At 40.5% G+C, this 107,693-nt stretch overlaps 7 protein-coding genes across 15 annotated transcripts; 3 read left to right on the forward strand and 4 right to left on the reverse strand.

The window, feature by feature from the left end:
- Window positions 1-4,178: 4,178 nt before the first annotated feature.
- hmox2a (heme oxygenase 2a) lies at window positions 4,179-6,211 on the forward strand. Of its 3 annotated transcripts, none has more exons than XM_057326145.1 (6): window positions 4,179-4,264; window positions 4,485-4,585; window positions 4,798-4,915; window positions 5,018-5,509; window positions 5,602-5,725; window positions 5,818-6,211. In XM_057326145.1, exons 2-6 carry the CDS (start codon window positions 4,518-4,520, stop codon window positions 5,943-5,945), a joined length of 930 nt encoding a protein of 309 aa, XP_057182128.1. In that variant the 5' UTR covers window positions 4,179-4,264; window positions 4,485-4,517; the 3' UTR covers window positions 5,946-6,211. The 3 variants fall into 3 exon arrangements, with proteins under 3 accessions (XP_057182128.1, XP_057182126.1, XP_057182125.1); XM_057326143.1 differs by having other exon boundaries at window positions 4,488-4,585; XM_057326142.1 differs by having other exon boundaries at window positions 4,187-4,264; window positions 4,468-4,585.
- A 116-nt stretch (window positions 6,212-6,327) lies between these two features.
- On the reverse strand, window positions 6,328-8,420 carry tmem186 (transmembrane protein 186). Of its 2 annotated transcripts, none has more exons than XM_057326147.1 (2): window positions 8,310-8,420; window positions 6,328-7,560 (listed from the first exon to the last, which is right to left on the reverse strand). In XM_057326147.1, the coding sequence occupies exon 2, from the start codon at window positions 7,558-7,560 to the stop codon at window positions 6,886-6,888; it is 675 nt and encodes a 224-aa protein (XP_057182130.1). In that variant the 5' UTR covers window positions 8,310-8,420; the 3' UTR covers window positions 6,328-6,885. The 2 variants fall into 2 exon arrangements, with proteins under 2 accessions (XP_057182130.1, XP_057182129.1); XM_057326146.1 differs by lacking the exon at window positions 8,310-8,420 and adding an exon at window positions 7,796-7,979.
- gde1 (glycerophosphodiester phosphodiesterase 1) lies at window positions 8,145-13,787 on the forward strand. Its single transcript, XM_057326141.1, has 6 exons — window positions 8,145-8,740; window positions 9,832-10,007; window positions 10,130-10,235; window positions 10,382-10,474; window positions 10,551-10,762; window positions 12,537-13,787. Exons 1-6 carry the CDS (start codon window positions 8,474-8,476, stop codon window positions 12,682-12,684), a joined length of 1,002 nt encoding a protein of 333 aa, XP_057182124.1. The 5' UTR covers window positions 8,145-8,473; the 3' UTR covers window positions 12,685-13,787.
- A 407-nt stretch (window positions 13,788-14,194) lies between these two features.
- Window positions 14,195-18,099, forward strand: mcrip2 (MAPK regulated corepressor interacting protein 2). Its single transcript, XM_057326078.1, has 5 exons — window positions 14,195-14,758; window positions 15,011-15,080; window positions 16,167-16,300; window positions 17,128-17,229; window positions 17,710-18,099. The coding sequence occupies exons 1-5, from the start codon at window positions 14,704-14,706 to the stop codon at window positions 17,769-17,771; spliced, it is 423 nt and encodes a 140-aa protein (XP_057182061.1). The 5' UTR covers window positions 14,195-14,703; the 3' UTR covers window positions 17,772-18,099.
- Window positions 18,100-18,247: 148 nt separating this feature from the next.
- slx4 (SLX4 structure-specific endonuclease subunit homolog (S. cerevisiae)) lies at window positions 18,248-27,774 on the reverse strand. 2 transcript variants are annotated; one of them, XM_057326076.1, is made up of 13 exons: window positions 27,011-27,774; window positions 26,451-26,610; window positions 25,569-25,796; window positions 25,214-25,440; window positions 24,700-24,995; window positions 23,816-24,041; window positions 23,524-23,603; window positions 23,296-23,442; window positions 22,922-23,091; window positions 20,364-22,648; window positions 19,597-19,696; window positions 19,105-19,380; window positions 18,248-18,949 (listed from the first exon to the last, which is right to left on the reverse strand). In XM_057326076.1, exons 1-13 carry the CDS (start codon window positions 27,396-27,398, stop codon window positions 18,562-18,564), a joined length of 4,971 nt encoding a protein of 1,656 aa, XP_057182059.1. In that variant the 5' UTR covers window positions 27,399-27,774; the 3' UTR covers window positions 18,248-18,561. The 2 variants fall into 2 exon arrangements, with proteins under 2 accessions (XP_057182059.1, XP_057182060.1); XM_057326077.1 differs by having other exon boundaries at window positions 18,249-18,949; window positions 25,214-25,428.
- A 571-nt stretch (window positions 27,775-28,345) lies between these two features.
- On the reverse strand, window positions 28,346-73,382 carry crebbpa (CREB binding protein a). 5 transcript variants are annotated; one of them, XM_057325108.1, is made up of 32 exons: window positions 72,897-73,382; window positions 72,586-72,727; window positions 60,427-61,052; window positions 49,197-49,367; window positions 48,843-49,086; window positions 46,454-46,567; window positions 43,301-43,549; window positions 42,977-43,082; window positions 42,750-42,887; window positions 42,526-42,643; window positions 42,181-42,352; window positions 42,019-42,081; window positions 38,350-38,465; window positions 38,078-38,248; window positions 37,722-37,970; window positions 37,184-37,330; window positions 36,904-37,084; window positions 36,689-36,807; window positions 36,322-36,561; window positions 36,133-36,221; window positions 35,338-35,418; window positions 35,094-35,150; window positions 34,307-34,384; window positions 34,143-34,210; window positions 33,913-34,063; window positions 33,501-33,647; window positions 33,295-33,408; window positions 33,031-33,196; window positions 32,759-32,926; window positions 32,431-32,610; window positions 31,862-32,143; window positions 28,346-31,516 (listed from the first exon to the last, which is right to left on the reverse strand). In XM_057325108.1, the coding sequence occupies exons 2-32, from the start codon at window positions 72,662-72,664 to the stop codon at window positions 29,396-29,398; spliced, it is 7,005 nt and encodes a 2,334-aa protein (XP_057181091.1). In that variant the 5' UTR covers window positions 72,665-72,727; window positions 72,897-73,382; the 3' UTR covers window positions 28,346-29,395. The 5 variants fall into 5 exon arrangements, with proteins under 5 accessions (XP_057181091.1, XP_057181094.1, XP_057181092.1 ...); XM_057325111.1 differs by having other exon boundaries at window positions 32,431-32,592; window positions 37,722-37,967; window positions 72,586-73,382; XM_057325109.1 differs by having other exon boundaries at window positions 37,722-37,967; window positions 72,586-73,382.
- Window positions 73,383-75,464: 2,082 nt separating this feature from the next.
- adcy9 (adenylate cyclase 9) lies at window positions 75,465-107,087 on the reverse strand. The gene is made up of 10 exons (XM_057325103.1): window positions 103,631-107,087; window positions 84,307-84,449; window positions 84,007-84,114; window positions 81,096-81,334; window positions 80,771-80,873; window positions 80,190-80,398; window positions 79,931-80,090; window positions 79,533-79,681; window positions 79,084-79,110; window positions 75,465-77,939 (listed from the first exon to the last, which is right to left on the reverse strand). Exons 1-10 carry the CDS (start codon window positions 105,345-105,347, stop codon window positions 76,676-76,678), a joined length of 4,119 nt encoding a protein of 1,372 aa, XP_057181086.1. The 5' UTR covers window positions 105,348-107,087; the 3' UTR covers window positions 75,465-76,675.
- Between the last annotated feature and the right edge of the window lie 606 nt (window positions 107,088-107,693).

Raw genomic sequence — 107,693 nt, forward strand, 5'->3', positions numbered from 1 at the left:
CTACATGCCTGCGTGATGTGAACACTTTCCTTTCTTTGTTACCAAACTGTTTCCTCCGCACAGCGCTAGGCATGTTTCTAATTATAGAGACACAGCGTGATCCTGTCAACATGTGATTCATAGCGCAGGTGACCGAAGACTCTTCTCTTGAACGTCTGGAAATGGATTTATCACCCCTCAGACTCATTCAGATGTTCAGTACTGCACTACTGGATAAATACACAGTATTTAATTGTTTAAATTTAATTTGTAGGTGAATTGTCCCTTTAAGTTAAAGCGGATGGGAAGATTTTGTCCCTTTAAATTAGAGAGGATAGGAAGATTTTTCATTTTGGCAGCAGAGATCATATGACAGACACTTAGCAACTACTCTGAGCAACACCCTAGCAACCACCCAAGCAACCTCATAGTCATTACCTGGCAACCGCCCAAAACACCTTTAATCGATTGATTTAATGATCAATTAAACTCAACTCAAATTAAAGGCCGAGCTATTATCTTGAGATTCAAAACAGTCGTTTTTCATTCAGGTCCTACTTTTTTGACCATTTACTATATAAACACCAGATGTTGCAATATTCCCCAAACTGTTGATTAAACCGAGCCAAAGCCTTGTTTGCAGAAATGTTGATTGGCCACAGACCTGGATCACACCGTGGATTAAACTTCTTAATGAAGACACGGTTACACTTTATTTTACAGTGCCCGTGTTACAGTGTAATTATACATTTAAGTACTGAGTAATAAAAAACAACTACATGTACTTACTATAGGGTTAGGGTTAGGATTAGGGTTTGGGTCAGGGTTAGTTACATGTAATTATGCATAATTTATAGTAAATACTATAGTAAATAAATGTAACATGCGTAACAAGGGCACCGTAAAATAAAGTGTTACCGAAGACACAAATGACCAGGTATATTTATTTGCTCTTGCTAAACTGCATGACCCGCAATTAACAAGAAATGGACGTGAATGTAAGCAATGGCCTACATTAACTTCATAATGCAGTTATACAGTATGTACATGCTCATAATACATCTTTCTCATTCAAATCTGAGAGTAAAAACTGAATAACATGCATATGCATTCAGAACATAAATGCACATATTTAACATGTGCTTGCACACATATGCACATGGACATATCACACACAAATCAACTATTTAGAAGCATAACACGATGGAGGGCCTACAATGAAAATGTTTATGATTTACATGACATATAAAACATACCACGGATCAGCTCACGCCTCACGCACCTTTATAACTTGAGTTAACAGTCTGTTTTTCTGAGAGTGAACACTGATTTGTCACGCCCTTGTTGATTATTTTCGTTAAACTGCGCATTGGAGAAAACAAGGGGAAATCCTAACAGACAGGAAGGTTCCCCTTTTGTAAAATGAGAATTTAAATTGTTGTGCCAAAAATATTCACGTTAACACAATGCGAGGGCGAAATATCAGCATGACAAATTCGAGCCTCTCGAACTCAAGGAACATAGCATAACAATTGATCATGATGATGTCACATCGCTGCTATTATCAACGTACAGTACGTGTTCAGGAATTGAGCCTCTGCTAATGACTCTGGAGTCTTAAAAAATGCTCGTAAACAAAGGAACTATGAAATAGCACAGCGGTGAAGTCAAGGCCAAAGAAATATTGTTGATTTTAGGAAGCTAGTCCCTATTAAACACAGAGGTGGGCGGTCATCACGCGGAGCGCAAAGTAGAAAGTCAAATCGGGAAGGCTCGGAAACATAAAATAACTATGAAAGTGCCAAAGGTCTTTTCAATACTCGGACGTATTGCTGAGGGAAAATGTCTTTGTTCCTTTGTTAAAGGACTGGAGAAGCTTGTCTGGCGGTCCGATCTATGGTGGCTGGTAGGCCTATTGTAACCTCATCTGTGGGTCACACATGCTTCATCAAGCCTATGGCCGACCATATTCTTAAGAGCACATCAATTTTCCTGTAAATAGGGGGAAGTACTTGAGGTTGCTGTTAGCCTTAGGAGAACAAGACTTCCTGGCGTGCAGTATGTGTAGGGATTAATGATGATAAATGTTTCTGACTTGTGCACTTTTTGCATCATATACGTATAGGGCTTTTGTGTCTTTCTTCAGTATAATGCAGATCTTAGCACAGTATAATATTTTCTTTGGGGATTTGTGGTGAAAAGGGGAGTTCCTGTTATATGACAATGGAAATGATCTTTTTTAAACCGGTGCGTGGTGCTTGACAGTGCAAACTCACATTGTGTGTGGCTCTTTTAATGTTATTCCTTGGAAATGTTTAGCTGATTTTAGACTGAAGAGAAATCATGTTCAAATGTAGGCTATTGATTGATTAAATCGCACGTTGATGCGTAATTTATTCATGTTTATTCACTGATTTTATTGGCGATTGTCATTGTCTTGCTTTTACTGCCATCTACTGGTAAAACTGTCTTAGGGTCAATGACAGAACATGCATTTTTTGTGTCCGGTGGCATCATTTCATTATAAAAATCATACATTTATGACATTTGTCACTTATTAACCTATTTAGTTTAAATGCCTTATTTGGATTTTTTTATAATAAATATTCATTTATGTTTTGGTCTCTCGAACTTGAAACATGTATGAAAACATGTTTTTTTCTATATTAAAAGAGATACTATGGCGTTATTCAAAACCTCCCCTATGAACAAATTTCACAAATATTGACTGGACCCAAACTAGACAGTCAGAGACTTGTTCCTTATTCTAAAGAATAAACCCTACTATTTAAATTCACATTTGTTAAATTATTTTCTTAAAATATGCTTATATTACTTCATGAGTAAAATTGGCCTCACAACAGTATTCTGCAAGAGTTAAAACGTGTCCATAGCCAGCATACAGCAGTTAACACTCATCCTTCTTGACAGTAGTCACCTGTTCTTGTTTTTTACAGTCAACCTCTGTCAGGTTTAATGACAGTTTTGTTGAAATGTGTATTGTGGTGCTGTATGTTCTTTTATCCAACGTGTTAAGAAAGGTGACATGAGAACAGTTCAACTTGCAATAACAACACTGGACTGGTGCACCTAAAATAAACATTTAAAACATCTTAATATGTATAATCTATAGATCTCCTGCATCTATACATATACAGTATATGAATTGCTTGAATGTAGTCGCATATGGCCTAGCAGTGTTAACTGTTACGTCCTGTTTTCATTTCTAATGCTGAATGTGCATGAATTACATAGAACTTTTCTTGGCAGTGAATGTGAATTTTGATACCAGGCAAATGAAATCCCCCTGATGTTTGCTGTTCTCGCTGTCAGATGTTATTTGTCTTGTGACATGGGAACTTCAAACCACTGTCAGAACAAGGCACAAGGACTTATAGCAAAGATGCCTACTGACAAAGTTGTATGAAACTATTAACAGAAGTGTGCCAAATGTCTGATTGGTCTAATTAAAGTGGAGGTATGTCATATTTCTCTGTGCTTAGAGGGCAATAAATCAAGATATTTAAGCACCAGGGGCTTTGTGTAAAAAATTGTAAAAGCGGCATTTATGTACACCTTGCCTTTGACCAAGCCAATTTGGTATTGTCAGACAACATCTTTTATTGTTAAACAAATGTTTAACATTATATGTACATTTAATAAATATAAAAATATATTATAAATGCTTTTTTACATACAGTACATGTAAATCATTCTCCCTACTTTTAACAGACAATGACCACAAATAAATAAATATAATAGTAATGTATCAAATTAATATGATTATTATTTATACAACAACAACAACTATTATTATTATTATTCGTTTGTAATCTTAATTATAATTGATTGTTAATAATGAATATTAATATTGTACTTTATTTACTAATAAAATAAACAAGAATGGCATTTTACTGTATGTTTTAAAATGTCATCGATTTCACAAATTTGTAAGGGTGGTTCAGAAACAAATAGTTACAGAGATTTTTCCATATACTAATATTATCAAACGGCAGCCATCTATATTCGACATATATATTTTTACATATCATACATTTTTGCATTTTATATCTAAAAATAACCTAAAATATAATCTTGTATACTATAACCTAAAATGCATATTATTAAAAAATAAAACAGAAAATAAATCTAAAAGTTACTTTTAAATTGCGCGACAGTAACACGTCATTGTACTTCCTGTTGAAAGCGGGTGCAGTTTTGTAAACAAGCACACGTGATGTAAACTGCTGAGTTCACGCTAGTGATCATAAACATCACAGATCAGGTAATATAAATCTTCTTCTACAGCTTTACGTAGTACAAAATAAAAAAGATTAATCTATATTAAATAACGTAAAGAGAAATGCGGGAACATCGCTACAAACTCTGTCAATGTCACTGCAGGTTTATGACATAATTACCAGTATGACACGTAGATTTATCACTATGGAAACAAGACTATATATATTTGGTTGTAACTAGCCACAGATCTGTTTTACATTAAGCAGAGGAGAACCAGACACAAATAACAGAAGTTCATGATGGCTGCTGGTTCAGCTGTGACTTATGGAGGAGATAACAATGAAAATGATGACGATATTTTGAGGTAAGGTATAATATAACATCACTATTAATATTAGAAATATTAATAAGAATAAAGACTGCATATCTATATTTATTCTTTTTTCTAGTCAGGCCTTGCACAATACTGTATGTATACTTTGTTTATTTGAAATGAATAGTGCAAATGTTAAGATCACATGACCTCATATTGGGAGGTAAAACATAAGCAAGAATATTTGCTGCAAATTCTTTCAGCCCTGATGACCTGTCAGAAGTGTTGGCTGCCGGGACAAAAGAGTCCCACGACAGAGCCGAGAACTCACCATTTGTCAAGGACTTCCTGAGGGGTCGAATTAAAAGAGAACTTTTCAAGGTGAATCTGATTTTCTGTTAAAAAAAAGAAAGAAAATAAAATTAGTGTTTTAATAAAAGATCCTATGACTACATCATTATATGTTTGCTATCTAAACCACAGCTTGGCACAGTCGCCCTGTACTATGTATATTCCGCCATTGAGGAAGAGATCGAGAAGAACAAGGACCACCCCATGTTTGCTCCACTGTATTTCCCCTCCGAGCTGCACAGACAAGACGCCTTGGCCATAGATTTGGAGTATCTCTACGGTGAAGACTGGGAGAGCAAGATCTCCTGTTCGGCAGCCTCTCAGCCCTATGTAGATCGCATTCACGAAGTGGGCCGCGAAGACCCTGTTCTACTGGTGGCGCACACCTGGACCCGGTACATGGGTGACCTATCGGGAGGACAGATTTTGAAGAAAGTGGCTCAGCGGGCATTGAAACTGCCCTCAACTGGCGAAGGATCAAAATTTTATCATTTTGAGGGCATCCACAACCCTACAGCCTTCAAAAGACTGTACCGTAGCCGGATGAACGAGTTGGAAGTGGATGCAGAGACCAAACAGAGGCTGTTAGATGAGGCTAACCTGGCGTTTAAATTAAATTTGGACGTAAGATGACTATTTAAATGTATCAAGAATTGATTTGCAGACATTTTTTAGGGTAATACCACAATGCCACTGTTAATGAAAAAACTTTTCAGGTCTTCACAGAGCTCCAGGAGATTGGGAAAGACATTAAAGAGGAGGTGCAGGACGATGGGTTCCCAGCACATGGGCACATGGGAGGAGACATCAGTAAATGTCCCTACTATGCAGCCCAAATGGGTAAGAAAGTTGTCACATGTACTTTGAGTCGTAAATGTAGAATTTAGTGTTGTTTGTTGTTTTTACTTCACTGCTTTTCTCTGTCTGTTCAGCGATGAGCGGAAACACAAACTACGCGTGTCAGTACGCCAAGATGTTGCTTCAACAGTCCACAGTACAGGTGATGCTGGCCACATGGGTCGCTGCTATCGCTGGATTGGTTGCCTGGTACTTCATGTGATCACCTTTACCCGTGCAACCAATCAGAAATGAAGAAACAGCTGGACTTCAAAGTGACCATTCATTCATTCATTTCATTTCAATTGTTGTTTACATCGAGAAAGAGTCAAGGTTCACCTGCTTAAGGGCATGACGAAAAACAGTGCGAGTGAATTAGTTTTAATTTACGAATGTGTATTTTTTTTACCTTGAAATTGCTTTCTGACTAAATTAAACCAGCAAACAAAATGTTAACAAATACATGACACAAACAGAGCAACGAAATAACATATAGGCTACACACAAGTGTGGCGAACGCACCTATGGTTCTATTTCATGCAATATTTAAGGACCCATTAATGTGTAGTGTTGCATCAGGCATGATATGCCTATTTTTAGACATGCTACCATAAAAAACAACCTTATGTGCATTAAATGTGTATAAATAATCATATTCCCCACAACACGTGAATGAGTCATTAATATTAATTAATACAATATTATATATAATATTATTAATAGTTTTCAACTGTGACACTTAAATTGGGATTACCAAAATACTTTTATTTCAAGTGAGCTGTTGGCCGATAACGCATTGCTGTCATGTACCGCCACCTACTGTTTATTGTGGAAATTGCAGGTGCTTTACTCAGTACTTATTTTGTGAGTACACTTCTTTTCTCTGGAAAAATGTGTTTACATACACGTCTGTACCTTTGATCATGTCTGCTTGACAAAACACTTCCCCTTGACAATTTTTTAGAGTGGAACTTTAGAAACTAAAAGAAACTGTCACTGTAACAAAAATGTTTATGCAAACGACACGTTTAATGAGAAATTAATATGGTACATTTAGCATTTATGCTTCTTACAAATTATGTGAAATACACTTTTATTTGTCAACTGGCAAACAATATCCAGTGATGTCTGACATGACAAATTGAACCACAGCAGGTCAAGAATCACTCCATACTCCCAAAAACCTTCTCAAAAGCATCTTTATCCACCACTCGTCCCAGTCTGGTGGAGAAGAACATTGAATCAGAACTGCTGTAGCGCTTAAAGCGAAGAATAGGTTCTCCTTTGGTATCACCAGCATCTCCGAGGGTCATCACATCCGACACGGGCAGGTATATGTCTCTCCTGTGGCCCCAGAAGGTCAGGTGTGACACCTTTAAGGTGGTCTGCGTTGAATCCAAATACATCATGCCGACCACTCTCCTGACATAATGGCTTATGGAATAAAGCATAATGCCAGCAAACACAGCTATGCCTGTGGAGTAAGTCAGTAGGGTTACTGAAGCCTGTCCCTGCAGGTACAGATAATACACAGTGGGCAATAAGATGACAGTAATGCCCGTCTGCATCAGTTTGAGTCTTGACAGGGCCCGCAGACCTTTGATTGCTGGAAACGCATAAATTAGATTGTATTTCTTTGAGGCCAGATCAGAACACAACGAGACAGGTTGGATTTGCCCTGTACGCGTGGAGAGTGACGTCAGCCGGTGCCGGTGCCAAACCGGGCTGCTATTATGCTGCACGTGAGTGTGTGAGTTGATCCGGTTTAGTCTTGCATGATGATATCGACATCCAGTTAAAGGAAACCGAGTAATGCGAAATAAACGTGATGACATCATCTGAAAAGACAGTATCCATGGCAACACACGTTATCAAGTTGTGTAGTATAACTTACTGTGATGTTCACAGCATTTTAACGTACATGCTTGTCAAGGGCAGTCTTTCGATGAAGTGAGAACATTTGCTACTGTATTTTAAATTGTTAATTTCTAAACGCAACAGAAACACACACAAAAATAACGTCCAACGCAACTATTTTACAAATAATAGTTTGTGCTTTGGCATGTACGTTACCTCGTTCCCACAAAATTCAGTTCGTCAGTCCTGTGAAGCTCTGCACACTGCAAAACTATCGTTTCAAAATAAAAGTCACCGGGTCGGCGCATACAGAAAACAGTCCTAAAATGTTTAGTGAATGATGTTAGCGCACTGTAAATCCCTTTGGACAAAATGCACTCACTGTAAATGTATTGTTGTGTAAAAATAGCTGTAGCTATAGCATTTTGATGGAAGTCTTTGGTCATTCAATGTACAAACATAAGTTAAACACTTACATTATATGAATATTATATTAATATTAGCATTAATGTAATGATTCATATACCGGGACTTTTATGTCAAATTTTAACGTTGGCTTTGTTTACTGCTTCTTCCAAGTTCCTTCAGCAAACAGTAGGAATAAATAATCGACAGGCAAAGCTGATGTAGTAAAACATAATTATATCATTAATCAAAGTTAATTGATGAACAGTCATTCATAAATCCTCTTTTACAGCTGTTACAATGAATGACTCGAAACTAAACAAACCTATGACAACAGTCTCCCTGCGTTGAGCAATGCAGATGCCACCCGACCGCAGAGTCTCGTATCGATCGCGTTGCAACGCACAGTTTCTTCATGTTTATTGATCACTGGTCGATTCGTTTGTCGTAAAAGAGACTGGTTTTGTTTTCTCGGCCAGTGTTCTCATCATGCTTCAGATAGGAGATGGACTCATTCTTTTCTCGGTCGTCTTTGTCGTGGTTCTACTGGGAACCAGAAGCGCCGTATGGTCCACGGTGCTCACGACCTCGCTCTACTTCTTCCTGGTAATGTTCCGGTTCCCACAGGTCCCGTCCAGCAGGGCCAGACAAGTGCTGCGGCCCGAGACTAGAGTCACCCCGAGCGGCGTGTCAGCGGTTGCGCACCGCGGCGGTGGACACGACGCCCCCGAGAACACCATAGCTTCTATACGAGCGGTAAGTACACTATTATACTGGTGTCTGTTCTTTGCTAGTAAAGCATTTAAAACGACGTTATTTGGAATAACAGGCATGATGTGTCAATTGATCTGATAGGTATATCAATGAAAAAAAAATATTTGTGACAACAACAATTTAAATGTAAATAAAAAACAGTCAAAATAAACGTGTTGACCAGATATTACTTGTTGAGGAATTCTCTAGTCGCGTGTTTTTTGGTAGATATTTGCCAATTGTCCTGTTTATCGATTTAAAAGTTTTTTCATTTAAAATGAAAGAATTCAAATAAAACAATAAAAAATAATAAAACTGACAAATTAAAAAAAAAAGGTCAATCGTATATTATAAAATAACTTTATCAATTTAAACGTTTTGATAACTAACATACTTTCACAAAAATATTTATCAAATAAAAAACTGTCAAAACCAGCCAGTGGTAGGCTATAATATTTTTTTATTAGTAAAAGCAATTTCCCTTTTTGGTGTAATGCCTGTCCTGTTGTCCTAAAATAAACCAAAAAAAAAAAAAAAAAATTTAAATACATAAAAATGGTCACAGCTGTCAGGCTAATATTTCTATATAACTCTGAGCAGTTTGCCTCTTTGCATAATTTTTTATTTATGCCTTACTTTACAATTTTAAGTTATTTTAAACAAATAAGCAATATAAATAAATAAATAAAAATTACGTAGTTGTCAAAAACCTGCCAATGGTATAATATTATTTTTGCAAGATATTTTTATATGCACATTTATAAGTCGCATCATTTTTATATTATTTTTAAATGGTCCTATTTTATTAATGTTATTAATATCTAACATACATTCTAATGTTTTAAGTTTATAGTTACTTAAAAAATGATTAATATATACACTGAACGTCTGTATTTTCCATTGATATTTCGGTTTGTTGACCATACATAATCACAACCCAATGTTGCTGTCATCATCACTAGTTCATGATTTTCTTTAACCACAAATGCACACACATCCACATTTCCGCTGTTGCATTTGACTCAATGGTGACAGGGTAGCAATTGTTGCATTGTTGTAGTTTTCTATTTTAATATGCCTTATGTTTGTAAAAGGCCAGTGAGAACGGAGCCACAGGTGTGGAGCTGGATCTGGAGTTCACGGCTGATGGTGTTCCTATTCTGATGCATGATGACACGGTGGATCGGACCACAAATGGATCGGGTCCACTCAGCAAAATGCTCTTCTCTGAACTCCGTAAATTAGATGCTGCAGCCAAACACAGATTCAGGTTAGAGAGATAAATCTAAACTTAACTCTGCTTCACATTAAGCAGAATTTTGTTTATTAAGCGGACTGTAAACAAGACCAGTTAAAGACAACAGGTGGTATGTTTTGTTGCTTGCCCAACAGTGACCGTTTCCGGGGTGAGAAGATTCCTAAGCTGCAGGAGGCTATAGAAGAATGCATCAAACACCAGCTGACCATCTACTTTGACGTCAAAGGTCATCCAGATGAGGTACATCCAACTGTTTTTACCGTAAATTCATTGTATCTTCAATACTGTACATGAGGTTTTAATGCCAGCATTCTAATGAAGATAATGACAGCACAATGTGTGTGTCATTATAAGTCAGAATGCTAATGCGTCAATGTTGTCTGCAGGCGGCTGCAGCCCTGAAGGAGCTGTTTCGAAAATATCCAGTGCTCTACAACACAAGTATTGTCTGCTCATTTGAACCAAAAGTCATCTATAGGGTAACATTTATTCAACTGCATCCAACGAGACAAATACTGTTTATGACAGTATTCTGATAAATAAGTATGTGTCTAGATGAGGCAGGCCGATGCTGACGTGGTGACAGCATTAACCCATCGTCCGTGGAGCCTCAGTCGGTTGGGCGACGGGACGCCGCGGTTCTCATCCGTATGGAAACACCACTGGATGCAGGCTCTGGACGTGCTCCTTGACTGGGCCCATCATCATCTGCTGTGGAACTTGTGTGGAGTCTCTGCGTTCCTAGTGCAGAAAAACTTCATCTCCCAGTGAGTATAAAAGACTGGGCATGCTTCATTTGTCATTGAACGCTACAGAACAGATCATAAAATAAATTCTGTGTACTCTCGGCCACAGAAAAGCACAACTTTGTTTTTTGACCGTAAGCAATGTCATTTTAAAATGACATTTGGTTTAATTATAGTTTTTTTTTAGCATTTTGCATTCAACGAATCAATTTGCACAGATGAGAAAAACAATAGATGCATTTAATTATTCTGTGGGTACAAACTTTAAAATTGAGGGCACAGTTTATACATTTGTGGGTATAGATTAGTGGTTTTAAAATGGTTGCTAGGGTGACTTTAAAATAAAACGCTACCACTGTATATAACCACTATACTGTACTGAAATGTATTGACGTGTGTAACCACATCATTTCCAAACAGACTGAATCTCCAATCTTTATGCTTGACCACTCTCTTACAGTGCATTCCAAATGGCATAAATAATGCCCTCAAAGGGTAAGGGCTGAAAACACATCTCTTCCGTCAGCACCTGATCAATCAGTTCTGACTTCCATCTCTTTTCTACTCTTTCTATATATAAAAAAATACTGCGATACATCAATGGCGCCGCCATATTGGTGAGGGCAACAGTGCACTAAAAGCCCACTGAACCCAATGGGAGAGCTGCGCTTTTTTAGCATTAAAAGCACAATCACGTTTACATTTCTTAACATATTTCAATGGTTTACGATATACGTATAGAGTACAAATTTACCATGTCTCTAGTTGCTTCGTGTCTTGATTATAACTACTTTAAAATTAATGGTTGTCATAAGGAAATGTGAAATCCATTATTTGTGCCTGTTATTCGTGAGAATCCACTACATGGCACCATGTTCAGTGAATGTAGTTCATGTTGTAGACAAGACAAGCAACAGAATAAATTACCACGTTTCAGTAGTCGAGAATAAAACAGACATGTAGTTTAGAGATTGTTTCTGAGATTTATTTGAATCATCGAACAAAACACCCAAGGTGATATAGTTTAATTTACGTACGTGTTATATAAAAACGAATGTCTTTCATTGTGGAATTTACTTTTTCTGTAGTAGCTAATTTTAGACGATAAAAAGATAAAAGATGTTCTTTTATTTATCCGGTTAACCCGTTTCAGCAGTAAAACATTACGTATGTGATATAGTAAAACAAATAACACTACCGTGCATTGTAAGTATGAAATAGCAGTATATAGTAAAGACGAATTGTTTTGATTTTTCCCATGATTTTAAAGTGAATGAGCTGTGTTCTGATCATGTGCATTTAATCTATACCTTCAATTATTTCACATTAGCGATGTGTACACAATTATTAAGCCTAAACGATTGCTTGACAAGCCTGAGTTTTAACAGTTCCGTATGACAATAAATACATTTTCAAGTCTAACCATCTTTAACTGGAGCCAAAACGTTTCTGTACTCCATGTAAATAGAAAAGTATTGAAATTAGTTGAGAAATGAAAACGATGTTGTGTTTTTATCCAGATAACTGCAGCTCCACCATTCACTCGTATGTCTTTGTAGTCGGCTTTTGCTCTCACCAATATGGCGGCGGTGTTGACGTACGATCCAGCGGACAATGAGGCGTCTAGTTATATATACCTGTATATACTGTATATGTCTATGGCTGGGACTCTTGTTTCATCTTCGTGCTTCAACAATCCTAGCAGTAGATCAGTGGCGCCATCTGCAGTGTGGGAGTGTGTATGGTTCTGTGTTGTATGTTTCAGTGTTCTTATGTGTTTGTCTGACTTTCTCAGGGACTATGTGAAGTACTGGGCTGACCGAGGGGTAGAGGTTGTGGCCTGGACAGTGAACACGGCGGTGGAGAAACAATATTACCAGCAGCTCCTAAAGATCAACTACATCACTGACAGTCTCGTAGAAGATTGTGAACCTCATTACTGAAACTATGAATGTACTTTTTCAGGTCCTACAATAGTGGTTGTGTTTTAGCCTCTGTCATGAGACACTTAGGCCCGGTTTCACAGACAAGGCTTAGCCTAAAACAGGACTATGCCTTAGTTCATTTAGGCTATTTAAGTCACTTTTATTTAAATGCCGTAGAAAAAAACATTACTGATGTACATCTTGAAACTAAACAATGACACTGACATATTTTAAGATATGTCAGGGCAAGTTATTTTCAGTTAAAACAGCTCAAAATTCATTTTAGTCTGGGATTAGTTTTAAGTCTGGTCTGTGAAACCGGGGCATAGTAAATTTGTAATATTCCAAAATAAGTATTAGTGAGAAACCATTCAGAGAACTATATTGAATGGAATTATGAGAATACTTCCGGAAAATTGTAGTTGTATAATTGTTTAAATATTTTTGCAAAAGCGTGATCTTGATACATAGTCTAGGCATTTCATAACTCCAAATATCATAGAACGGACCTATATTGACATGCATAAATGAAATGAATTTATTAAGGCAGCATGCTGGAAGTTATGATTTATGACAAGTGTCATTTTACAGGGTAACAAAGTGCTTTCTTTATCTGCAATTTACAATAGGGGAGATGTGAATATCAATATATGTACAGTACACACCCACTCAGGGGAACCAATTTATGAATATGTGCTATTGCATCATTAAATTGCAATTCTTTTCAAGCCAAAAGTTAAAAAGGGGACGTTTTGTCAGGCATTTTGGGGGGAAATGAGGGAAGCCCAACAGCATAGAAAAGTGCTGCTGAGCTTCAGATACTGTAAATGTATGGCTTTCGTTGAATTTCATTCATGAGATATCAGTGGTGTGTGCTAATTTCATGCTTAGAAGTCTGTATATTAATAATAAGAGGTTACATCCAAAAGTATGTGCAGAGTTAGATGGTTTAATGATGTGTTTATAGCTAGTTTTAAAGCAATAATACTGTAGGTTCATCCTGACCTGAGGTCAGTTCTCAGGCAGCTACCCGTTAATAATTTTATGTAGGACACATACATTTGTTAAAAAGGCATGTGTTTCTGAAAAAAAGAATAAAAGAAACTAAAATTCATGATGAACGGCCATTTGTCACAGCAGTCGCATTTTAATGTCTGCATTGCCATCATTTGTACGCGCTGTGCAATTGTTTTCTTCCTGTTTTACACTTTTCTTGACCTATTTAATCCAATCGTTTGGCTTCAGTTTAGCGATAAATGTAATATCGGACCACTGTTTACAGATTAGTCAGATTAACACCACCATTTAGCCCGGTCGTGCAAAACCCGTCTGGGTCCCACGTGGTGTGTGAAGCGCCTCGTAGCTGCGCACATGAAGCAGCCCGATCTTAATTTACTCATTTTTATAGTGCATGTCACTCAATTCTGTGCTTGTCTTGGCTTAAACATCAACACGATGTCTAAACTGTCCACACAGTCCGTTTGATACAATCTCGCCCGGTCGTTGGTGTCCACAAGGTGAGTAGGTGAAAGGTGACCCCGGTGCTACGTCGCGGGGGGCGTGCCGTGACGTCACCGTCGAATACGATTGGCGTGCGTGCTGGAGGTCTGCGTTTCACAATACAGACCAGACTAACCAGAGAGCCCTAGAAAGTTTCTCAGCAAAGGGACACCGCACAGAGAAACGACACTGCGCGACTTGAGACTTAACACACCCGAGATTGAATTAGGGTCACCTACGTTGTTAACCTTGAGTGACCTTACGCTTGCTGTAAGTAAACATACGGTGCTTTAACTCAGCCGCATATGCTGAGTGCATATAAACGTCAGATTTGCTCCCGGTGAACGACGCCGAGACATACCGGTTATTTCCACGGTGGCTGCGTCAAAAGAGCTCCACTCTGAAGGGTTTTTGATCGCGTGACGTTTTCTGGCGTGCATATCATCGTGACATTCGCATTGACAGATCCGTAGACCTCGCGTGGACCTACAGACGCATCTACCGTGCCGCAGGGGTTCACCAGAAACCGTCTCTCACATGATGTACACAATAACAAGAGGTCCCAGCAAACTTGTTACACAACGCAGAACAGGTATATTTCGAGAACGCAACCACATGATTTCACACACAGTCCATTTGTGTTACAGACCTCGGTCGCAATTGACCGTCTGATACGTGCAATCTTCGTCAATGGTTTATTGACGTTAATTTAACACTATTTCTGCTGATGTAATATGCATAACGAATGATCCATTTAAAGAATATTTTTCAAGATGCATACTTGGAAAACGCATCTATAATGCTTGTTGTTTGAAAATAAAAATACATTTCAATTATTTTGCAGGCCCCACGCAACAGATTGAAAGTAAAGCGAACGACCTGAAACAGAAGCAAAGCCACTGGTTTGCATCGGAGTGAGTAACAAACTTTAATATGTAACGCAAACTATGCTCGTGCTGACTGATCTCCTCGTGTGTTGTTACGAGGACAAAACTTACCACCATTTCACATTCACAAACGTCTCGCACGTTTCTCGGGCAGCAGAATGATTAAAACCCCATTGATGAACCAGGACGTTGCGTATTTACACCATTGCCAAAGTCGCACATTTCTCTTTCACCGTGTGACCTTGCAAATGTAGCGCGTGCGCGCAATGTCGGCGTGTTTGAAGTGCGCGTGGGAATCTTGTTGTAAAACGCGCACATTCGTATTCATGTTAACATTTCGCAGCTTGTGTGAACCCAAAATTATCGTCACCTCCAGATATATTGCCACAAGGACGTTATAAAGCGCCGCTTTATGAGGTTATAGTCGCGCTATATTTGACGACAGCCGCGTTTGTGTCTGTCTTTGTGCGCTGGTATATTTTCATATCGTTTGATTTTATGCCGCGTGTATGTTCATAAAGTCAGCAACTGGGGTTCACATTCATAACGTGTTTCAGTCACTATAGAAACGACGTTGTGTAAGGAAGTATTCTCTTAAAGGGATAGTTCACCAAAAAAATTAACATTTTGTAATCGCGTACTCTCCCTCGTTCGTGTTGTTTCAGAGTATCTTTCTTCTGTGAAGCACAACACGAAACATATCGTAGAACTGGACACTGTTTTTAAAAGTGAATGGTGCCGTTAAGCTCAGAAATGTACGTCATTTCGTCATTTTTTGTCTTTGCATGCGGTGCGCCAGGTCTTTTCAATGTCCATTTGTCATTGACGTCAGACGTGACGTGATACATAACGGTGCCATTTGGTCGTTTTCTCATAGAAAGCTTCAAAAGACTTGTAATAGTATACTTTTTTTTTCTTATAATGAAGAAAAATGAAAATGTAATGGAAAAAATAAATATGTTTAATGTAGGCTACTATACATGAATATGTAAATGTATCACACAAGTCCCCATTCACTTTTATGTAAAAGAACGCACCTCAATTTTTTTATTTTCTCTTCTAGGTAAAACAGTGTTATTGTGTATGCCATCTGACATCTCTCTCTTTGTGTAGTTCTCCTGCGCCTAAGATTGTATTTCATCGGCTGAACGGAAAGCGCTACCACAGATCAACCTCTCCAAAAGCTGACAGCACGACTGAAGGATTTACCCCGGCACACGAGGAGAACGTTCGATTTGTTTATGAGGGTGAGTTATTTTTCCAGAGCTTATAAAAGCAGCAGGCAGTAGATCCTTGTTGAGAACTTTCTAGATAAATTGACAGTTTAGTCTTCAATCAGTTATTTGAGTGTTTTATTTCGTCTGTGTACCTTGAGCATGAAGACCTTCAGAGGGGTCAGGGTTGGGCCTGAAAGTAGTGCTGTGACCTTGTTGAACTTTGGGAGAGCAGCTGGATTCAAGGCTGTTTATTAACTCTAGATCTTACACACATTCTTGTCTTTTTAAGGCTTCTAGGTCCTGAATGTTTTGTTATGAGTTTGTAAGAAATTAAGTGTTTTTACAAAAATTGACTCAAATTTAGACTGCACTAGAATGTACTTTGGGCCTAGTTAGTTCACCAAAGTTTGTGTAAAGCAGGGCAGTTCTAATCTTTAAAAGGAGGGTGTTTGTCTCCAGGCCTGACTCCACCTCCACATGCTGATGCAACTGCCCCGCAAGGGCAGTTTTCATGTACTTTGGTACAATGACAGGCTATTCAACACACTTAATGCTGCCTAAAGTTGTACTCTACGGTCAACTGAGAAAGGGCTTAATCCTAACACAGTTTTGTTTAATATAAAGGAGGTGATCAAAAATAAAAAGGGCTTTTATTCATTGCTATGCATTGTTATACTTGTACAGTATAGTTTTTCACCAATGAAATTCATGATTTTGTTTCGACCCACTGGAAAAGGATTTCAAATTCAGACCATTTGGCTATTTTTTACATTTTAAGATTCATATAGGATATAGGATTTCAATGCCTATATGACAATAATATCTACTTTATACAGATACATTTTTTTTATTTTTAGCCTGGCAGGAGGTTGAACAGAAGCTTGGAGAGGGATCCCAGCCAGAGACCAGGAAAGGCCCGGTGCAGTATGCAGAGAGAAGCCCCAATCCCAGCATGAAAAGTCAGTCTTTGCCTTTTCTTCTATTTATCGGGCCTTTAAAGGTCCAATGTGTAATTTTTTTGGAGGATCTATCGACAGAAAGAAATGCAATATAATCTACATAACTATGTCTTCAGATGTGTATAGACCTTACATAAAAAAGTTTGTATTACCTTAGAATGAGCTATTTCTATCTACATACACACATGGAATTTCTACAGGAGCCCTAAACGGACAAACTGCTCTACAGAGCGCGTTTCGTAAATATGTTATCTCCTCCAGCAAAGAAGCGAAAACGTGACATCTTAGTTCTGTGTTAGCCACCGTAGTACTTCAAAACTAGATGCCTCTAAAATGTATACACTGGACCTTTAAATGTCTATAATTTGCAGATTTGTGGACACGTGTGCTATATTTTAACCCCCCTTTTTGTCTGTTCCACCTGTACCACTCTTCTGTCCCAGTCCATTCTATCTCAAATAACCTGACTATTTTTTCCAGATTTTGTGCCTATTGATCTTGAGGAGTGGTGGGCGCAGCGTTTCCTCGCCAACCTGTCATGACGGGTGCATGATGAGGCATGAGGAGATGCGTCTGATTGGTCCTCACTGAAGCAGGGTGAGGGAGGCAGATGCAGTCCGACTCTTCATGAGCTGGTGTGTTTGTCAGGAGTTTTAGGGGTCGTACGATGCACTCTTTGAGTTCTGCCGCTCCATTTGAACTCTGTCTGCAAGGCTGGACCTCAACTCGCTCACGTACACAGAAGATGATCAGAGATTTTACTTCTGCTTTTCTGTTTTTGTTAGTATGTGGTGAGGGATGAGATGTCTGTTTTTCTTCACAGGTCTTTGCAAAAAAAGTGATGTTATAAAACCAACAAAAAAAATACAAAATCTTTTTGAAAGTGTTTCTGCTTTTTTTTTCATTTATGACCACATATAAAAATAGTCTGTAATATTTCTTTGAGGCATGTGCTGGTTAGAGAAACTTTACAAATTTGGTGACTTATTAACTATTTAATTTGCAGAGAGTCTAAAAACAATATATAAAATTGTTTTAAAAAGTCTTTTAATTACATTATCTATCTAGACATTAAATTCCAATAAATTATAAGTATTTTTTTCATTTCAAACATCATACAAATCCCACAATCTACAAATAAAACAAAAACATGAACGTTTGAAAAAGTTTTAAGATTCTGAGTTAACTTTGTGTATTTAACAGGGTCTTATAGCACTTTGTTCATTGCAAAATAATCTCAGCAGAATTCATTCAATTGTCATTTTTCCACATTTCCTCAAAGGAACCTGTCAGCTATTTTCTTTTACCTAGTAATACTTTTTCAAGTTTCCCTCAAGCAACACTTACGGCCTTTGCTACTTTTTTCCTTCTCCTCCCGGCTGCATCTCCAGGCCCACTGGTCACAACTTTACGTCTCTGCTTCCTGCGTGAAGAAGTATTTTGACCCTGTTTGGCCGTACTGAAGGTAATACACTGCGAGTCCAAAAAATCCAGCAGTTTGGGAGCACCCAACCTGATTCCCGCTGCTTTCAAGCTGGCCTGCAGCGCCGCCAGTGGAAGAGGCTGGTACTGCAGCACCCGTCCATGCAGTTTTGGATCAGACAAGATAAACCGTCGAACTGCGAGAAGTTTGTCCTTCTCACGCACAACAGCCTGAGATGCGGTGATTCCCTCACTGTCAGAGTCATCGCTTTCAGATACGCACAGCTCCGGATTTGACCTGAAAAGAAAACGGAGTTGATATAAACTTAACAGCATATACATGAAATGTAATAGAATGAATGGATAGACAAATTTTAAAACATTTTCCATGTGCAGAATTGAGCTTTTAATCCTATGGTTTATGTTCAATGTTTAGTCATTGAGGTCCTATACCTGTCTGACTCTGCAGTGGAAGAGGTGGTAGAGTTCTGAGAGGCTGATAAAAGCTCGTCTTCATCACTAGCTTGCTGTTTTGCCGAGGAGACAGCAGGGGGCGCTGTAGGCTGCTTAAAGGAGAGTTGTGCTGACTGGGATTTGGAGGAATGCAGGGGGTGTCGGGTAGGACAGGTTTCCTCTTCAGATTCAGAGCTCTGCAGCTGGTGTGTGTATTGATGGATCTCCTTCAGCTTCAGAACCATATGCTTCTTGGGCAGAGGACGCACACCAAACCTAGAGAAAAATGTTCATGCATGCATGCGTTGCTTTAGTTTAAAACATTTACAAACCAACACGTCTGCATTTCGGCAATGTTCGTTTTTGGGCTGCGTATTACGTTGGTTTGGTTCTGTTTAACTGATCATATTGCACTGAATTTCATTCACAATGACCCAACTGCTCAGAATATTTTTGTAATATAGTAAAGTTGATTTAATTGACACTACTCACCTGTTGAGTCTGTTTTTCAGCTCAGGTGTGTCCATGTCAGAGAAGCCTGGCATTGGAGTGATGGGTATTAAAGGTGCTTTATTTGTATTTCGACAAGCCACTGTGCAAAGAGAATCATATTTTTAAATAAATAATAAACATTAAAAATAATATTAATAATATAAACAACAAATATTATTAACAATATTTCCTTTATAAAAATATAATAGAAAACTCTGATAATAAACAAAACAGTGAGGGTGGGTTGCACAAACAATGACTAGGCTTAAATATAAATTAAGGTTTATTAAATAATTATATTGTATCAAAATGTAACCTTGTTTAAAATAATTTGGGATATATTTACTTCGATTTATGTTTCATTTTACCGTAAGCCTAGATTAACTTTGACCCTGTTGCTCCATTAAACTCAGATGTAAAGCTCAGTTTGTGAATGTATTTATGATTTAAAAGCTCTTTATATTAAAGCGGCCCTAACACACGCGGTTTCTGCCAATCTCATATTAATCTTGAGTACCTATAGAGTAGTATTGCATACTTCGTATCTTAGAAGAGTATTTAGTTTGATCACATTTATCAAAGATCTATGCAGCTGTACGATTATTTCAGAAAGCATACGGATTAAAATTAAGAATGAAAATAAAACGGCTCGACAAAGCTCTGCTTAATTGAATCGTTGTTGGTACAACCCACCCCAAGTACAACAATGACCATATTGACAGAACAAACAGGACCACAAGGAAAACATTTGGCATTCAATCTCGCACCTGGGGTTTTTAGTTCAGCGACTCTCTTTGCAGAAGGTGGCGCTAATCTCTGTGAAAGTGGAAGTAGTTCCTCCTCTTTCTCCTCCCAGTTATCCCACATGTCAGGATCAGGTAAGCTGTGATTAAATGGACCAGGTGATGGCTCTGGGGTTTTCATATGAGCTCCAGCTGCAGGAGACTTGGAGTGTATGCTTGCCTCCTGTCTCCTACTCTCAGTACCCGGTGGACTGACTGTCCCTTCACTGCTGTCCAGTCTTAGACTAAAGCAAGGTTTCTGGTTTCCCACATTTCCATCCAAACCCCACGAGTCATCAAATGCTATAGGAGGCTCATCCATGACACAAAAACTAGCTTGGGGAGATATCTCTGCAATGTTCACTTCTTCAACACTGCGGTTTTGAACCTCATCTCCGACTTCCATTTGTTCTAGCGCATCATCCTGGTTCTCTCTTGACCTTTCAGGATGATGATAGCTTGGAGAGTTTGGTGGGAGATTAAAGGACCCATGCTGAAGATAACTGTTATTTTGCGTCTTCTCTGGAGTTTTACAAGGGGATGGAGAACTTTCAGAATGACGGAGTAGTAGAGACAGCGAGGCTTGTTTCCCCTGACTAACAGACAAGGTTTGCCTTTGTAGGGAAGAGTCTGAATGAAGTGGGGTGCTACTGGAGGGCTGTTGGACACTCTGGGTTGGATGTCCATTAATAAACCCAGCGTGGGATCCATCAGACAGTCGTTTAGATGGGATCTGGGATAGTCTGAGATGGTGAAGTGGTGTCTGGTAACCTGGAGAGTGTTTCGCATTGTTGCTAAAATGTTCTTTAGTTGGACTCTGATCAGAATTGTGAGGACAATTGTTTAGAGGTGTGGATGAGGGTTCAGGATTTTCTCCAGCGTAGCCATTATTTGCGGAGGTTTTTGAGGCATTAAAAACAGTAGAAGAGGAGGATGACGATGAAGAGCAATACTTGGGGAAAAGCTGGGTTCGGCGCATACTGACACAGGTGTGAGCGGAGCTACTATGTGTGACCGGTACCGGAGTGGCCGGAATTAACCAGGAAACTTCGGCAGAGCCATCAAATACACTTTGGTTTGCAGCGCATGGGCTATGATGCTCTGATTGGTCAGATTTTACAAGTTCTGTATCAATGTTTACCTGTTTCCCAGAATGGCTTTGAAATGCAGATACAAAACTGTTCGGTGTATCAAGTTTACTCTCGCAAACATTGCTTCTGGACTTAAAAGCGGGATCTGAGAGCGAACCGGAGGGAGACTGAGGACTCAAACCACCTCCCTCACGTTCCACGTCCATTTGGTCACTGGAATCCGAAAGTACAATAAGCTCAACTTGTTTGCTGTGTGATTCTGAAGGTGAGGGAGGATTTCTGTGACAGCTCTGTTCTAACTGACCCATATCGTTACCTGGACCAGGAGACACACCAGGCACAGGAAAAGATGACTCACCTGACACACTTGAGCTTGGCGGAGGGCTTATAGACAGATCAATGACCTCACTGACAAATGATGGGCGAAATACAGGTGTCTTTCGCTGCAGTGTGTGTGATGACTTGTAATGTTGTTGGCAGGAAGTTGGCATCTGTGATGGATCTGTGTATTCCCCCAGAGATTGAGAGAACAATCGGTCGTAACTCTTGTCTAGACTGACATCTAGGTTGTTGTTTTCAGGTGCATCTGATTCAGAGAGCAAACAAACTTTAGGTTTCCCTGTGTCTGGATTCTGGTTTTGATGAATCTCGGCCGGACTTGTTACCATGGCAGCTTCTGTCCCATCCACGCCTTTGTTACTATGGAAACTGGCGACTGACGTCTTTAAACAGGATTCTGTCTCGTTTTCTGTGATCCCTTCACCCTCCTTTTCTTTTCTGACTGATTTGTTCATATACCCTTCATCTTCCTCGGTCTCTGTCACAGTTTCCAACATAGTCTCCATTTTTTTCTGAGTTGCAGCGAACTCGTAGATCTCATCCAGCTCTTCCTCATCCACCCTGTCTTCTTTAAACTCTACGTCTACTCTTTCTGCCTCTTCTTCCACGCCTCTCTTCTCGCCTGCATTCTCCTTAAATTCATCCTCTCCTTCACTGTCCTCATGCTGCCACATTGACTGGAGGAGCTCCAGGAAGTTGCTCTCTGCCAGGTTCTGGTCTTCTTTCTCACTGAGATGAGGCTTCTGAGCTGAAAACATGCCCTCGGATTCTCCTCTCGGGTCTTCCTCGCTGCTTCCAGAATATTCCTTGCATTGCTGCTGCAGCTCAGCCAAACAAAACCTGACAAACGCACACATTTACTATTTACTTTTTACATGTACAGAGCAGGAAATAAAGGAGCATTTGAATTTACAAAATAAAAGTCCAAAACATTTTTCTTTATTTCTGTTTTTTCTTCTGAAAAATGTTGCACTGGGTACAACACGACCAAAAACACTTATAAGAAAAGTAAACATGGTCAATTCTGATTTTATGTTAATTTTTAAGTAAAAAATATCTAGTTTGAGAAAAGTAAACGCAGTAAAAAAGGGAGAGATCATAGTTATCACTGACCTATCAGCAAGCTGTTGTACATGAGGTAGCAGTGAGCATGTAAGAGGACAGTGAGCAGTGTAAAGGTACTGCAGGAGTGCCAACACTGCCGCCCCAGGTACATCACCCAACAACACCCTTTGAGAAACGGGCATACCCTCCTCTTGAACGCCAAAACCGGAGTCATATACCTACAAACCCATGCACACAACACAACAATATAAATATGTAGTCTTTAAAACTCTGCAAATGATCATAAACCTGTATATATAAAATGTGCTCAACTGTCATGAAAATAATTTCCAGACAAACGTATTTTTGTGGGGTTAAAGTTGACCTGGCAATTACCCCAAGGACTATTCAATGGTTATTTAATAAGGTAGGGAGTCACTAACCATGTTGGCCAGCAGGGGGCATCGGGTGTACAGCATAAACGAGTGAGTGAAGAAGACGTCCCCACTGTCCACCTGTAACTGCACATTGCTCAGCTGAGGGTTGTTCACCATACTGCTCAGATCAGATGTGAGCTTTGAAACAGACACCTGCAAAAATACATCATAACTCTTTAATAATATTTAGTATAAAGCCAGAATGAAGTGTTTAGAGGAGAATTGAAAACTTACCGATGGTGTCTTGATGGTCTTGTTATTTGTCTCTGGAACAAAACCACTTGAAGGAAGTTCATTCACAGCATCATCCTTATCTAAAGAACATGAACCGACATTAAAAAGCGACTGTAGTAGAATTCGGATCTACTTGAGGGCCAAACTGAGTTTTACAGTTAATGGAAATCTAAATTAATATAATAAACCATTTTTGTTTGTTATGAAGCATCTAATGGGCTTCTACTGCGAGACGCGTACATAGTATTGTATGTAATTCCATGACAGGCAAGCAACATCTGACACGTCTCACCTGTAGCTGTGTTTGTGGTGTATCCATACTGGGTGAGTGTCATGCCTTCCTCTGCCAGCTCCATCAGGTCTTGCAGGGCCTGGGTGCCTGAACAGGGCGTGAGAGGAGACGGGGCAGACCAGTGCTGCTCTGGGATCTGATCCGGACACTTTTCTTGTGCAGTTTCTGTGGTCGGTGCTGGAGGTTTCTTTACTGGAGTTACTTCAAGATTCTTGAGCTTTTCCTTCTAGATAAACATAAGATTGAAGACAACATGAATTGCGTTACCTTTGTAACAATGTATATTTAACAATGTATAGTGCAATGTAAATGCAAAGATATGCATTTTGAATGAATGTTTTTATAGGCACAGAAAGTTATTGCACTTGTATTCAAAAGTTATATCGAGAACTTGATGAATCACACATAACGAAACAGAATCTTTTAATAAATGTAAATGTTTGTGCTATTTCTGACTCTCAACAAACACCAATGTGCAGCTACAGTTTTTGGAGAAATTATTAAAGGAACCGTTCACCCAAAAATGAAAATTCTGTCATCATTTATTCACCCTCGGGTTGTTCCAAACCTGTATAAATTTATTTGTTCTGATAAACACAAAGTTAGATATTTGGAAGAATGTCAGTAACCAAACAGATCTCATCGCCCATTTTCTGCCATAGTAGGGAAAATAAATACTATGTAAGTCAATGGGGGGTGAGATCTGTTTGGTTACTGACATTCTTCCAAATATCTTCCTTTGTGTTCAGCAGAACAAAGACATTTTTACAGGTTTGGAACAATCTGAAGGCGAGTAAATGATGACAGAATTTTCATTTTTGGGTGAACTATCCATTTAAGACAAAGAATGTACATACATTTATTTGTGTTAGTCAATGTCTCACCTCAGGTGCGATCATCAATGGCTGTATAAAGTCACTGAGTTCAGATGTGTAGAACTCTAAAACCGAGTCTGGTCCTCCCCCCGGAAGAGCACTTTTGAGCCAGAGGGGAGCTTGAGAACTGGCAGGGAGGGTGGACGGGGACAGGGTGGGTGTTGGAGGAGAGGGAGATCTCGAACGGAGTAGAAGAGAGGAGACGCGCTCCTGTAGACGGTTCAGTGCTGTCTGAGGGTCCTGAATGAGAAGCAGAGGCAGTTGAACAGGAGATGCTCCCTTTCTTCTCTTTCCACGACCCTTACCTGAAAGAAAGCAGGACAGGTGTGCTACTGTGCCTAGACGAGGTGCATCCAACTGTAAATCTAAAGGGATTTTTTTCACTTGTTTCATCTTCTGCCAAGAAAACTCTTTAGTGAAATCACTTAGAAAAGTAATGGTGTAAAACAATGGTGGATAAATGAGTGGATAAATGTGGCACATTTAAAATACTAAGGGTTAACAGAACAGAAGATATGCTTACCTGCAGCAGGTTTCCACTGTAACACAGGAGCTACCGTTGCAGGAGGACTTGAGAGCTGAGCTTGTATCTCTCGCTCCTTTTCCCTCTCTTGCTCAAGTAGAGAGCGAGACAGAGCCAGCGCCACCATGGTGTCCTCATCTAACGGCTGGCCTTTCCTTCTAGATTTCTTTTTTGCAGGCACACCATTCCTTCTCTTTGTGACACCTGTTTGTCGGCTGGCAGAACATCTGCACATGTTAAAGCTTTTGGTGCTAAATAAACATTGTACAAATAAATTGTGTAAATAAAGTCATACTATTCAAATACACTGTGATATATTTAGCGGTGTAGTGAAAAAGCTTTTTGTCTGACTTACGACTGTTCCGTGGTGCCGTCACCCACAGCGTCAGCAGCCTGCCTCCGCAAAGCCTGGAGCAGATCATTGGGCGACACACCCATATCAGACGAGCATCGCTTCAGGTGAATAGACCGAGCTTTTTCTGACTTAAAACTCTTGCCACATATGGGGCATTCTGGGACATGTGGTCTGGGATGAGAATTATGGGATGTGGAGGGAGTGCTGACCTCACCTGCATCCAGACATCTGCACCGGAGGAGAAGAATTTATTTCGATTGGTCAAAATAAAAAGAGAATTTTATTCTGACAGGCTTTCTCTTTACTCTTGAGATGAGGAATGCAGCAACATTTTAAACATTTAGACTTATAGCTATTGCCTGGAGAATTATTTAATATGTAAAAGACTTACAATGAATGATAGTGCCTAGCCATATCTAAAGGCCAGAATATTATAGAGACTTATGCCGTGGTCAGACTAGACTTTGAATCATGCGAAATTTGTTTGGACGGTGCTGCGAAAATGGGTGGGAGCAATTCCCCCATCTTTGACATTTCTGTGCCGAGAGGTCACTCTGTGACTGTCACGATGCTGTGAGAGGTCACAGGCATCCTAACAGTGACGTTTTGATCTTCTATTCATCTCACGCACTCACGCGATGTGAATTCACCAAACTTGAACTTTGCTACACAGCGAAATATCTTCGGACGGGCTTTCGTTTCCGGTCTGACGCATTCACATGCGTATGAATGGAAGTCAATGGAACGAAAAGTCAAGTGTGACCACGGCTTTAGCAACCATTTGACAGTTAATTGAAAAAAACTCAGAACAGTCCTGGTAACCACACTGCATTTTTCCTACAGAAAAAGTGACTTTATTTTGTAGCTATAGGTGTAATGCACCTGTTAATGTGTTGAGTGCGTAGTTGGGAGCTCATGGCTGACAAATCCTTCTGACAGAGCTGACAGAAGAACAAACCTCCATCATCCACAGCAGCCCGAGCCTCACGATCCAACTCTTCCTGAAGATGAAGAGCCAGAGCTTCATCGCTGCTCACATCATCTGCGAGATCAGACACATATAGAGCTTGTTAATCGACGTCACGCCACCTTGAATGTTGCGCCATCTTGGGAGGATCAATGCAGTGTTTTGTTTTTCTTGTTTGATTAGGAAATATAACAATGGTAGGTTGGTCTTGCTGTCTTAAAAACGGCAATATCATTACGCAGAGTCGTTCAGGAAAACCCAATGGTTCTTTCACTTTCGATTTCTCCATAAAACAAACAAAACAAGTAACGGTACATATCAAAACAATAATAGCAGTGGAGTTTTATCCTCCCAAGATGGCGGCGCCACTGCAACATAGGGCGTGACGTCAGCTTCACATTCTCTATACACACTGAATGTGTCATGGGAACACAAATAATGCCTAAATATAAATAACACGTTTTTAATTTCATACCTGTGTGTTGAATCTCGGCATTGTTTCTATCAGATTGTGAAGTTGTGGGCTGCTCAGTGTCTGTATGCAGGAGTCTCTCTGGACTGGCTCTCTTAAATTGTTGCATCCTGCGGATCACTACATCCTTCACCCTCGTTGGTTCTGGTACAGCAGGGTCGGGTTGGGAAACATCTCCAGGCTGAGTCCTGTCATTTGGGTCACTCTTAATTTCAGTCTTTATATCCTTCGTCTTCTTTCTCCTCTTAGGAGGGTTTCTACGAGGGGAGGATTGATCTTCATCACTGGCTGCTGGTTTCTTCTCATCTCCAGATCGTCCAGCTCCTTTTCGTCTAACTCGTTTCAGGAGACGAGAGCAGAGGTCGGTGAAGTCCAGATCTGAGTCGTCCATGATGAATCAAATATACACATGATCGATCACAACTGACGATTTAATCAACAAGGCAAATAAACGTAGTACACAATTCATTAAGGATGAATGATATTTAGACAGAGAAAGATTTGTATGTAACTAAGGACATCTTGTAATCTTTGTTTACGAATTATCATTCGCATTACATAAGAACCATTAGCTTACGTTAGTTATATCGATTAGAATTATATTTACAACGTGACTACAGAACGTCTGCACGGAGAACTTAATTTTATTTCGATCATATAACGTTTTATGTTAATTAAATGCTATTTTGTTATAAAATTCCTGCAGCAACCGCTGAATGTTGTTCAAAATACCGTCCCACAACCGCCGCTGTGTACTTCCGGTGACGTACGACACAACGTAACGTGACGGCGACGTAGATTGCGAAACACAACCGGGTCATGTGACTTTACTTATGAAATGACCAAAATACCAAAACAACATCATCAGTCACACCAGTGGCTGTGTTGAATTTTGCATCAGTTGTCGGTGTGTTTTTTAAATGGGTGAGCAAATGGAGAAAACACGTTAAGTTTAGGTGCGTTTGACTTCATGCTGCACTGCGCAGGCCTATCACCGTATGACATCATAGCACTGCGGGAACAAGTCGCTCTCGCGGTACTTGAATGTAATACGCTGTCCGGACTGCGCAGCGCCGAATCATGTCGTAGGCTTTATCGTGTAACTTGGCAGTATATAAAAATGTATATTATATTTCAAAAAATGTCTTTATGCAATAAATGCAATTAATACCAATCAAACTGCAGTTGGGTTGTTTTGATTTAGTAATAACAAAAAAATACAGCTAATACAATAAAAACATGACAACACAATAAAAAAACATTATTGTTTTTTTACTAAGTTTTTTACTAAGTTTTTCATAAAACGATATATAATTTTATAACGGAATGAAGACACGATTCTGTTGCACACAGTTTATTTTAACAATATGGTATATAAGTAAGAAATACGTTTTTTTCAACCAGTTTATACAGTGATTCCATTCCATTCTCTTCCTTATATTTATAGTATTTTGCTTAATAACTTGCATGATTTACATTAAAGGAAAACTGGAGCCCCTGTTCAAGTTTGTGTGAGAGGAATGAGGGTCAATAGCAAAGCTCATTCTGTATTCCAACTAGTCAACCAGCAATCACCCATTCCATCCCGCTCAGCTTAGGGGCCCCTTTCTTCCTCAATCTCTCTCTCTCTCTTTCTCTAGCTCTCTTTATATTTATATATCTGTATGACAAAATTAGGACAAAAAGCAACGATTTTCTACATCTGCAAGACAGAACCTCTGAATTTGGGCCAATGTGTACATGTCCTCTTGGGGTCGGTATAGTATTGAACGATGCGTGTCTGTGTGTCTGCATACATGCGTATGCACAGTTCCTATCGATACAAAAAAAAACAGATCTCCTCATACAAACTTCACAATGAGGAAAGGAGGGGATGCCTCCGAATGCATGTTTGGAAAAAATGGTACAACACTAGAATACAATCGTCAGGAAGTATGACAGACAGAGCAGAGAATCCCTGATCCAAATTCCCAAATTATTTTACAGTCTTCCAACACAAAAATGTTGTCAAGTTAGATAAGGTATAAAATAAAAGGTATGAATGATATAATGAAGTTTTGTAAAAAACTTGAAACCAGACCCGCTCCCCAAAACAAAGCACAAAAGCAAAACTTTAAAACATTACATCGACCGCATACGGGTCTAAACTGAACAAAAAATATATTCTTTGCGATTTATATTTCTTTTAAACAACATTTTTCAAATCCCTCTTAAAGGAAGAAATATCAGTCTTTTATTTTAGGAAACATCAACATTCCCTATCCTTGTCGAAATTTTTTTCTTCAAACTTTACATGTCAGTACAAAAATCGAGAATATTAAGAGAAAATCCAGAGCCACAAAAAAGAGGAACGGGGAGACTGTGGTGGGTGGAGTCTCCCAGAAAACGCTACAATCGCTCCACAAATTTCTCCAGCGTGTCTCCCGTCGCATCTCCCCCCATACTTAAGTCACTGGGCAGCCCTCCGTGATTGGGCGTATTAAGCTGTGGAAGCATGGCACTCTGCTCGGGTGTACCCAGGTGTCCCTGCTCCAATGAGCCAGGCATGGGGGTCGCCAGGCTCGTGTGGGGTGCTCCTGTGTGAGGTGGTGCGTGCTGTGGTGACGGCTGCGGCTGAACCTGTGGGGAAGGACTGGAATGTGGAGGCGGTTGCTGGGATGGAGGTCTGGGTGACTGTACGGGGGCAGGCGAGCACACCTGACTGCCGAGTGCGTTACCCATTGGCTGGCCCGTAAGTAGGTGAGCTTGTGGGCTCATGGGACTCTGTTGTGCCGGTGAGCTCATGGGAGACTTAAGCACGGCCTGCTGTTGTGGAAGCTGCTGCTGCTGAAGCATGCGTTGATGCAGGAGATTGGGTGTGCTTTCTATACCCAACCCGGCCTGCCCCATCTGGGCCATGGAGGGCAGCTGACCCTGCATGGCCAACTGCTGCTGTTGCTGAATCCGAAGTTGCGAGTAATTGGTTGCAGCTCCTTGTGCCTGCGGGAACTGGCCGTGTGCCTGTTGCATCACTCCCTGCTGCTGTTGTTGTTGCTGCTGCTGTTGCTGTTGCAAAATCTGCCGGCGATACAGCTCCTGTAGTTGCGGGTTGTTAGTGTGTGCAGGGTTCATGAGCTGATTCTGAGTGCCCTGCGGCATGGGCTGCTGCTGTTGTTGCTGAGGGGCCATGCCAGGCCGTGGAACCCCTTGCATGGTTGCCATGCCCTGCATCGCAGGCTGTGCTGCGTGCATGCCTGGTTGCTGCTGCGGCTGATTGGCATATTTTGCTGTCCTTTGTTTGATAAAAGCAGCCATAAGTTGTGGATTGGATTTGAGGATGTTCAGGACCTGCTGTTGCTGCTGGGGTGAGCTCGGTGACTTGAGGGTGCGTAGCAGATCCTGCAAGGCATTGGGGGCGATGGCTCCGGGTCTCTGGGTCGCTCGAGGTTGCTGGCCCTGCGTAGGCACCATCATGCGTTGCTGCGCTGCTTGCTGGGGCATCATGGGTCTCTGCATGGGGATGGTCTGTTGTGGCCCCTGTGCGGCCTGCTGCGGAGCAACCGGCTGCTGAGTCACCTGCATACCTGCCTGAGGGCCTCCGGCCCACTGCCCTTGTAGCATAGGCTGCATGACTTGCTGCCCACGTGGCCCAACAATAGGAGGCTGCATGGGGCCTGGCATGCGTGGCTGTTGATGGTTTATGGGAAGGCCATTCATGCGGTTGTGTTGAGCCTGTGCGACCATTTCTATGTGCTGCGCCATTCTTACCGCAGCTGGGGGCGGAGCCTGCTGTTGTGGATGTTGTTGCAGCGGCTGTTGTTGAGGAGGATGGGGAAGTGGAGACTGCTGCTGGTGAAGCGGGGAAGCTTGTGGGCCGGGTTTGCCCTGCGAGGCTTGTGGTGGCGGCTGCCCGTTGCGGGGCACATTGGGATAGGCAGGGGACATGACGCCCGCATTAGGCGTGGCTGGCTGATTGGATAGCGGCTGTGGGGTTTGGGGGGTGTTGGGTTGCTGATGGGAGGTGGGCGTGCTGTGGGCTGTGGAGGCAGGGGGCGACGGCAGACTCTGAGGCATGGCTCGCCCCTGCATAGTGGCCATGCGTCTTCGCATCATCTGTGCCTGCTGCAGTCTATGCTGCAGCTGCTGCTGACGCAATTTGTGCTTGATGTTGAGGCAGAAGGGCACGGGGCACTTGTTCTCCTGGCAGTGCTTGGCGTGGTAACAGCAGAGGGCGATAAGCTGCTTGCACACTGGACAGCCGCCGTTCGTCTTGCGCTTGCAGCCCTTGGTGTGCTGCACCACTCGTTTCATCTTCTGGCAAGATGGCAGGGAGCAGTTGGCATTGCGGCACTGGCAGGCGTGAACCAGAGACTGGATGCAGCGCTGGATGCTTAGACGCCGACTCTCCTGAGGACTCTTGGAGGCTTCACCGCTTTGGCTGTTGCTGTCGTCGTCCAGACCCAGACCCCACTTAACCATCTGGTGCTCATGACCCTTAGTGTTGTAGCAGCTAATGCACAAGTCAAAGTCCTGAGGAAAAATAAGGACACAACGATTAAGTAATGAATGAGTATTGAGTCAAAATCAGAAAATGTGCAAATTCAATGTGCCTGACGAAGACCTTTTTGGTTGAAACGTAGTGTTCATTTTAATAAATAATTTTGGGAGCTCAAACGAAAGTGTGCCGATTCTTGTTTTTTCATTGAGTAAGTATTGAGTCAACTCATTATAAGAAAACGTGGTTAGCAAACTTCAGCATGTCGTGCAAAGAAACTTAACACTACTAGTAACAACAAGTTTCTGTCCTCTAATGTAAACAAACCCTACAAATCTACAAATAAACAACTGCTACAGTGTGTTACTTTTGTCTCTTACCTCGCAGACAGTGCAGTGCCAGCGTGTTTCAACGTGGTGTTTACATTCGTTGCAGGTGTAGACAAAGCGGTCCTGGCCCTGGTTGTGCAATTCCACCAGCATGCACATGGTGCTCCACTTGCAACGCCGCAGAGAGCTAAACTCCCAGTGTTTGTCTCGTGCTAACGTCAGGAAGGCATCTCGTCCGTCCATTAGGTCACAAGTAAGGAAGGGATCGGAGTCAATGATGGGTGGTAGTGTGTTGACCATGGGCCCAGAGTGGAGATGGATTACAAAAAACACCTGTAAAAAACAAATAGAAGCTGATAAGAGCTTTATTTAAATGCCATTAATTTTATTCCACTTATTCTATCTAGAAATAAGGGGAGTGCTGGAGTTGGGTCTTGGGTCGAAGACAGAAAAACACCCTGGACAGAAAAGTATGCATGTCAAGATTTTCATAGGAAAATCCTACATGCAAGTCTTGTTTAAGTCTTGTTGTTTTTTTTTTTTGCAAAGTAAACAATAAACAGTGCACATGATTGATGCAATGCCTTGTAGAGTGATAGAAAGAAAATGTAGCAGCAGACCTCTTTGTGTTTCTCCATGGCAGCATAAAGTTTCTGAGAAAGGTCATTGGCTACATTCGGCATCCCAGGCTTCTTCTTATTGGCTCGGCTCAGGCTGCTTTTATTTTTATTCGTTTTCTTGTTATTCTTCTTCTTTGCATTCTTACTGTCCCCTGGCGTGCCCTTTTGGAAAGAACGAAACTGTCAAAAGAGTTTTAGGTTGGTAGTTCACAAAACAAAATAAATCAATACTTCAAGCCATAGATTATGAAAGCATCCACAGAAATTTAAAGAACGGGAATCTTATAAAGAGTATCCTAATGTTTAAATGGGTAATGTGGTTTCTCACCTCAGGTGTTTCGCATACTGCTGTGTTCTCCTCTTTCTTTCTCTCCTCTTCCTCCTGTTCCAGCTCCTTGATGCTCTCCTCCAGCACATTGGGCCAAAAGTCCCCCTCGAAATATGGAAGCTCGTTTGCACTCGTCAAACGGTCCTCTGTGGCTTGCTTGAAGATGTCCTATCAAACACAAACACGCATTTATACAACATCTGGAGTCGTAAAAACGTAAAACTGGGAAATGAGAATTTTGAAAAGGCATCTAATCACGGTCTCTGTTATACCTTGTAGTCATGCAGTATCCGCTCAGCATAGGCCTTGTCCAGCATTTTACGGTACCATTCCTGCAGGCGCTTGGGTTTAGGGATCTTCTGATCGGCAGGGTGACAATGGAAGATATAGTCATCACCTTCACTAGGCGGACACGCCCAGATGTGAGCCGTAACGTATCTGGGGTGGAAACATGAAAAGTTAAATACACTGCAAAACATAAGAGAATAAGGCAACTGTCTAGGGAACTTCAAACTAAATTGCATGCTGAAACTTACCCAAGCTTCTTGACGTATTCCAAATAGCCAATGAGGATTTCATGATAGACTGCTGTTCTCAGCAAGCGAGGTCTGAAGAAGTGAATACTATCGAGGTACGATATGTATACCCGTCTATGTAAAGAGACAAAGACTTCAACCCCATTGCATACTGGAAACAACTAGTCTTAGCTTGATCATCTGTTTCTCATTATTTATGTGTTTACCTGGTGTTGGGGAAAGAGCATTCAGATCCGTACTCTTGCACGTGCATGCCGAAGAAACACACGTCCACTCCGTCAATCTCCTCAAATGCAAAAAGTGCTTTGGTTCTGTAGGGGAAGCTCTCAAGCATCTCTCCTGTGTCTACAAACCTGAAATGGGCCACAAGATTAATCCCTGTTTACACCTTTTTAGTGACCAAACATTAGCACAACAACATAAACATCAATAATTTGATTTATGAAACAGTACTGAAATCGATTTGTTGAACAAAGGTTCACATTTCAATATTGGTTTGTCAAATTTCAACAGCGTATTTAGAAAGCAAACACAAATCACATAAGAGTCACACAAAGACTGTGATGCTGTATAGTCAGATTATCTTTTTGGACAGGTAAGGATGATGTTTAGGTTTACCTGGCCTTCATGCCGGGTTTGACCTCCACCGTTTTGTCCGAACTGGCTACTACTCGCACGAACACTTCTCCAGCTTCCAGATGATTCTGCCTTTTCAAGTACTTGTTCACCCGATCCTCTATGTACATGCCCAACCTCGTCGACTGCAACCCTGGAATAAATAGAAGAGAACATTTAGCACAAATTTCAACATGATGTGGATCTGAAGATAATCCCTCATATTGACTTACTTTTCGCTGAAAATTTGTTCTCTTTTCTTGACTTCCCACTCTTTTTTAAACAATTTTCACAGATGAAACTGCAAACGCAATGAGTCATTAGTCCTGATGTCCCGAAATCATATCCACAACAAATGTTAAAGCACCGGTTTGCTTTGAGGTACTGTCAAACTTACCCAGAAGGCCAGATAACTTCATAATGCAGGACACATATCTGATGCATCTTCCGCCCACAATCTTTACATTCAACAAACCTAGGAGGAGAAATTATGAAAGGAGTTTATTCCTCAGGTGTTTCCTGGCAACATCATTATTTTAGCAAGTGTCTGAATGTTCAGGTGCAGGTTCAGGTAGTTTGGATGAAATGCATCGTTCGGTCTCTCTTCCAAGTGCACCTTGGTAGGAGGTGTGGATTTATAGCCATTTCATATTCAATCTGAATTTGCCTGTCTTGTTTATCGGTCTGTCTTGAGTGATCATAAGTGGTTAGAGATCGTAGGTAGACTCTCAAATGCATCTCCTGTGAACACTTGTAATTGGATTTCAAGGGAAGGGTCTCTTGATTTTTACTACATCCTGTGTTACTTTGATTTTCAGAATCAGAATCAGAATCAGAAGAGCTTTATTGCCAAGTGTGCTTGCACACACAAGGAATTTTCTTTGGTGTTGGAAGCTTCTAGTACAGACATTCAACACAATGACAATACAATATAATACGATTTACAGTCTAAAACATTCTAAATTGTGCATATATAATTTTGTTTTGTTATTCATTTCTGTGGTGGTCGTGCCACCAAAAGCAGGGGGCGCTACTGAGCAGAAGCCGTGTGGTGCGTAGAGTTATAAGTGGACAACTGTATGAGGTAACATGGCCCTACTTTAAGAATGTGCTACTTTATAGGGCATCAGCAGTGATAGAATTCTGGGAAATGATGTTCACATCCAGGAAAAAAGTTTACTTACGGCTCAGGATCTAACGTGTCGTTCTTCTTCCTTTCAAACTGGTCTTTAGAAATCATACTGCACGAAATAAAGATTCAATGTCAAAAAGGCATCAATTGTAAGATAATATGACAGAAAAAATGAATCATTCTGAATTTAAACCCAGGCGATCGACAGCCATATATCTTTAAGTGTTAAAGTAAGGCACTATAAAATCTCCGTAACTTGGCTTCGTCTTAAGTGGTAAATGGAAACGATTACTTACGTCTGCGGCTGAGCAGGATCGTCTCCCAGCGTCACGCTATCTCCCTGAATCTCATTGAAGCACTTCTCGCAGAAATGATACCTGTGCAGACACAAACACAAGAGTCATGAATCACTCAAGCTAGACAGATACGCACAGCAGGCACACAAAACAGCTTCAAGGTTCTTCTTACTGACTTGCATCAGGGCTTTAACACAACTCTCACATATGCGTCATGGTTAGAAATACTGCTTTTGAATTCAAAACAGAGTATCTAATGGGAAAGCGTCTCGGTTGGAACAAGGGCAGGATGTTTATAACTCTGAGAATACGGGGAAATGCGGCTAAACGCTAACATGACAAAATCGAGCGAATGCACAGAGCCAACGGTGGATGCGAGTCTATGAGTGAGAGCAGCTGTGTCTGTTTGCCAAGCTTATGTGAACAGACCGCAGTGACGTGTTCTATACTGCAGGGAGCGCAAAGGTTATGAATACGCAGGAACTAAGCAGCAAAAAAAACCTAATAAATGTGCCAGAGCAAATATTACAACTGCCAATGAATTACAACTGGCTAGAAACTTCAAGCGGAATAACCACGAGGAAAAGGCGTTGTTTAGCGTAAATGGATACTTACGTAAGTACACACGACTACATGGAAATGTCTGACCTGTCAGCTACCAAACCACATGACTAAAACCATACTGCATGATTGAGAGTACGTCGTCTTAAACGTTTCCTAAAGCTGTCTACAACATCAATGTGACTATGTGCATTTTTAAGGTGACGTAGGGGAACAGGAAGTGGATCTCCTCACCTGTTCTGATAGCTGTAATAAGTGCCGTCTCGGGGTATTGTACACAGTTGCTTGCCGTAGCAGCACAGCGTCTGAGGAGAAAACTCGTACTGTGGGCAGAAAGGACCAAAGAGTTCAGAAAGATTACATTTGTGTATACTTAGCCAAGAGTTTACTATAGTTTCTTTACGTTTCATTCTAGATCTTTACCTTCCTTCCGCAACAGTAACCGAGGCCCTGCATGACAGGATCTATCTCCTGCTCGAACACCTCAGCCAGTTTGGAGCAGTATTTGTACACACGTGATGTCTTCCTATTGTACAACCAAGCGTTGTTGAACATCAGCCATACGTCCTCCACGTACTGCCAGGGCTCCTGGTACTGACCCGTGTCCAGCTTTCGTTTGATAGTCGACAGGTCTATCGGGTTCTTCACGATATCAAAGTAATCCTGAATGCAGAGACAAAAATAGCAGATGAATCCCACAAGATGGAAGAAATTGACATCGCTTTTACACAATGCGGCCAATTGTGTGGCTTTGATTCATCACGAATGAAGGTCACTGTGATGGACTCACTGGGATGCCAAGAACAAGGGGGTCCACAGGCTGCCGGAATGGCAAAGACTCTGGATCCTGTCTATACAGAGACTCAAGCGTGGGCATCAATGCCTGCCGCAGCTCTTCAGGCTTAAAGACTGGTAAAGACAAGAGCGACAGTGTAAATATAAAAAACTAAACAAGGAACGACTTGTGTAGGACCCAGAAGAGGTATATTAAGATTTGCTTCGTACTTTTCCTCCGCGACTGCGATGGTGAAGAGGACGTTGTTCCGTTTGTCCTGCTTTCATCTTCCTCTTTGGTCTCCGCTTTAATATCAGTCTTCTTATCCTCTGTCTCCATCGGCTCCTGCTTGGCCTCCGACCCCTCTTGCTCCTCTCTCTTGACCAACATGGAGAATGTGTCATCCTCGCTCTACAGGAAGAACAATTGCAATGAGTTTAGTTAAAAACATGTAAACATTCACACCCTGTATAATCGGGTTTTAAAATTGATGATGCAGGTGACGCTCACCTCCATCTTGGGCTCTGTTTTGATGCCCATGTCGTAATCCTGCTCCTCTGTTTTCGTTTCGCTGGGAGGCACGTCAGGCACGGGATGCTGGGAGTGCAGGTCGGTGCTGCCTGCTGATGCTGGGGTGGGTACACGATTATCACCGCTCTAGGAGAAATAATGGTAGGCAATTTTAATACATTTGACAAACACAGATTCAAATGTTTTACCATTTTATTCACCCTCATGTCATTCCAAACCTATATATAAACAGAGGAATGTTGATAATCAAACAACATTGACCCTCATTGTATGGGCACAAAACCACCGAGACATTTCTCAAAATATCTTTTTTTGAGTTCCACAGAAGAAAGAGTCATATACAGGTTTTGAACAGCATGAGGGGGAATAAACAATGACAGAATTTTTATTTTCTGGTCAACTTTACTGGACAAAGCAGCCTATGCAGACAGCAGACAAGCTCTTTTTTTAAGATCCACAGCAACAGTGTTTTAAGAGAAAGATGGAGGAAGACACTGATGAAGTTGCAGGGTCTCACCGGTGTTCCAGGGTGCTGGTGGGCGGATAAAGGCAGCTCCGCCTGGGGCTGCGTGTGAGGCGGGGTGCCCTGAGCAGGGACGGGTGTGGAGGCCCGATTGGGCTGCAGTGCTGCTGGCAAGTTAGTGGTGCTGACGGTGGTGTTGGGGGGTGGTGTGGCGCGGAGTGGAGCCTGAGGGGGCGTGGGGCAGCCTAGCTGGGGGCCCAAGGGGCCAAGTGCATTCAGGGGTAGGTTAGCGTTCTGCTGCTGCTGGGGAAGGAGACCGGACGCACACAAGCAGGGAACAAAACAGGTTTAGAGGGGACGTCGTCATGCCAAGTGAGATCACACTACAGATGATGTGCGCGAGCGCTTACCTGTGAAACAGCCGGCTGCGTGTTGGGCTGGCCAATGTTGACATTCATGGCGTTGGTGGGAAACTGCGTCTGAGCCACAAACTGTGTCTGATTGGTGGGCGCCACCATGTTCCCGGCGTGCGTTCCCAGCATGCCTTGCGTCTGGGGCATTCGTGTGGGTGACATATTCATCTGTGGAGGAGTGAGATATGTATGGTTAGATGTGTCCAACATTTTAAGACAAAAAGGGAAAAGAGTGGAGAAACAAGAAGGTCAGAGAAATCTAGACCAACCGTTGGGACTTGGTTCATGTTAATCTGTTGTGGATGGTTTATTGGAGAAGCAGCACGGGATGCCATGGGAGCCTGAGACATCGGCACACTGGGCATTGTATTGAATGGATTCATCCCTGTAAAAAACACCTCATAAAATTAACAATGCTCACAAAGATACTTAGATTTAGACCAGAAACATCCTTCCGCTGTCGGACGGAAATCTTGCATGTGCATTCATTCTAGGGCTGTGCGATTTGGAGAAAATATCTAATTGCGATTTTTTTGACAGACATTGCGATTGCGATTTGATTTGCAATTTAAATTTTTCTAATTCAAGCTCAATATTGTTGTGTGGCGCACAGGGTATAGTTACCCTGCTGAAAGAAAACAAACAAAAAAAAACATTACAGAAATTCTAATTGTTTCCATTAAAACCATTACAAAATTTATTTTTGTAGTGTGTTTTGGGCATTATTCAAATAGGACTTACTGTTGTTCAATTGGTTCCCAACTTCCAGATTACGTCACACCAATAGAATCCAAATACCAGTGTACACGATTATAGTTTCCATTAAAACAAATACAACTCCCATTGTAACCCTTAAATCCATAACATTTTCTATTGTGTTGGTGAATTATTAAAATAGTTCATAGTTTACATAGGCTGATTTATTCATTTTTAAGTATGTGGGATTTTTTAAAACAAGTAGAAAATGTGCTGAATGTTTAATTTCATCCAAGTGAAATTAGCAAAACAGTTAGATAGAATTTACATTTGTTTGAAACGCGGAGCTAGGCGTGAGTTGACACAGGGTGCGCACGTGCGTCAAGCCTCGTCCATAATGCCAGATGCGCTTGTTGAGACTTGCAGTGTGGAGCCGGACTCAAGTACTATAAACGTCATTACGAAACAGGCTGTGTGTGCACGTCAAGTTTAAACGGCTCGTCCGCGAGACGCGCAAGTATGACGCAGGCTGTGTGTGCGGTCTTCTGAATTGGACGGTTCTTTAGTATTTTTTGCCTAATATGATCGATCTGACTCTGCAGATGCCATAACACACACTGTCTCTCTCCTGCATTCTGTATGTTTGTTTTTTTAATGACGGATGTTTACGCAGTTGGCTAGGGCAGTGCTGATTAGGCATAACGGAAGTGCGCAACGGAGGTGCGCTCACTCAGTTGGTTAGCAAGAATGCCACTCAAAGCGTGCTTGGAACAGACGCGTTTCCTATTTTTCACATCGCTTCCACATCGCAGCCTCTTGCGATTAGCAAATCGCAACGTCTCACATTGTGATTGCGATTCGATTTCGATTAATCGCTCAGCCCTAATTCGTTCTTCTTTCCTTTTTTGGTTTTCTGTGGATATTTTTCTACATATAAATTTACAATTTATAGGTACGTGTTTAAGTGAACCCTGTTGAAAAAACCAGCATATGCTGGTTAGGTAGGTTTTGAAGCTGGTTTGTGCTGATTTAATCTGGTCACGTGCGGTCTTTAGCTGGTCGTGTGCTATTTTAAGATGGTCCTAAACCAGCTCAGGACCATCTTAAACCAACACATGACCAGTTTACATTTATATTTAGTCATTTAGCAGACGCTTTTCTCCAAAGTGACTTACAGAGAGTTCAGGGCCAGCCTAAACCAGCACATGACCAGTTTAAACCAGTTACCATGCTTCAAAACATATGAACCAGCATATGCTGATTTTCTCAATAGGGATCTTTTTGGTTTCATTCTGTGAACTACTGATAACACTCCTCCAAAATTTCAAATAAAAATGATGAAACATGACAAACTGGTCAAAACAACAAAAAAGATGCAATGCTCATGGATTAAAGTGAAAAAAATTCTTCTAACTTATTTTTTTTCAGGCCAAGTCATATTCCTTTAACCAGTAGCGTTTTAAAGGGAGATGTTTTGAACCACTTAACATAGTATTGCCAGTTTGCGTATTTTAAAAGCTATGTTTAATCTATGAAAAAATGATACTTACCTAGACAAATAATTAACCATCTATAACTTTTCAGTGCATTTTTTTATTTATCTTATAAGACCAAACAATGTTTTCTGAAACTCTTAATAATTAACAGAAAAAAGAACAAAATAAAAGAACCACGAAAGACCAAAAATGTTGTTTGTATTTGTCTCCAGAGTGCTTTTCACTTTTTCTGCCTTTTGGCTGTGAAACCATATTCCTGAAGCTTGGATACACCTGACACCCATTTCAGTGTTTGACTAGCTACAGTGACTAGTTTCAGTGTTTGACTAGCTACAGTGACTAGTTTCAGTGTTTGACTAGCTACAGTGACTAGTTTCAGTGTTTGACTAGCTACAGTGACTAGTTTCAGTGTTTGACTAGCTACAGTGACTAGTTTCAGTGTTTGACTAGCTACAGTGACTAGTTTCAGTGTTTGACTAGCTACATGACTAGTTTCAGTGTTTGACTAGCTACAGTGACTAGTTGCAGTGTTTGACTAGCTACATGACTAGTTTCAGTGTTTGACTAGCTTGTCCAAGGCGACCGTTAAGAAGGTAGCCTATCACTTAACATTTCCATAGCGACGTGGCACTGCTTATCATGTGACACACCGCAGAGCCACAGCAGCTGTATGACTGATGCATTGCTTTTACTTAATTTTTCTTTTTTACTCAAAAAAATTCACAAACTGTTAACTATTTCATGAAATATCTGACATTCCGATTGTCAAATATGTGCATGTGAATGTGTTTTGTTGTTTAAACACTTTTATAATGATCGCGTTAGTTGAGCTATGAGCAGGCGCCGCCATGTTTGTTTCTGCCGTGGTCTGAGATCTGTCGGATTTACATCACGTGAATTCATCCACTTCTCTTAAAAACACAAACGTAAGTGCCTGGTGAACTGGTAGAAGAATTGAGTGATCTTAACAATTGCTTACATTGCAGATACTGTGTCTGATCTGAATAAAACACATCCGTCAAATTACATTTGAGGAGATTGTTATTGCCGCTTCCATAGACATCAGTGTGTATTATACAATCTCTAAATGTGTTTTGTGCTTGTAGGCACGTGTATATGTCTGAAGGCGAAAATTAAACATTCTGTGGTTGAAAGCACTGCATAGTTGTGATATGTGACAGGATTGAGTCTGTCTCTGGCTCAGTGCCAAAGCGCGTAATGTTCTAATCACACCGGTGTGATTGTAGGCGTCAAAGGGTTAACAGCATTATGAAAAGTGAATTTAAGACATTAAAGGACAGGCTGGAACCCTGCAATTGACGGAAATCCGTCGTAGACTCGCTGCAATTAATGGAAATCCGTCGTAGCGACGGAGAACTTTAATCAATGAATGCTTTTAGATCTTGAACAAGTTCATATTCATGTTTAAACAACAAAATACTAATGTTTTATGTGTATTTTAGGATCAGTTCAATGAACATGATAGAATAATTCTGATTTTTTTTCACAACTTTCATGCGTCTTTGCATGCTGTCAGTCTTTGCCGACATTGCTGTTGGATGACTTTGTCACTCCTGAGGTTTGCTTCTGTTGAAACTCAACAGAACACAGACACTGGACTGGAATTGCCACAATACTTCTAGAAACACTGATTAAAGACAAAACTAGAGTGATCTCGTAATTTCCACCTGCTGTGTATGATGTATAGCAGAGCGACACAAGCATAATCCTTAGTTGACCATGTACCTTGTGACACCGGCATGCGATTCATGATCTGATTTGGCACATTGGGCATAGGCACAGGTCCATCTGAAGAGAGGAAGAAAAGTAGACAATGGTCAAACGTGTAATATTTTGTGGACCTTATTTATTTGAACTGTGTTTTAAGCATGTTTGTGAGTAACTCACTCTGTGGCCGAGGTCCCATGACATTAGGCTGGTTGAGGGCCTGTGGCTGTTGCCCCGCTGCCGTCATGGGCGTTTGGTTAATAATCTGCCTCTGTAATCGTGACCTTCTCTTCTCCTCCAGCTCTTTCTGGATCTTATAGATCTTCTCAGCCAGGAAGTGATAGTACTCGTCCTATACAACACAAACAAATCGTTAAAATTTGTTTAATCTATGACTCACAAAGCTACCAAACTTCTAGAATCAATTTATCAAACATTAAATGCTCTGATTAGTGTTTTACACAGCAAGTGAAAATATTAATTGCTAAAACGAAGCTTATTTAGCATCAAGCGAGTTTTGCTCACCCTGCTGTTAGCAGACTCGTACATATCCCCTTCCACTTTCCGTGCATACGCTACTAAATTTTCCATTCGGCGGTCCTTTAGAGCAGCGGGGTCCGGCGTAGGGAAGATGGCCTGAACCCTAAACAAACCCGCAGAGAGCAGAAATTGTTCACTAAGTTTCTTTGATTCAGTATAATCGAGACAAACTTAACACCAAAAGAGTTGGTGAGGAGTTTATTACTAACAGTTTGTGTACAAGGTGATTCCGGAGGTCCTGGGTGACGTGCTCGTGCCAGGCCTTCCTCACGCCGGTGGCTGACAGCGGTGCCGCCGTAGGCAGATTACTCATATTGCCCACAGCAGGGATGTCTGACATCAGCTGACTGTGGGACAGGAAACAAACTTGGTCAACAAACAGCAGTACAAAATACATCTCAGGCAATTAAAATCAAGGAGTGCAGGTCTGGCATACGTGTTAGCGTTGAGGGTGGACGACATGGTGCCGTCCGAGAGCAGCTTGGCCTGGTCTGATGTCGGCACGCCAATTGCACTTCCGCTCAGGTTCATTTGACTACCACCTGGACGAAAGACCAAAACTCAAGCTCCGAATAAATGGAAAATAAAACATAAGTTGTATTGCAAGTGCATGAAAACCACTACTGAAGGATTAATAATGCTTTTGCACCGATAAATTATGAAAAAAAATGTAAATATACTTTTAAGATTTCTGAATTTGCATTTAACGTGACAACGTGAACTAAAATATTTCAATAGTCAAACAGCCAGACAGGTTTACCGAGTAGATTGAGTGTTCTCATCTGCTGCTGGGTCTGTGCAGTCGGCTGCCCGGCACCCTGTGTCTGTGCAGGAGACTGGGCTTGCGTGGGGGTTTGGCTGCTGTAAGGGAGGCCGAGGGCGGCGTACGCCCGCTGCATGGAGCTGGGGTCGATGGGTGTGGAGCTGCTTAGAGCAGGCGTCGTCTGCTGGCCCGTGCCGACTGACCCGATGGAGGTCTGCAGACCAGCGTTAGGCGAACTCAGCATAGCTGTAATGCATGAAAGAGATTATTGTTATGAAACGTTATTAACATTCATGTTACAACGGTTACATTCTCTCTGTATCTGTAAAACTTAAAAAATATATATATTTTTTTTCTCTTTTTTACAGATATTGACATTGTAATGTGAACTCTTGGATAATCATGTACAGTAGTAGAAATCTGATATTGTGACAATTCAAGCATTCATCATATGGGCTACTAAACACAGCCATAACAAGGCACCACTGAATTCGATTTTACTGTGTATTGTGTTATAGTGTGTTCAGACCAAACGCGAATGAAGAGCGAGTGATTTACATGTTAAGTCAATGCAAAGACGCGATAGACCTACTTGCGGCACGATTCGCACGAATTGAGCGTTTCGGGCGTTTGACGCGGGATTCGCGCGTGTTGAAAAATCTGAACTTTGGCGAAAATTCACGCCACGTTAACCAATCAGGAGCTTTCTCTAGTAGTGACGTGCAGCGTCTGTGCACGAAGGCAGCCCAGAGAAACAGATAAGCAGCGCAACTTAAGTCTATTTGAATTATAAACAGAGAGCGTCTTTGCAATAACTAATCACATATTTAAAAACTACAATACTAATTTCTCGCTAGAAATGCAATCAGAAGTTGTTGAAAGTGAAAATGAAACTTACATTTATACAAAACTATGCTCCAACGGGCGTTTCGGCCGCCGTTTTATTTTTTCGAGCTTGCGTCTGTTGTGAATTTCACGCGCGAATGAAGCGAGTAAACTCAAAATGTTCAAGCGTCCAGCTACGTTCGAATAGCGCGATTCATTTGCGCAAGTCGCGTTTGGTCTGAACACACTATTATAACCATTCTAAGAACACATCTGCAAACTTCAAACGTATTACATGCATGACACTTCACGTCTGATTCTGCTTAAACAAAGAGAAAACATTTGACACAATCTGTCTATTATAACACAGGAACGCAACTCAAAGGCAGATAAGCCAAACATTTCAAAACCTGTCAAAACAGCCTTCCAAAAGAGAAAAATATATTTATCACAACAACATGGACTTGAAAGAATGAGCTAAGTACAGAGGAGGAGGAGGAGGGGGGTCCCGTGACGCCATTTGCATGGGAAGAAATATAGCTGTGGCGACTCTCCAGCGCAAAAACAAACACTTTAGCTGCCTCGCACTTAGAGTCACGATGAGAGACGCTTGGCAGTGGTAGAGAGAGAGAGAAAGTGAGAGAAATAGGGAGAAATGGAGGCAGTTTGCTGGAGCTATAACAGTGTGAGATTTAAATGAGTCACAGCTCAGCCAGCCAACTGGGCGGCACGGGTCCGATTATCTCCCCCCCCCACTGATGTACAACTCTGCTAGACAAATATACAGAGCGAAATATACAGAGCTGTGAACATTTTAGAACTAATGAACTATGACGTTGCCTTTCCTCACAGACAAGTCCACATTATGCCAACACTTTCCTTATAACTTCACACCCAAATAAAGCGCAATGTACACACTGCAAAAGGATTGGAAATAATACACAAGGACTGGGCGACATACTGAATTTCAGATATTACCAAAACAATTGTGCTGATGATGTGAAATTACAGAATACTGTGAATACTAATTTTTTTTGAAAAGTCAGATCAGGGCCGGGTCTGGGGGGGGGGCACTGCACCCAGATTTTTCTTGGGCCCCTCCAAAAAAATACAGCTAACAATTGAATTAATAAAAAAATAAATGCGTATTATTAAATACTTAATAAATACTTATTCGTATGATCTATTAAAAAATGATCCGTCAATTAAATCACAGAAAAATGTAAAAATTATGCATGCAATGAACCATGATTATATATCTGCCCAAGCAGAATATAAGATTGCCCCCTAGTCGAGCCAGCCTATAGGCCTGATTCAGATTAATGTGTCAAAGCGACACCAAGGGAGGCAATTTCACTATCCCTTTACTTTTCGAGAAGCGCAAGACGTTATCTGAATGGCGTTAGCAAGTGACACAGGTATAGTATCTGTAATACCGGAAACGTTCGGAAAACAAATACTAACCAAACTTTTTTTTTTAATTATCGCAAAAGCAAAAATACTGAGATATATAAAGTATCATCAAAATAAAAAAACAAAAAGATATAACATTTTAGACTGGACATACTTGTTTGTAAAAGGCTTATGATTAAATACCTGAAATTAGATTAGTTAAAGGGGTCATATGGCACGAATACGTGTTTTTCTGTGTCTTTGGTGTGTTATAAGTTGCCCATGCATGTATTAGACACGTAAAATTGCAAAAAGTAAAGTGTCGGAAAAAAATGTGAATTCTATCTAAAAGCGAATGCTCACCCAGACCTGCCTGAAACACGTCGTGTAACCACACCCCCAGAAATCTACATCACTATGATTTGACTAAGAACGTCCAAATGTACACACAAGTAAGGTGGGCGTACCTATCAGAACAATTGCTCAGGAACTTGATGTTCCGAATATGGTAAGAGGCGTCACATTTCCGTCACACGCTTGCAGTATTCGACCAATCACTACGCACTGGTTAACTGGCCAATCATAGCACACCTCGCTTTTCAGAGCGATGAGCTTTGTAAAAAATCTGCGCGTTTCAGAGAGGCGGGGCAAAGAGGAGACACAAACATGCACTTTATGTGGAAAATACAGCGTTTTTGAACCTTAAATCGTGTATACACATTGCATTACATCTAAAACGAACGATAATATTCGTTTTAGCCGTGTCATATGACCCCTTTAAACATTACTTTACGTAACTGCGTTACTCCTAAAACAAGCAACCAACTATATTGTCCTTTTTCAAGCAAACCAACACTCACAATAGTGTTTTGATGCATTAATAGCCCTTATCAGACCAAATGAGTGAGGGTCTAATGGAGGACAAAGACTCACGTTGCTGGTTGCGCTTGTCACTGGCGTTCTTCAGCGGGAGGCAGACGGGACAGTCATGCCTCGTGCAGTTCTTCCAGTGAGAGATGATCTGCCTCGATGAAGCACAGTGAGCCACTGTAGAGAAAAGAAGAAACCCTGTTAATCTACAACTGGTACCAGAACAGAAAAGAAGTGTTAACTTAAGTATAATCAAGGAAAGTACATTTACACAAATGTGCACGTAATCCAACTTCACTTCAACACACTTTCTTTTGGTGCAAGTTTTGAACTTCAAAATGTCATGCACAAAATTTTTTAATCAAATTGACAAAATCCAGATCAAAGCTCAAAGAAGCATGTCTACCAGCAAAACTGAAAGAGACCAAGTTGTCTACACTGAAAGCTCAGAATGCTGAACACCCTGTCTAGACTGCACGCGAACAGCATGATGCAACACGACAAAAGAACCTATTATAAACAGAAATTCTGTCCCCACTGGATGCGGCGCGATGTGTGCGACACTCGATTGAATATTTGATTCATAGTATATAGAGGTACACCGATTGACTGGTCAGAGACCGGAATCAGCCGTTTTTTCACATGATCTCATGCTTTTCACACTAAACTCATGTTGAAGTCGTTCACTCTGTGTACGTAAATTCCATTCAACCTGATTGCTTGTCTTACGTTAAAACTATGGTCATTTCACTTAGGTAAAATGACATTCAAGATCTTCTGCTTGTTTTTAAAATACAAAATATAAAAAACTAATAAATCAATCTATATATGTGATTATCTGATTCAGTTCTTTACTAACACAAGAAATGTGATGATCCATATAAATCTTTAAGGTCTTTGCACATACAGTCTGAAATTTACGTATGCGTTTTTTCGTATTTGGCTCTCGTTTGTACGATGTCTCTGAAATGCTTGCTACGGATGCGAAAACGAACAAGATCCTGTAATTTAATGAAGCTTAGAAAACTGCATTCAGGGAAATTTGGGGAAATTGTAATGTTCAATAACATGAAAATAACATTTGTTATTAAGAAAAAATGTGCATTGAAGGAAAGTAAATATGGTTTTATATATACTGTCAATTATAGTTTGTGGATAGAAAATCGGAATCGGCAAAATTCATAATAAATGGCAATAATCGGAGTTGGCAGGTTTCATTTACAATAAAATCGGAAACCGGAATCGGCCAAGAAAATTGCAATCGGTGCGTCGCTTATATTATACAGTTATATGCATATACAACCATTAGTGAAATGAAAAGAATCTATGCAAATACTATATAAGCAAAAGGCGACAATAGTTTAGTTTGGGGCGAAATTGAAGAACAAAGTGGTATGACGTAAATTTAAACAAAATCTGACCATAAAGCCGAAACGCAATAGTTCGCTGCACCAAACCAATGCTTTACAGAAAACTTCAGTTTGCCCGGTGAACAACTTTGATCTACTGTTGGTCTAGAGCTATTACGTTATAGAGTGGCGTGTTCTAGGGCTCCGCCTTCGACATGGGGATTTTTTGGGGTTTATTTCATTCAACAGAGGTCAAACACGCAAAAAAAAGATACAAGCAAGACTGTAAGATACAAGCAACATGACTACATTGGATTATGGAGTTGCTGAGCAGAAATGGGAAGAATAAAAATGAAATACTAAATAAAAATAGTCTAAGCAAAGTGACCAGGATGGTGTCTGAAACACAGCGGTATCATCCAGATGATGTAAATAAAACAGTAGTAGCCTGTTCATGCATGTCAGAATGGGAGCGTGAACTCAAAGCATCTGCATTAAACTGCTTAGTCACATCGTACCTGTTCTGGTCACGGAGTAAAAAATAAACTATCCAAATTATCCAATTCAAGACAGCAAGTTCTGCCAAGGCTTCCTCAGAGCCTTTAAGAGTCATGCAGCATCAAACACTGTTTCCAAGATGCTCTCTCCAACTCTTGATGATCTTTAAGAATGATTTCTAGACTTCATAGATGTCTGGGTTTCATTGCTTTCCCCAGGAGTGTGAGAATGAAAGATAGGGGTGTCACCGTGGACAGGAAATGTCAGGAAATGAGCTGGCACTGAAGGAAGTCACGCTTGGCACCGTGCTTGTGTTTGAGTTGAAATGAAGCCCTTTGCTTCGGGTCCAACAACAACTATAACTCTAAGAGCAAAGCAGCCGGGTTGAATCAGGCTGCTGCAAGCCGTCTTCTCCCCTTTGCCAACTCTTTAATATTGCGTTATACCAAAAAGGCCAAGATTTTCTCTATAAATGGGCTGTTATATTAAAGACTGTGCGGCCTTCGCTATGGAAATTCCCTGTGTGCGTGTGTCGAATCGACACGCAAAAGTTAGCCATCAGCGCTAGGATTAATTTTGGCGATAGGCACTTGGTTTGGACTCACCTTGGCAGGATTTGCCGGCCTGGCAGTGTGTCATGTGGTTGAGAACGTTCTTCATGGTCCTGCAGTGGGGCAGCGAGCAAGCTCTCACCTCGCCGTTTGCCTGCTCGCGCCGCTGGCACTTGTGGGCGTGGAGCAGCAGAACCAGCTGCTGCTGGATCAGCTTGCGCTTCTCCGGGTCGGCCGTGGGGCCTGCGGACACGCCCTGACCTGCTACCATTCCAACTGGCACCTGCTGCTGCTGGGGCTACGGGGTGAGAGAAGGAACGTTGGCGTTACAGAATAACAGTCTTGTAGTTTAGGCCAATTCAGGAGATGGAGAACTAAAGTGCAATGGGACACTATGAGAAAACTCACCATGTTTGGCACGCTGGTGACTGCTGCTCCTTTGAGGTCAGTTGGGAAAGGTGGCAAACTGTTGGGCAGGGTGCCTTTATTCTGTAGCTGAGCATTTACGCCAGCCGTACCTATTTGTTGCCCTCCGCCCTGATACTGACCGAACTGACTATTACCACCTGCCATGCCCATCTGGAAAACAAGAGATGCAGGACATCAATGAAAAGCGGAAAGCAAATACAGAAAAAACATCGTTCTGAAACAGATCAATATTCAGTCACCAAAAAAAATCATTCATTTTCATTTAATTTCTAGATGTATTGTGGTCATTTTAGTCCAGTGTCTGTTAAATTACAACAAAATCAAACCTCGGGAGTGACCAAGTCATCCAACAGTAATGTGAAAGACTGACAGCATGACAAGACGCATGAAAACTGCTAAAAATCCAGGTTATCACATGAGAAAAAGAATTTTGGAACTTTTCCTAAAAACATGTACAAAAGTTCCCAAAAGTGAATATGAACTTGTTTTCTTTGCAGTATTTGAAGTACATATTAGAAATACAGAGCATCTGTTTTGTTGTTCTGACCGGTTTCTCCTATTCTCTTTTTTTTTGCAAATGAATGCAGATAGAAACAATATTTTTATTTGAAATTGGGAGAATATTGTTAGTAGTTCACAGAATGAATTTTTTTATCATTTTACCTAAACACATACCTAGAAATAGGTATTTTTCCAGCGGGTATATATAAACAACCAATCATATTTGACTGACAAAAATATTAAAAATATTTTTTTAAATATATTACTTTTTTGACATTCTGTGACGGGTGAAATGATAAAATCTATAATAATATTTTCCTTTATCCTTCTAAGAAGCTAATAACATAACATTTATAAAGATGCATTAATGTATTTGGTTATATTTGTTAGTATTTGTTATATTCTGCACCTCTCCTATCAGGTTGCCTGTTGAATGTTAAATGGACCCAATTCATGTCCAATAAAAATGTGATGATCCAACAATAAACTAGCTAGTTTACCTTAATGTAATGCATTTAACTTTAATTTAAAACATTAAAACGGTTAGGCCAAAAGCCTAACTGAGCAAGTGACAAATATAGACATTGAAATTGGCCAATAGTGGTTTTTAGAAACTGTTTATTAATAAATGTTGCCAACTGTAGAAAGATATTCACAATGCGCAAAATAAAAAAAATCCATCAATCAAAAGTATTTCTCCTATTACACCATAAATTCAGTAAATAATTCAATTCTCTTCCTGTCTGCCTGTCTATCTTTGCTCTTTGAAGATTTGCCTTGAGCCAGTAACAAGCCTGTAAAGTTACTCTGAGAAACTTGTCCTCCTTCCTTGAATCTTACAATGACGCGTCATAAACACGTAGCTTTGATGTCTCATGCAGATATCCCTGCAAAAGATTCAGCTGTGCCAAGTGCTGCAAAAACTTGGTTATATCTACATCCTCTACATGCAGAACAGATCTAAAATTATATATCCAAGTGTCTGAGCAATTCACTGCAAATGTCAACCTTACCATGGAAAAATAAAGTTCACCAAATGTTTTCACTATACTGACAGCTCAGATGTCAATATCTGGTTTAAATACCCATAAGAAGTCTTAGAGTTTTAAAGCATTTTTAAAGCATGATTTTCCATTGAAGTAAATGCCATTTTCAGAACTGTCACATCCATAACGGTCCATATTCCTAATAATAGAGCACATGAAAATTAAAATATAGTAACTATTTTATGTTGCATGAAGTGCCAAAACACAAGATCCACTCCAGGAAAACCATCATCTCGCATCTTTATCTGCATCATGTATATCTTCTCGAATGAATGGTTTGTTCTGGTCTGACACGAGCAGAGTCTTTTCCCTCCCGCCAAGATTCCCTCTGTCAGACAGACACCCCCCTCCCGTCCTCGCTGAACTCCAGCAGCATGCCAGCCGTCCACTCTCCTCTGTTGACATCGCTCCAGCAGACAAGATAAAAGAGGCCGGCCGAGAGCCACACACACACCAGCCACCCCTCCTCCTCCCTCACCCCTCGCTCGCCCTTCTCCTCTGTCCATTCATTCATACACACCCGCACACCTCTCTGTGCTTACTCATCCAAATGCACATCTCTCTCTCTCTCTCTCCAAACGGCTGGGATTCTCCTTCCTCTCAGATCTGTAGTGCTCCCTGGGATTTCCTCACAGATATATGTACATTATCAGATTGTTTTTACTTTGAAAAAAATCCTTCACTACATTATAAAGTATATCATACTTTTTACTCAACTACATTTTGTAAATAAATGTTGTTTTATAACATTTTAACCCTTAAGTATTTTTAACTTAAAAAATACAGTACTTTTAAATGTTGTACTGTATAAAAAGGCAAAAAAAAATGTTTATGAAATACCGGAGTATGATATACAGTATGCTTTACAGTGTAGTGAGGTAATTTTTTCCCAAGTAAAATCAGTCTCATAAATTACCAAAAATTTACAATCTATCTCTGTTTATTGCACAAAACTATCACCGTATAAAAGTCAGAGTGGCACAAAAGCGCTCATGCGCCGCATCCTGGGCACAAAATGATGCGCTTCATGCATCCACTTCTTAACACTTACCAGCATGTAGTACTTTTCTGTAACTCTTTGTCTAATGCACTGCAGTAGCCAAGTGACTTGTATGGAATGATTTTGCAGACTAAATTAAAAAGGTATTGCAAACTGCATTTGCAAATTCGTTTTCTATTTGTTCGTGTCAAAATTGTGACATAATTCAAAAAGCAAATGCAAACCGTTTGCATTTGCATTTACGCGAACGTACAATGTCTGCCAAATTTGAAAAGGAAAAGCAAAGTCTATTTGCAAATGAATTACTCTGTCATACGAGTTACGACCCTGCCATATTTAAATCGAAATGGCAATTCCCCATATGCTATTTCACTTCCTCTGGCATCGCGTTTTAAGCCTGCCAAAACTCAAATAAAATCGCAAATCCCTTTGCATTTACGTTTCCTCTGACTTGTACAGAAACCTGTCAATCAACGGCGGGGGTGGGCTTATTCAACGGGGCGTGTTTGTATCGGGAAGTGACATCATTCCATAAAATCATTCCATAGACTTGTGTCATGACTTGCGAAGCTTACAAACAACAATATTTTACATAACTCATTACTCCATTACTTATTTTGAAAACCAAAGCACACCCGCACATCAGCTCTGAGAGCTCCAAGCGTTCTTATATTTTTCGCCATGCTCGCTTGCACTTACTTTTGGCCGGATGTATATGACAAGATTTAAAAAAACTTATCGATAGTAGAGGTATCACTATCGATACACTATCGGAAAAAAAATTATTGCGATAGTTACAGTATATTTATGGCCGCCCAAGTATATTTGGTGTCACATTTTTTTTATCCATCCTAATGACAGTATCTGTGATCGAATAATTAGTGGATAAACTGCGCTTACGCGTCTTCTCTCCTTCCTGACTTGTTTGGTGTGAGTGGAGCGTGGCCGCATCCTCATCTTCCGTGTTCGCATGCACTCTCTCTTCCGATGAGCTCCATTTGTGTGCGCGAGTCCTCGGCCTCTCGTATTTAACTGTCACTTGCATTTAAAATCAAAGAAGCGTTCGTAAAACAGCAACGCATTGTCGAGAAAGGGCAAAAAGCATATAGCCGCTCTTTAATGTAGATGTACTGTATTGAGATTTTGTCCGATGATGTTGCCTTTATAAATCAGGATTTTAGCAGCGGTTAAAGTGACTGCTGGTGGCATCCCGTTGTAAAATACAGCCATGTTCAGACTTGACTTTTTTGAAGCTGTTTTACATTATAATCCTATGGAGTAAACCGTCCGGAGCGCTTTTTCTGCAACTTTTTGAGGTTGAAAAAAGTTCAACTTTTCCGGAAAAAAAAACACCCTACGTCAAGCTCCTTTTTCACAGCTAACCAATGACAGAGACCTGTCGTTTCCATAACAACATGCAAGGAATGTGATTGGTCAAGAAGGCTCAAGCTAGAAAAAATAAAATGGTCGGCCGAATCGCCCTTTGGAGGATAGTTTTGTATAAATGTTTCATTTTCATTTTCAACAACTTCTGATTGCATTTCTATCGAGAAATTAGTATTGTAGTTTTTAAATATGTGATTAGTTATTGCAAAGACGCTCTCTGTTTATAATTCAAATAGACGTCTGTTACGCTGCCTATGTTTCTCTGGGCTGCCTATGTGCGTCATGGCGTTCGGCTGCTATCTGTAACCAAATGCTGCGAGCGTTTTTTTTACTTTTTTCAACTTTTTCTTGTCAAAAAACGTGCTAACACGACGTGATGACATCACAAATATGCTAATTAGTTCGTGACGTCACCAGCGCCCCAAGTCTGTCACAATCCTATGGGAAACACTGTTGTACCTTATCCCACTTATTACACGGCTACTTTCCACATGAGAAAAAAACTGGACATGAATGTGAACTTAACTTTAATATTTTATTAGCTCAATTTTACCGAATGCAGACCCACCCACGAGGAAAAGCCGTTTACTTTCGGTTTTAAGGCAAGAAACGACGTTCAAACGTCACGAACAGGCCATTTGGTTTTGTTTGTAAATATAATGTCATATATGTTATTAAAAGACATATTTAAATTGTCACAAAAACCTGTCAAAATGATTTGCTGCATCCGGGTTACCGGGTTATTCGTTTTGAGAGGTTGTTATCTGGGAATAACGAACCAGCAAATGTCGCGACTGGCCAATCAGAATCAAGCATTCCAACGAGCCGTGTAATTAAACATTTTAATATGGTGATGTGAGCCGAGCATAACATGCGATCCGGGCAGGCCACCGGTGTGTCTAAGATTTAGGAACACATTATTTTTTATACTTTCTATATATTACAAAATCATTACAGAGAAGTGAAGAAGCGTTAAATAAGATGATACTAGGGATGGGCGATATTATATCGTTTGCGATATACCGGTAGAAATTCCCCACACGATAGGAATTAGTCTTCCCTTGATATAAACGATAAATTCTAGTTGATGACGTATTTCTTTGTGAGACCCATTCACAGCTCATATGTGAAGCGAAAACGGGTATAGCGGAGGGCGGACGTGAAGCTGAGAAAGAGTTTGCACTAAAAGACGAGCTCTAAATCTCGTTTAGGTTGGCACTGTAGATGCATCCGAGTTAATGTTTAGTTTCACTTTCGTTTTATTTAATTCGTTTGTTAAGTATTCGTTGATAGTCATAATACGTTACACCACAACATTTAGTTTGGCTAAAAGTATTTATTTAAACATTCGTTAGATGTTATGCGCGCATGCGCAAATTGTTTAATATGATTTCTTGCCTGTTATATACAGGATGAACGGAGCGTCCCGTCGCAGCTCGCGCCCACATGTGCTTTCATAGCGACACAGCGCGCATAGCACTGCTGCCTGTTTACATACAAAACAAAATGCGAGTTTGTATTACGTTATTTTAAATACGTTTATGAGCGTATAAAAGCATGGATTATTTAATTAGATTTCTTTTATCCGCATTTTTCTGTTCTCTTTCTGTAGCGCGAGTCATAGACAGATTCAGTGTATGTTGCTGTGAGAAGAGAAGGTTCACACAGTTCAAGAGAGTGATTGACAGCGTGATGCGATTGATCGTTTCCACCCAACAATAGAATATATACAGTTTTAGGTATGACATGATGTGTTTATTGAGCTTTAGTTCATTTAACTTTTCTTTACTACAACCTTTTGAAGTCGAATCTCACTATTATATTTTATATTTACAAAAATACTGTAGGTATATTTTAGGAGCTGTTTGATTTGGGTTGTTTTACTTTTTGATAATATTTGTTTTTCTGAGGGTCTAGACTACATGCAGCTACTATCACTTGACGCAAAAAACAGCGGTGGATGGTGTTATGGATATATCGTCATTTTTATCATTATCGCAACAAATACCAGGAATTATCGTGATAGAGTTTTAGGGCCATATCGCCCATCCCTAGACGATACAACTATAATACGTCTTCTGTAGCGGTAACTCAACCCTGTGGTGATGCAGTTTTTTATTCTCATGAAATACGAATAGCATTTTTAATTTTAGAGTAATAATTGCTCATCGAATATTCGAACATTCGCACACATCCCTAATACACATGCATACTGAATGGACAGATACATAACCAGCAGAGGTCAGAGTTTCTTAATTACGCTATATTGGTTTGTTCCTTACATAAAGCTATCAAATGACAAAAGACAGACATCGGACGGGATTAGTTTTATATGGGAAGGTGGGGTAAAGTAATTATTACCGGAGCTTCGTCCCGTCCGAATGTGCCATCTCAGTAATAATTACGATTTACGAATTACAAAAGATTACGGCGACTTTTACCTTCTGTAAAAAGGTCTGGAATAACTACCTCAGGTAATACTAATCCAGTGCGAATAGACCAGCTGTAAATATGTACGTAAATATGTTATGTCTTTTCATCTTTAAATGTAGTTTTCTGCGGTTGTTAGAGTATGGAGGCGTTTGATGAAGGAAGCATTCAGTTCCCTTTTATGCGGTATGAAAAAGCATGTGTTAGAGGCACAATTTTTTTTAGCTTTAGGTAGGTTCATTTAATATAATAAATCATTTACCTGGACCTATATATATATACAGTATATACAATATATATATAGTATATATATATATATATATATATATATACAGGTGCTGGTCATATAATTAGAATATCATCAAAAAGTTTTATTTCACTAATTCCATTCAAAAAGTGAAACTTGTATATTATATTCATTCATTACACACAGACTGATATATTTCAAATGTTTATTTCTTTTAATTTGATGATTATAACTGACAACTAATGAAAATCCCAAATTCAGTATCTCAGAAAATTAGAATATTACTTAAGACCAATACAAAGAAAGGATTTTTAGAAATCTTGGCCAACTGAAAAGTATGAACATGAAAAGTATGAGCATGTACAGCACTCAATACTTAGTTGGGGCTCCTTTTGCCTGAATTACTGCAGCAATGCGGCGTGGCATGGAGTGGATCAGTCTGTGGCACTGCTCAGGTGTTATGAGAGCCCAGGTTGCTCTGATAGTGGCCTTCAGCTCTTCTGCATTGTTGGGTCTGGCATATCGCATCTTCCTCTTCACAATACCCCATAGATTTTCTATGGGGTTAAGGTCAGGCGAGTTTGCTGGCCAATTAAGAACAGGGATACCATGGTCCTTAAACCAGGTACTGGTAGCTTTGGCACTGTGTGCAGGTGCCAAGTCCTGTTGGAAAATGAAATCTTGGTCAGAAAAGTTGGTCAGCAGCAGAAAGCATGAAGTGCTCTAAAGCTTCCTGGTATACGGCTGCGTTGACCTTGGACCTCAGAAAACACAGTGGACCAACACCAGCAGATGACATGGCACCCCAAACCATCACTGACTGTGGAAACTTTACACTGGACCTCAAGCAACGTGGATTCTGTGCCTCTCCTCTCTTCCTCCAGACTCTGGGACCCTGATGTCCAAAGAAAATGCAAAATTGACTTTCATCAGAGAACATAACTTTGGACCACTCAGCAGCAATCCAGTCCTTTTTGTCTTTAGCCCAGGCGATACGCTTCTGACGCTGTCTGTTGTTCAAGAGTGGCTTGACACAAGGAATGTGACAGCTGAAACCCATGTCTTGCATACGTCTGTGCATAGTGGTTCTTGAAGCACTGACTCCAGCTGCAGTCCACTCTTTGTGAATCTCCCCCACATTTTTGAATGGGTTTTGTTTCACAATCCTCTCCAGGGTGCGGTTATCCCTATTGCTTGTACACTTTTTTCTACCACATCTTTTCCTTCTCTTCGCCTCTCTATTAATGTGCTTGGACACAGAGCTCTGTGAACAGCCAGCCTCTTTTGCAATGACCTTTTGTGTCTTGCCCTCCTTGTGCAAGGTGTCAATGGTCGTCTTTTGGACAACTGTCAAGTCAGCAGTCTTCCCCATGATTGTGTAGCCTACAGAACTAGACTGAGAGACCATTTAAAGGCCTTTGCAGGTGTTTTGAGTTAATTAGCTGATTAGAGTGTGGCACCAGGTGTCTTCAATACGGCCTTTTCACATGACATCACGCATCTTCCGTTCTGCCGCAAAGCAGTGTATCATTACTTCCGCTAGCACTCCAGTTCATAAGGTGGCGGTAATGCACCTATAAGCTGATTTGCCAACCGCCAGTAAAACTCAAGAAGAAGAAGTTACTTCCGCTAGCGCCTCAGAATGGAGTTTACCAAGTGGCTTGCACATCTGCCACAAATACGTCTAGATGATATACAACGTCTTGCAGACAAATTTTCGCTAAGACAAGATCAAAGCTAGAGAAAGGATACAAATTCTTCATTGAACAGTACCTGTTTGATTATGAAGGTAAGTGTTTTGTTTTCTTTTTGTGTTAGCGAAGGTGCTAGGAGAAGTACTTGAATACGTGTTCTGTCAGTTTTTTTTTCTCACTGTTGTTAAATTCCAGCGCGACGGCAAAACGGAAGTTCTTCTTCTTCTTCTTCTTCTTCTTGTTTGTTGCAAGACAGATGTTATGATACACTGCTTTGCAAAAAGGCGGAAGTTAAGTGACGTCATTGTGAAAAGGGAGTATATTGAACCTTTTCACAATATTCTAATTTTCTGAGATACTGAATTTGGGATTTTCATTAGTTGTCAGTTATAATAATCAAATTAAAAGAAATAAACATTTGAAATATATCAGTCTGTGTGTAATGAATGAATATAATATACAAGTTTCACTTTTTGAATGGAATTAGTGAAATAAATCAACATTTTGATGATATTCTAATTATATGACCAGCACCTGTATATATACTACCTCACAGGTTTTCCTCTCGCAAGGTTTGCATTTGTTACAAATGAGGTAATAAAATGTTTCAAATTAATATTTCATATTTCATAATTTACTAATCGGACTATAGTGCATGACGGCTTTTACGATGGTTTCATGATAGTTGAGCTTTTTTAAGCTCAAGAGTAACATCTGAGGGTAACGCACAGGATCGATCTGGATCCAACCCGTCAGTCCGATACCCGATCCATCAAAAAAGGTCTGTATCGACCCCGATCCCGAGTATCGGATCAGTTCTAGCCATGGGTGATAAAGTTAAGATTATCAGCATTGTACTTTATAAAATTAGATCTAGATCTAAAACATATTGGAAGTTACGTGCTTCTTCCTCAGCTCAAAGAGAATGTACATGTGTGCCCTCTTGTGTGCCGAGGGCTGGTTAAGCCATACAGAGGCAGACAAAGAAAGCCAGCTGTATCTCTGAGAGCCACTCCAGTCTTTTCTGTGGTGAGAGCGTTCATACATCTGCATGACACTGAGAGGCTTGAATTGCTTCCTGGTGGTATTCTGTGAAACCACAGACTCTGCGGCACAGGCTACATCACAAATAAATGCCATCATCAAACTACAGTTACAATCAGCTCTGCTTGGCTTGCAACTGGCAAATGTTTTGGTTTTAGGGTTGGGTGATGTATACCATATTGGCATCGGACGATGGCTACAGTGAAACATCGCAATGGACGATGACATCACCCTGCGGCATTTTAAAGCGAGGTGCATCTGGCACGAGCTGCGCAGAGATGCATCTTTATACAGCGCGCGCTGGGCAGTTATCAATTCAGGTGTGTCACGTGTGTTATCTAGAGATGCACCGATCTTGAAACCTGCCTATTCCCATTTTCTATCCACAAACTATAATTGACAGTATACAGGTGCTGGTCATATAATTAGAATATCATCAAAAGTTGATTTATTTCACTAATTCCATTCAAAAAGTGAAACGTGTATATTATATTCATTCATTACACACAGACTGATATATTTCAAATGTTTATTTCTTTTAATTTGATGATTATAACTGACAACTAATGAAAATCCCAAATTCAGTATCTCAGAAAATTAGAATATTACTTAAGACCAATACAAAGAAAGGATGTTTAGAAATCTTGGCCAACTGAAAAGCATGAACATGAAAAGTATGAGCATGTACAGCACTCAATACTTAGTTGGGGCTCCTTTTGCCTGAATTACTGCAGCAATGCGGCGTGGCATGGAGTCGATCAGTCTGTGGCACTGCTCAGGTGTTATGAGAGGCCAGGTTGCTCTGATAGTGGCCTTCAGCTCTTCTGCATTGTTGGGTCTGGCATATCGCATCTTCCTCTTCACAATACCCCATAGATTTTCTATGGGGTTAAGGTCAGGCGAGTTTGCTGGCCAATTAAGAACAGGGATACCATGGTCCTTAAACCAGGTACTGGTAGCTTTGGCACTGTGTGCAGGTGCCAAGTCCTGTTGGAAAATGAAATCTGCATCTCCATAAAGTTGGTCAGCAGCAGGAAAATAAATCGATTAAAAAAAAAAAAAAATCGATAAATAAGCGCAGTTTATTGGTCGTGGATTAAAAAAAAAAAAGTATCCCTATTGGCTACTAAAAACAACTGCAAATTACTCCCTCCTCAACTTTAGGGCCATGTGTCACAGCGCCCCAAACGACACAAACTCAACATGGCAATGGACACCATTTTGGTCGGAGAGACAGTGCTTTTCTTTCTGTTCTCTTTAAAACAGTCGCATCAGAACGACGAAAGCATGCTCATTCACCAAATGTCAAGTGCAATATAAATATAAGCCTGCAGGGGAATGGGGAGGATTTACTGTATGTAAAATTCATAGACAGCAACATCAATCTATCATAAATATACATTTAAAATTTAAAACGTGGGCAAAACTATGTAACAAAAACAATCACACCTGGCTATGAAACCGAAGCGCTGCTTTCGGACACAATTAGTCCATGACAGTTCAGAAAAACAAGCACTGTACCGGGACATCATTACATTTGCATAATGCCAAAATGAGATATGTGTATGTAACGTGGCACTTTTGATCGATAGCTTTTCATTTGCCTCCCCAAGTGCAATGCTGTGGCTGGCATTATCGCAAGCCTTTAAACAAAATGGCAGAGTTTAAGAGCAGTCTGGCACGTACGGTTCTCATAACGCAAGTATTTGAGCCTAATAAAAAACACAAGTGCCGGAATGAGTCATGCTATCAAACAATGAGGCAGCAAAGTAAGGTTAAGTAATGTGAGCCTCCGTCTCACACTGCCTAAGCTACAATCGTACCATAAATGTACAATAGTAAATAAAACCACCCATCTCACCTTGTTGATGTTGCCAGCCTGCTGAGCGTTGATGCCCATCTGCTGTGCCCCTTGCGTGAGAGTCTCTGCCAGGACGCTGCCCGCTGCTCCCCTCCCCGTTGCCCCTACTGAAGGTGCCACTTGCATAGCAGCACTCTGGTACTGCGTCCCCGCCGCACCGCGACCCCGGCCTACGGACCCAAGAGTTCCATTCATCGCCTGACCCTGCTGAGTGCCCGCGTTCTGTCCCAACATGCCGTGAGGCTGGCCGCTGTTCAGCATAGCTTGGTTAAATCCTGTGCCGAGTCCCATGCCAGCTGATCCAGCATTACCCCCCTGTGTCCCTTGTTTCGGTGTTTGAGAGGGATGGGAAGGAGAGCCCTGACCTAGAGAACTCTTTCCCAGCCCGCCTAGCTGAGCCGCCATGCCTCCGGGCTGCGGACTGGCGATGAGGTTGCTGCTGCTTCCCGGCCGTAGGAGCTCCGAGAGCTGCTTATGCTTGGCGGCAGCGTCTTGTACCATGGGGCCGTGACCACCTGCTGAACCACCGTTAGACGGCATGGACATGAGCCCCAGGTCGCTTCCATTGGGAATCAGCTCATCTGGAAGATCATTCTCCAGGTCATCCCAGGAAAGTGAGCCCAACTCTGAAGACAGAAAAATACTTGTTAAAGTGTTTTGATGGCTGAAAGAGCAACAATTAAGTCGACTGGCAACTGATAGGCTATTGAGATGTTCTACACATTGTGTTGTCGTATCTCTGACTTAAAGGGAACATTCTTTTATCATTTATTCACCCACATGTCATTCCAAACCTGTATGACTTACTTTCTCTTTTGCAGAACACAAGAAGATATTTTGAAGAATGTTGGTAACCAAACAACACTGGACCCAACTGACTGCCATTGTATGAACTACAAAACTATTTCTCAAAATATCAAATCATATAAATAACAACCCTATCCCTTTAAATGGCTAAATACTAAGATATCAACATATTTGAGAAAAAAATGAACGAGAATGCTATACCATAATGTGTAACCAAAAGTCACACATTACATTAACGTGATAGTTCACCCTCATGTCATTTCATACCTGTTTAAATTACTTTGTTCTGATGAACACAGAGAAAGATAGTTGCAAGAATGTTTCAATTCTGTGACATCATTGACTGCCATTGTAGGAAAAGTTAAATGGTAGTCAAAGGTGCCCCAGAACTGTTTGTTTAGCTAAATTCTTCAAAATATATCACTTACAATATATTTTTCCCTACTATGGTAGTGGATGATGTCAACAGAACTGAAAATTGCTAATATTCTTACAAATATCTTTCTTTGTGTTTAACAGAACACATACATTTAAACAGGTTTGCAACAACCTGAGGGTGAGTAAACGAAGACAGAATTTTAATTTTGGGGTGAACTATCCCTTTAAGGGTTTGCGTTAAATTCAGGTTAGGAGTCTTTTCATGCCTTTCACGCCTTTTGTCCCGACAACAAAATATTGTTATAGCAGCTCTGTTGTCTTAAGCAGAACAGCAGCTTGAGAAACAGCGAGAGAGATTTGTGTCTCTTCATCAGCTGAATCAATATGTCTGCATGAGGCTTGATCTGCAACCGAGTCTGCTAACAGCCTTAATGAATCCAGCTCATCTATAAAAACCTGCTAATGAATGTGGTTCTGGGAGACGCTTGACAGTTTTTATACACGCATAAACAAACTGAAGAGTGCAAGATGTGCTGGAACAGCTGGAGAGGAGAGAGAAATTCTCAATCACCTCCGTGACAGTGAGAGACTAGCGGCAGCTGTTAGTGTGTTAAGAAGTGTTAATGTCACCAACGTGGCGGGAAGTGTGGAAAATTAACTGATTTGATAATGATATCCTGAAATACTTCCGATGAGAAAAGAAACTACTAGGTTTAAACTGAGTTTTTTTAAACAAATATATTGTACCACCTCAGTGTAACAGTGAAACCAATGTAGACCATCCGATTTCCTTTGAGAGTAACTTATGGGATTCCTTTTGTCTAATAAAAATGAACACAAACTTTTAAAAAACGAACAAAAATATACAATGAGAAAGAAAAAAAACACTTTGATAATGAAAACAATAAATTCAATTGCAAGAATGTGACATGATTTTCAAATAAACTGCTATTTTCTTAACAATTTTCTAAGTTTCGTTTTTGCAAATAATAGTTTTGAATTCGGTGCTAGATTTATCATTTGCGCTTTCCGAGTTTTCGTTTACGCTTCTCAATTTTTCGCTCGCCTTTCTGGCACAAATCTCACGTGTGGGCGGGACTTATGGCCACTTTACTCTCATTGGTTAGTGAGATTTGGATTGACAGCTCCCTGACCAGGAAGACGATACTGAAGACAGTGCAGCAGATTAGAGAGCAATCTACATGACCAAACTGGAAAACAGGTCTTGATACATCCGCTTATCTCAGAAAGTGTTAACAGCATTATGAACTAACAGCGATATCTATTGATTTTTGAGGTAACCAGCTAACCTAACTAGTTATTTTCATTTTAGTCGCTTTGTTACATTTTAATGTACAAATGTCATTTACACAAAAAATAAACTTATACCAGTCTGAATATATTATAGAAATTAAGATCATCATTGGTATCTTTTTAAAAGCATTTTGAGTAAAAAGTCTCTTTTAGTAACAAGACCTGAAACGGTTGTGATGAGACCATTTATCTGGTTTACCATTTACCATTTATGTTTTAACATAAAGCCTATAAAACCATAGTTCATTTTCTTAATGGGACGTTAATACTGCAGCTTTGTGGCATGTTTAACAACGTAACACTGAAGAAAAATCCATTTACGATACTTACTATATAACATGATATACGATATGCAAAATCAACCATAAGTATATTACAATACATATAAAAATTGAAAAATGTATAACCAACATACATGCTACGCAATATTTCCAATCGTTGACCATCTTCCACATTTCAGAACACATGCCATCTATGTACTATCTGCATCGGCCTAAAACTTTGTGCATACCTTTTTAAAGTATGAAAATAATTTACTTAATGCAAACTAGGGATGTGCGAGACTAATCGACTAGTCGTTTAAACGGTAAGCTTCTACTAGTCGACATTGAAAACATCAGTCGATTACACGAAAAAATTACACAAAATGTTATAATTAAAATTACTTCCATTTTAATGTTTCATTTAAATCACTTACTAAAACAATATGTTTGATAAAAGAATTATTAGTGGTCTTTAAAAGTGTATCAACAACAATTTTTTTTTAATTTTAGGTCAGATCTAGCATGCGTTTCCATTGTGTCAATTGCAGCACGCTCAGAAATGACCACTTGAAATACGAGTTGTGGGGCTGCGCAAACTATGTCATATAAAAGTGGCATAATAATAATTTCACTGGAGCCATGCGTAACCATATTGTATCATGTTCTTTTTGGCGCGATGCGGAAAATGTGGACGGAAGCGCGGAATGCAGGCATAAAACGAAAGCATAGATAATGATCTAAAGCTACATACAGTTATGTTAACAATTACTTAATAATAATTATCAATATGTTCATATTTAAAATGCATGAAAGACAGATTGACATTATTTGATGGCAGAATGAGCTGTAAATGCGTTGAATGCATCTTGAGCACACTCAATAAAACTGAGATGAGAATGTCTCAGCTTCTAGATTCACAGAACTTTGAAATTTCTTTGATTATAATGTTTATCACAAAAAAAGCACTTGAATAAACATGATCGCTCAGCAGTGTTATCTGTGTGCCCATGCAGAGTTTGCGCAGATTCCTCAGACGGAGTTATTGTTCACAAACATTGAGCCAAATTTCATCCGAGCATAACACTTGCATTTCCTCAACAAGAACATGTAAAATAATATTAACATCATAATCACATGCGGACTCGAGTGTTTAGCCTATGTATGTTCTTTAAATTAGCTAATGTGGGCAGTCTGCTTTATTAGCGGCTTTTTCATTTGCTCTGCGCGAGATCAAACGTGTTCTCTACTTTTTGTTCATTGCTTTCGATTCAATTTTTTGTTTACACACGTTGCTCTTCTTTATAAATAATAAAAACATGACATAATGTAGGCTATCTTGCTGATATGCTATAGGCCTACCCTAATTATAACTTGTAGGTTACTTAAATTGCGACATAATTTAAAAAAGCAATATTTTTTCAATCAACATCATTTAAATAAACAAATAATGAAACATTTGTTTTTAAGCTTTAATTAATTGTTGTTAAATATTTACAGTTTCATGACTTCAGTGTAATAAACACATTTTTACTCAAATTTAATATAAAAGTTCAATTAAATTATAGTAATCAAATTAGAGTCAGAAAAAAAACAGACTTAAAGGAGAAAATAAAATGGATTTTGTATACGCTAAATATTTTAAGCCCAGGCACAGACAAACAAATGCTCCACGTGTCACTTCTTGCAGTCGCTAAAACGATCCAGTCAGGGTTGGCTCATCAGCAAATGCAGAAATATTAATGATCATAACGTAAGGAAAGTGGAACACATATGCTCGTTTTAGCTACATTAAATATTGGATATGAACAGTTTGATTAATAGCCTACATTCTTTAGTCTTTAAAATCTATTACATAGGCCCTACGCAAAGTTTTTGGACCGCCTTCTGGGCCATTCGTAGTTTTAGACTAGTCGACTACACGATTACAAAACTTTCATTTAAACGACTGTCAAATTAGTCGTAGAGCACATCCCTAATGCAAACCATTTTGATATTTAAATAATTTCTACATATTGTGCAGTTCTAGCAGCCATGTTTTGGCAACAAGTGAGCAGAGTTTCCCAGGACAGCGTTGTGCAGTCTATCCCAGCCCTGTTTGAGATTCAGCACGGGTAGTACTGAGGTCGCCCCTTGTACAAGAGTAAACACAGCCGCACACCGCCAGACAAAGCAGGTGCTAAAACATGAGAGAGGCAAGAATAGAAAGCATCCCCTTTTCCTTCTTTTAAAGCGTGTCTCGCTCTTTAAAGACCCACGCCACGGAGCCAGCACATGCTCGCTTGCGCATTCAGCTGTCGAGTGCCGAAGCCCATGCTCCCGCCTCCTGAACGCTTGGTGCCGGGCCAAAATGCAAAGCCCTGTTTTGATTTGGATTCGCCTTGGAGTCCAGAGTCCCAATGGAAAGTCGGATCGTACTTTCTTTCGTTCTCGCTATAAATAGCTTCTCCATTCAGCAGCAGACCACAGCTGTCGTTCCCCGCGTCTAAAGGATAGCAGGCCATCTGAGCTTGGACAGGTGCGCCGCGCCAGGATTTTATTCAGATAGCGAGGGCGGTCGTAGATCTGCATGAACAGAAAGTTCTAGTAGTTAAGATTAATTTCATATTTGGCATATATTACCGCTCTCCAGAATATGCAACAGCTGGGATGTAGAAGTACAGTATCAGAATAAATGCTAAAGAAACCTGAAGGTTAACTTCCCAGCAAGGCACTTCCCAGCAGGTTCGGTTGCTTTTCAAGACGGTTGATTTAATTTGGCATGACTGGCCTATGATTTGCTATTATTACAGAATTAATTCAGGAGGTCTGTGATTTCAAAACCAAAACAGCAGTGAATCACCCCACACAATAGGGCGGTCTGCCTGACATGTCAGAATTAATCTAGCGGAACACCTCCAGCCTTGACTTCTGCCCTCGTGTTACTGCCGCAGGCGCTTGGCTTCGGTTACACACGCGTGCCCGTTTGAAAGGGTGATGGGTTTTAAATGGCTTTAATTTAAAAGACATAAACACACACACCCTCCTAGTCCCTCAGGAAGAGTCCCTCTCATGCCTATAATATAGAGCCAGACTAGCAAAGTGATATTTTCTTGGCTAATCTGTGCGTTTAGTAGGGATGCAACAATACAGTTAATCCACGGTTTAATACATACCTCGGTTTTTTCCCACGGTTTTCGGTTCGGTTCTGATGGCTAGGCACATTAAGTTTTTTTTTTTCATTATTCTACGATTATGTGACAGGAACAGTAAGACGTTAAAAAGGAACAGTTGTCTTTATTTTACTTGATTTATTTTATTCTCAAAAATCAACTTGTACAATTCCTGGTGTACTGAATAATATAAAATAAAGATTTATTAAAGATTTACACTGACAGCTCACAGCAGTTCCTTATACACAGTGATTCGCACTCAGAAAGAAGTATTATATATGAATTACTTTTATTCCATGATGGGAGGCAAGATAACACAAACGTTTGACGGATGACATGAGGGTGAGTGAATAATCATAAGATTTTTATTCTAAAGTGAACTTCTCCTTTAAACGAAAGTTTGAAATGTCTTAACTGAATATAACTTGCCCTAGCATATCTTAAAATATGTCAGTGCCATTGTTTTGTCTAAAGATGCAGTATAAAGTAATGTTTCTTTCTAAAGCATTTTTATAAAAGTGACTTACTAAGGTATAGTTCTGGCTTAAAATAAGCCTCATCTGTGAAATTGGGCCATAGATTGTCATTACCGATACAGGTGGTTTTCCACATTAAAACGTTTTTAATTTCCTACAAAAATATACTTCGTTAAAGAGAGTTCACCCCAAAATAAAAATTCTGTAATCATTTACTCACCTTCGAGCTGTTCCAAATCTGTATAAATGTCTTTGTTACACAGAGAAAGATATTTGGAAGAATGATTATAACCAAACAGTTCTTGGACCCCATTGACTACCATACTAGGGAAAATTACTTTGAACACAAAAGAAGATATTGTAAAGAATGTAGGACAGCAAACAGTTCTGAGGCACTTTTGACTACCATTGTCATTTTTCCTACTATGGTAGTCAATGAAGTCCAAGAACTGTTTGGTTACAAGCATTCATCCAAATATCTTTCTCTGTGTTCCACCAAACAAAGACATTTACACAGGTTTGGAACAACTAGAGAGGTAAAAAAATCGTGTTTGACATCTTGGAAACCACGATTTTGTGAGAATCACCCAAGTATATTTATATGCATAACAAAACAGAACATTACTAAAAGTCTTCTCAGTGAGTTCTGAAATGTCAGCATAATGAGCTCTACAGTTGGTTGTATCTTGAAATGTATTCTCTTTTAAACATCGCTCCAAAAAAAAACTGATAGGCCTAATAGTCAACCTCATTGACTTAACCTTCCTTACCCATCGTCCTATGTCCTAACCACGAGTGACAAGCCATTTTATAAATCGTTTCCATTTCTGCAGTGTTGCACTTAGGTTGCATTATTGGTCATTATTCTGCTCCACATAACTGTAATTAAACATTAGATATATTCTGATATGCTGATATAGTCTCATCACCCAGACAGACAAACGGCTTGTCGCTGGAAACTTGTAGCATTGTTTTGATCAGGACAGTGTTCATCTATACAGCAGCTAACTTTTGCTAAACCAACACTTTGATCTAATTTATCAGTCATATTGGGGCAGTTTCCCAGACGGGGCTTAAAGGTGTCATGAATTGGCCTTGTTTATTGTTTTATACTGTTGTATGAGGTCTACTTATGACGTTCACGTGGTTTTTACATTCAAAAACATCAAAATCAATAAGTAATAGGCTATTTTCTACCCGGGTTTTGTGGCCGGCTCGACAAACGCTCGGTTTTAATGGGCGTGCCGCAATGAAGACGTGGAAGTAAACGCCCACTGCTATGATTGGATAGCAGTTTGCGTAGTAAACTTAGTTGGAGCCTTCTGTGAATTTGGTTAGACACGTAACGTTAGATAACACATCCCTATTCGCACAGGATTAGTATTATCTGGGGACCTCGTGTGATTTAGAAATGACCTCCCCACATCTGTATTTCATGTGGCTCATTCGCACGGGATAAATGAAGCCTGTGATTTAACTCAAATTTACAGACTTATTTCCCGGATATGATGGCAAGGCTTTGCGTATAGTTTGTATAGCCTATAGTTGTATGGTGTTTAATGATATGACCGTACCTGTCAGCATTTTGATCGCGGGTCAATCACAGAGATGCCGATTTGCACGGGACTAATATTATCGCAGGACCCCGGTGTTCGTCAAAATATGGTAGGTAATTTGTACTTCACAAATTACAGACATGGCCGATTCGCATGGGATTAAGATCACAGACAACCTCTGCAATTATTACAAATGGTCCCCATGTAATACTAATCACGTGCGAATAGGGCTATCAGGGCATATCAAGTGATCTCTAACAAAGCAATAGTGACGCATAGTACAAATATGTTTTACTCACATAAGACTGTTGCGCCATTCCTGTCGGATCCAATATTGACGGCACAGTACTGCTTTTTAATTAGAGTCTCTCCGCAAATCCAGCGTCGACATGGGCCTTGTTCACAAAGGAATCCGCGGTGAAATGAAGTGAACAAACGCTCCATGTTTTACCCACGTGAGCTGGAACGTCTTTAAAAATAAACTTCAACCACGCATTACTAATGTCGGATTCAGAAGGAAGGTTATGCTAGCGACTGCTCTTCCACAACCAGGCACTGCACAAAATTTTGCATATATTTAATGGCATGTTTATTGCTTGCTCGCGCAACTTGTTACTTCAGAACTGCCAGTGGGCGGGGCTAGAGAACTAGTCGTTGATATTCTTCTGTGGAGGTGGTGATCAACCTATGTCATAGATAGGTGCATTCCAGGACATGGCGTTCGCTGGGCCTGATGTCAATAACAGTTGTAATCTCAGTAACAAGGGCGTTTTCAGTTCTGACACTTACATGATGTTCGCTTGAATACGATTCCCTCTTAAATAACAAAAGCTCGGGTTAAAACTGATGTCTTAATTCATGACACCTTTAAGCCTCATCCCAGACTAACTTAAACGTTAGAGGTGTCTTAATCGAAAACAACTTGCACTGACATATCTTAAAATATATCCGTGTGATTGTTTTGTCTCAAGATGCCCACCAGTGATGTTTTTTTGTAAAGTATGTTTTTAAAAACGACTTCTATATCCTAATTTAACCAAGGCCTAGTCCTATTTTAAACTAATCCCTGTCCGGAAAACTGCCCCATTGAGTACTATAGTCTCTGCATGCTTTCTCAAAACGTGTACATATCACTGCTGGTTACATTTCTGGCAGACAGATTGCAAGCATTCGAGAAGTATGCTGCATGCAGTACCCAAACACTCTTAACCAACTTAAGTGTAAAAATCTAAAGGTGGATCTAGAGGGTTTGCCTTGTCTAACTGGCGGTGTAAATGTCATTCACCTCACACAGGTGTCATTCATACACTTACAATCTGTTGTTTGGTTTACTGGGAGTATTTAGGTTGCTCTTTTAGCAGATTCCTCCAAACACCAGTGAACGTAAAAAAAGTATTTAACCCTCTTTAAGATCTGGCCCATATGTATAAAACTTCTCAAAAATGCTCTTAAGAGTTGTCTTAAACCTTGACTTAAGTGTCAAAAAATTCTTAGTAAGAAGTAAGCTGCTGAATGAGACCCTATTATAGTATATAAAGAAAACACCAAAGCTGCAAATCCTTAAAAAAAGTATTTAACATTTTTCATATTATTATATTATTTCATGTACTCCCTGTCATCATATCATTCCAACACATTGTTTCTTTGATGTAAGGTCCATGCTATCTGCCTCTGTACTGCCATCTTGTTACTCTCAATAGGTTAGGCGACCTCTTCAGCTCTCTTAAATCATTTAGGAGCTGAGACCTAGTCTTAACACTTATGAACCTTTATGAATCACTCTTATTCTTAAGTGTAAGAATAAGAGTAAAATTACATCATTCTTAGAATTTTGACACACTTAAGAGTGAAATTTTACTCTGAGTGGCTTTATACATACGGGCCCTGATATTAAAGCGATAGTTCACCAAAGAATGATAATTCTCTCATGAATTTCTCGACCGTAAGACCTCTGTTAATCTTCAAAACACAAATTAAGTTTTCATGAAGTCCGAGAGCTTTCTGACCCCCACGGACAGCAACGCAACTCAACATACACTCAAAGCGCATAAAGTTAATAAATATATAATTAAAATAGTCCATGTGACTACAGTGGTTCAACCTTCATTTTACGAAGGGATGAGAATACTTTTTGTGCACAATAAAACAAGAATAACGGCTTGTGAGCATGCATGTGGTGCTGACGTAGAACGCCAGCTCCTGTGTCCACTCCAAACGCATTCATCATATATGCCAACTACTCCATCAGCTCCACATACACGCGTTGTGAACGCCGGCTCCTGTGTCAGCTCCACGAGCCTGTGAAAGCATTCTTACCTTGTGTTCCAAAAATGAAGAAGGTCTTACGGTTATGGAACGAAGGTGTGTAATTACTGAATTTTCAAGAATCTTCATTCTTTGGTGAACTAACCCTTTGGGACAGCTCATAAAAAAACATACAAAGGTAGTCAAAAACACATGACTACATTAAGTATTATTATACTAGGACTTGCTGTAAACATTATACAGATTTGATGTGTGTCATATGTTGTTATTTGTTTCTAGTTTTTCATTCATTTCAGCATATTTACTACACTATAAATACATTCTAACCTGCCGCTGTTAAACTTATTTGACGACGTATTTCAAAACATGCTATCATCAATACATTCCACCTCTTGCTTATGCTTATAACAAGTAAAAATCGTCCAATGGGGTAAGAAAAATAAACTTAAAAATAAGTTTCAACTTATTTACCATTGGCACGTTTTTTTAGTTTTCAGACATTTGTACAGGAAATAAAGACAAAGTCGTGGTCTAATGGTTAGAGAGTCAGACTCGTGACCAGAAGGTTGCCGGTTTGATTCCCAGGGCCGGCAGGTAACGACTGAGGTGCCCTTGAGCAAGGCACCTGACCCCTACTTGCTCCCCGGGCGCTGCAGTGATAGCTGCCCACTGCTCCGGGTGTACGTGTGTTCACCACTTGCTGTGCGTGTGTTCACTACTCTCTAGATGGGTTAAATGCAAAGTCACATTTCGGGTATGACAAATAATTGAATTATAATTATAAAATAGCACTACTTTATAAACGAACGAGTGCCGAAGTAGGAGAACTGGTTTCTAAACCAAAAACTGAACATTAAAATGTTTATGTTCAAACACAGTAGCTGCCTCCAGACATGAATCAATCAAATTACACGCCAGTTAGTATAAAGAGGGGCTATATTCTCTGTATAACTGAATTTATGGCTTAATAACATTTATACGACTTGTACATGCCACCTGACAGCTTTTAACACATTTGAGTGCTTATTAGCGAACCATGGCAAGCAGGATGCAAATATGTACCGTGCAAACCGCATGGGTCACTAGAGCAATTCATGTGGTCAATGGCAGCGGTGAAGATGAGGTGTCCAAACTTGAGACATAACTGCATACTTACAAGAACATACTTAAATTTAGTTTAATGGTGTTGTGGATCTATAGTTTAGTCAGGGTAAGTTTAAATGGAATTGGTGACCACTTGTTTTGCTTCATGCACTGATTGCACTCAGTTTTATATTGCAACAAGTCATAAGACTGTCATATCGACCATACATCAAAACTTTCAGTTTCAGAAACTACTCTGGGACAGCATCAGCTACATCTACACCAGCTCAGATGTAAACACAGCTACATTTAAGTTTCATGTGCTGATCTGAAATAAGCCCCAAGCACAGACGCCATGACTTTTGTAATGCTTGACTACAAACTGATGCAATACATTGCATCTGTCAGTTTTACCATTTCTCCAACACGTCAAAGTCGACGCACTTACGCAACAAACTTCATTGTTGCATTAGTTGATATTAAGAGATATAATGCATTACTACATAAGATTGCATAATGCACATTTACACCCATGTCAGAAACAAACTACGCAAAATATGAGGAGGTGAATCATAATCTGCACTCTTGCTTCAAAACTCAGCATCTAGTTTACCACATACGACTTGATAACTTACTAAACAAATATACGATGACAAAACGTGCCATCTAGGTAACGTCACAGTTTACTTTGTTTTACGACGCGGCCATGAAGTGAGTGCGTTGCGTAAAACTGCAACCAGGGAGGCGGGCCGAGCGATTTCTGAGCTCGTTTGACAGTTACACGAGACATGGTGTATAAATGAGTGATTATTAAGAGTTTATTAGAGGGATATTAGGCAGATTTGGAACGGGCCTGGTGGACTTTTACCTGGTGCGTCTTGAGCAGGTGCTGTCAGCTTCGCTCGCTTCGCGTTTGGCGGGCCAACATCGAGCACATTTTCAGCCATCGCGATGGTTGAAGAATCGCTCCTGGCCGGGTATTTTGAGGGGGGTTGTGGAAGTGAAGGATCCTTTCGTCGGAGAAAACAGATGTTACCTTACTTTTGAAAGATGTGGGGAGTGTGGAGCGGCTCGGCGGAGGATTTCTTCAAAAAAGCAGCAACAGCGCCCCGCGTCGCCACCACCATTCACCCCATGATAATCCAACACCCAACACCCACATTACCATCGTTATATTACCGAGAGAAAACGCCTCCTTTCCACGAATTCGACATAAAATCCTAATGAAAGTATCCACAGGAATCCGGGCGTCGTTAAATTTGCATCGGCACGCGATCCATTTTCTGACGTCTATTTTATCCGTGCAAAAAACCGTTTGGATCCGCGTGAAAATGCACGAGTGCATAAAAATTAGATATTTTTGCAAGATAGTCCCCTCGGCGCTGCCTGTCTATAATAACTGGTCGGAGTGAGATACGCACGCAAGCGCCGCTCTGAAGGGGAAATCAGATATACGAGGGTTTTGTGGCCGACGAACACCGATTAAATCCAGGATTTTTCGCCAAAAATTCCTTCGCGGCGATTCAAAGATGTCATTTTCGGCCGAAGGATGTCGTCAAACCTCGATTAGTGTGCTCCGCGTCCAAAAATAAAAAATAGTGCTCTATCGAAATCCTGATTCCGAGCCGCGACAAGATGGCGGCTGTTGATTCCTTCGATACAAAAAGTTTTTTTTTCTTTTTCCAGATAGACGGAGCGAAGGGGGAGGGTGAGCGAGCGCGCAATCACGCCCTACGTCAAACCTACTGTGAAGGCGCCGTGCAGCCGCTGGGGGCAGCAGACGATCACAAATGAGCACGTTGCGCTCTGTCATTTACAGTTTAATCATTGTGTTATTCGCATTTAAAATCGTGTATTTAATTATCTGGCGCGTTTAAAACCTCGACAATAAAAACAAGTGCACTAGCAGTGATGTTTTGATATGCGGTCTAAGGCTTATGATGAATCATTTTAACGTACCAAAAAAGTCAAATAGTTTGATCTCAAATGAAAAGTTATTATTAAGCATATGTGCATTTAAATTCATAACACAACAGTAAACGCGTTTTTTTTTGTTTTGTGAGATTAAATTAACATACATGCATCACATCTTTTGGTACAAACAAAACACACACACAATTTGCAATATCTTTTCATTATTTCTCTACTGTCAAAATCTGGCACATGTATTATCAATTTTGAAAAATAAAAATCAAAACAATACATGGTATGTACATACAAAGTGAGTGCACTTGTGCAAATTTATACAGATTATGCATTTTTGCATGAATATAATGGCTAATAAATCAATACCCGCTGTGTCTCATGCGCATAAAAACAAAATGATTGAAGAACATGTGCTGCTCTAAAGAAACAAATCAACATCCTGCCCACATTCCACAGCTCTGTCTTGCAGCTTCTGTCCACACTGCAAAAATTATTTGGTACACAAACATATTCCCATATGGCACAAATAAAACAAAACACGGTTTAAGCATGTGAAGTCATATTTGAGGGCACCTCTTTTTAACACTTTTAGCAGTTTTGTGCATTAGATTTACATCGTTAAGATGTCTTGTTACAAATTATTCTATTTCTTTCAAACTGAATGTTGTAAAATCTGTGGTGATATTAATTACAAACAAGGATAGGTTGTTGTTCAAAGGGTCAACACATCAGAAAACCCAAAAGGATTTAAGATCATTTAAAATAATGTAAGACAAGTTAGAATTGACTCTGAGGCACTTTTTTAGGCTTTGATGCTCCCCATATCTAGAGGACAAATAGGTGCGTGTTTCGATACAGTTAGCTTAAATCGGGACTTTCAGCTTGAAGTGGCTCCCTTTCATAAATACGTTTTGATATTAGGCTCTGTGGCTGCACGGGGATTCACACGCAGCCCCTATAAATACGAAAGCATTTAATACAAAACCAAATACTATGCACAAGAAATTATATTTCAATACTGTCAGCACTGGTCATCTGTAGCCAATGGAGTGATACAATTACTCATAAGTGAATGTGTTGGCTTAAGAGCAGTGCACCAAAATACGATCAACAAGAAAAATCCCTTTTCCATCACGAAAATTTTAAGATAAACTGTACAAGAAAAAAAACTGGAATTATAATTCACATCAAAGAGGAAAAAGTTATGATACAAAAACACAATATTGCAGGTGTTCAGAAATATCAGGGCGTCTTTTGATGCCACTTTCAGACACCAAAACCAGCTACTATCAACCCGGTATTACAAATAAAGAAGTTCCACCAAAAGGCACTGGATTTTTCCATTTTTTGAGAACAAACTAATAATTGTTCTGTAAACAAATCTTGGAAAACTTCAATGATCCCTCCTCCAACCTCAGCTTATTCTTTACACACGATGGCAGAGGACACGGCTCCAACTGGTTTGGACTAATGGAGGACCTGTTACATCTCTGCTTCCTCTGAAATGTGAGACGCATTGTAAAATATTCTATTTCAAATGAAAAGGCAACAAAAAACAGGTACACAAGTAAAATGTTGAGATTCTCTGGGCATGTCATTCTGTTCACATTTACAACAAACAAATCGGCCAAAACTCAAAAAGAGCTGCAGTCAAATTCCCAGCGCACACCATACATGCTTCGTTATATTACAAGCATGTTTCATTGCTGTGAAAAAATGGAATAAAATATAAATCTGTTGTTTTAAAGGTCAAATAAAATACAAATGTACTGAGAAACAGTGGCAGAAGCAAATTACACCAAACCTGCAAATATTTCTCAAAGTGCACAGTGACTGCACCATCAGAGCAGAACTTTCTTCTTCTCAAGGTCATGGAGTGATCAGGTATCACAAGTGTACGGTGATCGATAAAGACTACGGTGATAACTCGGGCTCTGCTGGGATGATCACAGTGAAAAATTACAAGTTATTCTGAGCATTGTTTCGATATGAACAAGTTTGAGGCACTGAATGAAGTTATCAATGCATTTTAAACTGTTTAACCAAGCACAGCATTTTTGGGCTGTCCGGTTTAAGGCCTCATTGGTTGGAGTTTAGCAGCTCTTTCTGCTGTGTTAATACCACAAGTGCTTTGTTAATAGTTTCGTCTCTGATTTCTCTACCACATTGGCTGAAAATGGGTATTTGTGCTTGGGATAAGAGAAACACGGGCCTGTCCAACTGTATTAACAGTGAAAACACTAAATCAATAAGGTCCAAAAATATTTGGTTGCATCACAGTTCAATGGTTTCTGTATGTGCTTAAATTCATATGGATTACAAATGGCGTATGCACACGGTTTTTTATCGCCCTCCTGCTTTTCTCCTTATGTTGTGAATGAACCAATTTTGCCTTGATAAAATGCTACATTGTTTGCTGCCAGATACACTAAATATCAATATGGCCATTGTGAACGTAAGAAGTCCATCCACTCCCATCTCTCTTTTTTCTGTCTTTCTCTCTTCTTCCCTTCATTTTGATATTTAACCCTAAACTATAATACACAAACTGTATCCCTTTCTTCACGAGCAACTGGCACTTTTTCAAATATGTGTCTCGACGACAGAAAAAATACTGAAAGAAATGAATATTGCAAAATACATTACGTCGTAAAACAGCCTTTCCACCATCCACATCTTTTCAAAAACCCATGCTGACGTAATTGTTCATATCTACATATCTATCCTGAAGGCACTTTGCTCTCGATTAAAAAACAAATGAGAACTTGAGAAATATTAACTCCGCCTATTTCCCCCTCCATTCTGTGCTACACTGGGATCCACACAGCAGATTCTTACCACACCAATTTTTCAATATTTAAGGTCACGTTTTAACACATACACCCAACAGAGGTAAAAAAAATGCTGCTTGTTGTAACGCCATCAGTTGTGTTTGACAAAGCCCCTTGGAGGAAGTAGAGCTTTGATATGAGCAGATGATTGGCTCTTGAGGAAGGAAACCCCGGTCAGCCGAGGTGAGGAGAAAATCGTAATCACTCTACAGCCCTGAGCTTTGTTCGCTCATCTGCTTCTTCTTCTACCTGTAAAGGTGTCTCTGGTCTGGCTAATGGTGCGTACATTTGTGCTATTGACGGAGGTTGTGCACCAATTAGCGATGGTGCTTGAAAAGAACTCTCATAATCCTCTTGGAGCCCAGGGACAGGAAAACTGTCCTTATTGTCTTGGTGTAACTCCTGGGTAATCTGAGATGGGCCTAATACACTGCCCTTAGGCACATCGTGGCCACGGATAGAGGCAACATTGGGAGAAGTTTTCAGAGGATTTAGTGGTCTAGACGTTGTTGTGTTGGGTTCTAAATGCCCAGCGGCCTCATCCACCTGACCTTGAAATTCCAGGCTCTGCGTGGACCCCGTTCTGCTTTTGTTAAGTTTGGGGTACAGGTAAGTCCTCATCTGACCTTTACCCTTCACGTTTACAGTGCCACGATAATCGAAGGCGTAGTTCATTCTGCTGAGAACGCAGTGGCTCTCTTCGCTAACCTGTATGCGGCACTCCACTCCCGTGCTGTCCATGCGGCTAGCGATGTTGACAGTGTCCCCCCATATGTCATATAGCAGTTTGGTAGTGCCAATGACACCGGCAGTTAGGGGGCCGTGGTTAAAGCCAATCCGTAGCTTGAATTTGAAGCCCAACATGTTCTTGTTAAAATCGTCCACCACACGCATCATTTCAAGGGCAAAGTCAAAGAGGGCACGCAGGTGGGCGTGCGGATGCGTCTGCTCCTGGCACTGCTGCCCTTTTAGCCCTGAAGCCGCCATGTAGGTAGCACCGATGGTTTTGATCTTCTCCACATTGGAGAACGCAGGCTTCCGCAGCAGTTCGTCAAAGTCTCCAATGAGTTCATTAAGTACACGGTAACACTCTTTTCCACCCTCGTAGCTTTCCTCGTAGAACTCGCTGAAGTTGACGATGCTTGCGAAGATAACCCCCACAATGTCGTGATTTTTGGAGTAACTCTGGTTTACCTTCAGCTGCTCCGAGACGTGGATGGGAATGATATTGCGTAGCAGCCAGTCAGCTTGATCTCGCAAGGTTTGGATCTTTATACGGTGCTTGTCGGCCTCCACGTTTCCGTGGTAGTGCAGACGGTAGCTGACCTCGAATTCTCGATTGAAGAACCAAATCAGCAGCAGCAGGAGGATGAATGACAGCACGGTCTCCGGGACGAGCAGGTCAAGTGCTGTGGATGCCACCTCCAACCCACCTGCCTGAATGGCACTCGAGTTACTAGTTTTCCTGGAGCCAAATAAATTGGAAGCTCATCAGATTTTACTGAGCAGTGTTTTAATTTATACAGATTAACCATAACACAGCTGTAAAGAGACTTTGTAAAAGTTACACTCTTCAATGTAAGATAAGAAATGTTTGAAGATGTGAGAATATTTAAAAGAAAGGCAACAATAGTAATATTATACATTTAACAACTGCTCTTATCCAAACTTTTATTGTATTTAAGGTCTGTGAATTTGCTTTGCGAAGAGCTCCTTGCTCAACTTTTTAAAGATGTGGTAACATGCTATTTCATGCATTTACACTGTTAAACTTGCTGGCTTCTTAACATGGTCAACTTGTTAAAAAAACGAGTTGGACATATGTAGTATTTCTGTGCTCGATACACTCCCCCAACACTCCAACTTGTTTCTGAAAGTTTTTTAGGAGTCTGGATCCCTGTTTCGTAACAGGGATCCTATTTCTTTTATTGGCCATTCTCCCTGAAAAGCACGCCCATGCGTCATCTACCGAGCGAAAGAGCATGCCCACGCGTTAGTCTGAGAGAAAGAGCATGTTCACGAGTCAACAAGCCAGCGTGAGAAAGAGCAGCATGCCCATCAATGGCGCTTCACTCGGCTGACGGAAGTTTAGCTGTGTTTGTTTGCTCACAGCATTTCGGTGATGAGTGTTATATAAACGGTGGATATAACGCTGTATATGGAGATCGTTTGAAACTGATAGATGGCGCAGTCCCAGCGCTAAAAGATGCCAGACATAAACCGCACACGGTAAGTCAAACTAAGTCATATGTCTGTGTTTTGTTGGCAATCGGTGCGTACATGCATAATGTAAACATCACGAAGGGATAATGCGATGATGTGTTGTGTGCTTGTGCTGTAGTTCCGTCCCCCCTGCCTGCCGTCTTTTCCAAGAAATAATCGTACAGCTGTATCTCTCTTTTATAAATTTGATCGAACGAAATACTCTTCGAAGATACGAAGTATGCAATTCTACTGTATAGGTACTCAAGATTAATATGAGATTGGCAGAAACTGCGTGTTACCTCATCTTTAAGCTACAGGAATGCTCGGTCTAAAGAAGGCAACCAATGTCAGTTTTGAGTCAGCAACAGGGCTATTTCTTAGGTAGCAGTCAAAGAAACACTTACCCAAAAGACGTGAAGCTGTCGGTAGTGCTGAAAAAAAGACAGCTGTTATTATAAACAATAATTGTCTACTGTAACTGTATCATTTTGACAATCAGCATTCATGTCCACTAGTGCAGAGATGATTTTCAATTAATTGGCAGACTTGAACTGGGGATTGTGGGGAATTGCAGCAGAGCAAGTAGCGAGATGGTCAAAAAGTTACAAATTGGTCAACTTTATGTGAATGAGAGACTAGAAAAGTCATTAAAAACTGTGCATTAAAAACTGACAGGCCATACTGAGGCCATCACAGATTTCTACTGCACTAATGTACACACACGATCATGTAAACGATTAAATGTACAGTTTACTTTACAATGAACACTCACCCAATAGATTTATAATCCTACAGATTGTATAGGCAGATTGTATATAGCATTAACAGACAACAAACAATGTGGATGTCTGACCTTGCCCTGATGGTGGCGCTGTAGAGCTGGACAAGCAAAGACAACCCAACTACAGTTGCCAGAGCAGAGCGCATCCAGAAACTCAGCTGGCAGAATTTACAGTACTGAATAATAGCAATAATGAGAGCACAGCACAGGAACATGGTCACCTGAGGAAAAAAGTAGAGAAAAGAACATGTATTTTGAACAGTGGGTCATTAACGCGTTTACAAACTGTTTATATATTAAAATAATTCCTCATAGTCTTTCAATTAATAGGAGGCTATGAAAACTGCACTTATAATATTCATATAATAACTTTAATATAGCCTCATTTTCTTGTCAGTGCAGTACATTCAGAGATATATACAATGTACACAATTTGTTGATGGTGGTTGACAAGGTCACCTCATCCTCACCTGGATGGGCAGCTCCAAACAGCACGCCAGGTGCGAAACGACGGACACAGCAGGAAGTGACACGAGCACAGCCCCGATCACATGACGTGGGAGCCAGCCAGACACCATCTTCAGCAAAGACTGGATGCAGTTTTGTGTACTGTCCAGGTAAAGGGTCATACTGTAGAAATGGAGAAATTGTAAACTTTTAGAAAGTACCGTTTTTTATTTCATGACCTCTTCAAAAAGTTATTTTCGACGACTCCACCATTCAACTAACCGGATAGACAGTACAAGAGCCACCAGCTCCAACAGAGTGGAGACGATTGCCAGACTGAGTGTGGTTGCGATTGGCATATTCGTGGTAAAGAGATGACACAGGAAGCAGGCGACCGTCAGGGCGAGGAAGACGGCGCAAGACAGCAAAACATCGAGTAACGAACTGAACACAGGACTCGCAAATGTCTGCACTGGCAAGTGGTTCACCACCTGGAAGAAACAACCCACGGAACAGAACAGCTAGTGATACTGCAGTGTGTAAAATTACCAGAAGAGGTCAGTGTAGGATATTTTATAAAATCAAGATTCAACTGTACTACAATAAATACTTGCTTTGGTAAGGGTGTGTATTTTCAATTTTTGTAAAATACATCAAAACCTGACTTGAAGAAGAGGACATTGTTGTAAGGTTTGTAAGGTTCGAACTCTGTGTGTATGACCAAATATCAATCAGCAATCTCCACAATGTAAACTGAGTATTACACACACTAAATGATACTTACTTGCAAATGTATAAATGCAAAAAGGCTTGTGTGAGGTTATAAAAGTCCCATAAACAATGTGTTATTTATAATTATATACCTGCTCCTGGTAGCTGGTGCGATACGCTGACTCCAGAGGTTTCTTCAGGAAGTTCAAACTGAGCTTGTTAATGGGTGGCTTGTAGAAATAATCCTTCATCAAGCTGGTGCAGCGATTGAGAATAAGAAAAAAGAATACAAACAAAAATGTTTAGGAACATTGCACATAATACCGTATATGCATTAACAATTCAGACATTTTTGTCGACTTATACATCCCTGTACCATAGTACCATTACAGCACACATTTATAGAAAGAATGCGGCCCATAATATTCCACAATGCACTTGTATCAGAATAAACCAATAAACAGCCGATCTTCTCACCTATCTTCCTTTATCACTTCCACAAAGTGAGCATCGCTCTTCTCCCGGAGGTTTTTGTAGTGTAGCGGGAGGATGGCCGAGTGGTCCATGACAGAGCCTTCTGCGGCTAGACTTCCCACCCAGCTCCTGTCTTTCTCCTGGAGTGTGTTACACAGGGAGGACTGGCTGACTCTCACTGCCTCCTCACACAAAGGGCTCAGCAGCCCGTTTAGGGTTTTAGGGCTATGGCCTGCTGGGAACTGTGGAACAGAAAGCAGGTGGTAAAATTTGTATTTTCTGCTTAAACTGCAGTTTTCTACGTCACATAACCAAAATGTGTTTTCTACACATTATAACCAATTACGTCACACATGTGAAACAGGAGAGCTAGTGTGACTGGGTGGAGACGGGGACTAATTTGCATATTCATGGATCGCATATAGTTAACATTCAAGCTATATCAGGATATAAAATATTTTATAAAAAACATTTAAATTTGACATTTTGATGAACAAAAATTAGTATGAGGGATAATCCAATTCAGGGAACTTTAAATGAAAGTCGATGTCATGTTTAATGTGACAAATGAAAACTAGACTGTTTTGGTTGTTTGGATGTTGATTATTTGTCGGATGACACACAAACAAAAATTCACATTTTACTCAGTGACTAAATAATTTGTATGAAGGACCATACTAGAAATGTAAGCCTTTATTCATTGAAAATAGGGCTGTTGAACAATTAATCGCATCCAGAATAAAAGTTTGTGTTCATATCATACAGTATATGTCTGTGTACTATGCATATTTATTTTGTATTTATAAACGCATACACACACACATGTACAGTGCCCTCCACTAATATTGGCACCTTTGGTAAATATGAGCAAAGGTGGCTGTAAAAATAAATCTGAATTGTTTCTCGTTTTGATCTTTTATTTAAAAACGTCAAAAAATTCCAACATTTCATTCAAGTAAAACAATTTGAAGTGGGGGGAATATCACATTGTGAAAAAAAATGTTTTTCTCTAATACACCCTGGCCACAATTATTGGCACCCCTAGAAATTCTTATGAGTAAAATGTCTCCCAAGTGTATTCCCATTAATATTTACATTTTCTGAGCACACCAAGGTGACTAGAAACATGATGTTGTCCAGTCATGACTTCTTGTTTCACAGGAGAATAATATTAAGTAACACAAAGCTCAAAGCCCCTTAATCATTCATCACAAGGGGTAAAACCAAAGAATATAGTTCTGATGTGCAGCAAAAGATTGTTGAGCTACACAAAATAGAAAGTGGATTTAAAAAATTCCCATTTCCAACATCAGGGCAATAATGAAGAAGTTTTAATGGACTGGATATGCAAATCTGCTTGAAACAGGATGTGTGTCTATATTGTCTCAATGCACAACGAGGAGAAGAATTTGAGTGGCCAAAGTCTCTTCAAAGAGCACAGATGGAGAATTGCAGAAATGAGTTGAATTTTAGTGTCAGAAAAAATTAAATAAAGGAATACTGCCTCTCCATCACCACAAGTTGTTTGGGACACTGTTCAAGAAACAAATCTTCTGCTCTCATGCAAAAGTAAACTCCACCATATTAATTTGCCATACTGGAACTTCAACCAGGATTTTTGGAAGCAATAACACAAGATAGGTTTGGTGCACACAGGGATAAAAAAAGTGCCCCATGTCCACAGTTAAATATACCGTCAGATCTTCATGTGGACCTACTTTTATACCTGAGGTTCAGGACATCTTGTTCAGATACATGGCATGTATAAATAAAAAAATCAAAACCTGACTTGCATTGCTAGAAAATTATAACGGGTCGTGGTTGGATCTTCCATCAGCACATTGGTTAAAAACAGATATCAAAATCAACAAAAAATGGGTCACTGAACGCAAAATCAAGATCCTGCCATAGCCGTCCCAGTTCCCTGACCTGAACCCTATAGAAAATTAGTGGGATGAACTGGAGAAGAGGGAGCACCAACATTTGAAGGATCTGGAGAAATCCTTTATGGAGGAATGGACTGGGATGACTCTCAATGTATTCTCAAACCTCATCAGACTGAAAAGAAAACACTGTTTTTCTTATAAATTGAGGTTGCGGAGCGTATTAAATACAAGGGTGCCAATAATTGTGCCCAACATGTATGGAAGAAAAACATTTTTTTACAATGTGATATTCCCCTACTTCAAATTGTTTTCCTTCAATGAAACGTTGGAGTTTTGTAGATTTTTTAAAATAATAGATCAAAACGAGAAACAATGCAGATTTATTTTTTACAGCCTTCTTTGCTCATATTTACCCAGGGTGCCAATAATAGTGGAGTGCACTGTATATACTTGGGGAACATTTGCATGAATATATTTATATTTACATACAATTCAAATAATTTATAAATATTTATTGATTTTTATATTTTTCTTAAATATATACTGTACATGTATGTGCATGCTTTTGTCAAAATGAATATGCACAGCCATATATCATTATAAACACCAACTTTTATTCTGGACGTGATCAATCACAATTAATCGTGGAACAGCCCTAAAAAATGTTTTTGCCTGCTTCCTTTTGGTTTTTACCAAATGTTTTCACCATACTGATAGCTCAGATGTCAATAGTTGGTGGTTTAAACACCCATGTGTGGTATCGAAAGTTGGCCTATATACTGTATATGATATCCATGACCCCTTTTCAACAAACTGTAGGCCTAAAGGTTTATTTCACCCACTTGAATTCTCGTTCACCCACAGCGATCTCAAAATCTGACATTTGATTAAACGATCAAATCAAATTATTTGGATACAATGATTAACATTTCCTTATCCACATTGAGCCAACGCATATGCTTTAACAGTGCCATGAGTGATCCTTGTTTGCCATTGGGTGTCGGTTTGATTTTTTCTGCGTTATGTACCTTGCTGCTGTTGGCCCAATGTTCATCCTGGCAACCGTTTTGAGCTGCATCATCTGCTATTGGATTCCCACCAGCATCCACCGAGACGTTGCGGGTGATATATCCAGACTGTGGAGAGACGGTGATGAAATAAAGACATACCCTAAAATATCAGTGCCATTGTTTTGTCTCAAGATGCACGCCAGTAGCGATTTTTCAAGCCACATTCATAAAACCTACTTAAATGCTCCAATTTAACCTGTTTGAGGAAACGCCCCTAAGTGTATAATTTAAGGCATGTGTGTGTTAGGGAGGGAGTACCTTGTTGTGCGTGAGATGTTCTGCATTTCTGGAGTGTGCGAGATCTGGAGTGCGCATGTGGGGGGAAGGATTTAACAAGTTGACCTGGGAACAGCTGCACTGTGAGCCCATTTTTCGACCAGAGATCAGGTACGTCTTTAGACCTATAAACAACAGACACATCTTTAATCACACATGCAAATGTTTCATATTTTACAAGTGATATGGCTCTTAAAATTAGAGTGCCTCAAACAAAAAGAAAGTGTCCAATATACGACTAAGTACACAGTGAATTGTGATTGGTCTTTATCAAGCATCCAAGATTAGGGATGTTGCAGTGATGGAACTTTCCCACCGGTTAATCGGCGTATAAAACACCGGTTGTACCAGTGACGCCGAGGGTGGGGGGTTTGCTGTGGGGTGGTCGAAGATGCGGCCCTGCGCATGACGCATTTTACATTCAGTTTTAAAATAGCAGCAATTCGGGAACGGCAATTGCTTGAATTAATGGTGGGTTCAATATCTTTCTTAATAAAAACACACAAAACTATAAATTACATTTGTTTATATTATACACAGACCTTACAAAACGAATAATCACAGCACACATCAAGCCAAAAACAAATGAAAATAAAAAACATTTACGTTAGATAAGTTGCCTATATTAACAAAACGAGTAATCACGGCACACATTGTGCAACAAATAAATAAATAAGAAAGAAATAAATAAGAAAGGAATACGAAACGAAAAACGTTTATGTTAAATATAGTATCTCACAGAAGTGAGTACACCCCTCACATTTTAGTAAATATTTTATTATATCTTTTCATGTGACAGTGAAGAAATGACACTTTGCTACAATGTAAAGTAGTGAGTGTACAGCTTGTATAAGTGTGTCAATTTGCTCTCCCCTCAAAATAACTCAACAAACAGCCACTAACAGGGGTTAAAGCAAAAAAAATCCTGAGGCTGAACTTTCTTTTTGCAGGGTTTGCCAGAGTAGACACATACGCAGGGTTATTTGTCAAACAAAAAAAAAGAACATCATTTCCCTTGAAACTAACTAGTAACATGCCGTTTTTGAGCGTCTCAGACAGACGTTTCTTAAACTTTGATAGTATGCCATGTGTGTATGGACCACAGAATGATTCAAAAGAAGTGGGGGCATAATTATAACCCACAAAACCATAGTTTTATGCAATTATGGTATGTAAAAACATAGCTTAACATACCAAATTCAACCAAATTCATCATAATAAAAATCCTACTTTTTAAAAAGAAAACAAGACTCACATTTTTTGGCCTATCGAGGGTGGCATTTTGAGAGCAAAATAAAGTGACCAGATCTATGATGAATTTTGTACTCTACTAAACTATTTTGTGCTCTAGTAGTAATTTAATCATTAGTTTCATAGGTATTAATGGCGATGATATGGCACAAGTCACATCCACAACACACAGTAATGAGATCACAGATGGTCAAAGCAGGTTAGCATAAATGAGCCCTCAAAAAAGCAAAAGTTTCCTTTTTGAGCTCATTTTTTTATATAATGATTAGTGGAGGCAGATTTATTTTCCATTTTTAAACTCCTACTGGCAAATTTTGCACTACAAAGTGTGAAATGAAAACAACATAAATTCCTATTAAAGCTACAAAGGTTACGGAGTCAGCAGTGAGTGCTTCTCTTTTCATTTGTTTGAGTCATATATCAACCACTTAGAATAGCAGGAGGCTGCTGTCACTAATGTATTGACATTCGTTTTCTTTCTCAACTTTTTACGCTCACTTCAGACAAAAACAATGATGTTTATGACTTAACTCTGTGAGATAAGTGCAATAAGCTGTGAAAAAGTTGGAAAACGATTTAGAGGCTTTAGAAATCGATCCTTGATATCTCAATCGCAGTTAGTGCGCACGCATGTGTGACGCGCAGAAGTGGAGGTCTGATTAGATGATTTGCCGAAACAACACAAAGTTATCGATCCTTATGTCACAGTCTCCAATTTGTGCATGTCATATTTGTCATAATGGACTTAAAAGCTGGGGCTTTATAAACTTACTCTCCATCCTGCCGACTGTTCGCTTGCTAACGTACTCTCCAACGTGAGTCTCCACTATGGCAACCAAGACCCGCCTCATTTTAATTCTGATTGGCTAGTAATGTTTGTTTGGTTGAGAGTGATAGCCGTGTTCCTATCATACCATTGGTAGGCGAACTTATGAACTCGAACTTATATCAATAAGCTTTTTAAAGGTAATATTTTTTTCCGCAGTCAAACGCCGCAAGTCGGAGATCCGGCACGGTGCCGGAAAACTTTAAGCCCTGCATTAATGTCTAAACCGCTGGCAACAAAAGTGAGTACACCCCAAAGTGAAAATGTCCAAATTGGGCCCAAAGTGTCAATATTTTTTGTGGCCACCATGATTTTCCAGCACTGCCTTAACCCTCTTGGGCATGGAGTTCACCAGAGCTTCGAAGACAGGTTGCCACTGGAGTCCTCTTCCACTCCTCCATGACGACATCACGGAGCTGGTGGATGTTAGAGACCTTGCGCTCCGGGTTGCCGCAATAAGCACCGGTTTTTGAAAATTAGAACAAAAAGAGAATTTAACCTTAACCGGCTCTTGACAAGAGTGCTTATATATTCTACTACATGTACTTTGCCAGAAAAGCCTCCGCCATCGTCTTGTCAGTCAGCACTTCACTCTCCTCAGATGATGAATAAAATCGGACTCCTGCTGCTGATCTTTGCCGCGACACTTGTTCCGCTTACGCTGAATGCAGCAGCCATGCAATTGTAGTTTAGTCTTTGACTAAACCAAGTGATTTATTACTATAAAGATTATAGTAATAAATGACGGTGGGAGTCGGTGCCGCGGTGGAAAAGTGATGTAATCGGTAGGCGGGTGGACACCGTGTATCACCAGTGACACCGACTATCGCAACAAGCCTATCCAAGATACTACGAAATTTGATGCGGTCTCAGAAAACTTGTCACAATACACTTTCCCATTGAGATCCAAAGGTATCCAAAGGCGTTTCAATAACATGCCAGTCAAGCAGACACTTTAATGCATGCACCCAGACGATTTACAAAGGGTTCAAAAGTTCTTATTCGTATAATCTTTTAACTTTCACAATACGGGTGCACAAATGTGTTTGAGGGCACCTGAGCAGGGTTGTGTCATTACTGATGTTTACACTACACACAGTTCAAAGTGTGGAGATGGGCGCTTCTGTTGTGCCAACAAACACGCACACACACATGCCTCGTGTAGTGAAGAACCTTTGTCGCACCAATACTGCCAAAAACAAACACAAAGCGATTAGGGCAGGCCAATATCAGCTTGTTCAAACACACAAGCTCAAAAACTAACCCAGTTACGCTCGTGTATAATCTCCCAAAACACACACAGGCTAAGTGTCAGTGCTAACACTCCTGCAGGGCAATGCCTGCGCATATTTGCCAACAATCTACAAGTGTATAGCCTCCAGGAACATTTCTGGAAAGCTTGGCCCTGCTCCTCGAGTGCAGCCGCAAGAGATGTATTTCAGAATAAACAGGTCGTAATTTCTGGTCGAAACTCACCTGAGCTGTGAACAACCAGAATTACAAATCATCGTAAACAGGGCTCGACATTAATGCTTGTCCAGGACAAGTGAATGTTTTGTATGGGCAAGTGAGTGAGAATTTTACTTGCCCGATCAGACAAGTAACATGAAAAAAAAATAATAACACTGCTACGAAAAATCTGTCTATGCTAAGAATAGGTGCATCAGACATAGCTGCGTGTTTGTGTGAATTGTGTTTGTCGTGGTGGTGCTTGCTTGTGTGTGACAATAATCAATGGCGCAGCGCACTGAATCCATATAACTAGATGCGGAATCCTGTTATTTAAATGTAATCTGGCTGTTCTGCTTGTCTGAATGAATGAGCTGCACAGATTAACATACAACACGAGTGATGGTCGAGGATTTGTCTGCGTCTGCACTGTATGCACTGATATAAAAACATGAACTTAAAGTCCCAGTAAAATAAAAAATTACAATGCCTATTTTTTCAAGAAATATTGCAGCATTCATTGTAAATAGTTTATCAATGTGGTTCATTCTCTTTTTAAAATGTGTGTGCCCTCATAATCTTTAGTTAAAATCTGAAAATGCACTTCCTTCCTGTAATGACTGTCCATCTTAAATATCGCATGTTAGGTGGCTTGGGCGGTCAGTCCGCTGCCAGTTCCATTTCAAAATGCAACGGCTGTTTATATACATCCAATCAAATCGCAGAGAAAGACTAAAGCCACGCCCACTATTTTTCTCATTAGAAATTCCATTTCACCCAGAAATGCGTCAAAATACAAAAAAAAAACGATTGCAACTTCCGGTTCACGGGGAGTCGGGGACTTTATTCTCCAAAGTTGCTCTGAGTTTATTTTACAAGCATTTAACTGTTTGAGTACCGCTATCGTCAGACACACACTAAACTCAAGCGTTTTCACGTTGACCTGTCAAAATAAAAGTCCTGTCAACTTGAACACAGATGAAAAAATACTGTAGTATTTGCTTAAGGAAATTGTAGTACCCTTGTAGTAAATTGATACTCTGTAGTAAACACTGTAGTATACTATAGTAAGATTCAAAGACACTATAGTATCTAGGAATTTTACTGCAGTTTACTAAGGTAAATAACACTATAGTATGCTACAGTAATTTATGTGAACAAATATACCTCTATTGTATAGCAAAAAAAAAACCCACAGAACTTGAGACAGGTGCCGTCGCGGCAAGCATGTGGTGCAACGCACTCTTCAGACGCGCGGCAAGCATGCAGAAATGACAAAGGAGATCATGGTACCAAGAGGGAATTTTATGTCGCTGTAGTTTGTCCCAGTACAGCTGTGCTCTAAACCAAGAAGAGCAGGAGGCCGTATCGAACTATTCATGAACCCCAAGAATTAAATTATCTTTAATAAACATTCATTAATAAAGACACGAGACCCAGAGCCGAACAGAACTGATGAGCTTCTGGGTCAGAACCTGTCTGAGCTGGATGGCCATGTGTGGACTCAGTTCTCCCAGGAGAACGGGCCTTAAGGAAGTCATAAATAGTCATTTGACCTCTCTAATATGGGAACTGAACACAGGCTGGGATCGGGGGATATTCTTGCAGCAAACACAACCCTGGAGGCACTGCCTTGTTCCAAGGAACCGCAATTAAAAGATTCAATGGAGATTTCCAGCGTGTTTCCCAACCGTGAGGCTGTCTGAACGAGAATGTGCACTGGATTTGGCACTAAACACAGCCTAAATTATATAATACAATTGAGAGCAGTAATAAATGCCAGTATTTAAATAAGACCGATGAATCAAAAGTAAATCTGTTGACACCAATTCATTGCGAATCAGAACTGAGACTGATTCGGTTGCTAATAATAATAAAAAAAATTCTAATTTCCTCTCCAGCACTTTCTAACGGTTAAGTCACAGACAATAATGCCACGTAACCACATGGCCTTGAAAGTTGTAGATGGGTTTTGGGCACTTTTCAACTGGTCAGGCTGACCATCCGAGTACCCAAAATGCCTCCAAAAGCATCAAACCATACCAGCATGACCAGTTTGGCCAGGCTGGGAGACCAGCAAACCACCTTAGGTTAGCTTAAACCATTTTTCCAGCAGGATGGCATAATACAAGTACTACGAGAATGCCTGCATGCAAAATCCTTTCACACACCATTTATCTGTTGGTGGTAATTGATCATATTAGTGTTGTCAAAAAATATCGATATTTCGATACATATAAATCTATATAGGAAACAGACAACACAATGATATGTTGTTATGAGAAGAAAAACATTTTTGGGTTCGTTTTAAAACTAGAAACTAAAACATTAGACTATGGCGGGCTAATCAATGAATGGGAAACACTGACAGACATATACATGTTCTGAAGCACAAGGGTGAATAAATGACAGAATTTTTATTTTTGAGTGAACTGTCCCAGTCATGAATCCCAGTCTTTTATCCTTTCGTATTTCAATGGCTCTCTGTTTTTTTCTGTGTGCGCTTATGTGCTGAGATAAGCCATTTCTTGTCAGGATGCCCTTACCAGGTCAGGAAAAAGAGAGACTCCTTTTCGCTGGACTAACTGTGACATTCCTCATGAGCATCCAAAGTCGCTCTTCTGAGTCAATCTCTCTTTACTTGTCTTTTACCCCATTTCCTATTCCTGCATTCATTGCAAAAGGAAGAGGATGAAGCCATAGAACCGTCTAAAATATGGCTTAGTCTATAAAAAGCATGTTGTTGTAACTACGTCAAGATAATAACTGTATTACATTAAACATTATTACGTTTATAATTATTCTCAGTTAACTTGCATGAATGGTGCATGTCAAAGCTAATAAGTTCCTCAAATACAAGCAAGTGATGCTTGTTTGCCCAATTCCTAGCAACAAGATTATAATGCGATTATCCTGTACTTCAAAACATCCACATATCGAGTTCTATACTGTCAACCAACCGCAACAAGCCTGCCCTATATTCACTTCCTGTCACATGACCTTTGACCCCAGCATTTGTGGTCTCAGTCTCGCTGAGTCACGTGTCCCAAAAATACAAGCGAGACGATGCGTCTGTAGTGCCCGGGTTATCCCGAAATGTAGATTTTAGCTGTCGAAAGGATCTAGCGAAAATGTGACAAGCTAATTAGCATGACGCAGGGACCACCTGTCTCTCACTCTCAATATGTCGCTTTCTCAGAGACTCGAGTAACTCACTCCCACTCGCGCTCTTCCTCTCTTGGCTAACCGCAATGTTTCCATTCGCCCTGCCAACCTCAGTAGTGTAGACAATAACAGAGAGATGAAGGGAAGATGCGAAGGGTTAACATGAATTTTTGGGTTGAACTATTCCTTTAAAATGTATTAAAGGGGTCATATGGCGCGAATATGTGTTTTTCTGTGTCTTTGGTGTGTTATAAGTTGCCCATGCATGTATTAGACACGTAAAATTGCAAATATTAAAGTGTCAGAACCAAAGATGCATTATATCTAAAAGCGAATGCTCACCCAGACCTGCCTGAAACGCCTCGTGTAACCACACCCCCACAAATCTACGTCAGTTTGTGGTATGATTTGACTAAGACCGCCCAAATGTATACGCAAGTAATGTGGGCGTACCTGTCAGTACAACTGCTCTGGAACCTGATGGTCCAAATATGGTAAGAGGCGTCACATTTCCATCACACGCTTGCAGTATTCGACCAATCACTACGCACTGGTTAACTGGCCAATCATAGCACACCTCGCTTTTCAGAGCGATGAGCTTTGCAAAAAATCTGCTCGTTTCAGAGAGGCGGGACCAAGTGGAAAATTGGGACGATTTTGAACCTTAAATCATGTATACACATTGCATTGCATCTAAAACAAACGATAATACTTGTTTTAGCCGTGTCATATGACCCCTAATCTACACTAGTCTAAACTGGCTTGTCAACCTCATTAGTTGATTTTTTTGCATTTGTGGTTTTATACATCCTGAAAACCCTGTTATGACATAAAAAAAATGTGATGCATGTTAAGAATAACCTTTTAACCTGTTAAAAGGTTAACTGGAGTGGAGTGTTGGGGTCTGAAGTGCACATCTGGACTGAGCGTTTCAAGAAGGATGTACTGCCACATCCCTGTCTGAGCTGAAAGGAAAGACGCCGGGCGGCTCTGGGACAGATGTTGTCACGCAGCTTCCCGTTTCGGGTTTCTCACTACGAACGGGTCTCAGACTTTTCCGCTCGTCCATTAGACCCGTTCTCTTGCTTTCTGACTTCCTGTCTCCAACTCTCTTTCCGCACTTGTGTCTTCTGTGGAGCATGTGCTTTCTGTTCTGCTGATAATTCGGTTTCCATTTCTCTCACTTTCTCAAAGATGAGCGGCGAATGAAGAGGCGAGGAGATGATGGAGAGAGAAAGTGAGAGAGACAGAGGTTCCTGTGGTTTCTAATGACACCATATTAGGGCACAATGATGAGACCAAGGATACCACTCTACTCCCACCCTCTCTCTGTCTCTCATCCCTCCATTTCAAACTCTGTTGTTTTGGTTACAGCACTTAAATGAGGGCATAAAGTACATAGGGAGTCCCTCTTTCATTGCCATCTGACTCCATCACTGTCTCGCTCTCGTTCTGGTATTGAGCTCACGGGATGACGCACAGAACAAGCGAGCTGCGTCATACTGACCCACACACAAACTAACAGCGATGTCCCTCAGTCTATTAGTGACCAAGATGGATGAGACACAGCGTTTCTACGTCTTTTCTCTTGGACAAGTACACAACTGTGGTTTGCTAAAGCATACAGTACATGTTTATTTCCTGTAGAGAGAGGACAATTTTATTAAAAAGCATGCTTGGACATTCCATCTTAAGCCAGGTGCACACGGTTCAGGCTTTCCTATAACTAAACGGCGCTAGCGACACAAAGGTCAGGGGTTTCGAGTCACATGGAAGCCAAAAGCGCTACAAAACCAGAAACATACATTTTGCCCACTATTTTGCATTGTGGGGGGAAATCAGCAGTTTATGCATTTGTGCATTGTTCACCGATGGCCGATCAAACTGGCTTTGGTCAGAAATTTCGGACATGGTCAGGAGTCTAAGTATAATTACAATGTGTATTGCAGAATGTGATATGAAAGACTGCTGATGAAAAAAATGATTTAAAAAAGCCTGCAAATTCCAACTGGGCTTGCAAACAAATGTACATATTTACAAGCATGTTTGAAGTTTAGCTATACACAGTGAAGACTTTAAAATTCTATTTGTCCATGTATAGATCCGAGGGCTGTTCAACAATAAATCACATCCAGAATAAAAGAATAGCAAGAACATACATCTATTCTCATTGCTGCCGTCCATCACATATGAGTATATTATTGTGTGCTCTCTCAATTGCATTACAGAAGCACTGTCACACAGTTCCCACTGCGGCCAAACATTGCTCTTCCATACAATGGCTGTACAGAGTGACCCACAGTGTGGTTAAGTGCCACATGCATGCATGAGTGATCTCTTAACATTTGCTTGCATCCTTGCTTTAAAAAACACGCTCACACACAAAGCTTCACATGTCACCGATGGGAAATCTGACATACAGATCTGATGTTACAGCCCTGTGTGTGAGTTTTGGGCAGGTGTGCAAGTCATGCTGAAGGTCACGGTGCGGGCATGTGTGGTGATTGTACGCAATCATGCACATAATACAAAAACTCTTCAACAGACACAGGCTAAGGACGTGTTCACACTTGACTTCTTTTTTGAAGCTGCTAGCATCTGTTTTACATTATAATCCTATGGAGTAACCCGTGTTTTCAAAAAAGTCCTGAGCGTTTTTTAAACGCCAGCACCAGCGTCTTTTTCTGCAGCTCAGAGTGTCTTTTGAGGTTCGAAAAACTTCAACTTTTCTGAAAAAAATGCCCTACGTCAAGCCCCTTTTTCACAACTAACCAATAACAGAGACCTGACGTTTCCATAACAACATGCGAGGAACGTGATTGGTCAAGAAGGCTCAAGCTCGAAAAAATAAAATGGCATCCGATCGCCCGTTGGAGCATAGTTTTGAATAAATGTAAGTTTAATTTTCACTTTCAATATCTTCTGATTGCATTTCTAGCGATAAATCAGTATTGTAGTTTTTAAATATGTGATTATTGCAAAGACGCTCTCTGTTTATAATTCAAACAGACGTCTGTTACGCTGCCTATGAAGCCTGTCTGCCTTCGTGCACAAATGCTATCTTTGAACATTGCCGGCTGCTATTTGTAACCACAGCGCAAATATTTTTTTTTAACTAAAAAAGCACCATTGTCAACTTTTTCTTGTCAAAAAAGAAGTCTAGTGTGAACATGGCCTAAGTTGAACTTGATGTAAATGAGATCAGTGTAGATTTCAAAGGATTACCACTTGGTCTTTTAGCATTTTTGGTACCCAAACTACAGTTAAAGAGATAGTAGGCACAAAAATAAAAAAATCTGACACTCATTAACCCATGTCGTTCTAAACCTGTATAAACCCTTATCATGTGGAACACAAAAGAAGATGTTTTGAGAAATATCTCAGTGGTTTCGTGTCTATACAATGGAGGTCAATGGAGTCCAATGTTGTTTGGTTACCAACGTTCTTCAAAATATCTTCATTTGAGTTCTGCAAAAGAAAGAAAGTCATGCAGGTTTGGAGGGTGAGGGTGAGCGCATGAGGGTGAGTCAATGATGAAAGACTTTTCATTTCTTAAAGGTGTTTCAACAGATCAGTAAACCATTCCCACAGTGCTTGCTTTGTAACACACATTTTCCCACACACAACACGACTCTGACCTCCGGCTTCAGGAAGGTGTCTTATCAAAGTAATTCCCTGACCTGTCCACATGCAAAACAAGGCCACAGCCTGGCAAACACACAAAACGAACCAGCTGTGTCAACACACACACACAAGCAGTTATGTAGTGATGTAAAAGTCAGGCGTTCGAGAGAAAAATGTCTGGAGCTAAAGTATGCTCTCTGTCTGAAAGCCTGCCTGGTGAATGTGCCTCAGCATGTTTCTGCAGGAAAAAAAGATTTTTCAGATTAGTCAAAAACAGGCCATGACATCACCTGACAACACTTTTACTCAAAAATATATGTAAGAGCTTCTGTATTGAACAGATCAAGAGAAAACAAAAGGTGTGTGCCTGAGTCTCAGAGTTGACTGGCTGACAGAAGATACACGGAGTGGTTCTCGGAAATGAATCTGAATTTACAGCAACGTCTCTCTTTGAGCCGTGAGCCAGATTTCTTCAGATAGACAGATTGAGCCTAAGGCACTTCAGCACAGAATGAACCCTCCCTGAACTTTATTACCTCAAGTGTCGCACTGAATTATATACATTCTGATGCATTGTTTTTATAAACTTTCTACACACATAGAATTATGAATATTAAATTTAATATGCAATATTCTTAAGTAACAATAGGGATGGGTATTTTCGACCACTTTTCATTTCGAGTACTGGACAGGTTTGAAAAACGAGTACTCGATTAATCGGGGGGCGGGGCGCGTGCATCATGGCAATGATGTAACGAATTTAATTATGCTACAACACCGATGCAACATTTTATGTTGATAAAACTATGACAAGATCTGTTGTCAATTATAAAAATAAAAAAAATCACCATAAATGTTTTTGAAAATACAGTAAACATTAAAAAGAATTATCAGCATGAGGTGAAGCATCATCTACTGTACGAGTACTCGAGTATGATCTTCATGAAAATTAACCAATTTTTGGGTTTATTTTGCAGTAAACCTTCGAGCCAAAAAATTACAATGGTCTTACACTAACCATAGCTTAATTTTCGTATTTTAAGTAAAATTATAGTATTACAAATTGCAATCATTCTTATAAAATAATGGTTAACTTTCTAAGAGAAGGACTTATGAGCAGTGACATAGCAACAGTTACTTCATCCATGTTGTAACATCTTTATCCAACATCATTACTCAAAAGTGAAAGATTTAAAATATTTTACACAGTCAATGGGCCTCATTTATGGAACATTCGTAAATATGTGTGTACATTTTGAGTAATTTGCACGTAAAACGGACCTTCCCGAAAACTTTCTTCCGGATTCACAAATACTTCGTAAACGTCAGATTTGATAGTGAAATGTGTGCATGTTAATGAATTCCAATCACTCATAAACAGGGCGCGCCTGCATGCGCTTTTATAATTAGCATAATCTCCAGCTCCGGCTCCGCCTCTGCACTACAGCTACGCAAATTACGCATCTAGGAATGCTGGAGTCCTCTGGACTTCATTCTCTGGTTTGGCAACATTATTGCATAAATGCATAATAGGCTTACAAATAAATTAATAAATTAAACAGTGTCCACCAAAGCGATTTTAGCCAGCTGAAATAATACCTCCTCTGAAAATGACAAGCTGGTAATGCCCGAGAACGCTTTGGAAGCACTGCGCATTTTTCCGGAGACGTTGCGTTGGTTGCTGTGATTTGGAATATCCATGACAGTTACATGTTACTAGTGTCTTATTTTAAAAATGCAGTAACCAGCAATAATAACTTCTCCATTGTTGTGTATGATGGTTGGTCAATGTAGTGTTTGTCCCGCCTATCCTCCACTGTGGTTGGACAGCTGTGCAAAAAAGGACAGTGACGAGCTCTGCGTTTTACCCAAAGTTAGAGTAAAAAATGAAAAAAGACCGGGCAAAAGAACTCGTGAAATATCATTATGATACACAGATGCAGTGTCATCAGTTTGTCTAAAAGAATACAGAACTTTGAATATGTACACACCATTTACACGTGGTAGGGAGCAGGTGCAAATTTCTTTCGTACCAACTAACATTTTGAAAATACATGAATCCGAAAATTTACGTCAAAACGACTTTACGAACGATTTACTCAAAAAATCGTTCTGCTCGTGTTTCATGAATGATGCCCATTGTGTATTAAAAAGTTATGCAGCTTTTGCATACGTTTATTACACCATTTAAAAAAAAACATGGTACACAGTTTTTACTTCAGTCTTACTTCAGTCTTCAACACTTCATCAATCAAAACTTGGACATAACTGGACATCTAAAGACAAAAATAGCTTTCCAACTCTGTGTATTTACACCCACATACACTCACGTTGTGGCTTCTCAACAGACTGGACAAACCAGTCCAGTCCGGCCAGTCTCAAAGACAGTGTGATGATCCGAGCGCTCGGATGAAAAAGCGGAATGAGGACAGACAATTATAGATTCTTCACTCCATGTGCGCTCAACACACACAAACTCCAGCAGCAGATCTTTCTGTATAATATATTTACTATTGGCAAAAATATGGTTGTTTATACATGTCTATACATCTGAATGGAGGAAGGGAATTGCTTTCCCAAATAAAGAGCTAGTCCGTACAGCCTGGCAAGAGTATATGTCCGAGTGCGAGCGAGCAGGGTTGGGCTTCTTATCTGCAAGAACACACTCTGATCTGAGCGGATCATTTCCACCAAAACAACTAGCATTGAGAGCAGGGCTGACCAATATAATGTGGTCATATATAAATTTACATAAGTTTAATAACACCATAAAAACAAAACTCATGAAACTAGTTAGGAAACGTAAAAGGCCAAATAAAAAGTACATTTCAAATCATTAACCATACTGATATTTACAAAATCGCTAAATAAAATGTTTTTTCCTGCCAATAGGGGTGTAATGATTGACACAAATTGTGTGGGGTGTAATGGTAGATAAAAATTGTTATAGACTTGACAAACTTTCTGTTTGTCAATAGAAAATGGAATAGGTTTGTCACAAAAAAACCTGAATAAAATGTTTACATTAAAGGGCTAGTTCACCCAAAAATTAAAATTCTGTCATTATTTACTCACCCTCAGGTTGTTTCAAACCTGTTTAAATGTCTTTGTTCCTTTAAACACAAAGAAAGATATTTGTAAGAATGTTAGCAATTTTCAGCTCTGTGACATCATCCACTACTATTGTAGGAAAAAAAGATAATTTTTTTGTTCTGTAGAACACAGTGAGGTATTTTGAATAATTTAGGAAAACAAACGGTTTAGGACACTTTTGACTATCATTTTTTTTTCCTACTATGGCAGTCAATGATGTCACAGAATTGAAAATTACTAACATTCTTCCAAATATCTTCATCAGGACAAAGTAATTTAAACAGGTATGAAATGACATGAGGCCGAATAAATGATGACAGAATTTTCATTTTTGGGTGAACTAAGATCTAAACCCTAATAAAGCACTTTTTAACACATAACATACCGCCCAGTGCTAGGGTTGTTCCGATTGATGATACTATTGTGTATCGATGATACTCAGACATATCGGCGATAGCTGATTCCTTAGACGATAGTTGGCTGTTCGCAAATATATGTTGCAAATTAATATTACAAACTCGCATTGAACATTTCTTCGTGCAAGAGTGCTTAGGTTTTTCCTCACGCCAGAGATAGTTTATAATGTGCGGGGTTTGAGGTTTCTGCGCACGAGAGAGTGGTTTGAAACCAGCGCACGAGTTGTTCCCATTTGGTAATCAAGTAATAACAGCGCACGTGGGCATCAATGATGCATTTGGATTAATAATATTGATTTACAGCAAGTTTACTTTCTCTCGTTTAAAAGGTTGCAGTGGGAAGTAACAAGGTTGCCAACTGCACTGAACTTAGACTCTGATAGAATGCTAATTTCAGTCACACATGAGCATTTTCTAGCCACGTAAGCTTCTGTTTTTGTCCAAAAATCCAGCTTGTCATAGATAAATGCGTAATTGCCCTGCCCCTCGATACTATCGTGTATCGGCGATCCACAGGCTGGCGATAGAATGATCTGACTATAGAGAAAATAGCCCAACACTACCAGTGCTAATTGAAAATATGTCATAATACATCAATGGCTTGAGCTATAATGGAGATGCTTTACAAATGAAACTTTAGAGAAATCATTTGTTGTTGAACTGTAGTTAATATTGCAGTTTCTGTCAATTCCTATTCATTTATCTGTACTGATACAATAGCAATATCTTTCTGTCCCTTCACTTCCTGTTTCTCTCCAACATTTGATTTTCCTTCTATCCCAGAGAGAAAAACATACATCTGCATCTCTTAACCAATGAGATTCAAGCAGTCAGGAACAGTGCTGTCAGAAATTCAATTCTCTGTATTCCCAGTTGATTTCAAGCTAACTTACATTTACATTTATGCATTTAGCAGACGATTTTATCCAAAGCGACTTGCATTGCATTATACTATAAATTTGTTTCCAAGTATTTTAAGTATTGGCTCTCTCAACAACCTCAAAACGCATTTTGTGCATCCCCATCATTCAAATGCTTCATCAGTGTTCTCTAGCATGTAAGCGGCATGAGATTGATATCTGCAGTCTTCTCATTTAAGAGTGAAACAGGCAGGAGAGAAACAAATGCTGATGTTATTCATTCCTAATTGATCTCTGTTCTGAGTGCCACAGTGATAAGTTACCGGCCCGCTTTGTTTTACACTGTGGAAACAGTGGTGGAACGGATCAACATATTATGCAGGATTAATACATTCAATTCAATGACGGGAAAAACTGCCAAAATTGAATTTAATGGACAATTATGTTTTACAATATTTACTATTTTTACAAAACAAATACTGTTTATTATTTTGCTTATTCTGTTTATACTGTACGGTTAACAATGCTGTTGAAGGAGTTAGGAACTTACACTGTTGATAATTACATTATGTCAGCAATCACTTACCAGGCATTAAAAATTCTTAAAATGGCAAAATTGATCTCAGTTACAGTTTACAGGATTTGAATAGAACCGCCTACTATTAAAAAAAACAACGTCAACATGGCTAATTTAATCGCTGTCAGTATAAACACACATTTTCAAATATAGTTTGTTTAGACAGAACACACACAGACCATAGGTGTGGAGCAGGGAGGGTCAAACCACAGACAGGTACAGTCCAGGGAAAATGCTAGAAATAGAAACCCTCACGGCGAGACAGACAGTGACGCATCCCTCACACATCTGGGCTGCTCGCATGTGCATTCTGTGTCATTGTTCACACCCAACAGAGTCAGACAGTAACATGGGGGTTACATGACCACAATCAGCCGGAAAACCATCCGTGAGAGACCAGAGAACCGTCTAGTAGGGATGGGCGATATTATATCGTTTGCGATATACCGGTAGAAATTCCCCACACGATAGGAATTAGTCTTCCTGCGATATAAACGATAAATTCTAGTTGATGACGTACTTCTTTGTGAGACCCATTCACAGCTCATATGTGAAGCGAAAACGGGTATAGCGGAGGGCGGACGTGAAGCTGAGAAAGAGTTTGCACTAAAAGACGAGCTCTAAATCTCGTTTAGGTTGGCACTGTAGATGCATCCGAGTTAATGTTTAGTTTCACTTTCGTTTTATTTAATTCGTTTGTTAAGTATTCGTTGATAGTCATAATACGTTACACCACAACATTTAGTTTGGCTAAAAGTATTTATTTAAACATTCGTTAGATGTTATGTGCGCGTGCGCAAATTGTTTAATATGATTTCTTGCCTGTTATATACAGGATGAATGGAGCGTCCCGTGCGCAGCTCGCGCCCACATGTGCTTTCATAGCGACACAGCGCGCATAGCACTGCTGCCTGTTTACATACAAAACAAAATGCGAGTTTGTATTACGTTATTTTAAATACGTTTATGAGCGTATAAAAGCATGGATTATTTAATTAGATTTCTTTTATCCGCATTTTTCTGTTCTCTTTCTGTAGCGCGAGTCATAGACAGATTCAGTGTATGTTGCTGTGAGAAGAGAAGGTTCACACAGTTCAAGAGAGAGTGATTGACAGCGTGATGCGATCGATCGTTTCCACCCAACAATAGAATATATACAGTTTTAGGTATGACATGATGTGTTTATTGAGCTTTAGTTCATTTAACTTTTCTTTACTACAACCTTTTGAAGTCGAATCTCACTATTATATTTTATATTTACAAAAATACTGTAGGTATATTTTAGGAGCTGTTTGATTTGGGTTAAGTTTTACTTTTTGATAATATTTGTTTTTCTGAGGGTCTAGACTACATGCAGCTACTATCACTTGACGCAAAAAACAGCGGTGGATGGCGTTATGGATATATCGCCATTTTTATCGTTATCGCAACAAATACCAGGAATTATCGTGATAGAGTTTTAGGGCCATATCGCCCATCCCTACCGTCCAGTCCATCACCTCTTACACAAATGTGTGATGTCATCATCCAGCAGTCAGCATTACTTTAGTCCAACTAGAGTAGACTACTTTCTAACTAACGCCCTCACTAACCTTTGGTTACAGAAATGTTGCATTCAAATATGCAATTCACCAATTGACACCTTGTTTTAACCTTCTGTTAACACAGTGAATCACAGTTTTCAAAGAGAAAGTTCACCCAAAACTTCAAATTCTGTCATTTATTCGCCATCATGTCGTTCAAAACCAGTATGCAACTCTTTCTTGTGTGGAACACAGAAGCAGATATTATGGGAAATGTTTCTGTGGTTTGTCTTCATACAATGGAAGTCAATGGAGGTCAGTGTTGTTTGGTTAACAACATTCTTTAAAATATCTTCTTTTGTGTTCTGCAGAAGAAAGAAAATCAAACAGGTTTGTACTGACATGAGGATGAGATGATGATAAAATAATTTTCATTTTTGGGTGAACTATCCCTTTAAAAGCCTAGTACTGTCTGGATAAACTAAGATCACAACTATACAGCCACTATACATCAGTCGCCACTCCTTTCTGACTGGCAAGAGGATTTTTGAAGAAACACAGCTGATAAAGAAGGGAGGCGACACATACAACGAGAGATTCGGTAAAGAAACAGGAAAACAATTTTTTTACTGGTGTGTGACTTTAAATCTTAAAGCTTAGTTGGGTGTAGACATTTATGTAGCCACTTATGTTATTGAAAAGCACAGTCATCAATGTGTGAAGACTGAATCAGAGGGAGGCCACAATATAAGAGCTATAACAGCACTACAAAAGAGTTATAAATGAACCTTCAAAGAAGCTGCTACAATTAACTAACTAAACAGATTATATCAGGGTGCAGAGGACATAGGTGACGGGTCAGGTTACACAATGAGAGCTTATCTTATCCATCATCAAGGCTGTTAAGATAATAACTTCATGACTGCTGTTACCAACACATATACAGTTAAACAACAAATTGGTGTTGCAAAAATGTGGTACTAAGGAGACACAAATGCTCTTTTCCAAAACAGAGCAAGCTGCCTACAGCATTAGCATTTTGATGGGTACAGTCCCAACATGCAAAAAAATACACTGTAGTCATGCTGCCCGTACTGTCGAAGCTAAATTCCAAGGCACCATCAATATGTACCCTCCACATAGGAATTCCCAAAATGCACTGCAACAAACTAATTGAAAAAAAGTGAATCAGTGTGTAGCGAGGAAGGCGGGACGAGAGCCGTGGGGCAGGAAGGCGGGGCCGGTGGCGTGAGTGATAATGAGTATCAGCTGTACGTGCACCGGTCCCGCATGCCTCACGGGGAGCTAGGGAGCATAAGAGGACGAGCGACAGGACTGCCGGGGAGAGAGGACCGGGCCCGGAAATGTTAAGTTTTATTTATGTTTGTGTGGCCGGCAGTCGACCGTGAGGTGGCTGCCGGCCTTTTACTTCCGTGTTATTGTTTGTTTATTTTTGATTAAAGTTTATTGTTTAAATGTTCGCCGGTTCCCGCCTCCTTCCTTCCCTACATTGAACTTAGTTACATTGGTGCCGAAACCCGGGAGGAAGGAGGGACATGCTGTCGAAGAGCCCTCGCCGCCGAGCGGCCTCGCGGTGCTGAGGAGTTCGGGCAGCGCGGACGAGGGCGTCCGCCAACGGCTGCCCGAGATCGTGGTGCTGGAACGATGGGATTCGGTGGGGACGGAGAGCCCGCAGCCGTGCTCCTGGGACGAGGTGGGATGGCGGCCATGGAGGGAGCTCGGGAGTGCCGGCTGCCCTCAGCCAGAAGCCATCGCCGGCCGCCAGGAGGCGGAGGAGGATCGGGCCGTCCACCGAACGTCCAGCACCACAGCATAGTACCGCGAGGAAGAGCCTCTCGGCTGGCTGAGGACCGAGCGACGGCGTGTCGGGGAACCGGACTATTTTTTTTTTCCTCTCTCCCCTCTCTCGTCCCTGTCGCTCGGGGTGCTCCCGGCTCCGTTCTCTCGTCTCGTCGGTGCGTACCCCCAGGCGCTGGGGCTCTCAAGGGGGGGCCCCCCGGGGGGGGAGTAAGCACAGGTGCGGTGGTACCCCCCGGCCTGTGAGGGGCGATGGGGGTATGTAGCGAGGAAGGCGGGACGAGAGCCGTGGGGCAGGAAGGTGGGGCCGGTGGCGTGAGTGATAATGAGTATCAGCTGTACGCGCACCGGTCCCGCATGCCTCACGGGGAGCTAGGGAGCATAAGAGGATGAGCGACGGGACTGCAGGGGAGAGAGGACCGGGCCCGGAAATGTTACGTTTTATTTATGTTTGTGTGGCCGGCAGTCGACCGTGAGGTGGCTGCCGGCCTTTTACTTCCGTGTTATTGTTTGTTTATTTTTTATTAAAGTTTATTGTTTAAATGTTCGCCGGTTCTCGCCTCCTTCCTTCCCTACATTGAACTTTGTTACACAGTGTAATTACAATTTTGGAATAAATCAAGGGAATCAATAGGGTGACTAAATGACAAAGGAACAAGTACCATAGATGTGTATATTTACATCATTTTTCTTAAACGTCTTACCTTTTAGCTGCTCAGTAACACTGTGCCCGACACGTTCACTCACTCTCCCGTCCTCTCTCTCGTAGCGGTCATCCAGAAAGCTTCCGGTGACCTCCGACAAGTGCACCTTCCCTGCCACGCCCAGCTGTTCCATAAGATTGGCCAAGTTGACATCATTGGACCAGACGTCAAACTTAAAGCGCTTCATTCCCAGAATGCCACAAAGCACAGTGCCTGTATGCACACCAACACGCATGTCCACAGTCTCGGACGTCTCCTGGCAGAACTGCTCGATGGCCTGGATCATCCCGAGGCCCATTTCCACACAACAGTAAGCGTGATCGGTCCGTGGCTCTGGGCAGCCCGCTACGCAATAATAACAGTCTCCTAAAGTGCTGATCTTCTCACAGCGGGTCAACTCGCACAGACGATCAAAGCGACCAAACAGGTCGTTCAGCAGTCCGACCAGGGCATGAGCGGATTTGTTGGCACTCATTTTGGTGAATCCCACAATGTCGGCGAAGAGGATGCTGACTGGCTCCATGCGCTTCATGTTGAATGGTCTGAAAATGATTTGTCCACGAGGGATGGAGTTTTTCTTACGTTTGTTGCTCTTGGGGCTGGACGAGGTTGCGGCGGACGCCGTAGCGACGGAGCATGCACCTGCGCTGTATCTTTTCCCAGAGCTTTCGCTCTCCTCGTCTCCCTGCTTCATCAGCTCGTCTGCCACCAGCCTGGGCATCACCGAGTGGATCATCCGCTCCTTCAGCACTTTCTCCACCTCCAGGTCCTTTCCATGCATGATGGCCTGCCCCACCTTGAGGAAGGTACTACGAGAACGCACCTCGGACATAATGAATATGTGGATGCCGATGACGTGTGCGCACAGGTGTAGGAGGGCTTTACCTGGGCCGAGCCATCTCAGAGTGTCCCAATCTGAACTATGCAGGAGATGCAACCAGCCAAAAGCCTCATAGAGGAAAGAATACAAAAGTCCAAGAAGCACACATGCATACAGACGCAAATGCAGCACACTGTACAGCAAAAGCAGCACCTCCATACAAAGAGAGAACGTCCCAACAGGTGATATGCAAGGTGCATGTTGAGAGGACACGTCACCTAGTGATTGATTCTTCCCACCAAAATGAGCAAAGTGGCCAGTTTGCGTCTGAGGTGCCAGTGTGATGCCAAACATGATTACTGTGAGTAAAAAGGAGGCGTGGTTATAAAAACGTGCATACACTTTCGAAAAAGTAAACCAGAGGAAGACGAGGCACACCACAAAAAAAAACCCAGTCGGCACCAGGAAGTTTGTAGGGTCACACCTGGTGTTATTGATCGCAAAGTACACTGCCCACAGGAACGCAGCAATGGCCAGGTAAAACAAAACGTAGCGGAAGCGTCTCTGCAACTGTGGAAAGCAGCGCTCCCGGCATGCCTCCTCCAGGATGGGCGAGTCAAATTTGGGGTCCCAGCACTGTGCGGCAGACCTTTCAAACAACGGTGGCACTCTTCTCTGACTGCTCAGATGAGTCATGATAGCCTTGGGTACACCCAACTCCCCAGAGCTGCAGCTGGATGAGATGCTATATTTGCAAGGCTTGCCGCTGGGCACATTTGCACGCTCGCCCTCTCGGTCTGGACCGACCTGTTGAATGCGGGGGTCGCTTATTCGCACGGTAACAGCCCCTCCTTCACTATCGCACCCAACCTCCGTCTCTTGCTGTGGCAATGCCATGGCGATGAGACAACAATTGTCTTTAAGTGATCACATATCAGCTACTGCCAAGAGTTAAAAAGGTGGCATTTTAATATAGACCAAGATTGTTATAAAAAAGGGTCGCTTCCACGTACTGTGTGCATTTAATACAAAAATGGGCCGTTCTGGACTCTTGAGCAGTTCGTTATCCGTGCTCCGATTACGTCAGCACTCGGATTCCTTTATATTATCTGGCTCAGAAGTGCGTGAACGCGCATGCGTGTTCTTTGACTCCGCGCGTGCGGCCGAGACTGACGCACTGTCATTCGCTCTGTTCCTTCTCGAGCACATCGCTTTTATTTCACACACAATACAAAAGCAACTACGTATCATTAAAAGAGAAAACGTGTAAGGTGCTGTCTGTCCATCTAGGGGTTGAGAAGCTGTCGTGAAATTAGAGTTTAATCCAGTCAACACCGTCCATCAGACATCCTCTCCTATGTTTGAATTGACTTTCCCTTTACAATCTACATTCGAAAGTAATTTCATTTTACATTTCGTATTTCCAAATGCCAGATTTCACACATTTCTTGTAGTCGCTTTCGTCAGTTTTCAGTCCGCAAATATCAAACGTAACTTGTCAGCTTGTCTCTAGAGACTTATCGGTCAAAAAGCGCCCGTTTCTGAGAGAAACATTTTTAAAAGCACGAATTTTCCCTTTAGAGCTACAAAAAAACACTTTTAGTTCAACACTTAAGTCTCTAGCAAGAAATGTTGTGACATCAAAACGAAGCAATAATTACCCTCATATTCATAACCCGTAAACTGAGGAAAAGTAAACGTCTGTCTGTAAGACTATACAGTTGCTCGTTTTTCGTCCAAAACTAGGGCAGATCCCGTTACTGCCCCTGTCGTGGGTAAAAAGGACGGCCTATTCCCATGGAGGAGCCCCCTCCTTTCCTGAACACCCACTCCGGATAACAACAGTGAATATTCCGGCTTTCAAAAAGCATTTAAATACTTCCAAACACAAGTTGCGCTTGAAGCTCAATTTGACGTCGCGACAACTTTTAATGACATCAGCCGTTTGCGTGTCGCTGCCGTACACATCTGCCAGCTCGAGACGATAAATAACACTTACGATTTAAATGTTTTAAGAAGAAAATACTTATGACATCGAGCCACTTTGACAAGTCTAAGTCTGCTGACGAGAAAACTATATCCTCGCTCACGTGAATATGTTTTGTAGTCCTACGTAGTCGTTCTTAATCAGCTCCCAAAGTTATTTCAAACAATATCAATGCAAAGTATTCAAAACGAAGACGAAAGTTTTGTTCATCCAGGCCTCGACACTCGTGGAGTTCAGAGCAAGAATGACTATTCACGTAACGTTACTCCCTCACTTCAAACACATCCTCGAACACCACTCTCCGATTTATTCCTCAGGGACGCCATGAAGAAACGCCTTTTCCGTCTAGTATTCCTCCAAAACTCCGTACAAGTCCGATATTTTCCGCGGGCAAGCTCATGCCAGGCGAACGCGGCGCGGCTCCGTCGCGTACTCTTTCGTCAGCTCTCGGTTCTCCTCGCCGCCCGCGCGAGCCTGTTGAAGGCTGTGTCTGCTTCAGATCGGAGTTCAACCCGCTGGTTGGCGCTTTACCCGGGCGCGGCGTTCACCAGCACCACCACCATGTTCTGAGCACACTCGGAGAAGATGGTTGTGGGCGTGCTGTGTGCAGCAGGGTGGACAAGTTGACTACAGTGTTGGAATACAGGGGAGGGGGCAAGTCCGAGGGGAGCGCGCACGCAGGGCTCGCTTAACGGCAACGCGCACGCATGAGAAAGTCAAGTTGGACTGATGTTCTATGGGCACGGGGCCCAATATTTTTTAATATAAAAGAACAGGTTCGTCTAGTGTGATTATAAAAGTATTTATTTAACGTGCCTAGATTACTTCTTAGAAACCGTATTTGACATGCTCTTTGAATAATACCGATAATTAAAAGTATGTACACAAAGAAAATGTACAAAAATCTAACGAGTTTGTATAGCATATTGTATTTATTTTATGATTTATTAAACTAACCCCAACAAATTGCTGCTGTTTTTAGAGAGAGAGAGAGAGAGAGAGAGAGAGGGAGAGAGAGAGATGGAGAATGAGAAAAATGGTTTACCGTTTTTTTTTCTCAAAAGTTCTACTTAATGCTTTTATCCAAAGCAACTTACAGTACTCAAGCCATACATCTAGAGCTCAAGTTTATTTTATGCAAAGTTTTCATTTTAAAGTTAGGTTATGATACAATTAGTAATCGTATTTTACTTTAATTAAAACAATAGTTTAAAAAAAGTGTGTTATGTTTCCATATAAAGACCCAAAAAAAGTGT

Source organism: Triplophysa rosa, linkage group LG25 (genome assembly GCF_024868665.1).
Source record: "Triplophysa rosa linkage group LG25, Trosa_1v2, whole genome shotgun sequence".
NCBI lineage: Eukaryota > Metazoa > Chordata > Actinopteri > Cypriniformes > Nemacheilidae > Triplophysa > Triplophysa rosa.

Excerpts from the sequence above, each read along its gene's own strand:
- hmox2a (XM_057326145.1), top strand. The coding sequence starts at position 4,518 with ATGATGGCTGCTGGTTCAGCTGTGACTTATGGAGGAGATAACAATGAA. Across the intron at positions 4,916-5,017 it reads TTAAAAGAGAACTTTTCAAG|CTTGGCACAGTCGCCCTGTA; the intron begins GTGAATCTGATT and ends TCTAAACCACAG. Across the intron at positions 5,726-5,817 it reads CTACTATGCAGCCCAAATGG|CGATGAGCGGAAACACAAAC; the intron begins GTAAGAAAGTTG and ends CTGTCTGTTCAG.
- tmem186 (XM_057326147.1), bottom strand. The coding sequence starts at position 7,560 with ATGATGTCATCACGTTTATTTCGCATTACTCGGTTTCCTTTAACTGGA.
- gde1 (XM_057326141.1), top strand. The coding sequence starts at position 8,474 with ATGCTTCAGATAGGAGATGGACTCATTCTTTTCTCGGTCGTCTTTGTC. Across the intron at positions 8,741-9,831 it reads CCATAGCTTCTATACGAGCG|GCCAGTGAGAACGGAGCCAC; the intron begins GTAAGTACACTA and ends TGTTTGTAAAAG. Across the intron at positions 10,763-12,536 it reads CAGAAAAACTTCATCTCCCA|GGACTATGTGAAGTACTGGG; the intron begins GTGAGTATAAAA and ends TGACTTTCTCAG.
- mcrip2 (XM_057326078.1), top strand. The coding sequence starts at position 14,704 with ATGATGTACACAATAACAAGAGGTCCCAGCAAACTTGTTACACAACGC. Across the intron at positions 16,301-17,127 it reads CGTTCGATTTGTTTATGAGG|CCTGGCAGGAGGTTGAACAG; the intron begins GTGAGTTATTTT and ends TTTTATTTTTAG. Across the intron at positions 17,230-17,709 it reads CCCCAATCCCAGCATGAAAA|ATTTTGTGCCTATTGATCTT; the intron begins GTCAGTCTTTGC and ends TATTTTTTCCAG.
- slx4 (XM_057326076.1), bottom strand. The coding sequence starts at position 27,398 with ATGGACGACTCAGATCTGGACTTCACCGACCTCTGCTCTCGTCTCCTG. Across the intron at positions 24,996-25,213 it reads ACAGTGGAAACCTGCTGCAG|GTAAGGGTCGTGGAAAGAGA; the intron begins GTAAGCATATCT and ends GCTTTCTTTCAG. Across the intron at positions 23,092-23,295 it reads GCCCCCTGCTGGCCAACATG|GTATATGACTCCGGTTTTGG; the intron begins GTTAGTGACTCC and ends ATGGGTTTGTAG.
- crebbpa (XM_057325108.1), bottom strand. The coding sequence starts at position 72,664 with ATGGCTGAAAATGTGCTCGATGTTGGCCCGCCAAACGCGAAGCGAGCG. Across the intron at positions 37,331-37,721 it reads ACCAGCACCCTGGAACACCG|AGCGGTGATAATCGTGTACC; the intron begins GTGAGACCCTGC and ends TATTTCTCCTAG. Across the intron at positions 36,222-36,321 it reads GTTACTGTTGCGGAAGGAAG|TACGAGTTTTCTCCTCAGAC; the intron begins GTAAAGATCTAG and ends TTCTGCCCACAG.
- adcy9 (XM_057325103.1), bottom strand. The coding sequence starts at position 105,347 with ATGGCATTGCCACAGCAAGAGACGGAGGTTGGGTGCGATAGTGAAGGA. Across the intron at positions 84,450-103,630 it reads TGTTACTGAGCAGCTAAAAG|GTCTAAAGACGTACCTGATC; the intron begins GTAAGACGTTTA and ends TGTTGTTTATAG. Across the intron at positions 81,335-84,006 it reads ATTGGGCCAACAGCAGCAAG|TTCCCAGCAGGCCATAGCCC; the intron begins GTACATAACGCA and ends TCTGTTCCACAG.